The following is a 138,416-nucleotide window of genomic DNA, read 5'->3' on the forward strand; positions in this document are numbered from 1 at the left end:
ACAGCACCAGCCTCTCGCCCAAATATGGTCACTTCTGGCTCCTAAAACCAAGATGGTCACAACCAAAGTGCCAAACTCGAGGCATCAAGAAGGAGGGGGGTGTCACCAAACCAGTGGGTGATGTCACTGTATCTATGTCCATTTTTGCAGCCTATGGGAGCCGCTTCTGAATTTGTCCATGACCAAACATTGACGGCTTCCTCTGAAGGGTCTCGGTGTGGCTGTTTTGGTCCACAGAGGAGATTTAGAAAAAATTAAAAAGAAATAGCTTTCAGAGTGTGGATGTGCATTGATTTTGATAATAAAGCAGGGTCAACACAGGTTTTGTTCATTTTATACTTATTCTAAATTGATTTTATGTTATATAGAACTGGCTGTAAAAAGATGTCTGAACATGGACAAGCTGAGAATCTTTGAGACCCAGTTTTGAGCCTACAGAAGGCTGAGGGAGACCATTATCTCTGTTTGACTTCCTCTTCTTAGTGTTTGATAAATCTGCGTGGCCGAATGATCTTGACCTTTTCATTGAGGTGAAGAGTCCACAGTGGTGCAGACAGAAAGACTACACTGCAAATAATCATAAGTCTGCCAGGTAATGTGATTCTGTCTGCAGGTCCACTTAGTGTCAGGATTTGTTTGGTTCTTCTTTCTAACATTCATTTTCTACAGAAAATCACATCAGTTTGACATTTATTCACTTCCATACATTTATAATAATATAATTACATTCTCCTCACTGATGGCTACTGGACACTTCCAGTATGAGCATTTGAAACCTTGGGATTTATTCTTGAGAGGAGAGGGGAAAAAAATTGCGGGTCAAAGATCTCTGAAATGAACAGAATTTTGTGGAAATGAAAAATACTTTGAGATATCATTCCCTAAATCTCACAAATGTATAAATGAAATGCAAACACTCTCAGTGTTCTTGTTTTTTGCAGTGTGTAAAGGAGAAAAAGAAAGACAGACAGATGGATAAAGGAGTGTGTGTACACATGTTAACATTCCTCCTGGTACCTGTCCACTTGAAGGAGACAGGAGATACAACTGACAGCCTCTGAGAGGTTTATGTCTGCTGAGCAATTATCATGCATGTCTGTGTGTGAGAGAGGGTGTGTGTTTGAGTGTTACATGTGTGTGAGTGTGTCAGTGTGGTCAGTGGTGAATTTGGCTGAGTAAACTAGACATTGTTAGAGACACTCAAAGAGCCATCAGAGCTTTTTGTTCTGCTGACAAGAGCTCCTCACAGAGACAGCCAGACAGCCACCTAGAACAGATTTTTCAGAGCCAAGTCAACTGCTCATGACTGTTTCCTCTGACAGCAGAGACCTGGCAGCTCTTTTCAAAGGAAGCTGCACTCAGACGAATATGTTGAACCTCTTGTGCTGTGTTTTTGAAAGAATTTCCTCTCTTCGTCGTAGCATCAGACAGGGGTCCCCTCACTCCCCCCTTCTTTTCGCTATTACCATCGAACCCCATCTGGCTTCGAAAGGAGGGGGAATTTGAGGGCATCACCAGCATGGGTATCACTCACAAATTATCCCTATATGTGGATGATTTGTTGATATATGCCACCAACCTGGTGTCATCCCTTCCAATCGTCAAAGACATTCTAATTCAATTTGGCAAATACTCTGGCTACAAATTAAATTTTCATAAAAGTGAACTCCTGCCCATCAACAGATAGAAAAGAACAAATGTATTACTATGTTTCAGCTATCTTTCATTGGTTTCAGCTGTTTTTTAGGAAGCCATTACCAGTCAGTTTTGAATATGCTTAAAATATCCCACCAGTGTACTGATAAAAAATATAGAGAAAAAAATGTTGTGCAACGCACCACCATACAAAATAATCATTAGCAAATGTAATCATAATCACAAATAAAGTTAAGAAATTGGTGTTTTTAAGACTTCGGGATTTTAGTATGTCAATGTAGCTAAGTGGTATTTCCGTATCCCCACAGAAGCTGTTGCTGGACTGCTATAGGTGTGATCGCTGTCAAACACTGTACTTTCTCTTCTCTCAAATATATTAAAAAACTGAAAACTAGAATGTACAACATATTCTCACTCTGACCTCATCACATATCGCCGCTTAGTTGTGGACTTTCCAGGTCAACATATGACGTGCAAGGTACCCTGGGTGTGTCTGTTTTTGACGTTCTGGGACGCTGTGTCAGTTTCAGCCTGTTACATTCATTGTCTGATTTTTTTTTAAAAACTTCCATTTTCACAGGAAATGTACAGTTTGCATCATGGACATCGTTAGACCTGGGCATCCCAGGCTATAGCCCTGCATCTTTTTGGCTCAGCCCCGGAGCTTTTAAGCCTCCGTTTTTTTGTTTGTTTGTTTGTTGTTGTTGTTGTTTTTTTTTACCAATAAAGCACCTCGTTTCCAACTTAAAGTCCACGGCATGGCACGGGAGCACAACAGACAGCAGCGCATGCAGCACAGCAGCACACAACACACTCACTGTCACACCAGCTTACATGGCATATGCCCAGTCAGAATGATAACTTCAGTCAATATGCTACTCTGTATGCAGTATGCACATACTCTGTGTGCATACTGGTGGCCAGCACCGAGTTGTCGCGTTTTACCGAGTGTTGTAGTAAGTATAGATATTAGACGATTTTTTGGTAAAGACAAAAAGGCAGTAGGACAGTCATCATCAAGCTCCTTTCTTCTTACTTTGAGGACTTAAGGGAGTGTTTTCCTCTTCATCGCTACAGCTGAATGAAACCGTGGAGGCCGCCATCTTCCTTTTCTATTTACAAGAAGCAGGTACCGTATTGGTGTAGCACGATCATGTGACGGCCGTGCCACCACTCGCGAACTAAAATCTCATCTCAGAGTAAAAATTGAATGCTCCCGTGACTGTGGGATGGAATGAAACGATAACAGGGTTCACCTTACGGCCTATTCCTACACAATGTATTTTACTTGATAAATATAACGTTACATATACAGCTCCGGAAAAAATTAAGAGACTGCTGACTATTGCTTCCAGACTAAGTGTTCATTTTTAACAAATTAACAGAGCTACTTTTCCTTTGGTACTCATTTGCATTAGAGTCTCAAAATACACTCCACACAAACAGACACATACAATACAGATAGGCAACTGAAGGCTAGTATGATACATCAAGACATAAGACATGAAACACAGCATAGGTGAATAAATAGGTCAGAAATATATATTTTTAAAAAATGTAAAAAAGATGGTGAAGTACTGGATGTCCTCTATAGAAATGTAATTGTAGAGAGAGGGCTTGTCAGGAGGTACAATAGTCAGGCAATGTACTAAGTCCTGTTAGTAACAATTTGAGTAATTAAAATAGTTGACATAATTGCTAATACAACAAATATAATTGTTAGTTGAAATCAGTTATGTTCATTGAATGTTTATTATCTTTAAGATAGCCTTCAGTCAAAAAGTAGGCTTATACAATTGTTACCATGGTGAAATAATGTGCCCTCACATCAATAATCACCTGTCATCACCAAGAGTTGCTACAGATATGATTCTACATTTGCATTTATTTTTATACGTAAAAGCATTTAGGTGTGTTCACATAACAAAAGACATGAAAGCCGAGTTTGCGGTACTAGGAACGCAGAGTGCTTCTGAAATTCCGACTTTTCCTGAACGAACTACAGTGAAGTGTTAAATGTGGGCGGAGCTCGACGTCTGATGTACGTGATTGACGTCTGATGCATGTGACGTGGGTGGGGCTGGATGTCTAGCCCGCCTTCCCACAGACTGCAGCCATTAGCAGTTGTGCTTTGGCACATATGTGTGGAAACAGCGGAGTCTCAGCTTTCATTTGAGATTAATGGCTTGTGTTTTGCATAACGTGGTGCTGAGTTAGAGCCCGAAATATTCCGGGTGGGTCGGCATATTGGTGCTGTATGGAGTTTGATTTGTTGTTATTCATTTAGTTGTTGTTTGAGCTGTGTTTGGGGCATGCAAAAAGGGTTTTTTGTAGCCCAGGTTCTGTTGTTTAATTTGATGTGCAACATCACTATATTCTTCACGATCAGTGCATTGTTTCACACTGTGTTTGCAAAGTTGTTCTAAAAGTCCACCAACTGGGGGACTTTCGGGTTTAACAGGTTGGGCAATCCAGTAATAGAAGATGAGTGCTCATTATTTGTCAAAATTGTTTGTCAAAATATGTTAAAACCACATGTTTAACAGGGAATTATTCAAAAAATTTTGGGGGGGAGAAACCCACCGACCCCTGGCTAAAAAATGTTCCCCGTTCAGGGCTAAAGCCCTGGATGTTTTCAACTCCTAGCGATTCCCCTGGTTTGCATACAGTCTCTTTCAAAATAAATGCATTACATTGGTATAACTCCTCAGATTGACATTTTTTTTCCCTCAGTGACAAATGCATGTTACGTTTAGCCAACACGTGCAGATGGTTGGGTTTATGAAAGAGTAACATGGTTTGGCTTTACAATACTACGGAAAGTAAACACCAGACTCCTGGATGAAAGTCAGTGGTTGTTGGACCCATCCACCAGACCTCCCACCTGCCCCACACGACTTTTCACCCCTTTAACTTACATTATCCATTACACAATAACTACCCAGCATATCATGCTGACGTGAAAGGACGGGCTTTTTTCATTGGCTCCTGACACCAGAAGTCACTGCCTAAGAGCATTCAGCGACTTCTGAATGAGACCTGGTTGCTTTCTAAAATCTTGCAGACTTTTTCAGATTGTTGAAATCAGCTAAATATTCTGCCATGACCCTGAAAATCTTTTACATAAGAGAGCTTTCAGAATAAGACTTCTTGTTAATGAGACTCACAAAACACACAAAACAGAACGTAACATATGAAAGGTAAGGAAAAACATTTAATTTCTCTGTGTGGTTCTTTCTGTAATGTGTTCAGACACTCTCTGAAAAAAAAAAAATCTGAGCCTGCTAGTGACCAAAAAAGCACTTTTTAGTGGATGTCAACTGAAGGGGTGCACCTCCCCATTACACACTCCCCGTTACATTGCAGCCTGTTTCATTGCTGCCAGCTGCAGCGCTCTCTCAATGCTGGAACAATTTCAAAAATTGTTGTTTCTATTCTTCACTTAGACACAAAAACATGGGAGAGTAGGGTCCAGATTAAAATATCCCAGTTAGTCTTTAAGATCATGCACATAAATTAATATTCCCTAGGCCCTGGGAAAATGTTAACAAATATTATGGTTTAAAGGTTCATAATTGACCTTGTTTGCAGTTGGAGGTGTTGAGTCAAAAATTTTATATATCTGTTATAAAAGTGGTCTATGGTGAAAGTGCTTTATGGCGTTTCTTTTTTCTCAGTTTGCATTGCAGTATATAATACTGTCATTTTTAAAATATTTTATTTTTGTAATATTGTTTTGGGAAGTTGTACGAGTAACCTGGATTTTTTTATTTAATCTAATACATTTCCCAATAACACCAATAAAGTACGCATACAATCAGTGTCAAACTGGCCTCACAGTATGCATACTTATTAAGCTCTGCCTGTAGGCTTGTTGTAGTCACCACAACATTTACCTGGGGAATCAGGTAAAACTCCACTAACAGTTGCTTTATTATTATTTTTTTTAAATTGGGTTTTACTGAAAAGTAGAATGATTCAAAGGAGTAACACAGTCTTAGACACAACAGAATAATATGACAATCAGACATAATATCTATGGTGCTAAGTAATGTCAGTGATGAAAATGTACCTGTACTGAAAGCAAGTGGGGAGACAATACCACAAGGTTATTACAGAGCCCAAAGAATGTTTTGTTGCATAGATAGTAGGGCTGCAAGTAACGATTATTTTCATTATCAAATAATCTGATGATTATTTTAGCGTTTGACTGCTCATCACAATTTCCCAGAGCTTAAAGTGACATCTTCAAATTGCTTTTTTTTGTCCAAACCCCAAAGACTCTTCATTTACTGTCATAACTGACAAAGAAATGCAGCAAATTCTTACATTTAAGAATCTGCAAAGCTCATCTGACCACAGATAGATAGATGGAGGGAGCCTGGCTGGTGGCCGCTACATGTTCTCTGTGGCTCCCTCTGCAGGTGAGCTTCAGTTAGTGCAACTTTACAGGCAGGTTCAAATTTTATATGAGGCTGGTGGACAATTAATTCAAAAGATAAATAACACACAAATACTATTAACAGATCTTTGTAGTACTAGATATATTTATTCTAAAAAAATATCTAAAAGGCAACAAGTGTCAAAAGTAGATCACACCAGTAATTTGATATTTCATAATTAGTGTGACTTATTGTTATTATTTTCTAATTAAGCTCAGGCTTACAAGTGTGCCCTTATTCAGTTTGTATTTAGATTATTTTTGTTTGAATTTTTTTGCAGCAATAGCTTTAGTCTTTTTTTTTCTTTGGAAACAGTAAAAGTAACCTTGAAACCTGAATAACAAGATATGTGTTAACTTGTCCCAAAAATACACTTGTGATATATTTATACAAAACAGAATTTTTTTTTTATCACGCATTGTGTATGAGTGTCATGCATATTAACTGCCCCAGCCAGGCCTTAGAGACTGCATATCATGTCTTACTGTTGGAAACTCAGTAAACAACAGATAAACTTAATTGAAAAGGGCCAGTATATCTTATATACCACTAAACAATGCCAACTACAGTATTTTCAAAAATACAGAATAGATTTTTTTAATTCAAGTTTTTATTGTTTTTGAGGGCTTGGTAAATGGCATACATATCTGGTTATACATGAATACAAGGCACATATCTGTCACAAAGCAAGTTGATAATTACGTAAGCTTACATTCCATTTTTGATATGAGTCCATAACAGGTCCCATGGGGATACTGCTTTCTCCTGATTGCCACTTATTCTACTGAGCATACATTCATAAGATGCTATTTCCACCAGCTTAAGCGCGTTAACCCATTCTTTCAATTCCGGGGCCTTTGTTGTCTTCCAGTGTCTTCAGATAACTCAACAGACAGTTATTAGACCCGCAATGACAACAGAAAATGCACACTTGGATGAGTTTGGTATTTGCGACCGATCCCCCAGTAAACACAACTTTGTACTTAAAGGGACTTCTAAACTAATCCAATGACTTAAAATTTCTAATACTCTAATCCAGAGTGCTCTGACCAAACTACATTCCCATATACAGTGCAGAAAAGTTCCTATTTCAGTTTTACATTTCCAACAACAAAAAGAAAAAACATTTTGCACCATCATAAAATCTTTTGACTTAGTCAAACTTTATGTTGTGTTCAAAATCTGAAATTTATGCTGAAGGTAAATTGTAAATTATAAAAGAAACAACTATCAACTTCTGAGGGAAATATCTGGCTATTTATCTACTCCACTCTTCCACTCTCCACTTTCACCAGCTAGTCTCTAAAGCCCCTTTTCCACTGCACAAAAAACCTGCTAACACCTGCTTACATCTGGCTATTTGTATGTAATGGGAAAGGTTACAACTGCCACTTACACCCAGGTCAAAAGACTCTGCAGTAGTGACGGGTATTTATCGGCTATAGTTCCGATAGACAGTGATGGAAACACAAAACCAGGGTGAACATGCTAATTTTAGCCCCTTTTACCAGCGAGATGCAATGACAACCACAAAATACCATCTGCCTCCACCAAAGCAGTGCTCAAACATCGACCCACATTAGTCTGCACCGAGTTTGAAAGAGAGACTGAATAAGTAAAAGATATATAAAAAGAAGTAACCACCGCAAAGAGAGTCGTAAACACAGCTCTGGTCTTCTGGCAGTGGGAAAGTAGTCTACAGCCTATGATTAGTGGGTTCACCCGTGTGCGAACAAAACGTGTGCATGTGCTAATTTTGGTAGAAAAAGGGGTATAACTGTGTTTGGCTGCTGCATGTAGTGTGCAGTGAATTTATCAGAGCTTTTGTTTTTTGAAAAAAGCCATGCTGTTAACAAAAATGATGCTGTGAAGCTTAAAGGAGCTGCATCACTAAAAGAGACATCATTCACACTGTAACATTTGATACAGTTTTATTATAAAAATATGTATTATAGCTTTAAACTACATTTGACGGAGCAACACGGCCATTTTTGGATGTGCTGGTGGAGAGTAGCTTGTTAGCTAAGAACACAACATGCAGCCTAAATAGGCCAATTTCTAAATTGTTGGAGAAACTAAATGTATAACCCCTGCTTCCAGCCTTTGTTACTAAGCTAGAGTAAACACACCCAGGAGGCAGTTTTTCATTTGGTTTGTTGGCAAACTTGTCTATTTCCCAAAATGTTAAACTGAGACTTAAAACATTGTTTAGTTGGCCCCTGGCCTTGTCTATAACATCTGGACACCCTCCCTAGCTTTAGCAGCAGACGGTCTCCATTCCAGGATGTCCTTCAGGGGTATTTGTTAGGAGTGTAACTTACAATGGAGGTCAGCAGTTGTATAGCAGCCTGTGCTCCGGACAGACACAGGAAGCTGGCAGGAAGCTGGCAGCGCATGGAAAGGAAGAGCACTCAGAGAGAAGAATAGGCAGAGAGACAGTTCATAGCAGCCCCTCACTGCTGTGATCCATATCAGGGGCGAAAATCCCATTTCATAGTTGGGGGGGAACAATAAACAGTAAAATTTTAGAGAATAATTCCAGGGGGGGACAAGGAAAAAAAGTTGTAGCCTGTCTTTTATACAGCATCTTTTACCACAATTTAACACTTTAATCTTCTCTCTATCTCTCCAACAGGCAGAGTGAATGTCTATACTTATGAGAAATGGCTTAACAACTAAACATTTCCTGCAATTAAACTGGTAAACTGGTTTATAAACAGTGTGCTGTGAGATCTGCTGCTGCGCACCTCACAACCGTGCGTAATAGTCGCGCGTAATGACCGCTCCTCGTCCGTTAGACTGCACGTCTCTAATGTTTGTCTCACTGACAGGTGGAGAGCCTACAGACAGGTACCCATTACCTACGAGCCGCTCCGTTCCATGCGTAAAGTCACGCGTAATGACCGCTCCTTGTCAGTTAGACTCCACATCATTCATTCATTCAGGTACCCATTGCTCCGCCACTGACTGCTCTTATCCTGTCCTCTCCCTCTTCTTTCTGTCCTGTCCTCTCTATCACTAAACTCTGAGCTTAATCATTAGCTTTTAGCTTAGCAGCACTTGTAATTGAGTAGGCTTTTGAACAATGCAGGAGAAATGTTGCAGACAGTTTATATTATCAGCCTGGGCCTGGGGCTTGTTGCAACAGTAAATGGGATGTGTTGTAACTTGTGAAAGTTAAACTGTGTCTGTGTGAGTGAACATCTTACCCTGCGATGCGCGATGTGAACAGCGGTTCCAGCCACACGCTACTGCTGCCAAGCAGCCCCGCCCGTTGGAAAGAGTGTGGGATATAACACTACCAGGAATGGGAGGGGGGGACTAAATCTTTAAGATCTATCTTTAAGATTTAAATAGCACATTATTGCGCGATTATAATGAGCACCGCTTACATTGTGCTTTCAATAAATACTACTGCATTGTTCAAAAATTATAAATTGTGTCTCAAATGATTCTAGGGGGGTACAGCTTTACTGAAGGGGGAGTCATGTCCCCCCTGTCCCCCCCGGGATTTCCCCCCCTGATCCATATATCCTCTTTCAAAAGGGACACATGCACACATGATATTCACTTGATATGAATTATACACCATTTATTTCTCTAAAGTTTATGAAGAGCATTCTGCTATAGACAATTTGTAAGCTAATTTGGTGCTTAATAGCACACTCAGATCTGAATGAACATGGCTGAAGAACATTATTGTCAATTTTTGTCACATTGACACAACTAATAAAATCATTTTTCCCTACATGAAGGTTTAAATACTGTTTTATAGTCCTCCATACCAACTGAAATCAAGAAATACAGAATCCTGTCTTTACTGATTAATTTTGTTGGCCTACATATAGCTTCACTGGGCAAGAATTTTATCTAAATATACACCTTTTTATCATTCTATTACATGAGATGGGATTCACACAAAGTAGAGTTGGCCTCGCAAAGCGAGCCACATAACACAAGCCCAGAGACTTCAGTTTGGAGAAACATCCAAAAATCTGTTTAGCCCGGCAGGTGAAGGCCAGATAAATCAGTGTGGGGAGCTGCGTAGATGATGACATGATGTTACAACAACAGCTAAGCTATGTAACTTTCTTGAACCTAACCAATGTAACTTTACGTTAAGTATGTAACGTGATCACGCCTAACTGTGATTTTTTTCATAGCGCTAACCTTTCTAACAGTCAGTTAAGAAGATAATGTGACAAGGCCTAACCATGATTCTTTTCCAGAAGCTGACCTATATAACTTTAGTTTCCTCAACCTAACCTCCATATCTTTAGGTTAAGTAGGTAACGTGACAATGCTTACCTATGGTTCTTTTCCTTAATTTCATGCTAAGTACATAAAGTGACACTGCCTAACCATGATTCTTTTCCTAAAGCTTACCTAAGTAACTTTAGTTTCCTAAACATAACCTAACTTTATTGTTAAGTAGGCGATGTGACACTGCGTAACTAAGATTCTTTTCCTCAAGCTAACCCTCATAACTTTGTGATAAGTCACCACATGTCCCTAAAAACTCTAAATCTCAGGAGGAATGTACAGGACATGACCTCAGTGTCCTCAATATTAGTGATGACCCTGAAAAATCAGGAGACTATAGCAATCTCCTTCTTCCCTGGAATTATATCTACATGAGTCAATTCAACACCAGATGATTTATGAGTAGTACCAATGCAGGAAGTAGTGTTTCCTTTTGGTAGTGAGGAGAAAAGTATGGGTCTGGAGGTTGGGGTGATGGATTGATGTGTGGCACATGGAAGTATTAACTCAAACCAAAATTTTACCTACCCCTAACCATTCCTTAACCATAGCGCATTTCCAATAAACACAGTCTTTTCCTAACCTTAACCATACTGTAGTTGCAATGTGCAGCTGCTGTAGAAAATCAAAATATGTTAGCACTGAACGTAATAGCAATGCTACTGTCTGGCATTACAGTGTGTGTGTGTGTGTGTGTGTGTGTGTGTGTGTGTGTGAGGGAGGGAGGGAGGGAGCGAGGGAGAGGAAAAGAGATTTTTCTATGCGTTTACCATCTATCTGTCATCTTATATCTTTATATACATTCCTGCCTCTGTTTCACCCATTGTATGGCATCAAACCATCTGTGTTTCTGTTCCTGCAACTCTGACACATTTCCTTTACTGCTGGTGTGTGTGTGTGTGGGGGTGTGTGTGTGTGCGTGCATGTGTGTGTGTGTGTGTGTGTGTGAGTGACACCACTTCTTGTTTTTGGTGAAGTAATAAGGAAACTTATAGTCAGGGCTTTTGTAAGAGAGCTTATTGTCAACCACTACGTCCACACTCCTAATGGGCCAATCCATTTTGAGAAGAATAGCAGGAAATAGAAAGTGGTTGTGTAAGTTGGTCAAGGCCTGCCGCCTTACTGAAAATGTAGTTTCAGAAAACACTGTAACCTTTCTGTGGTTCCATTTATTACTATCCACACCCATCAAGTGGCTCACTAACACAGTGACATAGTTATTCATTACACCTTAAAACTAAATCGTAGGAGAATATGAGGAAACCCAAGTCTCTGACTGATTATAATAACACACACATCAACACACAATGTAATACACTTGACAGCATTTGTACAGGACCCTCTATATATAAATGCACTATATAATTGTTCTTGAATACAGGTCTGATGTACTTCTGTTTTTTTACTTTACTTCCACTCTGCTACTTTTCATGAGGAAATATTGCAACTTTTACTTCATGACACAGTGCACAGTGGAACACTGATTAGCACTGTGTAAAAATGAAGTCCAGGGTTTGATTCCAAAAATAGACAGATGAGGAAATATGGACTTCTTTTCCATTATTCTGCCTGAGGTTTCACCCTTTTTTTTCTTTTTTTTTTTAGGGGGAATATGTTCCTTGACTAAACTATAAAGCCCTCTGAGGCAAATCTTTGGGTGTGAACAGGTATCTGTTGTCTATGTTTGACAGCTCTGTGATAGACTGCTTACCTGGCCAGGTATACTGCAGCTGGGATAGGCTCCAGCTTCCTGTGGCCTGTTGAAGATAAACCAGTATAAAGAGAGAGGGATGACGGAGATAAATATAGATTAATAGACTCCACTCCGTATGTCTGGCAGCCATAGTTCAATCAGGAGAGACAGAAGAGTGAAGTAAATATAGTATTTAATACAGAATATGAGTGTACAGATTAACAGATGATTTGTGCTGATTAAGATTTAACAGAAGTCTTAGGCGCTTGGACACCAGAGGGAGATATTTTGTGATCGAGGGACATCTGAGTGCCAAAAGGATAAATCCCCCCATTGAGTCCAGACACTGGCGGTTGTGGCTGCTGACTCTGAGGCTGCTGACTGCTGAGGCATGTGAGGCTGATGAATCCGTAAAGACTGGGTGGTGATGGGGAGGTGGAGGACGTGCACGACGGCAGCAAGAAAGAACTAACAGCAGGGACAGGACCATATTTAAAATACGGAGCAGTAACATGATAGGCTGACAGAGAGGGTGTGTCACTGTGCTATTTGTTGATTGTGTATCAGCTGAAGAATTGACCTACCCAGTAAACTTTTCCTCTGACTCCTCTATGAGTGTCATATTTGTACAGGTGTTGCTTGACAGTAGAACAGTGCACCACCTCTCCAGAGTCTGATAAATCTTCCTGCAGCTTTTTTGCATTCAAACTGGAGTTCTGATTTGCCTTTCTAACAATCCTATGAGCAGGTCTCTCGGAAAGTTTCCTCGGTCTTCCGGACCTCAACTTGACCTCCACAGTTCCTGTTAACTGCGATTTCTCAATTACATTACAACCGGAAGAAACAGCCACCTGAAAACACTTTGCTATGTTCTCATACTCTTCACCTGCTTTGTGGACATCAGTTATTTTAGTTTTCAGAGAGCTAGGCAGCTGTTTAGAGGAGCCCAGACTTCTGATTGTTGGGACAAGGTTTCAGGAGTCAGGGTATGTATAAAGCTTTGAAATTTGCATAACCTGGCCTTTTCCCCAATTATGATTGTGAACAAGCCATAGCCTTTACAAGCTAACTGTGGTCTGAGACCCTGGTAAAAGTTGTCTGAGCTCAAATGTCTTGGGGTGCCTTAACTTTTGCATGATGCTCCTTTCCTTTTTTTCACTCTAAAACTGCACAAAACAAAAATAATACAGTAATCTTGCTTAAAATGTTGAAAAGCATGTTTCATCTTTAACTCCATGCCTTTTAGTTTATCTTGTCTTCTGTGGCTATTGAGGAGTGGTCTGCATCTTGGCAGTGTCTCGCTGAGGTGTCATGACATCCACCATCCACTTCACCTCCCAATGACAAAGTCAGGTCATATACTGCATCACTTTAAAAGCACTGATATGATATGTATGAATTGAACAAATGTCATGTATTCATGGTGTGCAGAAACGTACAATGCCAACATTTTTCTCTGGTGAGTGGGCTACACAAATGCTATAAATGTGCATTGCAGAAAAAAAAACTGGAATCCAGTGTTTTTTGAGCTTGGCACATACTAGAGACTAAATGTTAGGATATCTTAGTCTCTTTTCCTTCACTTTTGACCTTTCTTTTTAAAATCTGTCTCTCACAACACCAAAGCAAAATACGTTTGAATACAGAAATCTAGCATTTTTACATGGTGTCATAACGTTACAATTACTTAGACAAAGATCAAAGAATTGTATATATATTCCACCACTGCCAGAATATGACACAGATGAAAGTGCTTTGAATACAGTGTTTTATGTAGAACTATTGCTGAAAGAACTAAGAACGTAGTTGGGTAATAACTGTTTCTGTATGAAGTTGCAAAATCACTAAGCAGCTTTATTGCTTTGAAAGGCCACAGTGACTGAGATACAAGTGTTATTTATTTATGGGCTTTGACTAAATCTGTGGCATCTGCATTTAGTTGTAGCTGCTGTCTACCTGCAGATTTTTGGTCCCACAATAAAAGTCAACACAGGAGTAAACCAAAGCATGAAGCAGAGAATTGTATGATCTGATCTTTGCTGTGTGTTTCAGGTAAGAGAACCCAAAGTCAATGAAACTTTTTACCTCCAGGAGATTGTCTATCACTAGGTTAGAATTTTACTACATACCACCTCCTCACTCACCTGACATTTGTTCATTCATTTATTTATCCCCTGCCTGAAACCAAAAATCAACATCTAACCTCTAGTCTGACTGCAGACTGTTTTGGAGCTGCAGTGGTAGATAAAGCCAACAGGCCGGGTTTCTTCATGGTGTTTCTCCAAGATTTACAGCAGATGAGACAAATGCACACACAGCAGCTGAAGTTAGTTTTGTTGGCTTCAAAGTCCGGCAAATCACAAGGTCTCTTTTTCCTGTTGCTCCCTCTTTTTCTGCTGACCATAGCAGGTGCCCTGGATTGACACACACACACACACACACACACACACACACACACACACACAGAGTTCTTCTCCTTCTCCCCTTCACACATGCAGAAATTTAGTCACCATACTTGGAACCTGAAGAGAGAAATGGCCAGTGACAGGATCCATGCTGCTTTACCTGACCCTCCCATTCAAAATGAAGAGGAGAACAAAGAAGACAAGGCTTTTGGGAATATCTTTGCTGAGTTAGAGTCTGTGGACTTGCCTCTAGGAACAACCTTAAGGTAAATTTGCAATATTAAGGACATTTTTAAGAAAAAAAAATTTCCTGGCTACCATTGATGGTGGATTTTTTAACCTGACTTACAAATGGAGTGATTTAAAATGTTTATCGATCTTTATATATGAACTTCAAGAGGTGCAAACAATCAAGGAAACATGCATATATTTTATAATTAATTAAAAATACCAAAGGGATGGAACTTTTAGTGTAATGTGCTCTTAAAACACTTTAGCTTTAGAAATTAGCTTTATGGGTGGAAGTTTTGCCACTGGTATAGCTTGTAAATCAAAATTTTGATTTACAGGAGCAATAAAACTGATCCTGAGTGACTGGGGGAAATGTATGACCCTCTCTCCACCATAGATAACCAAACCAAATGTGTATTGGAGCCAATGCAACAATCAAACAGCACAAAGGGAATTAGCACCAAAACGACTAGACAGGCAGTTTTTGTTTTTTTTTAAAGCAAAATGCAAATCCAGGCTGTTTGTGCACTTCAGTACAGTCCACATTAGCAACATGTGCATAAAAAATACATTGTAATACACAAATACATTTTAACATACTCAACAGTGGCGGCAATGGCCAGAATATCAATAACTTGGCACGGCGGCTGCGATAGATAGATAGATAGATAGATAGATAGATACTTCATTGATCCCGTGGGAAATTAATAACTTACCATTTGATGATAAAGTTAAAAAGGTGCAAATGTTCTTTTTTTTGTCACATTGAATAAAGTAATTTTGTGAAAATGCACATGATATGTTTAAGGACCATGGGGAATTTAAAAAAAAATAGATGATAACTTCCGTTGTCACAGTCTCTGGCTAAGATAAATGGTGTAATTTTAGCAACACAAAATTCGACCATTTAAATTTAAAGTCCCTCCCTTGAGCCAAATAAAACCTCCCTAGTGCTTATAAGATTATTTGACGTGCCTCCGCCGTTTTGCATCACCCCTCCCGTCTTATAAGTAATGAACAGTCCCTAATTCTTTTGTTGTTATAGGACACATTATAACCAATTAAATTGTAATGTTAGTTGCTAAGTTATGATAGTTCAACATTTAGACAACAGCCAACAACCTTTATGTATTGGCCACAGTGTTTTTGAGTAAACGTTAAGGGATCAGCAATTGTGTTCCTGTCTGGTTCCTGTGGCCAACTGTACTGTAATGTACAGGAAATGTCACAACAAAGCTGCTGACGTTGAGATGATTCCAACTGTAGTGCGTCCCCCACAGGCCAGACCTCATACTGACCTGTACGCTGCTGTAGCTGCAGTCATAGCCATAATACACACATAACAATCATGGCGGAGAATGAAACCCTGGAGTGTATAACGGAGCACGAGCGGATTTTACAGGAAATTGAGAGTACAGACACGGCCTGTGTTGGTCCCACCCTTCGGTAAGATTACACGACTTAGTGCACAGTCCTTACCAACCATAATGTCCATGTGTGTTGTTGCATTTCCTGCGTTATCAGACCTTTTGTTCATGAGCTAGCTTAGCTACCCTAGCCACCGGCAGGCTAACATTAGCTATTTTACCCAGCAGGCTATATGGTGTTGAAATGAACCGTGAGCCTAGCTGCCTTGTTAGCTAACAGGCCAACAGTGACCACTGTTTATGTCAGGTGAACGCAACTGTTGTAAAACCGCGTCAGTGTGTGATTTTCCTGGTTGTGTGTATTTATCTACGGCTGGTGACTTGTCAAAATGTAAACATCAGTTGTGGGTGTGGCTGAGGGACTCCACATCTTGTTATCATTATGCAGCTGATGATAGCTAACGGTGCTAACAATTCAGGCTAGTTGTATTGCAGAAATTAGAACATTAACCCAACTGGCATTCCGATATATCATGGCTGGATGAGTCATCTTGAAAAGCTGGTGCTGTGGTTGATAGAGAGCTTGGTAGCGGTGAAATGGGATATGGGATGTGGGATTGCTCACGGTAACGTTCTCTGGCATTGGTTATGCTACCAAGCTAGCTTCCAAGGCCATAATGAATGACAGGAGTTTGTCAAGCTAGTGTTTATAAAGTGACTGCGGCCTCAGCTGAATGCCTCCACCTCTCACACACACACCTGTCCCAGAAACATGCCTGTGGGCTGTGGTTGTCTTAAAGAATATTTGGGAAACCAGTAAAAATATGCCCTAAGGCTAACATGACAACACCTCAGCGCGCTCAAGTGACTGTTCCATGATCTTCTTAACATTGCCATTATTTTAGCAGCTGACCTAGACAGTCTAGATTAGTTGTTGAAAAATTAAAGTCATGCCCTTTGCATGTCTGATTGTTTGTTTAGATTTTGAGTATAGAAAGACACTTGTCAATGTTTTAGTTCCATCTTTTGTCTGTTTTGTTATTTTTCAAGCCCTTTTTTCTATACTGAACAAAAATTTAAATGCAGCACTTTTAGTTTTGCTCCCATTTTTCACAGGTTTAAGTTAAAGATTTTGAACTTTTTTTTCATGCACTCAATTGATATATTTCTCTCAAATTTTGGCCACAACTATGGTAAAATCCATGTTTGTGAGCACTTCTCATTTTCCAAGATAATCCATCCACCTGACAAGTGTGGCATATCAAGATTACTCAGTGTCATTACTACACAGGTGTGCCTTGGGATGGTCACAATAAAAGGCCACACAGAAATGCGGAATTTGATCACACAACACAATGGCACAGTTTTAAGGGAGCGTGCCATTGGCATGCTGACTGCAGGAATGTCTACCAGAGCTGTTGCCTGTGAATTGAATTTTAATTTCACTACCATAAGATGTCTCCAAAGTTGTTTCCGTTAATTTGGCAGTACATCTAACCGTCCTTACAGCTGCAGACCATGTGTAACCACACCAGCTCAGGACCTCCACATTCAGAATCTTCACCTGTAAGACTGTCTGAGAGCAGCCACCCAAAGAATTGATGCAACTGTAAGTTTGCACAACTGAGGAAAATATGCACAAACTTTTAGAAACTGTCTCAGGGAAGCTCATCTGCATGCCTGTCATCCTCAACAGTGTCTTGACCTGACACCAGTTTGTCATTGTAACTGACTTGTGCAGTTGTGAGGCCAGTTGGATGCACTGCCAAATTCAGGGAAACAGCATTGGAGAAATTTAATGGTTGTGAAATAAACAATGAGTTCACAGGCAACAGGCTTTAGTGGACATCCCTGCAGTCAGCATGCCAATGGCATGCTCCCTCAAAACTAAGTGAAAACTGTGGCATTGTGTTGTGTGATTAAACTGCATGTTATAGAGTGTCCTTTTATTATGTTTTTCTTCAACACACCTGTTATTTTAAAAAATATATTATCCATGACCTCTGCTCAGCTTTAGTGTAGTACAGAGCACCTGCAGGGTAGTAGCCTGGCACACCTCCTGTAACAGCCCACATGTGTCAGTCTCATGTTTTGCCTGAAAGACTGACAGTTCAGGGTTTCCCACATGCTCATTTATTTGTTGTGGCCTACCACGACTAAAACATCTGCTGCCATGTTTTCATTTTATATTTTTTAAGCTGCACTGTTCATTAGGATCGCTGATGGACTCTATATACTGTTTGGTTATTCATTGTGCTACATTTTCTCAGTACAGAACATACTGTGGGCACAGACGGAGCCACAGAATGCCAGGTGCAAGTGAAACTAAAGAAAAAGTTTAATAACTTAGTCTAAAGAGACTAAGTTATGAAATCTTAACTCACCACAGAGCATCTTTCCTGATTAGCTGCTGACAGCACTTGCAGCTGATACAGTCAGTCACACTCAGAGGCAAAAGTAGTTTAGCTGGCTTCAATTACATTCAGTACCAGAAGCATTGGAATGGCGAAAAACAGAAACGAGTGGCGCTCCTCTGCTCTCCGTTTCCATCACCCCTCTCTATTTTATGTTTTCTTCTTTAAAGCAATGCGTAGAGTGTAGAGCACAATATTCGAGTCATTCCTAGACCACAGATAATGTGGAAAGAACTGCAGCAACAACTAGACTAGACTAGTTGAGTTTGAATTGTGAGAATGTCACATCCCTCTTATCTGTGTGAGATACTGACATCCCACCTATGACAACATTGCAGACTGTTCTAAGATTTTGCTAACTATTAGTTGTAAAAACACTTGAAAGTCTCCTGAATCTGTACTCACATTTACTGGCAGTCTGAAAATCACAGGCTGTTTGTCACTCTTTTATTTTTAAATTGTGTGTGCATCAACTGAAAACACACTGGGAGGTAGAATGATTAAGCATAGTGTATCCTGTAACCCAGAAGCAACTTTAAGCTGGCTAAAGTTAGTTTCCTGCCCTGGCGGGAAGTAGGAAAGCAGTGACCTATTTGTTTCAACAACCACCTGCTTTCAATTATTAATAACAGGAAAGAGGAACTCATATGGCAGCATGGAGGCTGATGATTACTGGGGTATGAGCGTGCATGTTTCCAGTTGGCTGTGCTGTTCATTACATCAGGCCTAGTTCTTAGCTTCAGTTCCTTGAGGAGTTCCATGGTTATCAGTCAGTCATTTATTAAAGAGACCAAAATAAGCCAGTGCCAGCTTTCCATTGTTGGGATTTGCTGCTTTGTTCCATGTCATATTCTTGAGTACCATGTTTTTTTTTTGGACTGTAAATTGAAGCTATTTATGTAATTGTTTTTTACAAAACACATTTTAAAGAAATGAAAGAAAAAAAACAGGGCTGCCACTGTAAAGTCAAAGATTTAAATCATCATTTGGGGCAGCTGTGACTCAGAGGTAGAGCAGGTCGTCCACCAATCGGAAGATCAGTGGTTTGATCCCCGGCTCCTCTAGTCTGCATGTCGAAGTATCCTTGAGCAAGATACTGTACCCCAGGCTGCTCCCAGTGGCTGTGTGTCAAAAAACAACAACTGAGTAGCAGGTGGCATCTTGTATGGTAGTCTTGGCCGTCACTGTATGAATGGGTGAATGTGACTGGCAGGATAAAAAGCGCTTAGAGCATTCGGAAGACTAGAAAGGCGCTATACAAGTGCAGTCCACATACCAATTACCATTTTTAAGGAATCTCAGTCAACTAACTGTGTACTTAGGGGACACTTTGGTCCCCAGATTTATCTGCAGAGTACAGGCAGCTGCAGACACATAGGGTGTTTCTCAAAGTCAAGGAAGGAACCTCAAACGGCCAAATTTGAAGGACGCTATGTCATAGTCCCTCACCGAAGGACAGTTCCAATGTCAAGGATCCTTCCGAGTTTCAAGGAGGACTGTCTGCTTTCAGAGTAATTTGAGGGATGCATGTGTGGATCCTCCGCGGGTATAAAATCCCCACAATGCTTTGTACATGATTTGCTGAAAGTGAGGGCCTCATAATTTACACTCTCCAATGCACCCACTGAACCCCCAAATAATGAGATTTTTAAAATAACATGATTTAGATAAAACATAAAAGTTTTTAAATGAATCATTCATAGCATGGAGCGCCAAGTGTCCACCTCCCCTCCTCCCCCCACTATGACAACGACATGATAACCGCTCTCATTCTGTCAGTTTCAATAGCTGTATTTTTCGGGGGGAATCGCGGTGAGAACGGCCAGAGTAAAGACATTACAATATCCTGCAGGTCAAAGCATCACTCATTTGTTTTGAAGTGAACTTATTTCAGAAGATTACCCGACAGAATCATGTACAATAGGCGCGATCAGCTGTTTCAGAGCAGCGCGGCTCATCAGATCGGATCCGGATCATATCATTGTAGCAGAGTGTGTGGTGACACACACGTAAAATATGGATCACTTTGAAATGACAGAGTGATTATGTGTGTGAGTCTGTGCATAAACTGTTAATGATAATTTAGAACTTTTTTTCAGCTGTTGTCTTTACTTCATTACACCACTTACTCTTAAGTATGATCCAGAAATACATTCTCTCTAAAAGTCACGTGATTCTGACAATACTGATACATTTGTTTAAAATTGTACTACATTAGAGAGTGGTAAAATGATCACAGTACCCTGAAACCCCCTCAGTCTGCTGAGGAATAATGACGCACACCTGGGGACACTCGTTAGCCTGTTCCAATGTGTGTTCATTGAATGCTAGGGAGGACTCTTGCCTTGCCTCTGCAGGATCCTTCCTTGAGAAACACCCAGAACCAGGGTGATACTGAGTGAGATGGAGGCAGAGTGAGTGAGATGGAGGCAGCTGCCAAGAAGAGGAGAGGCTTTTCCCGGTTACTGGATTTGTTTAAAGATAAAAAACATATAAAACATAATGACCAAAAGTTGACTAAAATCTCATGAATTTTCATCAACTAAAATGTCTTCAAATGTTACGTGACAAGGCAGTTGAACCCAAAAGCTGACAAAACACAGACTGGGAGCAAGATCTAGTGGGTGATTTATTGGTAATAAAATGAGTGGAGGAGTACTGGGAGGCAAAGTCCGAGGTTGGGGAGTGAAGCAGGATAATGCTGCAGGCACAGGGAAGTAGTGGTGGGTGATGAAACGATAACATATAGTCTTGCGATAAACACTTGTGCACAGTTGATAGAAAAAACGTTCGATATAACGTTCGATAATGATACTGTATTCTGTCAGGAAAAAACACAAGGAAATCCGCGCAAGTTACCCTCGGAGTGTGGCTGTGCAAGGTTGGTTGCTTGAACACACTCACTTGCTCCCTGGTAACCTAGAAACGGTGTCACACAAACAGCTAACAACGTCAGGTTTGGTTTCGCCATCCTCATATGTGAACACAGGTCTGCTTATAAGCCGCGACTTTGGGCTTGTTTTTTTGTAAAGTTGCTTACAAATATTGGTAGTCGCAGGTTGCGTTTTTTTGGGCTTGTTTCTAAAGTGGAGTTGCTTATTTGGACTTTCTCTCTAAACGTCTCCTTTTTCTCTCTCTATATATATATACATATATATATATATATATATATATATATATATATATATATATATATGTCTAATAAGTTATCTAAACGCATGATAGTATGTCGGACTGCAGGATGTTTCCACAGCTCCACTCCCTCCGCCCCTCTCCTTCTCTGCATACACACAGGTGACGGTCAGTCAATGAGACTTTTCACATTTAAATCACACGATTAATGGACATTCTTTAACTATTTCGCTAACAAGTGAGCGAAATATGGAAAGAATACAATAAAGATTTGTAAAGAGAGAATTAAAAGATTTGACTTCAAGAGGGGCACGATTCAAAGGCAGTGTGCAGATTCAGATTCTGTGTGAAATATGTACTCATCATTCAGATCTTGTTCAGCTTACCAGCACTGTTACAGTGAAAGTAAAATGGCTTCTTTATTTTCATTTTCATTCATTCATTCATTTATTTATTCTTTCCATGTTTTTGGTCGGCTAGTTGGTTTGGTAGAGTTCAAGGGCAGTAAATATGATGTATTTGTTAAGTAATTTTGGTTGCTGGTCCTGGTTGCTTGTTTCTCTCCCAAGATCTGGCAACACTGAACACAACACATGGTGAAGTGAGTAGCAAGAATGAGTGCGGATAGCAAGGAAATAGTTGAGTAGTAGTTTTTATACCATCTTGTGTATGTTCATTTATTTGAGTATTTTCTAATGGTTGTGTTGACATTAGGGCTGCCATTATTTTCATTGTTGACTAATCTGTCGATTATTTCTTCGATTAGTCAACTAATCATTTCATCGAAAAATGTGTTAAAATGTTGAAAAATGTCGGTCTGTCTTGCCCAAACCCCAAAATTACTAGTCATCATCTAGTGTCTTGTTTCATACTCACGCCAAAGGGTTTTAGTTCACTGTCACGGGAGAGTGTGTAAAGCTGCCAATAGTTGAACGTAAGAAGCTGCAGTAAGAGTATTTTGGTGCACTTTTATAGTACTTTTCTATGAGAAATGACTCAAACCGATTAGTCGACTACTAAAATAGTCACCGATTATTTTAGTAGTCGATTAGTCATCGATTAGTCGACTAATCGTTGCAGCCCTAGTTGACATTACATTTTCCTCCCTGTGCCTTGACTGATGACTGTGATTGAAATCAGAAGAAAGCTATTGAGTTTAAAATAAATGTTAAAATGTATTTATTTTCTCCTGGTCCCTATTTTAAATAGGTTATAAAAAACGTATCGATAATTGTCGTTATTGATCAATATGAACCAGCTATATCGTGATATACTTTTCAGCCATATTGCCCACCCCTACGGGGAAACAGGTATTAGTAAAGTACCTGTTAGCTAATCAAAGCTCAGGCTAAACAAGGGAGCTGGAACGTGACTGACTAGTTAGCAGAGTCTACAATCTGGTGAGCTGGAGTTGGAGTATTTGAAGCTGAGTTGATTGAAGATGATGAGCAGCTGCGGTGACTCCTGCGCACCAGACAACACTTCTGGAATCAGAACGAGAGAGGGGAGGAGGGAAGCTCCTGGTTCGGAGAGAGAGGAGGCTGCAGCAGAGGTTGTGACACTAAAACTAATAAGTATTTTCATCTTAAGACTAAGAGGCCGTTTACACGTTGCCAGCTATTTTCATAAACGGACATTTCACCGTCTCCGTTTTCAAAAAGATCTTCGTTTACACTTACCCATGTATATATACACAAGAGCATGCCAAACCTGTAGGTGGCAGTGTAACGAGAAGTTCAAGCCTTCCATGTATCCATTGTCACCATAGCAACATAGGTCGCACTTTTTACACAGGCGCAAGTTCCGGCGCATACTGTGACGTGGGCTGCCTATAACTCCGTTTATCTGCGTTTATCTCAGTTTACATGCAAACGCGCAACCGGAGTTTTCCAAAATCTCCACTCTGGCCGGAGTTTTTAGAAAGACTTGTTTTCAGAGGAGAAATCTCCGTTTGCGTGTAAACGAAGGGCACAAACGAAGGAAGATGTGTCCGTTTATCAAAATCACCGTGTACGTGTAAACGGCCTCTAAGACTAAATCTAAAAAAGCTATCAAAAGTAACACTGACGCACATTTCCAAACCGTTGTTAGCGTTGTTAACACACATTAGCTCAAAGGGGCTAACTTAGCGTGTGTACTATATTATGTGAACGTCACTGTCACCCTGAACACCCTGAACACCCCGCCAAACCCTGTTCAAACTCTCAAACTCTATATGGAATAAAAAGGAGCAAATATTCTGATAATTGTCTTGAACAGCCAAATTCAATTCAACTGACATAATTCTGAGTTTGTTAAAAAAAAAAAAGATATATAAATTAATAGTGAAAATAAATATTCTTTGCAGCCCTTAAAGGATAGGAAATGAAAAATAGCTCTTTCCCTTACACTTCTAAAACATAGTCATTACTTGGGTCCTGGTGATATAAAAATATGGCTACTTAAAAAAATGTCATTATTTCTTGTTCTCAGATAGACTATCTTCCACTGGTCCACTCTGTCCACCTCTCCTTGAAATGTTTTTTCATGTGAAATACTTGAAATTACACGCACCAAAACCTTCTTTTGTACCTGCACCAGAAATGTTCTATTGTGTCATTTGGTGTGGGTTTTTTTTTCGGCACTAATGCCACAGCCAATATCTACTGCTGCAACATTTTCATTTTTTATGACAGTTCAACTATGAGGATATTTTCAATGTGTTATAATGTTATTTGAGATGACTCTCCCTTCAATTTTCTCAAAAACTTAACAGTCAAATAACTTTTGCCGTGGTCATAGACTGGGTCATCCTGAACAAGATTTTATTGAAAATTTCAGCAAAACTTAATTTTATGACAGTTAAAAAAAAATTAAACAAAATTTCAAGGTGTGATAATGTCATTTGAGCTGAATTTCCTTGTACAGTAATGTGCAGAGACATTACTTCAAATTTTATTTGGTCTTGGGAACATTTTGAGCAGAACCAAAACCTGTTTATATATATATATATATATATATATATATATATATATATATATATATATATATATATATATGTATTAGGAATACTTTGGTGACATCACATATTTACAAGACTGATAAGAAATTATTACTCTAATGCAGGTCTTTCTTTTTCCTTTTTGACTGCTCCAAGTACTAGTACTGTTGTATCATGAGTAGACACACATCGAAATCCAAAGGTGGCTGACTTGACAGGGTTTTACACGGTGCACGTATTGCTCAGTGGGGCTCTCTCTTGTCTGTCCGTGCGCTGTCAGTGTAGGCCTACTGTTTTTTCATGGCTATGTTATCGGTTATAAATGAGTTTTTCACTGCATGATGGACATGTGGCATGAGAGCATGTAAAGTGTCATTTGTCTCACGGTCAGTGGGTGAGAGTAGCAACCCTGCACATCATACTCTGTGTACCACCTTACGTGCACTGCTGCACGTAGAGCTGAAAATTACGTGCACAGCTCACATTTTACATGCACTACTGTGCATATGCACGTGGTATTTCAAACCATGACCTCCCCTCTGCAGGGCTCCTGCAGATCCTTAAAAAGTCTGCAAAGGTACTGAGTTTATTTATCTAGAATTAAGGTCGTAGTTGTTATTAAAATGTCCGAAATCAATTTTTCAAAAGTCTTAAAGAATGCCAAGACATTGGAAATAGGATTTTATAAAAATTTTTTTTTTTTTTTCCTGCTGTTGCAGTGTAAAATCTCAAAATAATTGGTAACATCTATTTTTTGAAATAATTTATTGAATGCCTCTTGCATTGACATCACACCAGTCAGGATAGTGGAACCAACAACTTTGATATTTTCTGTCTGGCCATGATGCTCGGAGCAGAGGATTCACTGTGCTAGCTAGCTGTCACAGTATCCTGGACGACATGGGGAAGTGAAGCAATACCAGTACAAGGCAATTCTTACCAGGCTCGATGTATTTTATGCACAAAGTTTTTCCAAACCTGGCACAGTGAGAATCAAGGCAGTGGAATCCCACATGCTGAGTTAGAAACAAAAAATTGGCAAGTCATGTTTTATGCTACAATAAACATTTGGGTAAAATTGTCCCTACACTTAAGTAAAATTGGTTCTTGGTTAATGTTTTTTTTTCTTTAATGTTGGTTATTGTAAAATTGGTCTTAATTTCATTCTGAGTGGCATTAAAAAGTCGTTTAAAGTCTTATATCTAACTTGCCATGAGTTGTAGGAACCCTGCCTCTGGCAGTTGAGGTGACTTCAAACTCTTCTTCAAATCATGTGAAAGCAAGGATGGACATTTGTTTAGGTAAAGCAGGATCTGATTTGTTTAACAAAATGTCTTCAACTGTTGGCCATTGCAGAGCTCCACAAGGTTAATGTCTCATATGCCGGTTTAAATATCATTTGTCACAAAAAAGGGGTTTAAGGAGTTTGACTCATACACAGTAAAGTACAGTAGGAAACTGGACATTGCATATGTGGAGAAAACTGATAAAATATGCAAAGTCAGATTAAATTGAACAAGAAAATGAAGTGCAACTAATTGTGCTTGTAAAATGACCACCAAACAGACTATTCTGTGCTGATGAATATTCTTAGGATTTAATTCGTACTATGCACTACTCTTATTAATACTCCTAATTGGTTCCCTTTTAATTAATTTTATAAAACAAAAGAAAAAAATAGACAAAATATTTTGATTCTGGTCAGCAGCATGTCTAGAAAGATTTTGAGTCTGGCCCGCACCGATACACCATTCCTGCCCAAGGAGCCCAAGTAAGTTCACTATCAAAAGGTATGGTTTTTATATTAAGGTTTTGAAATTTCCCCAAATTCCTGAGCTTAACTCTTGCCTTGTGAAATATCTGGAAATTTCGTGACCCTTTGCATCCCTTCAAAGGATACTTTTTTACTTATCAGGACCTATTATACATTGTGAGATTCTGCAGATGCATGCAGTTGTTGACAGAGACTTTGCATTAAAAACAGTCATCTATTTACTCAATTTGAAATGTAATACATTTAATCATAGTTCGCATTTTCAAATGTTACTATAATGTATTTTTTTGTTTTCATCATGAAAAAAGGTAGTCAACAAGTATTTTTGGTCATAGTTTTCGGCAACTTCAACGACTTCTAGGTGCTAGTTTTGGCTTGTGGCCCTCATCAGGGTCATTGCAACACTGAGCAATTACTGATGATGTTGGGAATCAGATAAATGACTTATCAACAGAACATGTGAGCAGAGTGGAGCAATACGTTGGTTACCTCCTCTCCCCTGCTCAATGCCGCTTCAGGTCGCAAATTTTTTGGTTCCTTACCAGGCAACACATCATTTCATTAAATAAAAACAAACACAACCCAGCTAGGTCGGGCATGCTTCAAACTCATGGTGTGAGCAGTGCCATAGCAGATTTGGAGCAGGATGAGCAGGAGATAAAGCAGCACTCCAACTTTTTAAAAAGAAATCTGCTCTGCGCGCAATCCAAAGTCTTGCTGCTCGTGCTTGCTGCTCGCTCCACTCTGCTCACGTGCTCTGTAATATAACAAAACTTTGAAGGTGCTCGAATGAACCAAAGGTGATCATGGTATTAGTTTCAAGCCACCTTTACTGAATTCTGTGTGTGGGTGGTAGTGTAAAGCGTATGTAAATAATCAGCCCAGGGTCTCCATGCACCTGTGTTTTAGTAGATTTCCATGAACATTTACCAGCAATGACCTTCAGCAATGAGTTCCAGATAAAATATCTTTGAGCAAATGGTATTTATGTTTGCCTTGAGTTGATTAACTGCTTAAATCTGCACAGCTCTAGTCTGTCCACCTCCATCCACCTACACACAAATCTTTGGCAGTCAGATGAAGAGAAGGGTGCAGACATTGAAACACAAATTATGTACACTGACAGTATAATATCTAGATATGGATCAAGCTTTATTTATTCATTTATGTTATCATGCCATCTCTTTTTTGCCTGTGTATCTGTGCTTTGTGTTGGGTGTATTAATACTTCAGCATGGCAGCATGGCAAGACAGAGCTTAAGTCCTAGTTATCTTGATTGACGACTTTGTAAAGCAAAGAAAAGTGAAGCTAAATGAAAGGTCAACTGTTTTGTTGTAAAACAGACACAATTTAGTGTAAATGACATACAAATGACAATCAGTTCCTTGCAGTCTTGCACTTCTCAGAATGGGGCATCTCTGTAGCTTCACAATGCTTCATTTATTATGGTATGTTGTGATATTTTGCGTCTAGCGGTGAATTGCGGATTGCAACCAGCTAAAACATCTCCCGATTTGAATTCCTTTAATGTTCATTGTTCAGGAGGTTTTAATCAGGAGCCACATTATCCACAGAGGTCTCTTCCTCTCCAAAACAAAGGGACCAGATGATTAAAACAGGAATAAAGCAGTTATTACATTGCAAATCAGTGCATCTCCAATGTCATCAGGCATCTCGCAGATGGGTGGCTCACCCACAACATAGTATTGTGTGCTCACCCCTTTTTATTCACTCACAAGCAAATGTGTGCTAACTAGGCTTGTGCGATATTGTGGTAATACAGTATACCAGGGAATTTTAAATCCAGATGGTGTCATTTTCAATACCGTCAAAAATACAGATGCTCATCTTTCTATTATTCTCCTATTAGAGAGGCTGTACTGAGGATTTTTTTGCATGTAGTGCACATCTCATACCTCCAGAGGTCAGTGCAGTGCAACAGGCAGCTGAGCTGACTGCTAGTGGTGGAGATAAATGTAATGCAACTGTAAACAGCCGGCCTGTGTCTGCCTGTAACAGCAGGGAGGACAGAGAGGCCACAGGGGAAAGTGTTACAGGTTTGCTGACCATCATCACAATAACTGATTCCTCACAGCATGCTTTGTCATCAGTGTCCCACTGTATCAAAAGGTTTTTTTAAATCAGTAATAAAAGTTGAACTAAGTGTTATTCAGCATGTGTAGTGAAAGCACTGTTCATGAGCATTGGCACTTACCCCATAGTCAGCATAAAACCATTGTCAGAGAAGCTTGTCAGAAGAGCTGCAATGACAGATTGCTAACCTTTTCCTGTAACTATTATTATTATTGTTATTATTATTATTATTATTAGCAGTTTAATTAACATCTATCCATTTATTATCTGTAACTACGTATCCCATTCAGGGTTGCAGGGGTCTGGAGCCTAGGCACCAGACTTTCACAGGGCTGATACATAGAGACAGACAACCATTCACACTGACATTAACATCTACAAGCAATTTAGGGTCACCAGTTTATCTCACCTGCATGTCTTGGGACTGTGAAGGAAGCCAGAGAACCCAGAGAAACCCACACGGACATGGGACTTGCAAACTACACACACACACACACACACCAAACTCCACACGTGTTGAGCCTGAAATTGTGTGACTGTAAATGCTCCTGTAAAAATGCTTCTTCATATTAAATGCAGTGCATATAGAATCTCTGGGAAATCCATCTGCTATACAGGGCATGTTTTAGAGGAGTTGAGGTAAATGTCATGTCATGTGCAGACTGCAACTGACATTAAAAAACACTTAAATCTTATTTAAAAGGGGGATATCTCCGAAAGCCATTTTTGGCTTCTAACCTCTGCACAATGATTGAACTTTTCATTGTATTTTTTTCTGTCTTTTCTATACATATATGTGCCAGGAAAATTAATTAAATAAATAAATAAATAAAACATTTTACCTTGAAATTTGGCAAAGTTTGAAAATTTGCATGAATTGTATAAAAAAAAGAATTAGGAAATGCTCTTGCATAAGATTTAATATTTTTCATTATTAAAGTAAATTATCAAGGTATTTATTTTTTGCAAAAAAAAAAAGCCTCACCATGAATGAAGGGCACATAATCAAAAAAGCAGTATGACAAGTTCACCACAATGTCAAGAGTGCAATATCTCTGTAATCTTCCTGATAAAACAGACTGTACCTTAATTAATACTTTAAAGAATTCTTAAAATGACAAAATGATGTATTTCTTGTTATGATGGGAATCAACGCACTCAGCCAGATTAATTGCCCGAGGTGGAATTTGTTGTATTGTCATCAATTTATGAATGTAGCATTTTTACTACAATGCCACAAGATGGAGCTGTTACTCCAGCTGAAATAAATGGTGATGGTTGGTAGTTAAGGCTGAGGGCTCTTAGATTTTGTCCATCTGGGATCCTCATTCTCATTTCCCAAGCCTTCCTACATCAGAAACATTTTAAACTTAAAGGCCAGCCTATGTCAAGGTTTTAATTGTATTTGTGCTATAAAACCAGTGTGATGGCTTTAGAATGAGCCTTTGTAATATTCTTTGTGCCCACAAGTTTGTTTCATCATCCATCCACACTGAGCCATCAGGTTATTTGTAGGATTTTGTAATAGTTCATGTCTCTGCTGCTTGTGACAAGTTACAATATATAGTGGTTTAATATTATTATCAAAGTGAAGTAACATATGAGATGCAGACCTATATGTTGTCAATGTTTTTCTTTTCTCAGAATAGTTATTTATTTTTTAAAGCAGCCATAATTGGTATTATTATTATTATTATTATTATAACAATATATTTTAGATGTGTGGCTCCCAACTGCCACGGGGTCCAGTTTTCTCCTTAGTCATTAGTTCAGGGTCCCACAGTTTATTACATTCAGCATCATACTTGCGTTTGGCCATGTCGTTTAGCTAGACTGCTGTTTCTGGCAATTAGCTGTCGGTTAGTCACTCACAGAATAAAAGCTCTGTGCTAGTAATTTACTGTACTTAACAATAGTGCATAAATAAGTGCATTTCTTTACAAGCTTGACATGTTTGTGAGTCACTTGCAGTCCATTCAGAATGGGCCCTTGACCCACTTTTGGACCGCAATCCACCAGCTTTAGATGACAACATGAAAATGAAAACAGTGTTTCAGCGTGAAAGGTGTCACTGATACTGATGAACTTCCAGAGAAGTATCAGCTGAATCTGCAGCTCCCCTCAAATTTGCAGAGCTTTACAGTGAGTTCCAGCTCATCCTGTCTGACTCTCAGCTCAGGTGCTGACTGTAAGTAGAGCCGTCTAAACCAGATGCAGGTACAGCCTCCTGTTATGCTGGCCAGTGTGTTCAGTGCTGACAGCGTTGTCAGCAAAGTTATTTGAGGTGGGGCGACAAGTCGATACAGCATAGTATCATGATATATTGCATGGCAATATTTAAAGCAACGTTTTTTTTTCTTTTGATAAATTATGAACATTCTAAACTTTTTTCTAAACAAAACAACTTTTGGTCTAAAAAATGACTATAAAATGAATATAAAAATGACTTAAGTGGGATGAACAGAATGAAAACTTTACCATATTAAATTAAAATAGATCTTGACAAAATCTGACATAATAAGCAATTTAAAGAAAGTAATAAATGGCAATATATATTAGGGCTGACCCAAAAAATTCGAAGCTTCAAAGCTTCGTTCGATGGCACGGGATTCGATTGTGAAAAAAAAAAAAAATCGAAGCTTCTGTGCTTTTTTTCCGTTTTTTTGGGGGAGGCCTTAAACGCAACACTAACCCCCACCAGTCCGATACTGACAACAAGCGCACTCAGAGCTGGCAGACATGTCCAAGAGGTCATCAGATGTGTTAGGCCTATAAGAGTTCATGTTCCAGGTCCACTTTGTGTTTTTAATTGATTGATTGTTTTTGGTTGATTGACAAATAAAGGCTGGCTCCATTAGGCCGTGTAAAGGAGTCATCCGGTCTGATTTTTGCATGAATTGTTTAAAAATGTTTCACAGTAAGTCAGAGAACGGGGATATTATTGCCACTGGTTATTTGAAATGAATAAAGGTATTTTTTACTGGTGAGTTAAGGGAGAATAGCCTATATATCATGTAATTAAAAAAGAAAAAATCTCCGACAAGGAAATAGAAAGCCTGATGCACAATGGAGACCTGCTATTATCCTGCTTGAACACAGACGACTAAATTCTTTCAACAGTGTGACTCAAAATAATGATAAAATAGATTTTATTGATGTAAAATATGCATTTTCCAGTTCCACCGGTCCGCTCTGAGTCTGGTGTCAGAGACACGTCTGATGCTCTGAGTTGCGCATCTGTTTGATTGTGTTGCAGTGTGCGCCGAGGGTTTTAATTTAGTGTTCAATCAAAAGTTAAACACTACTTATCACCGACCATTAGTGTTCTTTCGTTTGTGAATATTTTTATCTTAATTCTAGTGTTGGAAGAAACTACGTTTTCGCCATAATTTTTTTTTTTTTTTAAATCCCCCCGTCGTCGAATGCTTCGAATTAAATTCGTTCTGAGCTCCGAAGCTTCAAATGTCCATAAATGGATTCGAAGGTCAGCCCTAATATATATTATCGCAATACTCAGCATATCGCAAAACATTTAAAATGGCAATGATATTCTTTTGTGGCTGATGTATCGACCTATCGTGTTGGAGTCAGACATACTTCGGTCAATAAATTGATTCTCCTCTCGTGCTTGTGTACTGGGACAAGAACAATAGTCCAATTAAAGGCCTAGTTGAGTTATAACCATAGCTCGACTTAATTGTGCATGTAAGCGTACTGACTGAAACGGCTTGACTCTGCTGTTAAACCGGTTAGGTAATATTAGCTGTGTGATGCTAACAGCCTGTCCTTAGCATGGAGCTCACACTCTTACAGCAGCTGTTCCACTCAGTGCGTTCACATGCAGCTTGAGAAAATCGAATTATTGGCTTAGTCCGACTGAAACCAGACTTTTAAATGCATGTTAACAGCTTAGTCCAACTGAAATTGTACTGTCTGTAGCTCAACTAACACACTTAGATAATTCGATTGAAAATGGAACTATTGCTGCATGTATCCACTGGCGTTCTGCATATGCACCCCTTTTTCTTTTGCGGGCTTTCACCCGGAAGAAGAAGGAGATGACGTAGCAGCAGTTCAGTATATAGCAGTGCAGTAACTCCTGGAAAACCAAACAGACAAACACCATGGCTACAGAGAAGCCGCACGAGACGCACGTGGAAACTACATTCATTCTAATTTTTAAAAACCATACCCAGCCCTAGTTGTATCATCGTGAAAATACTAACAAAAGACACCCCCAAACTGGAAAGTAGATCCTGGGTTGGTGTCAACACTATTTCACAATCATTTTGCGTAACACAGTTCCTCTGAAGTTCAACATAATACAGTAATAGTCCATGTCCACTTCAAAATTGTTTAACTATGGGGCACACCATGTATAGAGGTGATGCCTCACTGCAGCGGTCGCAAGTTTGATTCCAGCTTGCAACCCTTTGCTGCATGTTGTCCCCCCACTCTCTCTGTCTCCCCATTTCACACTGTCCTGTATATTAAAAATTGTTTAATTATGGTAATATTGTTTTAAAACCATGTCTAACTGAACAGTGTTTTGTGTTGAAAGTGAATATCTCAGTGGTTTTATATTTCACAATATCTCTATGGAGAAAATTTGTGGTTATACACCAGTGTTCATGCTGATAGTACCTGCTTATACACAAGAACATACATTTCAACAAACACCCATTTGCTCACACAAACACAGTGACTCACAATTATTACGCAGCCACAGGAGAGCTCTCTCTCTCTTGCTCTCTCTCTCTCTCTCTCTCTCTCTCTCTCTCTCTCACACACACTTACACATGCTCACACACGCTCACACACACACACACACACACTCATATGTACACACGACCATCTGTGCCTGTTGAAGCCAAGCCAAGAAATTACAGAGAAGTGTGTGTGTGTGTGTGTGTTTGTGTGTGTCTGTGTGGCTGTGTGGCTGTTGGATGACCAGTACTGATTCATGGCAGGATTCTTTACAATAATGTGCAAACAACTGGCCACCGAGGCCTCCACACTTGCACTGGTTGGTTCTCAGTATTTTTGTAGTGCTGTTGTTCAGTCTACACACAAATTGTGAATATCAGTTTGACACGTCACACACAGCACTACGGTGGTACAGTCTTTGGTGTAGTATGTTAGCAGTGTGTAACCTTAACCAAGAACAAGACACAAAAGGCTCCTGCTCTCTTAATAGTGGTTTGTTTACTTTTTATCAGCTCTGCTTGGTCTAATAACTCCTTTACATCTTAACTCACTTTACCGATGACGCAGGTGTCTGCGTGCCCAAGCTTATTTGGTCCACCTTAGCGTCTGCGGTTTGACGTTGCAAGAAACGACAGTTGAACCAGCAGATGGTGGGACAGTTTTGTGAGTGGGATTGTCATCTGAGGAGTGTAAGGAAAACTTTTGTATGTCCCGAGTATTACTCGTAGCCCAGAGTTAGCTCCTTTGTCCTTATATCAAAAGGGTAATCAACAGCAAACACCCGTGAGGGTTTGGAGTCCTGTTTGCGTTCATTGTGCACGGAGATGTTTTTCGTGTCGACAGATTTTTAAACCTCTGCGCCAGTGATAGCCGTGGATGGAGGCATTATGTTTTCAGGTGGTCCATCCATCTGTCCATTTGTCTGTCCATCCCATTCGTGTGAACATAACATCTCAAGAACATCTTGAGGGAATTTCTTTGAATTTTGCACAATTGTCCATTTGGACTTAATAATGAACTGACTAGATTTTGGTGGGCAAAGGCCAGAGTGTGGACTCTGTTAAGTGTTGACACTGTTTTGTTTGTCTATTTTCTAATGTTTGTTTCCAAATGTGTGTCTTGTTCTGTTCTGTGGTGGACATTGGGGAATGGAGATGGTGCTGTGAAAGAGAATTTCCTCAAGGGGACAATAAGTCTAAGATCAAGGTTGCTATGACCCTGTCTGTCTTATTCTTGTGAATGCGATATCTTAAGAAAGCTTGAGGAAATTTTGTCAAATTTGGCACAAACGTTTACTTAGATTCTTTAGTGGTCAAAGGCTAAAGGTCAAGGTCACTGTGACCTCACAAAACATGTTTTTGGCCGTAACTCAAGAACTCATAAGCTAATCATGACAAAATTTCACACAAATGTCTAATAGGATAAACTGATGAAGTGATGACGATGAAGGGGAACATACCTGTTTTCAAAAATATCTGCAGAGGTGTAGACGGGGCCTGTATGTGAGCCATCTTGGGGTTTTGCACTCATTGCTAATTACACATAGTAATAAATTCTGCCATATTGTAAATATTATACATGTACACACACCATAAGACACAATGAGCAACACAAGTCCAAAATGTTGCATCAGCTGTTAAGTGCAGCTGTCCTGAGGAACCTCCATCAGGTTGCAGATGGACATTTGCAAAGTGACATAAAAGCAAATCATATTCATTCTATCAGTTCTGACAGTTTCCTCTGTTTTGCCATCTTTCCCTTCCTGCGGTAATCCCCTTCTTCTTCATTTCCTATATCTCCCCTGTTTCCTCATCCTGTTTGTCTTTCTTAGGTCAATTTACGATGACCAGCCTAATGCCCACAAGCGCTTCATGGAAAAGCTGGACGCCAGGATAAGGAACCATGATCGTGAGATTGAGAAGATGTGCAATTTCCACCACCAAGGCTTTGTGGACGCCATCACAGAGCTCCTGAAAGTCCGTGCTGATGCAGAGAAACTGATGGTAAGAGATATTACTGTAAAGGGGATGCCAGGCCAGAAGAGCCAAAGCAGTACAGTTTGGTCTGCAACCCACATTGGCTGCCATATTTCCCAAAATAGCAGTCATATGACCTCTGCCAACTGCCAACTAGATTTGTTAAGAGAATCAAATTAGATAGAGATAGATGTTTTTCTGTCATTGGGTTTGGTAGACTGGGTATTTTAGAGAGACGTCCAGATCTACTCTGAAATGATCTACTACATCACTGTAGGGCTAGTCGTCATGAAAGATTCACTCCAGTACCCCCCAAAAATGTTTATTACCTTTAATCAAATAATGTTTCAGACACATTTAGAAGAGTTTTTTCAACTCCAACTCCAAAAAAGTGGAGAGACTGTGTAAAACATAAATAAAAACAGAATGCAATGGTTTGCAAATCCCTTTTTGATCTATATTCATTTAAAAATAGTACGAAGACAAGATATTTAATGTTCACACTAGCCCTTTACACTGCAAGATTTTCTGCGAATGTTGGGCCATTTTGCCGGCAAGCTGTGAGCGTTTAGACACACAGCCGGATTGGCGAGTTGATCCGAGCTGCCCAATTTTCCGCCTCGTAGAGTAGTCATATTGGCGGAACCCTTTTAGTTTAAAACGACTGAGGCGGCCTTCCGCCACGGGAGGGGCTGTTGAAGACTTGTGGGAGGAGCTGTTGATGACCGCACGCGCGAGCCACTGGCAATGGATAAACACCTACCTCACAGTACCACTACTGTGGGATAAGTTCAAAGTCCAATCACAAGAGGGTGAGTGTCCATGCGCCGTCCAATAATGGCGCACTGGCCACCTGGCACTCAATATGCTGCTGCAGTGGTTTGTTTTCCAGTGACATTTCAGGTATTAGCTGAGCTATTGAGTATCTTTAAGCTATGAAAGTTATTATTTATTTAGTTTTACTTGTAGGCTAGATTTCTTTGTATTGCTACAGTGATTTGTTTTCCACAGAGCTCTACAGTGCAAGCATTTTACTCGCATTTGCGACTAAAAATAGTTTTGTGCAAGCAAAAGAAATCATTCAGGAGCACGCTGTGCAAGTACAGATTTCAACCAGCAGCAGAAACGAAAGGCGAATTTGACAGGAGGCTCCGCCATATTCCTGTCAAATATGGCGCCATAGTGCTCCGCGGCGCAAGATAACGGCTTACCGGTGACCGAGAAGCCCGGCTCCAAGTCCAATAATTTCCTCTTCGTCAGTGTCATGACTGCCCAAAAGTACCTGAACAGCCGAGCCGTGGCGGCACACAGGTATGTGACGTGTCAGAGGAGAAACGAGCATTTCTCTCTTTGTGGCAGGTAACGGTCCACAAACCTCACCGCACTGAAGGGACTGTTCTTAACTTATCAGAGGAGGAGGGTGGCTGGTTGATTTTTATTTTATTTATTTATTTTATTTTGATCCCCCCTATGTTAATCACTTATTGATGCTGTTGAAGTATGAATAAGTCAATAAGTAATTTATTCCATTGAAATATCATTGATGTATTATAGAAAAGTGATTTATCTTTTTGTAAATGACAAAAGGCACATTTGCCTCATTTTTGTTGTGGTATCGTGATACTACTCAGAACCCTGATACTTTCACTGGTATCGTACCGTGGGTCCCAATTTTGGTACCGTGACAACACTAGTGTGGAAACTAGGCGTTAACTAACCAAAAGTTTTGCATTTAAAAAAATGAAGTGTGTAGCTTCAATCATCCAGGTCATTTAGAGGAAGCACTAAATCAAATGTAACTGGTCCTGCTGTAAATCCTTGAAAACGTTTCACTGCTCATCCAAACTCAATGGAAGAAACTTTTTGGATGAGAATTTTCAAGAATGTGTTAGCACTTGTAAATCGGGCTACTGTCCCATAATGGAAAGGTCATAGGTTCTATTTCCTGACCTACCAGTGCAGCATTACGTTGTTTTAGATAACAGTCTTGGTTTAGTTTCTAGAATTCTCACTTGTCTCTTTGCTTTCAAGCACTCTTGCTGTGGTGCTGCACCCTATCTGAATGAAAAAAAAGAAGCAGCGATTATGTAGTCGGTCCCCCCTTGTTTGGAAGCTTCACTGTTGAAAGGATTGTCATCAAAAAGCCGACTGGTCAATTGGGTCATGGCTCTCAGCCGTGTGACAAGAGCCGAGAGTTCAAAAATCCCCATCCAGAATCGAGAAGTTTGTCACTGAATCTGTGAGAAAGAGCCTGTCACAAGCCATTAAACCCCATGAAAGGCCCAGTGCACCGACGATGGGTTCAGGTCCTCGCTGCCTGGTTAATCTGAATTTGCCTGCCTTTGTCCTTGCCCCTTCATGGACAATGAGCTGATTACAAGGCTGAGCAGCTGCGGTGAGGGAGGTAGAGAGGGAAAAGAGAGGGCATGAAGAGGGGGAGCAGACAGAAAGAGGAAGGACAGATAGACATGTGACAGTGTGTATGGCTGAACTGAGACCAGCTCATTCATACATTCTAAAAAAGTATCCAACTGTCAAAATTAAAAAAAATGAAGAAATTGAAGTGCTTCATATGAGAATGTCATAGAAGAAAACCACAATTTGGGTCTTTGAGTCTTTTTAAAAAAAGAAACCTTAACATGCCAATGATACTCCTTTTCATCAGACTTGCTCTGGTTCTTGAATTTGGTCCATTCAGGACTTTTAACACCGTGGTGCTATCTTGTGAACCAGCCCACTTTTTCACCAGTTTCGATCAGAACCATTGTAATCAAGGATGTGTCATCAATGGAGGTCACTGCACAATACACAACAGAAGAAAACAGTAATGCAAGATGGTAGATCACCTTGATTACCTACAAATTTTATTTTTATTATTACAGATATTTGTTTTTATTCCAAAGAGTCATGGATCAACGATCAATATGACCCCTGCACATTCTTTTTTCAGATGATTTCTTACCTTATGTCTCCATTGTTGCCTTCTCCATCCTCTTTTTCCAACCTGTCTAATATGACACGCACCATTGATGTTGTCACAGTTCAAACTTCAAGTCAAGGCAAACCTGCTATCTTTTGGTTCAAGCTGGGAACCAACTTTTCAGGTTCCAAAACACTTTATTTTTGGTGGGAATGCTCTGAATGGTCCATAGTTAGGTGCGGTAACTGAAACAGAACCTGTTTCATGTATATCACTTTGATCACACTAATACCCTTTTTCCACCAAATTAGCCCTGGTTCTCGAACGATTCTTTGGACCTTGGTGCTATCTAACAAACCAGCCTGAGTTTCTACCAGTTTTGAATGGAACCATTATAATCAAGGATGGCCTATTCAAGTGCTGGAATTTGTTATTTATGTGACAACGCCTGAACGGAACACGGGCTTCACTCCATTGAGTGTGTGTACAGTGCCGTGCTGCGGGTTTGGGCCAGGCTTGGTTATAATTGTCTCGGACTTGGGGTGGGGGGTGCCGTTGGGGGGCTGGGCAGGGGAAACACTGTCTAAGTAACAGAAGGAGTTGCACAATGCACGAGGGAAATAAACAGTAGAAGCAAAGTTGCAGATTACACTGATAACCTGCAAACTTTTGTTCTAAGTTATTTGTTTTTAACCAAAAATCAAGACCCCTGCATGCTCTTTTTTTGCTGATGATTTGTTACTTTATGTCTCCATTCTTGCCATCTCCATCCTCTCTTTCCAACTGATGGAAGATGACACATTCACTGATGTTGTCACAGTTTGTACGTCAAGTTAAGAAAAACCTGATTTTTTGGGGGTTCAAGCTGAGAACCAACTTTTTGGGTTCTTCACCAGTTCATTTTTGGTTGACATGCTCTGAACTGCTCAGAATTAGGTATAAATAAAAATACTTTAATTTATAAATCTAAACATGCAAGATATCTCAATAATAAAGTTCTCAAATTAAAACGTTTGTGTCTTCAACATACAGCTGCTATCTTTAAAAATAGTTCACCAATATATTGTATAGATGAATCCAGGGAAGTAATAAACCAGTGGCCTTTACTTCAGTATTGTCAGTGTCACATGTTTGCGTGTATTGTAGGCACAATATCAAGAAGAACAACAGTAGACTCCAACAGTAGTGGCAAACGTCAACTTCAGGAGAAAACTGGTCATTAAACAAGTAACGTCAGCTAAGTTAATGCTGCTTAGCTAAAGTTAGTAGGCTAACATAGCTAACGTTAGTGGGCTAGCAATACTGTCTAGGGGCTGCGGTGGCCCAACAAAATAAGTAACACAATCAACTAACTGTGGTGTTTTTCTGAAATATAACGTAAGTTGCTCTGATGAGGGCAGTGACCACAAAGAAAACATCATTGTCATTTACCAACTGGTAACTCAGCCGGAATGTGTTGTGGTTGCTCATGGCAATGACAGCTGTTGAAAACATGACAAAACATGTAGGTGTCTTAGTAAAAGCCTTCAAATTTACTTGAATCAATTTTAACTTTAACTCGTCTGTTTATCTTCGCCAACCATTTACTTAAGTTACTAAGAGCAACCACGGACACATCCAGCTGAAAGTCATCAGTTAACACGATTGTTAATCCAGAACTTCAGCAGCTCTGTGTTTTGTAGGAGTGTTTATATTTTTAACTGTAAAGACTTAAAGGTAGGATCTGGAGGATTTTCAGACAAAACAAAATATAGACATATACAAATGAAATCCCGCTTAATCATCACCTATGGGCTTCTACTCATGTGTGGTGGTGACTCTGTTTGCAGAGCTCCTGCCCTTTAACTGTATTTTGATGTTTTTGTGAGCTCGGACCGCTTCTGGGTAGAGATTTCCCCAGCCAATGAGAGAGCGCAGATGCCATGCCCGAGCGTGTCCGAGTGTGCACCAGCGCAAGCCTTGCCTGAACCTCTTCTGTGAAGCCTTCTTCCGTACCTCCGGGCTCCATACACCCGGGGGAGTTGAGCCTGATAGGAGGGGCCAAATTTGAATGTGTGTTTACAAACAGCAACTGGAAAATCCTCCAGACCCTACCTTTAAATGTTATTTGGCAGTCAGTAATGTCCACATTGTATGCCAAAGTTTGTCATCAATTATCTGAGATAATTTAGAAAATCAACAACCATTACTGCTGTCACTGTCAGCAGGCAACAGCAGACACCGTGACATGCCATTACAGTAATGTCTGCGCTGCAAAATGGCGGAACACACGAAGCGGTCGCCGGGTTTGTGTATAAGTAATATATTGCTAAATCATTTCCTATGACAGTTGGTCACTGTTATTTTTAGGAAACATTACTTTAACAGCGGAAATAGTGGTTGGGTGCTATTTCCAACAGGGGATTAATTCACATTTTTTTCCACACTGGGCCTTTCATGGGGTTTTTGGAGCTCTATGGAATAGAGCAGAGAAACTAGGCACGTGCCATTTGTTGACAATAAACAAACGTTTGTAGGAACCATGGGTCGAGGAATAACAGAATAAAAGGAGATATTCTGAGGCTGTACCGTTAAACTGCTGTCTGTGTTTGTTTTGAAAGGGTCAAGTAACGGACACTAATCGAAGACTACAAGAGGCTGGGAGGGAGGTAAGTCCACGTATGCATGAATGTGCAGAAGACAAAAACATGCTTTTTATTGTGCTGTCAGGACATATGCCTCCTCGTTAACTGCAAAAGACAGTTCTGCATTAGACATGACCGCTCTTTAACCCAGTACTTAACAGAAGTGGCCTCTTTCTCATTGTTTCCTTCCATTGTATGCTCCTTTCCTCAGGTGACAGCTCAGACAGAGGAGGTGATTCGCTGTCGGATTCAGCAGAGGAACATGGCCACCACTGTGGAGAAGCTCCAGCTCTGTATACCTGGTACCACTGCTGTTTGTGTATCAATATGATGGTCACTTTAATTCTAGTTTTAGTAAGCTGTGAGTGTTAGCCACCACAGTAACCTGGAGTACATGCATGTTTAATTGTATCAAGGATGTTACCAGTTTAACACCTTCTTCAGATCTTGGGTGTGTTGAATGAGAACTCTTGTGAACTAAATCGGGATTTATACTTCTGTGTCGAAACACCGCCATAACCTACAGCATGGCCTAACTTATACCTCCACAGAAATGTATCTACGTATCACGGCAACGCAGACCTGCTGTTTATTATTGTAAGCTGAAAATCATTTCCCACAGTGGAAACAAAGATTTCATTTCACAGATAAGACACAGTATATTGTGAAGACAATAAAACCCCCACAAAATAGCATTTCAAGTCTTGTGTGTGATTTATCCTGGCTTCATTTAAGTAGAGGAAATCTTTGCTAGCCACTAGGCTAATTTATACCATGTAAAATGCCATAGGCTTGTGCTAATAACATTACCATATTGTATTTGTGGGCAAAATGTGTCCAGCAAAAGACAGCTGCTTTGTCTGTGAATCCTGCGTTGACGTGAAGTCGATTTGTGTACTTGTGTTTGAAATTGTTGCTATCAAGCCATGTTTGGTATGTGTTGTAAGTGTGGTTTGAATCAACTAAACTTTACAGCACTTCGCAGAAACCCCACCACCGACTAGTGTTTTGGAGGTGTAACTGCAGAGTGACACAGACACACCACCGCACAAGTATAAATGCTCACAACAGCATAGGCTACATGCATAGGCTATGGCTTTGGCTCTGCATAGAGCTGACACACAAGTATAAATCCGCCTTAAGTGAAGTACTTAGTACTCACAGATGGCACTTTTAATATAACCTTTAGAAGCTGAGTACGAGGCTGTTTTTTTAATAGAACTGATAGAGCATGTAAGACTCTTGGTTTTTTGGGTGGGACTTAGGACATTTTTGGCTAATAAACATTGAGTCCAGTATGTGTTATTTTACATTTCTATGTATCTCTGTGTGCATGGTATACACATTCTTTTAGAGAGAAGTGAGTGAACCAACCTGCTTGACCCAAGAGACTCTGCCACTGATCCTGTTTCCTGTCTTCTCTTCCTTTGCAGTTTTAGAAATGTACAGCAAACTAAAAGAGCAGCTGGAGTCCAAAAGGTATCCATCTCACAAAGCATCTCAGCACAGTGTGACTGATCTATTATAACTGGGGTATTACAAACAAGTTAGGTTCCCAGATTCTTAAAGAGTAACTTCAATCAAGCTAATAACCTGGCTTGCTCCACCAACCAGTGACGACATCATCCCTTTTTCACTGTGTGCAACTGTGATGAATCGTAGCACTATAATGCCTTGCTACATCTCAGCTGGGTGTGGTTACATGTACATCAGACCAGCTGTGATGTAGTGTGGTGCTATAGTGTTGCAGTACATTGATACTGCACAGGTTTTGGAAAAATGGTTTTGTGACTTCACTGCTGGGTGTTGTTACAATTGCATATCTGATCACAGCTAACCATACTCACCACAGTTGTAAATGAATGAATTAACCGTTTTATTTTTATGTGATTTCGTGTCATTTACGTCAGCCATCCCTCATGGAATTATTTAGACACATTAACACATCAACAACAAACTGACGATTCCAATATCGGAACCTAAAAGTATCTAAAATAGGATAATCAGTTTTGGTTAATTTTGTTTCCAATAGTCCAACACCCATTAACCAGTAACTAAGTGGTTCATTTTTAGGAAAAAATCCTCAAAATTACATAAAATACAGAGGCCTTTTCTTTTACTGCTTTTCAAAATGCTATCTATGTAGAGGTGATGACGTTTTAATGTTTTGTAATGTAAATGTCTTGTCTTTATTTTATTTTCTGCTAGCTTTGCTGACAGACAGCCATTTAGCCTCAGCTTTAGCTTCATTTTGAGACACGAAACCCCTTAAGCATTTTTATGCCTTCGCGCCAGTGATAGCAGTACCTGTTTTCAGGTTGTCCATCCATCCCAACCTTTTGAACATAGTATCTCAACAACACCCTTAGGGAATTTCTTCAGATTTGGCACAAATGTCTACTTGGACTGAACAATGAACATATTAGATTTTGGTGGTCAAAGGTCAAGGTCATTGTGACCTTTTCCATCTTATTTTTGTAAATGTGACATCTCAAGAACATGAGGGAGGGAGTTTCTTAAAATTGACACAGATGTTCACTGGGACTCGACAATGAACTGATTGGATTACAGTGGTCAAAGGTCAAGGTCAATGTGTCCTTGTATCTGACTCATTCTTGTGAACAGCATATCTCAAGAACACCGTATGGGAATTTCTTAAAATTTGACACAAACATCCACTTGGACTGAAGAATAAACTAATTAGAGTTTTGTGGTCAAAGGTCAAGGTCAGTGTGACCTCACAAAACATTTTTGGCCATAACTAAAGATGACTTAAGATTCATGTGCCAGTTATGGCTTAACTTTACACAAATGTCTAATTGGATAAAATAATGAAGCGATGACATTTTATATCTAAAAGGTCAAATGTCATCTTCACTGTGGCATCATAATGTTCTGCATAAAACACTTCTCAATGGGCGTGAAGCATTCATGTGCTCGCAGACATAAATCTAGTTAGCTATTTGAGCACCACTAGCCGTGTTGACACGGTTAACAGTGCTAACAGGTTTAACAGTGATAACATAGTAAGCAATGCTAAAGGGGGTTTTGCAGCTAGATTTTTGCTGCTTACTTATACTGTTGGGTCAGAATAGCGTAACAAGCCGCAATTGTCAAATGAGCAGCACCGCTAGCTAGTTCCCACCAGACCTGGGTGGTCTACAGTTAAGTAGACTAAAGAGCAACAAAATTAAACTACAGACCCACATTCGGAACAGGTCAAAAATATTCTCAGTGTTCACCAAGTAATGGTTAACAACATGATCCATCAAAAATAATATCTACATGTATGTGTCAGTTCATGTCTGTTTCAGTTCATATATAGGCAGTCTGTCATCCATATCAAGTCAAGTCTTCATCTTGCTTTAGGAATATAATTATAAAATGTAAAAATATGATCAACAAGGTATGCAATTAAAGCCCCATCCTCAAGTCCTAATCTGATGTATCATCAGTGAGGCAGGCTTTGGTCAGAGGCAGAACTCTGAACCTCAGTAAACAGTAAAAGACTGCTTTGGAACTTGCTGTCAAGATACTTAAATTACTGAATCAATGGATAAACTGAATGGCTTTTTTTCCATTTTAAGAAGTTTTTTTACCTAGACAGAGCTCAGTAATCAAACATCCCACCAAACCAATCTGCAGCATCATCCAGTATTCATGATGCAGGTTTCCCCTGCTGTGTGGGGATGATTGAACTTCATTTTACCCCATGAACTTCATGTTTGGTTGTATTTATATGCCTATCTGTATAAAGAGGGGAGGGGGGCGTTCACTTTGGACAGGAAAATAATGACCCTTTCTTGTTCATTACTGTGTACCAAAGGAAGAGGCCATTCACTGGCAGGACAATTGACCCTCAGTGTGCCCTTGTTCACAACAAGGCCCCCTCACTGCTGCTCTGTCACGGCCCACAGCCAATCCAAGGCAATTAGACCATGCTGGCCACCTTGTGGGATTTGTGTGTGTGGAGTGTACATGGAGCACTAATGACATAGCCTATACACTTACAATACATTGGAATGAGCTTGTATGCCTCAAATGCACATGCTTTTCTGTACTGTATGTGCCGATGGCCAGGTCACATTCTGTTCAGTGTCCTGCCACTTGCAGTCTTTGTATCCTCCGTCCTGGTGCTCTGCACTCTGACAAACCTTTTCACTGTACAGTTTATGAGGCTGTCTTCTGTTCATGTGTATACAACACATTTTACACTCACTGACCGACCAATTAGATCCCTTCACAGCCTGCCTATCAGCCTAATGATGGGAGCTCAGCACACTGACCCAAGGCTGAACCCTGGTGATGTGTGCACACTGAAAGACCACAATATCTTTATAACACAGGTAGGGTTGGGACTCGTTAGGATTTTAACAATTCTGATTCCTTACCAATTCCTTCTTAACGGTCTGATTCCTTACAGATTCCTCTTACCGATTCCTACATTATATTCATTATACTTGCTATACTTTTCAATTTTCAGTTTTATTTATAAAGCCCAATATCACAAATCACAATTTGCCTCACAGGGCTTTACAGCATATGACATCCCCCTGTCCTTATGACCCTCGCAGCGGATAAGGAAAAACGCCCCAAAAAAAACCCTTTAACGGGGAAAAAAAATGGTAGAAACCTCAGAAGAGCAACTGAGGAGGGATCCCTCTTCCAGGACGGACAGACGTGCAATAGATGTCGTACAGAACAGATCAGCATAACAAATTAACAGTAATCCACATGACACAGTGAGACAGAGAGAGAGAGAGAGAGAGAGAGAGAGAGAGAGAGAGAGAGAGAGAGAGAGATGCAGGTAATGACAGTAGCTTACAACAACATTATTGAATTAATAATATTATAGTTATAGTTCTGGCTACTGTGGTACAATATGTTGAAAGTATGTATTAATATCTGGCAGTATACATGTGTGACAATAGTCATATGTGTATAATAACAGTAGAAGTATGACTAATGATAACAGCAGCAGCAGCAGGAGGCATCTGGCAGGACCACGGCAGCAGCACAACCACACACGTCACGCTGTCCAGGCACCGCTGCGATATGAGTTAATCTGAGAGACAGTGGAGCACAAAGGCTCCGGAGAAGAAGCCGAGTTAGTGACATCCAGAATGGCCGAGTTAGCAAGATGCAGTAATAGAATACGAGAGAGAGAGAGAGAGAGAGAAGGAGAGAAGGTGCCCGGTGTATTATAGGGGGGTCCTCCGGCAGACTAGGCCTAAGTCAGCCTAACTAGGGGCTGGTACAGGGCAAGCCTGAGCCAGCCCTAACTATAAGCTTTATCAAAGAGGAAAGTCTTAAGTCTAGTCTTAAATGTGGAGATGGTGTCTGCCTCCCGGACCGTAACAGGAAGATGATTCCACAGGAGAGGAGCCTGATAGCTGAAGGCTCTGGCTCCTGATCTACTTTTGGAGACTTTAGGGACCACGAGTAACCCTGCGTTCTCAGAGCGTAGTGTTCTGGTGGGATAATATGGCACTATGAGCTCTCTAAGACATGACGGAGCTTGACCATTTAGAGCTTTATAAGTTAACAGTAGGATTTTAAATTCGATTGTGCACAGTACAATTAGATGAAAATACACATTTGTGTGTGGTGTGTATTTCAGATTTAGAGCTTGTATCATCTCCCTGAGAATATATAGCCTAACAACAAAAAGTGATTCTCTGATTTCTACAGTAACACTATTACCTCAAATTAACCACAGAAATGTAATAAAAAATACTTATATGCATTCATGCTTGGCCACTGTTATTTACGTGACAACACCTGAACATAACACACACAGGCACACTGGCTGTTTGTTTCTACCGCTCCCCTCGCTGGAAGCGGACCTCCCGCCGCCCGCCTCCGCCTTGATTAAATGCTGAAAATAAAATAAAAGAGGGAGACAGGTATTCCTATTTTATCTTATTTTGTTATATGTCTCCCTCTCCCCTCGCTGGAAGCGTCGGACCTCCCGCCTCCCACTCCCGTCTCAAACACGGAGGTCTCCCTCTCCGGGGCGCCAACAGCGCACGCCCGGCCTGTTAAATAGCCTGTAACCATGACAACTGTGTGACACAAACTCAGTGCTTTAGTGATTAGATAATGTCGGGCTCGGTCGGGTTCGGACAGAAATATGCTGCCCGTGCGCACTCTAATGGAAATGCACGTGACAATCTAGGAACCGTTTGCAGGAACCGTTAAGCCAAATGTGATGGAACCAGTTCCGGAACCGGAACTTTGGACCCGGTTCCAAAAAAGAACCGGATCCGGATCCCAACCCTAAACACAGGTAGCCCAATAGGCATTGAGAATAACATATCACACTTAACTACAGGCAATGTCTGCTACTTTATTAAGGGAATTAAGGGAAAACTTCAATCACACATCAGATCTTGATAAATGAATTATTCAAACTGAAAATCTTCACTGATGTACATTGTATAATTTGTTGAGAACAAAATGACATAACCAAACCAAAATCATCAACCCACTGAGGGCTTCATTCAAAATCACACTGAAAATCAAAGTGAAAAATCACAGGCTGATCCAACTTGCGTGAATTTTATCACAGAAACTCATAATGTCACTCAATAATGTGTATTGCGTCCCTGTATGCACTCCCGACCAAGACAAAACGTTTACATGTCATTTTCTATATGTTCTCTGACATTTATCCTAACAATATGAGGCGGTCTTTGTGGAAAAAAAGCTTGTTTAGTGGACTAACTTTGCACTTGAAGGTTGCCCTTTCACTTAAGTTTTAACAGGTCTGACGTTACAATGCGCCCCGGCTGTATCTAGGCTAACGGCTAACATGCTAACTATTATTTTTATGTCACTAGTCACTTGAAACAAATTTAGGACAATAGGAGACAGGTTGAAATAAACCGAAATTTCCCTTTAATTTGTGGTTAGGTTTAGGCACCAAAACCAGCAGAGCTACAGAGGTCTGGTCAGCTCACTTTTTTTCTAACTCCGCACCTCTAGATTCTTGTCATTTTTAAAGTTGTAAGTCTTCAGACCCAACTGACACTGACTCCACTGTCAGACTTCACACAGCTCCCTCTGAAGACAATAAAGGCAATATACTACTTTCTTAATGAACAATAATCCCCAACACCTGGGAACACACTGGGCTTCCAATGGGGCCAGACTGGGGTCAGAATCCACAGTCCTCATCCTGTGTGAAAAAATTAATTCTAAGTTTATCTGAAGATAAAATGAGGCTTCAGCTGTCTGAGTTAGATAAATCAAGTAAGCATCTTCCAAAGTTAAAGGCTCTTTAGTGTGTGAACTTTGACAAAGTCAGACTGCTGAAGACTCAAATGAGCTTCAGAACTTTGGAATATGTTTTTGTACAGAATGATGACTATACATTTTTACCACCATTACATACAAGCTTATTGGAAAGGGATCTTCTAATGGCCACTGTCAGTACAATGGGAGGAATGACTACAGGAAGCAACAACTGCTTTAGTGTTCTTATGGGCGCCTGACTATTGTTTTGATACAGACTTAAAAAATTATCGTCCTATCCTTTAATGGTTATGATTAAAGGACCATAGCTATGACTGCATTTGACCTTTGCTATATCCTTTTGTCTCTGCAGATACTATGCTGCGTTGAAAACTATGGAGCAGCTGGAGAAGGTCTTCATTCCCAGGTAGGATACCTGGGTTCTTGAACATTTCACAGAAAATCTTAAAGTAAATATATTTATCTCCCTGCAGCTTCAAATATGGGTCTGAATAGTTTGTAACTTGGTTCTCTTGGGTTCACAGCAGTAAAAACATCCCATTGGTGACTCCCAGTTATGGCAAAAACCCAGTGTTTCGACTTCGACCAATAAATCACTAAAATAATATATATTGTATAGATTATTTATAGAGTTCCTCTGAAAAAGAAAAGGGCACCGATCTAAACTGTAACTGCACAAAATCAGGTTGGTCTTTGTTTAACCACATCTAAATTTGACAAGGAAAACAAGACAAAGCAGCCATGTGATATGTTTACTGTAGTGTTGTTGGTCATAATGTTGTTGGTGGTCACATTATGATACAGTGATTGGAACTTCATTCCAAATTTTTAAAATGTACAGTCAGATATTGGTGTTGTAATGCAGTTTTGGAGGATGTTAATGATGACGGCATGCGACACTGCTAGGTATAAGCAAAATGTATAAACTACACACAGTTTTGAGCAATTCAGCAGCAATCTGCAATCACTTGTATATTTACACATTTAGTACAGCCACAGCAACATAGTTATTCACTTGGAGTCATGCTTTTGGCACTCCAGAGAAAAATACCTGGCTCATTAGTATGGTTGTGCAATATGATAAAATTTTCAACCGACCACTGTTAGCCCAACAATGAGCCATTGCCTCCCACCCCCACGATGTAGTGTCAGCTTTGAGATGTGTTTAAGCGGCGAGTTTGCTAATATATAAATGAAATTAACTCTCACAAAATGTCAAGAAAGGTACTATTCTTACACCTGTTTTTCTTTGTAAAAAGAGAAATCCAACGGTACACTTTCTGAATTCAAGTTTCTCTTTTCCAATCAAACTGAAACTAGGGCATGTGTCCACAGAGCTTTATTTGTTTTGTTTTGTTGGTATTTTTTGTTCAGCAAAAAATTGCTGGCAGGGCACTGGGGAGAGTTTCACCCCAGTGCTTCATAAAAAAAAGCGTGCTGCACGTGGGTTTTATTTCTATGATAACAATATCTAGTCATTAACATCAGCCAGGTAGCTAACATGATGCTATAAAACAGAGGGCTGACACAATTAACTCCAAGCTTTCAAATCTAAAAGTGAGTAAAGAACGTTCACCAGCAATATCTAGTGTCTGCCAATCGATCAGCTCCCAAAAATTAGCTTTTCTGTCTGTGTTGTAACAGTAGATAATACCCCACTTGCAGACCTCAGACAGTAGCATGCTGAATGAGAGGCTGTCATGGAGTAGTCTCACATAGCCAGACCTGTCTCCACTCTTTGTTGTAACGCTGTGCAAGCTGCTCACTGAGCAGTGGCTCTTGCTCATTCTTCAGAGGTAGACCATTAAATTAGCAAAATAAAATGACAACAATCACCCCAAAAATTTGCCCAACAAAAACAACCAGCAATGTACTCAGCCTTTTGAAGATAGCCAATGTATTTGTCCAATTGCTCAACCCTACTGTTTAGCTACTAAATGGCCCACTATGTTCCCCAGTTCACTAACTGTGTCTGTCTGCTGATTGGTGCTGGGCAGGTAGTGTACACTGGGTATATTAGAGCTTTTTATCTGAAAAAAAGCTGATGGGAGCGCGGAGGCTGAACTGAGATAGAATGTTGTTGTTAAACCAAATCAAAGAGCTAAAAATTGTTAAAACATTTTTTAGAGTTGAGGGGAATTTCAGAGGTGGTGATACTATTCTGTAGGTTTGTCACCATTCAAATCAGTGTAGCTTTACTATTGATTTCTTCTTCCACTCCAGAAAGCTGTTTCAACAGGTATTACATCTGATTGAGAAACAATAAGGCCATTGCATGGGAAGTAAAATATTTTTTGTTTTGGAATTTAAAAAAAACCAAAACTGGTACATAAAAAAAAGTATTACAGGGAGTAATACTGATACATCCCTGGTGACAGTAATGTTGCTTGGGTATTAGTAGCATGACGCTGATGGGTAGATGGTCTTATTATTTTATTTCATTGATTTGCCAGCTGTTGTTTTGTGTTCTTTTTCCATATGAAATTAGACAATGCTGGTTAGATTAGGTAGCAGTTCTGAAAGTGGACAGACCTGGACTGGTTGTGTTGTGTCTCCTGCAGGGTGAGTCAGTACAGGTTCTGTCAGATCATGGGTGAAAACCTGCCCAGACTAAGAGAGGAGATCAAGGAGATCTCCATGTCGGACCTTAAAGACTTCCTGGAGAGCATCAGAAAGCACTCCGACAAGGTTGGAGAGACCGCCATGAGACAGGTATAACAGTCTGTGTTACTAACAAATTCCCACAATCGATGTGAGAGTGTATTGTATTGTATTGTATTGTATTGTACTGTATTGTATTTATCAGCTCATTGATCTGTGTGTGTGTTGTATGTCTTTCCAGGCACAGCAGCACAGGACCTTTAACAGTGCAGTAGCCAAACAGGCCAGTATTGGCCACTACACCAAGCCTGTGTACTCCCTCAACGGACGAACACACACTCACACTCACAATGGCCTGATGATAGACGACGACACAGGAGATGAGGAGGAAGCAGATGAAGAGGTAAGGAACATTTTGTGTAGTTGCGTGTGACAGAAAGTGATCATTAAAAAATAATTGTATTAATTTTTTTCCTAAACTGGGTTTTAATTCCTTTTTATAAGACGGCTGCTTAATGTTAATAGAAAAGGCAGATGGATAAAATGCCATGGATTTCTCAGTATTGAATCTAGATACAGTGCTGTTTATGGGTATTTGAGTTCGATAATATGGACGTATTTTGTCATGTTGCATATATTAAGCAGCTCTGTAAGATAATTGTAAAAGCGCTGCATTTACTTTCCATGATGTAAGAAGTTTATTTTCATAGTTTTCTACCTGTTTTCATTGGTCACTGTAAAATGCATATACAGTGCCCTCCAAAAGTATTGGAACAGTGAGTCCAATTCGTTTACTTTTGTTGTCGACTGAAAACATTTGGGTTTGCCATCAAAAGATGAATATGAGACAAGAGATCAACATTTCAGCTTTTATTTCCAGGTATTTACATCTGGATCTGATACACACCTTAGAAGATAGCATTATTTGTAATGGAACACAAAATTTTTAGGTGAGCAAAAGTATTGGAACATATAAACTTAAAATAGATTAAAGTGAATGAGACTTAATATTTAGTTGCAAATCCTTTGCTTTCAATAACTGCATCAAGCCTGTGACCCGCTGACATCACCAAACTTTTGCATTCTTCTTTTGTGATGCTTTTCCAGGCTTTCACCGCAGTCTCTTTCAGTTGTTGTTTGTTTTGGGGGGTTACTCCCTTCAGTCTCCTCTTCAGCAGGTAAAATGCATGCTCTATTGGGTTTAAGTCTGGAGACTGACTTGGCCAGTCTAAAACCTTCCACTTCTTGCCCCTGATGAACTCCTTTGTTGTTTTGGCAGTGTGTTTTGGGTCGTTATCTTGCTGCATGATGAAGGATCTCCCAATCAGTTTGGTTGCATCTTTCTTTAAATTAGCAGACAAAATGTTTCTGTAGACTTCTGAGTTCATTTTGCTGCTGCCATCATGTGTTACATCATCAATGAAGATGAAAGAGCCCGTCCCAGAAGAAGCCATGCAAGCCCAAGCCATGACATTACCTCCACCGTGTTTCACAGATGAGCTTGTATGTTTGGGATCATGAGCAGATCCTTTCTTTCTCCAAACTTTCGCCTTTCCATCACTTTGGAAAAAGTTAATCTTTGTCTCATCAGTCCATAAAACTTTTTCCCAGAATTTTTGAGGCTCATCTCTGTACCTTTTGGTAAATTCCAGCCTGGCCTTCCTATTCTTCTTGCTAATGAGTGGTTTGCATCATCTGGTGTAGCCTCTGTACTTTTGTTCATGAAGTCTTCTGCGAACAGTAGATTCTGATACCTTCACTCCTGCCCTCTGGAGGTTGTTGCTGATGTCATTAACAGTTGTTTCAGGGTCTTTCTTTACAGCTCTCACAATGTTTCTGTCATCAACTGCTGATGTTTTCCTTGGTCTACCTGTTCGACGTCTGTTGCTTAGTACACCAGTGGTTTCTTTCTTCTTCAGGACATTCCAAATGGTTATACTGGCTATGGGCAATGTTTGTGCAATGGCTCTGATTGATTGTCCATCTTCTCTCAGATTCACAATTGCTTCTTTTTCACCCATAGACAGCTCTCTGGTTTTCATGTTGGTTCCACCTCTAAATGCAGTCTGCACAGGCAAAACCTATCGTACCCAATCTGAAACTGATCTCAGACATTCAGTGCTATTTATTGTTTGAATAATCAATGTAATTGGGATACACCTGGGCAACAAAACACACCTGTCAGTCACATGTTCCAATACTTTTGCTCTCATGAAAAATGGGTGGGTTCAAACAAAAGGTGCTATCTTCGAAGTTGTGTATCAGATCCAGATGTAAATACCTGGAAATGAAAGCTGAAATGTTGATCTCTTGTCCCATATTCATCTTTTGATGTCAAACCCAAATATTTTCAGTCTACAACAAAAATAAAGGAATTGGCCTCACTGTTCCAATACTTTTGGAGGGCACTGTAAGTAAAATCTAAGAAATATTGTTTTCCTTATCTGTATCAAACAGATTCTTACAGCTCAGGACCTTGTGGACTTCTCACCTGTCTACAGGTGTTTACACATTTACACTGTGCTGGTAGGTGTGCCTGCAACCATTTTTCGAATATATTTTTGCATTCCATATCATTATATATACATATGTATACATGTAAAGGCCATCAGGCAACAGCAAAACTATTTTGATCTTATTGTTATTGTCAGTAACTTGTGGGCAGGTAATTGAAGTCTGTTGTATTTCTCTGTCTGCAGGGTGACCGAGAAACATTTGAGAGCTACTACAGGAAACAAAGGAAAAAACAGGCCAGGCTAGTGCTGCAGCCACAGGCTAACATGGTGAGCAACACACAAACATGCTCAAAGTACCTCAATAAATTTGTAGTCCAAACCAGGAATTACCATTCCCGACTGACCGTATTCTATTGGACAAATGTTTTTGACAAGAAAGGTTAATCCCAAAGACGTGGCAAAATTGGTAGCCAGTTAAGTAACTAAACAAATAAGGCAGCAATAAACAAACCCTTCCAGTTGTTAACTTGGGAAATATTTACAATTTACAAAAGAAAAAAAAACAAACATAAAGCTCTGAATTCCACATCTGACTATGCAAGAATTAGTATTTTTGTGATTTGATGCTCCTGAAGTTTCAGAGTGGTATACCATTATCATGAACACAGACCTTCAGTTTGCACTGTAGCAACTCGAATTCAGCCAGCGCAAACCCCAGTAAACTTTCTGTTGCTGCCATTACACAGGTAAGACCTGGCGCTGCTGCAGGCCACCAGCCCGCTGTGACTGCCAGCGCTGGGGGGTTTGCGTTGAGTTGCCGCAACTGCAAACTGAAGTTCCGTCTTAAGGCAGATTTATACTTGTGCGTCAGCTTAGCCATAGCCTACACATGTGGCCTATATCGTTGTGAGCATTAATACTTGTGCTGTGTTGTTTCTGTGTCACTCTGCAGTTACACCTCCAAAACATTAGTTGGCGGTGGGGTGTCTGTCAAGTGCTGTATAGTTTAGTTGATTCAAAACACATCCAAAACACACACCAAACATGGCTTAATAGTTTAATAGCAGCTTCAAACACAAGTCAGCTTCACTGTAACTCACAGGATTACAGACAAAGCACTTGACTTTTGCTGGACACAATTTCCCCACAAACACAACATGCTAATGCATATGGCATTTTACATTGTATAAATGAGCCTAATGGCTAGCAGAGATTTCTTCTACTCATGAAGTCAGAAACAACAGAAACATTTAACAAAGGTCATGTTACAATATTCGGCTCATTACAATTCCCGAGGTTTAACAGACAACACACATTTCAGCCATTCTCAGGGTGTGTTTTGTGGAAATTAAGTGTTTGTGCTCCACCACAATGTTGCACTCGTATGTTGCTGCTCGTATGGAACGTCAGGGAACTTCACTGCAGGGTCTTTAGCAGTAAGTTTGGTCGGGAAATGTGAGATATTTGTGTCACACACATCTGCATCTTCATAATCAGAAACAAGAAAGTGAGTTTGATGACTTGCGGGAAACTATGATAATTGGTCAGATTTGCTTAAAAGTTGTTGGACAAAAGAAATTACAGGGGATTGGTTGAATTTGCATTACATCCAAGAGGGGCTGAGTATAAACAGTTTGCAAACCTGCATTAGTTTGCTCAACTGCAAAGTATGATTCATGCATTGCTAAGGGGTATAAAGTTTGCATTTTTGCAACCACGCTTCTTCGCCTCCACCATGATGTCCGCACTAAGAATACTGCACGAGCTTGTTCTTATAGCTTGCTAGTCGTGTGTGAGATAGTGCCACAAAGCGTTATAGTCTTCTCCCAGGAGGTCCTACCCGCTCACCAAAGTTACATTTTACAAGAGCAGGCACTCGGGGTTGCAGTGTGGGAATGAAAGAGGCGCCATTCTTCCTCCTGCAAGTCAGTGTACCATCGAAATGATTTTGAAGCTTCTTATTTTAAGTTAAAAAAGTTGCATAATGTTGCTCTCAAGCCGCAATGTGTACAACTTGGAAAGTTCTGTCTTTGTTGCTCCCTGGTGGTTGTATCTAAAGGACACTATGGCAAACAGCAGTGCATACTTCTCTCCCTATATGCATTTTATTGTGTTATTTCTTTGGATTTTTGCCTTTATTAGACAGGACAGACGTGAGGGTTATGGGGGGAAAGAGGGGGGATAAAATGCAGCAAAGGGCCGCAGGCTGGAATTGAGCCCACGGCTGCTGTAGCAAGGATGATGCCTTTGTACACGGGATGCCTGCTCTAACCACTGAGCTACTGGGCACCCCAAATATGGTTACCTCTGGCTCCAAAAATATATATGGGCATTGTTAAAAGTTAAACCAAAGTCTTGCATCACTTTTTGTTGTCAAATTTTGGATGTTAGAATTTTACTGAACACACCAACAATGTAAAACAGTCCTTTCTCACAAATGCAATACCAGTTGATGACCACCACAATGATATAATATTTTATGCATTGATGTACTGTGTGTAAACATGGCTTTCTGTGTGTGTATGTGTCCAGCATGAAACAGTGGAAGGATACAGAAGATACTTCAATCAGATTGTAGGGTAAGATGTTCCTCCAATTTTCACTTCATTGCTACGGCACACAGTTTCATTTTTAACAAAACATCCCTCTGACTTTAAAAATCAGTTTCATTAATGTGTCAGTCAGTTGTGTTTGTTTCAATACAACCAAAAATAAAGGTATTGAGATGTGTGTGTTTTCTGTGTGTGTCAGATTCTTTGTTGTAGAGGACCATATCCTCCATGCCACGCGGGGGCTAGTGACCAGAGCTTTCACTGATGAACTGTGGAACATGGCCCTGTCCAAGATCATCGCTGTGCTTCGCACACACTCTGTAGGCCCACACGCGCGCGCGCACACACACACACACACACACACACACACATATGCATGAACACACACACAAACAGCAGGGAGTGGACTGTGAATGAGGATGAGACTGTTTAGAGTTAATAGAGATAATAGAGCCTGCTGTGGATCTATTTATCCTGGTAGAACCTTCATTCACAGGCCGATACACACACAGACACACACACACCACTGCAGAGGTCAGCACACCCACAAACCCACTAATGATGTCACTCTCAAGAGAAAAGGTCAAAACACACATACGCATGCTGCCAAAGAGGAGGTCATTGGGGCCTTAATGAGAGACAGATTGCAACAATAACAGCAGATTAAGAAGGCATATTCCTGGCCGCTGGGCTCCAGTCAGTTGTAAATGAGCCAGAGGATTATGCAAACAGGCCAGAGAATGGGGCGCACAGCTAGGGGTGAGAAGACTAACAAAGGCCCTGGTCTCCCCCCTGGCCTCCAGGCCTTCTGCTGGGCCATGACAGAGGCAGCTCCATGCAGCCAGAGCCCTTACAACCACTGCATGGTCAGCCCACAGGGAGCAAGTCCACAAGCCAGTCCACCTCTAATTCAGTGTAAAAATGTCAACCATCTTATGGGAATTAGTAACAGGTCTTCATACTGATAGATCTTACAACATTTTAATAAACACATCCCTCACAACACAACTGTTATTAGTTTATTAATAATGAAACAAATGAAAAGAATAGTTATAATAATTAAAACCTCATGTCATATTCACATATAGCATGGGTCAGAACATTGTACATACAGACTGATAAAACTGTCCAAACTGGTGAGATATAGTCTTGTCACTGCTATGAGGTGTTGCTGTGTAGTCTAGCCTCCAGCTGATTGTTGTTATGTGTACATGTGTGTCTGAGTAAACAGAGAGGCAGGCAGCCGCTGCTTTACGTCAAATCTCAGGCTGTGTTCATTTACTCTGTTGATTTACACACTCCTGAGTTTGGCAGGATACTTGTCAGTGTTAAGGGACTCAACTGTGCTGCTTTCAGGGTCATAAATCACTCCAGAAAAATGGAGAGACTTTGTTGGTATTGATGGACCCTTGGGTAAGCCCCTCCCCCCCAGTTACTGTTGCTATGCCTGTCAAGCTTTCTGTTCTATCACTGGGGGACTAAAGGCTAAAGCTTACAGGTCCAAGAAATAAACATTATTATCCCTACCAATAGATGATCCATACAGAGGAAATGGAAAATAAAGCAACTGAACTGTTATTGTATTCCAGTTTAGAGATAGTTACCTCAAAACCCACATGGGCTAGTTAAGATTATTATTATTATTATACTATAATGACTATAAAATAAAATACTTTTACCATTAGAGTAGTGTGTTATAGAATGAGTCCTAAAACCTGTAAATGAGTTAGCATATTAACACTCCTGGTTCCCTTGTCGTAAAGTCAGTGGGTTTTGTTATTGGGTTTTGGTTAGATGTCTAAAATAAGGTCTGTGGTTGACACAAGCTTAAATGTCCAGTGTGAGGGATTTAGGTGGATGTATTGGCAGAAATGGAATGAAGCAAAATAAGTATGTTTTCCATAGTATCTAATCTCTTGAAAATAAAAAATTGTGTTTTTGTTACCTTAGAATGAGCAGTTTATATCTACTTAGGGCAGAGATCGGCAGCCTTTACCATTAAAAGAGCCATTATTGGCCAAAATCTGTCTGGAGCAGCAAAACATCTTTGAATCAAGGTAACAGCCTATTAAGTCTAAATTAGCCCATCAATGTCATGAATAGGTCTTAATGAGCATTCATTTATATGATCTACTACAAGGTGGCTACTTTGCAGATTCTGCAGGTTTTGTTACCTTAATATACATATATATATATATATATATATACATATATACAGTACAGGCCAAAAGTTTGGACACACCTTCTCATTCAATGCGTTTTCTTTATTTTCATGACTATTTACATTGTAGATTCTCACTGAAGGTATCAAAACTATGAATGAACACATGTGGAGTTATGTACTTAACAAAAAAAGGTGAAATAACTGAAAACATGTTTTATATTCTAGTTTCTTCAAAATAGCCACCCTTTGATTACTGCTTTGCACACTCTTGGCATTCTCTCGATGAGCTTCAAGAGGTAGTCACCTGAAATGGTTTTCCAACAGTCTTGAAGGACTTCCCAGAGGTGTTTAGCACTTGTTGGCCCCTTTGCCTTCACTCTGCGGTCCAGCTCACCCCAAACCATCTCGATTGGGTTCGGGTCCGGTGACTGTGGAGGCCGGGTCATCTGCCGCAGCACTCCATCACTCTCCTTCTTGGTCAAATAGCCCTTACACAGCCTGGAGGTGTGTTTGGGGTCATTGTCCTGTTGAAAAATAAATGATCGTCCAACTAAACGCAAACCGGATGGGATGGCATGTCGCTGCAGGATGCTGTGGTAACCATGCTGGTTCAGTGTGCCTTCAATTTTGAATAAATCCCCAACAGTGTCACCAGCAAAACACCCCCACACCATCACACCTCCTCCTCCATGCTTCACAGTGGGAACCAGGCATGTGGAATCCATCCGTTCACCTTTTCTGCGTCTCACAAAGACACGGCGGTTGGAACCAAAGATCTCAAATTTGGACTCATCAGACCAAAGCACAGATTTCCACTGGTCTAATGTCCATTCCTTGTGTTCTTGGCCCAAACAAATCTCTTCTGCTTGTTGCCTCTCCTTAGCAGTGGTTTCCTAGCAGCTATTTGACCATGAAGGCCTGATTGGCGCAGTCTCCTCTTAACAGTTGTTCTAGAGGTGGGTCTGCTGCTAGAACTCTGTGTGGCATTCATCTGGTCTCTGATCTGAGCTGCTGTTAACTTGCCATTTCTGAGGCTGGTGACTCGGATGAACTTATCCTCAGAAGCAGAGGTGACTCTTGGTCTTCCTTTCCTGGGTCGGTCCTCATGTGTGCCAGTTTCGTTGTAGCGTTGATGGTTTTTGCGACTCCACTTGGGGACACATCTAAAGTTTTTGCAATTTTCCGGACTGACTGACCTTCATTTCTTAAAGTAATGATGGCCACTCGTTTTTCTTTAGTTAGCTGATTGGTTCTTGCCATAATATGAATTTTAACAGTTGTCCAATAGGGCTGTCGGCTGTGTATTAACCTGACTTGTGCACAACACAACTGATGGTCCCAACCCCATTGATAAAGCGAGAAATTCCACTAATTAACCCTGATAAGGCACACCTGTGAAGTGGAAACCATTTCAGGTGACTACCTCTTGAAGCTCATCGAGAGAATGCCAAGAGTGTGCAAAGCAGTAATCAGAGCAAAGGGTGGCTATTTTGAAGAAACTAGAATATAAAACATGTTTTCAGTTATTTCACCTTTTTTTGTTAAGTACATAACTCCACGTGTTCATTCATAGTTTTGATGCCTTCAGTGAGAATCTACAATGTAAATAGTCATGAAAATAAAGAAAACGCATTGAATGAGAAGGTGTGTCCAAAATTTTGGCCTGTACTGTATATTTAATTCTTTGTGAATCAGACATCTGAATTTACAAATCTAATTAAAGGGATAGTTAACATTTTTTTGAAGTGGGTTTATATGAGGTGCTTATCCATAGTCAGTGTATTACCTACAGTAGATGTCTGTCAGCACACTTCCAGTTTGGAGAAGCAGGCTGGAGTCTGACATGGAAGCTGAGCAATGTATTGCTGTCGATGGGGGTCAGGGACAAAACATATTTCAGCCACCTAAAAGAAATCCCACTTAAAAAGTGTATATCAGTTCAAGCGTATACAATATTGAGAGTATTTTCACCAGTTCACCTTTCTGTCAGACAGCTTGTTCCAATGGGTGAGCCATTAATGGCATCAGTTCCACATCATTGCTCTCTTCAAAGCCACCAGACTTCATTGACAAAAATAGGGATTTTGGCTTGCTGAACACAGGAGCTGCTGGTCTACCCATGCCTTGATTAGTTATTTTGCTTGTGTTATTGTGTGACTTTGGAGAAACTTACCTAACCCTTTTAAACACCACAGTAACAGTAACACAGACAAACTAATTGATCGAGGCAACAGTAGACCTGAGACTTCTGTGCTCAGGGATGTTAAATCACTGTTTTTCTTAATGAAGTCTGGCTTTAAAGAGAGCAATATAATGGCCTCAGTTTCCCTTCGGAAATCGCTGTCTGAATGAAACAAAGCAGTGAAAATACTCTCAATATAGTTATGCTTGAACTGATACAAATATATTTTTTGGTGGGACTTTTTTTTAGGTGTGCTGACAGACAGCTACTTCAGGTAATACATTGACTATGGATAAATACCTCATAAAAACCCCACTTCAATAAATCTGAACTATCCCTTTAACATTTCTTCTTAATAATTTTAATATTATAGTTGCTGCTGTTGTCAAGGGATTTTTTTCTCCTCACCTGCCACTTTTGAGAGTTGTTTGGTGATGACTATGTTTGTTATTTGCAGTCATACTGTGATGACCCAGACCTGGTCTTGGAGCTGAAGAACCTCATAGTCATCTTCGCTGACACACTACAGGTTGGTCGGTTCAGGGCTCATCTTAAAATCCTATGTGAGATTAACTGAGATTAACAAACACACTCAATGTTTTATATGTTTGTGTCTAGGGTTATGGTTTCCCAGTGAACCGGCTGTTTGACCTGCTGTTTGAGGTCAGAGACCAATACAATGAGACTCTGCTGAAGAAGTGGGCAGTGGTTTTCAGGTGGGCTTTGCGGATGTGTGTGTGTGTGTGTGTGTGTGTGTGTGTGTGTGTGTGTGTGTGTGTGTGTGTTGACCTATAATAGGATTTCCATCCTTCATTTTACATGTGAGATAATCACATGAAACCAAGCAGGTAGGGATATCCTGTTTATTTTGCTTCCTACTCAGCAAAGACAGAGGTTTGTGTTGTGCTTCTTCAGGAGTTAAGCTTTTAGAATGAACATTTGTAGAGCCGTGATTCCTGGCACAACCTACTTGTAAGGTGCATGGAAAAGAGAAGGCGGTCTTAAAAGACCAAAACTCCAGCAATACATGTAGAATTAAAAACAACTTTATTGTAAGACCAATGTGTTGACCCTAACGGCAAATGACTTTTCAAGCGATTTCACCATTGCAGACAAATTTCCAGTGCTGGAGTAAAATTATGACAGTTTTACCTCAGTTGCTGCAGACTCCTGTGATCTCAATCGTTTGGCATAAGATGGGCTTAAAACTTAGTCTGAGCTGTCCTAATGAGTCTTTTTCTCATCTCGAGGTTCTAATAAAATCAAACGTTTAATGTTATCATAAGCTTTAGTCTTGGCTCATGCAGATACTTAAATTCAACGATGTAAAAGTTGTCAACAACCAATAGCCAGGCTCTGTCCTGCATCAAACACAAGGCAGAAACTGGGTAGACAATAAACATGAAGGGACTCTGGGGTGTAGTGATGCAGTAGTCAGGGTTTTTTAAAACTTGCACCAACCCAGCCCATTATGAGAGACAATCTGTTAATCAATGACCCGCACCCAACACGCACACTGGAGCTGGAAGTTTCTGGTAATGAACATTGCTAAAAACAACCTACTTGTTGTTAGCTATATACACAGAAGTGCACATTGAATGGATTCAGTGTGGACAGAGTTATTAACTTTATTATTATAAAGTTATTAAAGGGATAGTGCACCCAAAATGAAAATTCAGCCATTATCTACTCACCCATATGCCGATGGAGGCTCAGGTGAAGTTTTAGAGTCCTCACATCACTTGCGGAGATCCAAGGGGAGATGGGGTGGCAACACAACTCCACCTAATGCAGGCTTACGGCACCCCAGATTCAAACGTCCAAAAACACATAATTGAAACCACAAAATATCTCCATACTGCTCGTCTGTAGTGATTCAAGTGTCCTGAAGCCCTGACATAAAAAGTTATTTGGGAAAACGTCATTTGAACTCTGTTTTTAGCCTCATTGTAGGCTGCAGCTCTAACTGCTTCTCTGTGTATCGCGCTCACATGTGCGCGCTTGCGCGAGACCATGAGACATGGGCACCCGTTCATGTGTGTTCACGTGCTTTCGCTGGTCTCGCGCGCAAGTGTGCACACGTGAGCTGAATTGTGTTTTTGTTTCACAGGGAGATCTTTGAAATGGACAACTACAGTCCCATCCCAGTGGAGACAGAGGAGGAGTATAAACTGGTAGTCAGCCGCTTTCCTTTCCACGATGCTGAGATAGAGAAGGTAACAAGTTCAACTACCTCCTACCCTTACCCTCTGTTACCTTCCACAACATTTAGAGTCATAGAACCATTAACATGGAAGCAAATGAATAAGACTTAAAATTACTAACCTGGGTGTTTTTTAGACAATAAATCCTTTAATACTGTTTTTTTTCTGTGTTTTTTGTGTTTGTGTGTGAGCAGCAGGACTTTCCAAAGAAGTTGCCAATGTCCCAGTCTGTTCCTCAAATCTACACACAGGTCAAAGAGTTCATTTACGCCAGCCTCAAGTTCTCTGAGTCACTACACCGGAGGTCGGTCCCACAGAACGATCACGATCCCCATCGACATATGGAATCTTCTCTGACTTTTTCTCTCTTTGTTGTGTAACTAGAATATCTGGACTAACTAGATGTAAACTTTGGTTGTATATCCAGTTCAACAGAGATTGACGACATGTTGCGAAAATCAACCAACCTGCTGCTGACAAGAACACTCAGCAGCTGTCTGCAAAACCTCATCAAGAAACCTCACATAGGATTGACTGAGGTAGGAACAATGCTGCCTTACTAGTCACACACACACACACACACACACACACACACACACACACACACACATCATCAAGACTCAGAATGTCGTCACTGAGTCTAATGCTGTAACCTCTTCTCTGTAGCTGGTGCAGATCATCATTAACACCACACACCTGGAGCAGGCCTGCAGGTATCTAGAGGAGTTTATAACAAACATTACCAATGTCTCCCCCGAAACAGTACACACCACAAGACTCTATGGCCTTTCCACATTCAAGGTAAATGTGAATTCTTCTTTGTGTCATTATGCTGTATTTGTATTTATTCTGCAGCTTGTTGGTAGAATAATGTCTTATTTCAATAGCACCCTTAAGGTCACACAAAATGGCCTTAAGGGTGCTGCACTTCACAGTATTTCCTTTGTCAAAATACTAAAAATAGACCTGCAGTATTGTCTGTTCTTATTGAAAGCACTGTGATGCCAATCATACTAGAGACAGAGTATATATACATATATATATATATATATATATATGTATATATACCCTATGAAATGGGGTGAGAGAGAGAGTGGGGGTTGACAAGCAAGCCGGAGTCGAACCTGCAACCACTGCAGCAAGGCATCGCCTCTGTACATGGGGCGCCGGCACTATCCACTTATGCTACAGATGCCCCACTAAGCAGTTCATTTTTCTAGAAGTTCTTTGGATGTATAAAACCGGGTTGTTGGCAGCCACTTGAGTATGGAGATCCTACATAATGTTAGCTCAGGTAGATTGTCTATTATTCAATTGTTCTGTTCATTTTACTAAAGCCATGAGCACCAAAGCATAATGAGGATGGGATTTAACTGCCTGGTAAACTAGAGACAACAAAAAGTATCTCTACTTCTGAAGCTGTCATAAAGTCAAATTATGTGTCCATTCCTCAATTACCCTCTAAGTTATTCATATTCCTTTATTCCTCAGATCAAAAGAATCAATAATAATATAATAAAATAATATAAAAATTAATCCAAGTTGTGAGTATTGTTTTAACAGGATAGAGTGTTGTTGTGTCGGTGTGCCAGGTTTTGTAATCCTAGGGTACTGTAAAACAAGTGTCATACAGTGCCTTGCAAAAGTATTCATACCCCTTGAACTTTTCCACATTTTGTCACGTTACAAGCACAAACTTGTATTGTATTGGGATTTTATGTGATAGACCAACACAAAGTAGAGCATAATTACCAAGTGGAAGGAAAGTGATACGAGGTATATGATATATATATATATATACAGTACAGGCCAAAAGTTTGGACACACCTTCTCATTCAATGCGTTTTCTTTATTTTCATGACTATTTACATTGTAGATTCTCACTGAAGGCATCAAAACTATGAATGAACACATGTGGAGTTATGTACTTAACAAAAAAAGGTGAAATAACTGAAAACATGTTTTATATTCTAGTTTCTTCAAAATAGCCACCCTTTGCTCTGATTACTGCTTTGCACACTCTTGGCATTCTCTCCATGAGCTTCAAGAGGTAGTCACCTGAAATGGTTTTCCAACAGTCTTGAAGGACTTCCCAGAGGTGTTTAGCACTTGTTGGCCCCTTTGCCTTCACTCTGCGGTCCAGCTCACCCCAAACCATCTGGATTGGGTTCAGGTCCGGTGACTGTGGAGGCCAGGTCATCTGCCGCAGCACTCCATCACTCTCCTTCTTGGTCAAATAGCCCTTACACAGCCTGGAGGTGTGTTTGGGGTCATTGTCCTGTTGAAAAATAAATGATGGTCCAACTAAACGCAAACCGGATGGGATGGCATGTCGCTGCAGGATGCTGTGGTAACCATGCTGGTTCAGTGTGCCTTCAATTTTGAATAAATCCCCAACAGTGTCACCAGCAAAACACCCCCACACCATCACACCTCCTCCTCCATGCTTCACAGTGGGAACCAGGCATGTGGAATCCATCCGTTCACCTTTTCTGCGTCTCACAAAGACACGGCGGTTGGAACCAAAGATCTCAAATTTGGACTCATCAGACCAAAGCACAGATTTCCACTGGTCTAATGTCCATTCCTTGTGTTTCTTGGCCCAAACAAATCTCTTCTGCTTGTTGCCTCTCCTTAGCAGTGGTTTCCTAGCAGCTATTTGACCATGAAGGCCTGATTGGCGCAGTCTCCTCTTAACAGTTGTTCTAGAGATGGGTCTGCTGCTAGAACTCTGTGTGGCATTCATCTGGTCTCTGATCTGAGCTGCTGTTAACTTGCGATTTCTGAGGCTGGTGACTCGGATGAACTTATCCTCAGAAGCAGAGGTGACTCTTGGTCTTCCTTTCCTGGGTCGGTCCTCATGTGTGCCAGTTTCGTTGTAGCGCTTGATGGTTTTTGCGACTCCACTTGGGGACACATTTAAAGTTTTTGCAATTTTCCGGACTGACTGACCTTCATTTCTTAAAGTAATGATGGCCACTCGTTTTTCTTTAGTTAGCTGATTGGTTCTTGCCATAATATGAATTTTAACAGTTGTCCAATAGGGCTGTCGGCTGTGTATTAACCTGACTTGTGCACAACACAACTGATGGTCCCAACCCCATTGATAAAGCAAGAAATTCCACTAATTAACCCTGATAAGGCACACCTGTGAAGTGGAAACCATTTCAGGTGACTACCTCTTGAAGCTCATCGAGAGAATGCCAAGAGTGTGCAAAGCAGTAATCAGAGCAAAGGGTGGCTATTTTGAAGAAACTAGAATATAAAACATGTTTTCAGTTATTTCACCTTTTTTTGTTAAGTACATAACTCCACGTGTTCATTCATAGTTATGATGCCTTCAGTGAGAATCTACAATGTAAATAGTCATGAAAATAAAGAAAACACATTGAATGTGAAGGTGTGTCCAAACTTTTGGCCTGTACTGTATATATATATATATATATATATATATATATATATATATGTAGATATAAAATCTACCAACTTTAGACAGTCTGATAAATGTCTTCAAGTGATGTCACTTGAGTTAGAAAAAAAAATCGGGAGGTGCAAAGTCAGAAAGAAGTGACATTACCAGGCCTCTGTAGCTCCTCATCTCTGCTGCAGGCTACATAGCACCCACACCTATCTCTGCCAGTCACATTATTTCAGCAGCAGGTACTCGTCTCGTCTGATGACCATTTCTTTTCATCAGCTTTTTCTAAAAAGATGTATTTATTTGCATTCAGATGCACATATCTGTTTATAGAGATTAGCCACAATGACTGGGTCACAGAAGAGGAAGTTTTGGCCTCTCTATCCACTTGCCACACCAGATGTTCCAAAATATTTTATATTGCCCCCAAGGCTTATCATCCTCAGACATCGGTCTGAGGATAATAATCTCAGAGCCAGTGGGTTCTGAGATTCGAACCATGGTCTGACACATTGCTAACGCTAACATAACAGCTAGTGTAACCGTTCTCAGGTTATTATTATATCAGGTTATATATTATTATTTTTTTCCTAAATGACTATATTTAGAACTTTATTTAGTCCATAGGTCTTGTCAAAGGGGCTTATAAAAGCTATTTTGCAGGATGCTCGTCATGCTGCAGAGGGAGAGATTTATACCAAACTCAACCAGAAGATTGATGAGTTTATCCAGCTAGCAGACTATGAATGGGGTATGGCTGAGTCGGACGGTCGTGCCTCTGGATACCTCATGGACCTTATCAACTTCCTACGGTCCACTTTCCAGGTCTTCACACACCTCCCGGTGAGTCTGATCCACCATCCACTAACCTGTGACCCACTGAGCCCTGCCACCTTTCTCTTGGAATAGTGGGACATTGTCTTGTTGGTTTTCAGATCCATTGTTATCTGCTTTCGGATGCTGTTTGTCAGTTTTGATCGTGTTTTTGTTAATGATAGGGATGTGATCACTCCTTTACTCCCTAAACTCCAACAGCTTTTTTGCCATGACACATCCCTATTAAAGTGTGTGTACTGTCTGGAAGTGACATGTTTTACATTTTGAATATAAAGTTGAACCGAGTATGTATTGCATTGGTGATCTGTCCATATGCATGGTAACTGTGCTGTTACTGACTCGTTGACTGCTTTTGCACATACTGGCATTATCTTCAACAACACATTTGGTGATATCAGTGTGTGAAGTAGTTGGTCAGTAAATGTGTTTTGGCCCTGACAGCTACAGCTTGTTCACTTCCACTCTCAGTGGGCCACTTGCCTGCTCTTCTCTCCAGCATCTCTTACCATGTCTTGAATGAGTTCGAGCTTTTGTTGATTTTGTAATTTCTTTCTCAAGAACATCTCCTATCTCCCCATCCCCACCCCTGCTGTAACTAATGAACAGCGCTGTGACTAATTTGTTTTACTGGCAGTTTTATTCCTTGATTAATTTGACTTGTCAAGCATGCAAGATATCTCTAGTTGAATTTACCTCCTCCTGTCCATTTATTGTTGCCACGTTTCTTTTCCTGTCCTTTTCCTCTTTCCCTTCCCCTCCTCCATTTTTGGTTGGTTTGGGGGTGTCTCTGCTCAGAATAACAACAATGACCATGCGTCGATGTCGGTGAGTATCCCTGCCTGGCTGTTACAACACTATGCTGCCGTTCTACAGGCAGTGGGAAATGAAAAGCATGCTTATATTTGACTGTGGAAGCCTTGTTGGTTTTTCTGGCACCTATTGTAACTTAATATTTATATTACAGACGTTACAGTGCCTTGCTAATTCTTTGTCTGGCTTACATGGGTGTAGGTTTGGTTTCAGAAAAAAGGGGGAGGCATGATTTCAGAACAAAAGGTGTCAACGTAGAAAAGTAGAATAGGTGTAGTTGCTATGAAATACTTTTTCAAAGTCGGGCACAATAGCAACTGCTATCATGAGTGACAAAAACCCTATTTTCACCAAACACCTTTGGTATAGTTCCTTTGAAACCATAAGTAATCCTTCAGACATGGTACCGAGACCCTAGGTCCAGTTTGTTTTTCCACCGCAAACAGTACCCTTAATGTGGCTGGGGTTGTTGTCAGTCACTGCTGCATCCAGCACTCGCTGTATTTTCTCTTTACCGGTGAAGTCTGTACCTTGTTTATCATCCACATAACAGGGTTTTGTGGACTTTCTCGATGGGATATTTAAAGCTAGCAAGTTTGTTCATTTAGTCCTTCTCAGGCAAGTGAAGGGGTTTGATGTTGCCTCTGCTCAAAGAAACGGCGCTCCGAGACACTTTTTATTCCCTCCAAATGAGGATTAGAATATATGCAGTTCACATAAATTTAAAAATTCATGTATATTTTTTAACGCTTAAAGATCCACTGGTTACTAAAAGTGTATGTCATCCAGGAGAGACAATAAAAACTAATGGAATGGTCAAAGTTGTCATACTGACATTTAAGGTGTGTTGATGGATTCATGTCGTCAACTCATAGTTACAAGTAAGCGTTCCACCTTAAAAGTTACTGGAAGTTGGCCGAGTGTATTAAGTTATTTTTTTTCTCAGACTACAGCTGCTGGGAGAGGCAGCAAAACATCCTTTCATTTTATAGTTATAATTTACTAATGTATGTAAAACTTGCCATGGTATGAACAGTGGTTACACAAACTTCAAAACCAGCCACAACTCAGCCCTGAGCAGTAGCTTCAAGACGTTGGTAGCAAGGAGAATATATTCACAATTTTTGTGAACAAGGTAAAACATCATGAACTGAGTCTTTCAATCTGAACACAAAAGAGAGAAGCCTCACATTCTTTGTAGATACTGAGAATGACAAGACTATCAGTCAACATTGCTACTGCACTGCTGGTATGGTCCTTCCTGGGATCAGTAAAGTACTCTATGTATTTATTACTGAATATACCATGCTGCTTACCCAACATTACTCTCTTTACTGTAGAAAGGTACGGTGGTTCTTCTTTTGGGTGGCACGTAGCCTTACAGAAATAATATAAACAAACTAATATTGGCCTTGATCTTTTCTGGCTTCTGGCAAAGATCGTGCTATAGGGTGGCAACAAAGTCCCTTCTGCACTTTATACACAATAACAATGGCAAAACATGGCAATAACAATCATTTACTGTCCCTGTTATATTGCAGCTGATCTAGTCCTCAACTGGAAAAGTAAGGAGCTTCTGGACCTCATTGTTTTCCTAATTTGCGGACATCTGCAGCCACTTCCTTTTTGAGTTAGTTGCTAACTGCTAACAGCTACTTTTTAAAATTCCCGTGGTGGGTCGCACACAAAACTCATTCTCAAAACGTCACACCTGTCCTTCCCACAGTCATCCTGTCGGCTGTCATGTTTAGACAGACATTGTTTCAGCATTGTTACTACCTCCTGTGGTGGATTAAAGGTGAGACAACTCTGTCCCCCATTCCGCAATCATACGCATATACAGCACGGTGAAGTGGCAAAATGGCACGATATTCCCGCCCTGAACAGGTAGTGTATAAGGGGCTAATAATTCCTGATAAAAAATATCTCAGCAACCAACCACCATCTGCCCTTTTTACAAATTACTTTAATCTTTCCAAAGAAATAAGGAGGAAGCAAGCCTGGTGGACATTGGTGATCTGCCATGAGGCTAACTCCTCTTGATGTAGCTAGCTAGTTAGCTAGCATTTTGCTAACATTAGCTAAGTTAAGATGTGACTATCTATATCTGATGTAATGTGTCAGTGAAGACTGAAAGTCCCCTAGCCACATCTCTTACCCATCTTCAAAATTTGTTTTTCTTTTGAACATAGATGAGCCTATCACATAGCATGTCGAAGTATAACAGCAGAGGAGAAAGTTGACCTGCTAAGTTCCAAGGTTGCTCAACTTTTATTGGAGCACAGAGCGAAAAGGAGCAGGACTTAGGAGGGGCTAATTGCTACTTAATCACCATTTTCTATTTGCCTCAGTTGGCCCAGTTCGTGCTTCTGTAGCCTTAGATTTCTTTTTTTTTCTTTACTGTTTATGAGGTATGAGCAGGGGTGAAAGTAGTTTTAAATTCTTGCCGGTACTATTACCAAAACCTTCTTTGCTTCCTATTGTTCACCTCTCCTTGCTTCATGCATTTTTAAAAAGCAAAGTCAAAAACCAAACAAATAAAAACATTTCTGTATTTTACTGTACCTGTATGGAGTAGAAAGAAATTAGATACACTTCACAACATGTAGAGTAAAATATTCGTTTTAATGTTTAGGGTGCTGGCATGCATGAAACCTTAATGAACACTTAAAACCATGCATGTCTTTTTTTTCTTTTTCTCTTTTTATTTTTTCCTCTTTACCTATTTTTCGTTGTAAAAAACATTGATCAACATCCGCAACTGAATAAATTATTTAAATATTTACTATTTAAAGCAACACAATGGAGTTTTTGAGCCCTCAAAATATATATCCAAGATCCTTGTGATGGTACATCAACTCACAATAGGTTGGATGACACCTCCGTCATTGCTTGAGAGTGTCTGTTTCGCTTGCACTGGTGCTATGCAGTTTTGGGGTTTGGGTAGGAACCCACACACAAAAAGGACTACAAAATTTGGCTGCTTTACAGCATACGTCATATCCTCCTCCTCTCTTTAGAATAGCGTAGCCAAACCAAGGTGAACAAAGTTAGACTTGGTTGTCATGGCTGTAGCAACAAAGAAAAGGAAGAAGGTTGTTGTCCGAGGAGACAAAGAAAAGAAAACGGGAGCGTGATAAAACAAGAGCTCGAAGAAGGATTAAGATTGGCCCGGCTTTGACACGCTGGCGAGAGCTGAAAGAGGAGGAGGGATGCCCAACCGATGGTGATTTGGCGCTGTTACTGCTGTTACCCTCTACTTAGGAGACTCGCTGACTGCAGGTCGGCTGCCTCAGGTACATTTTAAGATAAAGTGTTAGCCTACATATGGACAGCTTTCATTTTAGTTTGTCTTTAACAGTTTGCTGTTAGCACCGCGAGCGCAGTGTGCTTGTGTCGACTGTGATCATAAATCATAATAGCAGTGAATGAGAGACTGCGGACAAATGCACGCGCAGAAAGATTTTTGCAACAATTGTAATAGACAATACCGTTTTTCGTCTGTAGGGGGCCCCCATGAGGTAAAAAGCACAATCCTCCATTGTGTTTCTTTAAATCACACTGACAGCGTTTGAGCCAACCACAAGAATGTGTGGAATTTTATTGGTTTCATTTATTGTTTGTCCTGTCCTGGTGCAAACAGCGTTTTATTGACGTCCGTGGTCCAACGCACCCCAACCGCTGTGTTTCGGAAGTAGACGTGCATGCGCAGTCACATACTGCTGAGAGCGAAATCCCTGATCTTTAGCTCACACGCAGCTTGTTCAAGCTGTTCTCTGTGTTGTTGAATTAAATAAAATAACATGGAACGCATCTGCTTATTATGCTACTGATTTTAATTGGGATATTTTTTGATGAACTGAATGACATTTAACGGAGTGTTGCACGTCTCAAAGGCTGGGCTCATAGGAGATCCCCGGACTCTCTCCCAGGGGAGGGGCTGGGGGAGAGAGGGAGATGTCCAGGCAGCAAGGCTCCGTCCAGCATGGACCAAAACACAGCACGGACAGTTCAGAAGCAATTCGGAACAAGTTAAAAGCAATTAATAAACAGACAAAGTGGTGTTTAAAACTGCATGTATTGCTAGCAGATCTTCCTGGTCCTGTGTACCGCCACTGAATCTTTTAGTGGTACACAGTACCGGACCGTACCAGCTTACTTTCACCCCAGGGTATGAGATTGTATGTCACTGGGCCAAGGAATCTAACATAAGGGATTCTGGGTAATCTTGTCCCTCTGAGAAGAAGTGAGCTGCTTTGCTTTCATACAATGTCATGGGGCTATTATTTCTCTCTAAGTGAACAGAACACTGGTCAGAGTGAAAGCAAGATGTCAATAAATTACTTTGAGACAGCGTTCAGCCCTCATGGTTGTTCATACAGAGAAGCACGAGACACAAGGAAGCCAGTGAGACTTAAGACCATGGGCTTTTGACAAAAAAATGTCACCCTTACTTCCTGCATTTTAAAGCACCGTTTAAAATGAAAACATATTAGTGTGAATGTAGCCTTAAATGTCAAGCTGACCATTTTTCGAAAAGTTTAGTTTGTGGTGCCCAAAAACATTGACTCAGTGTGGATGCAAGGCCAAAACAGTTTTCACACTATATTTTTAGATTAAGCAGGCTTAGTGTGGAAGTACTTTGAGTGTGAGCAGGCACTCCCTTCTGTAGGCATGCATGGAATAAAGCCTTTCTCGACATCTGTGTGTGAATGGTCCCTAAGAGTCTACATGTCTATGCAGACTCAGCACTTAAGTTTTGTGATCAAACAAACCTAAAGTCAATAGGCTGAGATGTGATACCAGCTTAGAGTGAATGGACTACCCCTAATGCTGCCACACCATGTATCACTGCTGTCTGTCTGCCAGTCAGTTGTCAGCATGACGGATGAGAAAAGGGATGATGTGGAGCTCAAACAAAGGAGAGTCATAAATGACTGTTTTGGTTTTAGAAGCTAAACACTCACATTTCTTACATCAATCCTCTGTAGCCTTACTGTCATTCCAAGAACAATTTCACAAGGTGCCAACAGTGATTTTTGTTTTTCACTCACATATCTTTGATTACAGGAATCACTGATTGTCTCCTTAGTGTTGTTTTTAATAGGGGTGTTTCCTCACGGCACTCTTACTCAGACTGCTGGATGTGCATTATCCTTGACGTTGGGGTCACCACATCATCCCTGGGTTTGACAGTTTTTGCATGAGTATCCGTGAGAGTTGATTGTTTTGAGCTGCTGTTCCTGTTCGCCACAAACACTTACTGTAATTTATAGGTTCATTCAAAGTTACTGTTAGCGTTTCAAACACTTGATGGGAGGTAAAACTTAACTCAGTTCCACTTGTTTTGCTGTGGATAATAAGTCAAAACATACCTGCTCATAAAATGAGCAGAGTCAAGAGCACCACAAGTGGTGGAAACGCTCACAATTCATGTTTTCTTTTGAGTTGTAAACATGATGCTGTGGAGGTATGTGGAGTATTACAAAGGTCTGATTATTGATTGAGCTCATGTTGTGCCTGACCTGCATGTGTTGGGCTATTTGTGGTTTTTGTTGTATGTGTGATGTTTTGCAAAGAACACAGGTTGGGAAATTAAAAGCAATGTAAATGGTCTCATACCTTTCAGTGACAGATTGTATAACCCAATTATAATTTTGACTTCATGGTAGTGGCATGTTTCAGCACATATCCATTGTAAGGTCATTTTTTAAAAGTGATAACTGTCCAATACAGTTAAGAATCATTTTTTAAGGTGTAGATACTAGGAATGCACCAATTGTGAAATTCTGGGCTGATACTGATACCCATGTTTAAAACAATAATTTGGCCGATATCGATACTGCAATGCAGTCTCACACCCAACTTGTCAAATACCGACGTTTGAGGCACCCTTTACCGGCGGTATGAGATGAAGCAGGCAGCAGCATTTTTGAAGCTCCGAGCAACTGGCATAGTATAAAGAGGGAGAAAGTCTGCACAAGGCGGACAGGAGTGGAGGTGGAGGGGTCAAACAAATTCCAGACTTTCACCAGTTAGATTGCTGTTTGTGTCTCATGTGAAACTAAAAGTCAGCCAAGTTAACGTAGTGTGCTAGTATATGTGGCATACTGCACTAGTGAGGCATGTCATGTGACGTTACATAAAGTTTGTAACAATTGTACTTATTTTAAGCCAGACCATGATGTTTTTTTCTAAACCTAACTCTCTGCTTTTGTTGCCTAAAGCTAATAAAGTAAACCAAATGACAAGCAGAAACTGTACTTTTTCTTTTAAAACTGAAGTTTATTTTGAAAAGACACAATACATGTAACAAGCATAGATTTACACTCAGCCCCTAAGTGTCCAAAACTGACACAGGGTACCTAGAGCGCCATAGTTTGATGTGTAGGGTCATAGACCAAGCGTCTGTATTTTTGATGAGTTGTTGTTGTTGTTTTTGTTGTTATTTTTAATCCTTTTGTTAAAGGGAAACAAAGAAATCTTACTAAAAAAATCTTTAAATTAGCACAAATTCAATCATACAAATTTATGAAACAATGTTTAATATTACCTTTAACATGAAAAAACATCTTTTAAAAAACTGCCTCCAAAACCTTAAAAAAAAACCTTTACATATAAAAAGTATCATAATTCCCTCTCTCTAATATCTGTTTTATATTGCTCTGAAGCATCAGCAAATTTCTCCTTCAGACAACTGTATTTATTCAAGTGTATTGACAAAACTACATTTTAAAAGATTACATTTGAACATATCATGAAACCATTATAATTTACCTTCACCCAATACTCATTTTTACTGAATAGAGCTTGAACGCATCATAATGTAACTTAATGAAACCTTTGTCAGCAGTTAGTTACGGCGACTGGCTGCTAAAAGCTAACGTTAAGTAGTGCTTCTCCTGTAGATGTCAACACAGATTTGTTTTTCACAATGTAGCACTATTAGGAAAACAATAGGGTGCGTCCCCTGACACATCACTAGTGAGTTTACTGCATCCTATTGTCCCGAAGGCATCCCAGGAAGATCTCTGTTTGTCCCAAACACATTTTCTGTTGGCCCCAGGAAGATTGAATGCCATTAATCTGGAACCCTGCTTTTTAGCCTGCGCAAAATTGATGTAATACAACAGAAAAACATTGGCCACTGCCAGTGGTGAACATTATCTTATTTGCTGATAGGCCGATGGCAGTCAACAAGGCAAATATACTGATCTTCAGCTGATAAATCGGTGCATCTCTAGTAGATACCACTAGGGGCAATTTAAGCCACATAATTTGGGGTTTTTGGTTCCAAAACCGAAACAAGAGATAATAAATAAAATAAAAAATGTGAATTGAATTCCTCTTTTTTTTTTTCATCTTATTAGATGCGTCACCCCACTTTCACTCAATAACTGCACACGTGTGGTTCCTGCTTCCAGTATAAAGTCATAATGGCATTCATCAACAACTTTTTTTTTTTTTTTTACCACCAGACACTCACATGCTCTGTCTAAGTGCTTTTGTCTCTGTTGTATGTGCATTGTGTTGCTTCTGTGTTGGTAATTCATTGTCATTGTGATTGGTTGTTGCCATTGCAATTTGTATCGACATCACGCAGGATATCGATACAAGTCCCTGCTTTAAAAGCCCCACGCACCTTTCTGTCTGCACTGATGTATACATTATGATACATGGTGCAGAGAAGGTAGACTGTGTATGTAGTGAGTGTTGCTTGCCAGTCTTCAGTTTTGCGCTGCTCTTGCTGAGGCTGAAAGGTCTCTCAGCATGTTTGCAGCAGCGACTCACATTTTGTTTTGGTAGTGGTTTAAAACAGACTCGTCTTGTTGGCGATCAGCTGTTCACTTTGCCTGTGAATGCCACAGTCTCAGACGATCTTCTCCTGAAAGTCAAGCAGTCTTAAACCAAAAAGACATCCTCATTTTCTCTCCTTCTCATCCCCATCCTAATCCTTCCTATGCCTTTCCATCTTTCCCTCCTCTTTTGAATCCTCTGTCACCCTTCTTCTCCTCCCTCCACCCCCCTGTCCCTCTCTCTGCAGGGTAAAGTGGCTCAGACAGCGTGTATGTCAGCCTGCAAGCATCTGTCCACGTCACTGATGCAGATGCTGCTGGACACAGAACTCAAACAGATCAGTATGGGGGCTATCCAGCAATTCAACTTAGATGTCATTCAGTGTGAATGTAAGTATTAATAAATGTAATGTTCCTTTTTATCAATGTTATAATTAGGGCCCAAGCACCAAGCGGTGCAAGGACCCTATTGAAATGCAAGGAATTATTCTTCTTCCTCCAAATGAATTGGCTTTTTGTGGGGCTTAACATACTTTAAAACCCATGAAACTTTGAGTAAATATCAAGACTGCTGAAATATGTTATATTTTAAGTGTCTACTGCTCAGGTGCCAAAAATTGACACAGTAGCGCCCCCTACAAAATTTCAACAAAACAGCCCCTGAAGCTGCTTTCACCTACATGTACAAAACTTGGTAGGCACATGTAACATCCCAGGACGTACAAAAAAGCCTCTTGGACCCATACACTAAACCCAACAGGAAGTCCGCCATTTTGAATTTACTGTGCAATTTTGGTGCATTTTTTCCCTGCCATTTCCAGGGGTCGTACTTTAACAAACTAGTCCTAGAGATTTAATCTGATCGACTTCAAAAGTTGGTCTATCCCATCAGAAGACATTGAAGAAGCAAAGTTATGACAAGCTTGAATTTTCATCACTCGTGTGACCTTGGCAAGGCATTAAACTTAGGTGTTTCACCACAAAACAGGAAGTAGTTTATAACTCCAGCATACATGGTCCAGTCTTCCCCAGACTTCACAGGATTGATAACAGTCCCTCCCTGAACAATGTCAATACATGTCAATAATTAGTGATAGTTATAGCGCCCCCTACTGGTAACAGGAAATATCATGTTTTATACTTTAATGTACATCTACAGAGTTGACAAGCTCCACCTCAAACTTGGTCAAAAAAGCCATAAGGCCTTGATGATGCTTTATTGTGGAAACTGTGAGTTTTCATCAAACGGCATAGCAGGGCAGGGCGAAGATCGCTGTTTCGCCAAAACACATCAATTGGCATTAATTTAGGTGTACTTCATTCAATCTGCCTGAAACTTCACACGCTCCTGGACACGTGATATGACTTTCGTCAATGGGTGTGGCAAAATGGCTTGGCCATGCCTTTTGAAGAGCTGTTCCCGCGGCATGTTTCACCAACATGCACAAAAATTGGTACACATATGTATCATGCCCTGATGCACAAAAAAGCCCCTGTACCTTTTGCCTAAATCCAACAGGAAGTCGGCCATTTTAAATTCTGTGGTCAGTTTTGGCGTTTCCCATGTGTTGTATTCTAACAAACTTCTCCTACAGATTTAATGGGATTGGCTTCAAACTTGGTTTGTGTGAGCTTGACTACTTTGTGATCAAAAGTTATTACAAGATCTACCTAACGTTGAAGGGCATGCCCGCTGCAGAATGTTTAATTTTGATGTCTCGCCATGAAACAGGAAATTGCTATAATTTTGAAGTAAATGGTCGGATGTCCACCAAACGTCACATAATTCATATTAGTCCCATCCTGAACACATCTAAATGACCGTATTCCCTGATAATCATAGCGCCACCTAGTGGAAACAGAAAGTAGGTCTTATCAGACACTTATCTTTTGATTTACCTGAAATTGAAATGCTGTGGTCTACATTGATTTACAAAAATGTGACATATCATTAGTGTTTTCTCCAGCGCCCTCTAGTGGAAAGAGGAAATAGTACAAAATGTGAACTAGGCCATTCCAGTGCCCACACTTTATTAAGGATATGCCATCTCACTGCTGTGTGCAATGTCCAGCTTTGACAGAAATGAACTGCCGCGTCAGACGGCATCCTGCCAGCACCCCCGAGGTGCGCAGAGGTGCGAGAGCCTGTTCATCGCTGCTTGCAGCTTTAATTTAATGTTAAATCTATAGGGCTGCAAAGTCTTCATATAACCTTCAAAAAAATGTAAGCCTGCATTCAGTGTGATCACAGGGAGGAAAACTTGAAGAACCACCATACTATATAAAAAACGTTATGGTATATCAACAATAAATTCACATATTTTTTTATATTTATTTCATTTTCCAGCCAGAAGTCAAACATCTGCAAATAAGATGTCTTGTTGAAAGCCATGGGGTATTTTATAAGTAGTGTCTCAGCTGCAAGGAGGCATCAGGTCAATAGAAGAAGAATACAGAGAAATAAAAATCTATGCACTTTCATGAGGGTGGCAACCATTCCATTCTTCTACCACCGTGTTTTAAACCACTTCCCCTCTGGTTCCTTTCCCTCATTAAAAATGACTAGAGGTCGCAAGTTAGCGCATGGCAGTGTGAAAGCAGTTTAAGAAGCAGATCCAGAGCCACAGTTCATGACACTAGCTAACCTATGTGTGTTGTATTCTGTAAATAAATTTGATTGTTATGTGATAGTATTTTTGTTTCTTCTTAGTGTTTGCCAGTTCAGAGCCGGTCCCTGGATTTCAAGGAGACACACTCCAGCTGGCCTTCATTGACCTAAGACAGGTAAAGAAGCAGTTAAGAGGAAATTAACTAATGATGTACTTTTGTACGCAGACTTAGCTTAAAGGGCCAGTGTGTAATATTTGGCATGGTTTATTGTCAATCTGAATCTGAATCTGAATATTCTACCCATTCATATGTTTATACAAGCGTATAATCGCTATAAAATAAAATTCGTTTGGTTTTCGTAGCCTTATAATTATGCTTTTATATATATATGTATAGCAAGGGCCTTGCTTTAGAGAGGTCGCCATCTTGCGCCGCCATGTATGTACGGCAGACCGAGCGGACAATCCAGCCAGCCAGAGAACGCGTTTCGCGTGCATAAATAAACCAACGAAGACAGCGGAAGGAAGGAAGAAGGAGGAGGAAACAGCAGAGAGTGTTAGTAGTTCGTAGATAGAGAGTAGTGAAAAGTTTATTTAGTTATAAAGTTTGCGAATGGACCACACTTACCACGCAACAGGAGAGAATGAACCCGAACCGCCATCTGTGAGGAAAAGAAGACACAACTTCACTCCTAGTGATGCACTCTCTGCGGTGCTTTTCCGCCTGATGATATATCTCCCCAACGATGGTAGCAGTAGCACCAAATCCCATTCTGTGCATTCAGCCTCTCTTCTCGTCCGCTCAGCATCAAACACATGGAGTTCCTCATCTGTATGCTCCGGCTCAAACAGGTATGGCTCTGGGTCTGTGTCCGCTACAAGAAACTCTTCAAAATCCCGTTCAAAGTCGTCCATTGCAGCTACTATAGTCCGGAGATGTTGCTAGGCTAAATAAACAGCTGAGCTCTGTTTACCGGCTACGCTGTCAGTCACTGTGCGGGCTGGAGATTGAGCAGAGAGGGGAGGGGGGGTCCCCACTTAGTATGGTAAACGAGTATGTGTGTAAAGTTATGGAGTGTGTGTGTTACGCCAGAAGAGTCAGAGTTTGGGACGGAGTCTTTTACCCCCTGGAGTGTTACCGGAGTTTCTGGAGTGCTCAAATAAACGGGCCTTTTTCCCGAACGCTCCTCTGGTCTCCTGCTCGTGAGGGATTCATTACAATATCGTAACATGGCTTAGATTTCTAAATAAACATTCACCTCGTAGCTAGATAGACCTACTCCTGAAAAACTCGTGCGCAAGGCTTTTTGTCCCTACGAGGCCACCGTCATTTACCCGACGGGAGGGGTGAGCGAACGAGCCCTGCAGTCTAGAATTTGACCACTGATGTCACTGTTTTCAACCCATTTTACACACTGGCCCTTTAAGGGCTCATTTATGCTCAATGTTAGAGATGGAGTCAAAGACAGATAATAATAATAATAATAATAATAATACATTAGATTAATATAGCGCTTTTCAGGATTCTCAAAGATGCCTTTGTACATACTATGGACGTGTGTTCATTTTGTCCATATTTCTGCACATTTCCTGAAAGCGTACATATACAGGTGAAATGAACGAGTACCACCAGAGATCCTGGAGGCAGTGTAGTGCAGCTCAAGTAAGATATGACCATAGGAGTCGACGAAGATATTTAAATAATGGCAGAATGGAATGAATCGGTAATGTACTGAAAATAATTTTCCGTCCACATGTTGGAATCATAAGGTTAATGGTAGAACAGACCACCACTGTCTGCAGCACTGCCTCCATTTAAAGGTACAATGGTATGACTTCCTCCACCGTCTACTTGTTTGTTGTTGTCAGAAACTTTTGACTCTGCCCTGTAGCGCCATCTATTGGCTGCATCTGTGCCAACATAAAGGATGCATGGAACTACGAGGACAGTGACATTTACAACGTTTGAAATGGACATATCTATTTTCATACATAAAAGGAGTATTAATGAGCCATAAGACTTATGTGAGACTTATTTCATTTATGTGTTGAATTTGTAGGTTAACTTTTTATGTTCTTATGTCAAGTCTTTTTTCATAGAATAATGAGTCAATCCGTGTGTTGCTTTGAGATCGTCATTCTCAGTGTCCCTGGGTCAGATGTCTGTGGAGAGGTTTATCGTTTTGACACCGCCACTGGGAGGCTCTAAATTCAGGAATTTTCACATCTTATATGTGGGGGCTTTGAAGATTGAGATAGCAGGTTTCAAGCCTGTGTTTTGAAATTTAGCCCAGCTGCTCAACTGAATATTGGAAGTATTCATTATTTAGAGGAATACTAAATACTAACTTTTTACTTCTCAACTGTCCAACATCTCACATTCTGTATCACACCCAACAATATTGTGTTTCACTGGCTTTCTTTTCCACACTCACATCTATATGTAACCTTTTCAACTTTCACCTGTCCCATAGTTCACCTGCTTAAGAAAATTCCTACTTCCAAACACGCAAGCATAAACCCCCTCTTTTTGTTGTCAACACCAGTGGTATGTGAAGTGTTGCTGGATCTCATTAACTTGTGTCTGTGTTGACCTGTTAATCTGAGCCTGAGGTGGAGGCTTGGCTCTGCATTCAGACGATGTCACAGCAGTTTACTGAGGAAGTTTGTTAAAATTGCTGCAAGAAGGCTGAGAACATAAGGATATTTACAGTAGCATAGGACCTCTGAACCAAAGTAGATAAACTAACCTCCCACAGTAAAACTCTGGTAACATTTTGGTGTGCATTTTTCCACATTGTTTTAAGCCATAAAACAAGTCATTGGGAAGGAGATTTGAAGGCATTAAGGTAAAGGAGTTGCGCATGTGAGTACTTAAAGGGATATGCAGGTTTTTTTTAAGTTTGGTTGTATGGGGTACTTTTCCACAATCAGTGCATTACATACAGTAGATAGAGATAAATGGATAGTACTTTATTGATCCCAAGCTGGGAGATTCTTGTATTACAGCAGCAAGTAATCAAATGGTATGTGGACATGGATAACAGTTTGTTCAATGTCCTCCTTTCCACCACTGCTTCAAATGAGTCCAGTTTGCAGCCAATCACAGAGCCAGCCTTCTTAATAAGTTTCTTAAGTCTGTTAGTCTCACCGGCTCAGATGCTGCTCCCCCAGCAGACTACAGAAAAGTAAAGTGCACTGGCTACAACAGACTGGTACAAGATCTCCAACAGTTTGGAGAAGCAGACAGGAGTACTATCACAGAAACTAAGCAATGTATCACTGTGGACAGGTTAGCAGCAAAATGTATTTTATTGACCTAAAAAAAATCTCACCTAAATAAGTCACAGTTGAAGTGTATGTTATATTGATTATTTATTTTTGTTTGTTGTTTATTTTCACCACTTTAACTTGCCCATTCTGACAGGGAAGCTCTCCAGTTCCTCATCTATGCTCTTATCAAAGCCACCAGACTCCATTGAAACAAACTGTATTTTGGGTCGCTGAGCACAGGAGCTGCTGGTCAACCACTGCCTCAGTTAGTTTGTGTTATTGTGTGACTTTGGTGATTCCAAGTTACCCCTTAAAGGGAAATTTCGGTTTATTTCAACCCATCTCCTATCGTCCTAAATTTGTTTCAAGTGACTGGTGACATAGAAATAATAGTTAGCATGTTAGCCGTTAGCCTAGATACAGCCGTAGCGTCAGACCTGTTAAAACGTAAGAGAACAGGCATCCCTTCAAGTGCAAAGTTAGTCCACTAAACAAGCTTTTTTTCCACAAAGACCGCCTCATATCGTTAGGATAAATGTCAGAGAACATATAGAAAACGACATGTAAACGTGTTGTCTTACCTTACCGGTGTGCTGCCATGTTTGTTTATCATCTAGCTCTGCTTTCCAAAGCGCAGCCGAAATATCACGAGAACAAGCAGCGATCTCATACCGTGCCTGAAATCTCGCGAGAACAAGCAGCAACAGCTGAAAGGCAGAACCGGACAGTAGCCTGAAAAGTTCATTCATTTATTTTATGAAAGATTTATAGAATAATGGCTGACTTTTTGCCAGACTTTGACTTTGTGGAGGAGGAATTTGATTTTGCAGAGTTTGATGGCCACCCTTATTTATTTGAGTCAGAATACACTGAGGAAGAGGTTCGTGAAATTGAAGAACGGAGGAGGAGGAGAGAGAGAGAGGTGCAACAGGTAACGTTAGAGGATGAGAGGGGAGGAATGGCTGCTGCAAGGCTGCGTAGCTCTGGAGATTGGTGGTGTACCTGTGAATGCTGTGCCCCAGTGCCCACAGAAGAGGACTGCCTCTGTTGCAAGGAATGGGAGCGGTTGCAGCCTTATTTTCAAGGTCTGGATGTGACTGAGGACAAGACACCTCCACCTGGAGTAACGTTAGTATCCAGCTGGGCTTTATCTAGAGCTGGCGAGATATATTTCAGCTGCGCTTTGGAAAGCAGAGCTAGATGGTAAACAAACATGGCACCACACCGGTAAGGTAAGACAACATGTTTACATGTCGTTTTCTATATGTTCTCTGACATTTATCCTAACGATATGAGGCGGTCTTTGTGGAAAAAAAGCTTGTGTAGTGGACTAACTTGGCACTTGAAGGTATGCCCGTTCACTTACGTTTTAAGGGTAGGTCTGATGCTACAGCTGTATCTAGGCTAACGGCTAACATGCTAACTATTATTTCTATGTCACTAGTCACTTGAAACAAATTTAGGACGATAGGAGACGGGTTGAAATAAACCGAAATTTCCCTTTAATACGCCAAAGTCCTGGACTGTTTAAATAACTGTTTTTCTCAATGCGGTCTGGCTTTGAAGACAACAACATAATGGCTTCAGTTCCTGGTCAAATCGCTGTCTATCAGCAAGGTAAAGCAGTGAAAATAATCTAAATATGGTGTTAAGTTATCTGGTAGTGATTTTTGTAGGTGTCTAAAATACATTTTGCTGCTGCTCCCTTCCACAGAAGTACATTGCTTAGCTTCTGTGTCAGTACTCCAGCCTGCTTCTTCAAACTCAGGGTGTGTTGACTGACATCTACTATTCGTAAATGTCTCTGAAATTAGAGAAATGAGCAACAAATTTGTTCTTTCTCTTTCAATGTGTTGCTATTTTCTCTAGCAAAACTTGGCTAATACACAATACGTCACCAGGTAACGTTAGCCACCACATTGATGTCTGTTATTAATCAGCCATTACAAAGCTGTAATACATGTACGTTCTTTACATGTGTTATGAATCTCAGCTAGCATTCACTGATTAATGTTAAATGCAATTAAATGTTACGTTAATGTACCTTGTTATGTCGGGTCCGTTAAGCGAACTTGACGCATACACACTGGATGTTTTCTACTTAGATGTTGTAGCATCAAGGACGTGCTATTGTGGTATGCTAACTCTGTTTTGCAATACACACTGAACTGTTGTCTTTTCATTTTAACTTGTAATGATCCCATACCCTTGACACTATGTTGTTTCTTTGGGGTTTCTCTCGCTCTTTTCTTGTCCCTCTTCCGCCATTGTTTAGCAATCCATGCTTCACATCAATGTTACAGCTACATAGGCTATCAACAGCAAAAGTAACATAAGCGTGTTGTGCAACAGAAACAACCATTCATGCGAAACACAGCGCACTGTATAGTTGTACCGGATTTAACAAAGCCTTGAGGCAAATTATTTCGTCATCGAATGCATCGAATTGCTTTTCAGTCATCGAATCATTCAAGTTACTCAAGGAATCATTTCAGCCCTACTCAACAGACAGGAAAACTGAGGCAGGATCTGGAAAGATGAGTACCGGTATGAGGTTTTAAACAGTGTCTTCATCAGAGTAAGAGGGGACAGTGGTGGAGTAGACATTTATAATACCTTTGCAATCTCTGCGCAACCCTTCATTTACATGTCCCCTCCTCTAGGGCATAAGGAAATCTTTTACTTCTTCTTATTCTGGCGAAGACATGCTTTATGTCGAAATGTTAGTTGTTTCACCTTTATGCAGATCCCAGATTTCTAGATCCTTCATATGAAGGTATGTTTGTTGGGATTCTGTTTTGCCCCTGGTTATCTGCCTTGTGTGATCCAGGGCCAAAGCCAGGAGTTGAGAAGTTCTGAGGTCATGTGTCAAACAGCCCCCTTCTCTAAAATGAAGTAACATTTTTTAGTATTTTGATTTTTCAGCTTAACACTACAATCTAATTATAACTAAAATGGTGATTATGAGCCATTTTTTTCTCTATAGTTAGTTCCAGATTACATAGATCATTTCAAACTTTTCATGACATTACAACCCATAATAATATTTTATTTCCCAACATTAAGTTCTAAATGATTCTAATGATTCTGCTTAACATATTCTCAAGTAATCAAACAAGTAATCATTTATTTGATTTTTTTTTTTTTCGCCTAAAAATTGTCAAATTTAGGACAGCACATCAGTGGAACTTGTAGATTCTCTTCATCAGGCAAGCAAACAATTCAGCATTTATTTAAAGTAAAGTTCACTGTGAATTCTACCATGAATGAATAAACTTGGGTCTTTCAAAGCAATTTTCCAGGAAATCAAAAACTGTTAAATCTCAACACAAGGACTAAATTAACTTTCTTTTTTCTCCATAATTTCTCCATACATCTATGAATTATACACCTGAAATTTCCAGGAAATGTGTCCCTTTTTTAACTGTAGAATATTAACACATTTCTAGGTTGCTTAAACCCCAATCTTCCAAGGAAAAAAACAAAGGGTTATCAGTGGTATCTCCAGCCCTACCTGGGCCTGTTTTTAAGTAGAACTTATTTTCCTGCGAAGCAGCTCATTAGACAAGATGTGTCCATCTTCCCTTTTATATAGGCTGCTTGGTTGACATGTTAATCCTAGCCTCAGGTAAAGGATTTGGGTGGCATCCACAGACTGAGGTTACACAGAGGTCACCCTTTTACTTTCCCTTTAACTTATGGCTTCGGATTTCATAGCTATAACTGCTTTTCATATCATAATCTTGTAACCATTTAGAGTGACTGACGAACATATACAGCAACTGATGGGATGTCAGTAGCACACTGTGATGAAAAAGGTCTTGAAAAACTGTTGGCAAACATAGAAAGATTTGAGTGCTACATTTTGCTGTGGCCTGCAACAGAGTTTATGTTAATGCGCTGACTTAAGCCAACATTTAGCAAGAATATTCTACACCTTAGTAAATAAATGCACCATAGAACACGTGAAAAGTCATATTATCTTTAAGAAGTATGCTTGCATTTCCTACTACTTAAAATGTGCTTATTTGTATGGTATTTGGCTTAAAGGTAAACTTCAGTATTTATAACCTGGACCCTAATTTTCCATGTTTTTGTGTCTAAGCAACCAATGGGGACAACAACATGTCAGGGCAATAGTGTACAATCTGTGTACGCCTGCTAGAGTTGTCGTTAGGTTTTGGCCCAAATAATACTTGGCTATGGTTAGGATAGGAAATGGTTAGGAAAAGAACATGTTTTGGCTTAAAATACCTATTTTGGGAGGCACACTCCTACCAGGGAAACACATCGATTACTCAGTAAAAAACAGCAGCTTCTCATCCCTGAAAAGCTGCTCAAAACACAACAACAGATAGTTAAGTCGGGTTTGGTGACTAGAAAGCCGCTGGAAACAAAGTAATGAGTCACCGCTGATTTTGTTATTTGTTGGTCTCGAACAGTGGTGTGCAGGTGTCTGCAGCTTGGTAGGTGCCTAACCTCGGTGTCACCCCTTGCTCCTCTACAGCTTCAACATCTCATCCAAATGTGGTCACTTCTGGCTTTAAAAGAACAAAATGGCAATGGCCAAAATGCTAAACTCAAGGCTTCGAAGGATGTGTTGTCTTTAGCTGCTGTCGACAAATATCTGCAGGGAAAAGAATATCATTATTGCACTCAGTCTTCTCTCCAAGATTACAGGTATAAATAAGTATGGATACTGCTTGGCACAAAGTCATGTAATATGTTAGAGATGCTGTTAGTTATTTATTTACACAATGCTTGCTAATAAGCTTGCAAGATAAACAATCCAGAATTCCTAATAGCCACAACCTCCTTGCTAAATTTCATCCTCCTATGGAAAAAAAAAGGGAAGGCCAAAGGTTGGGGAAAATTTTGTTTACCAACTGACGGACCCCCAATGGAGTGAGCTATAGAGCTGCTGGTTGCTGCTAAAAAGAAAAAACATCTGAACAACACATCACGCAGGAACTACTCTGCCATGCACCAGTATAGTGGCAACATGATGAAATACGTGGCAATCAGAATATGTAAATTATGTGCTCAACGCAAACATACTTCAGGCTTGTTTGAGGCAAGAGAGAGCTCTTTCTTTTTGTGGAAGAATTACAGAAATGTTACCAGGTTCTGAGTAAACAAATGGCCAGAGAAGCAGCTAGTTCCATCTCACACATGAAGCCAGGGTGTGTGACAGGGGCTGTATATGCAGTTGGAGCTTCACACAATGCCCTCAATAACTCAACACAGAGTCATCATCCATCATACAAACCGAGGTGAAAACATTAAGTAAGATCCAGTGTAAAAATGATCTCGTCCAATGTAGAGTTTACCTTTTCTCACCTCTGGACCACCAGTCTCTGCTGACAAGCCCATAGTGACAAAGAGAATAGCCTCATCTTTCATTATAACTCCTTTTACACCAAACAATACAAGACAGTGAGACAATAGCATCTAACGGGAGACATCCAAAGTGAAGCTTCACAGGTGCATGAAAGGAAGGAAAGCAGAGCAGGGATTTCTAGAGTTTCAAAACGCCCCTACTTATTGTTTCAATGTAAAGCTGAAACCAAGGAGTTTCACAACACACCATGAACTAATGTCACAGGGATGATGATTTATCTGACACCATCCTTTTGAGAACACGCACCCTTTCTTTTTCTTCTGCTCAGGCTTTTTACGTAAATCATGAACACTCATCTCAGCCTAACCCTGGACATCAAGCGGATGCTGCTTCATCACTTCTTGGTTGTATCTTTCAAAGGAGCTTCAAAACAGCCTTCCTGTCATGGTTACCCATTTATCTGCACAAATAAGGAACTATTACAATAAACTAAAACAATATTTTCTCATTTCCAAAAAGCATTTTCTGACAGTTATCCAGATCCAGGTTGCAGTGGCGGGTAGAGTACTGAAATTCCATAGTCAATTAAAAGTACAAGTACTCCCATGAAAATGACTTAATTTTCAGGGTATGCAGGTCAGCGCAAAATAATGAAAAACTTTTTATTTACAGAGTAGAGATGATTAGCCTACTACTGCAATTCCAAAAGTAATGTTAATTTTGAAGTTGGCATTATGCTAGGTTAACTGCTTTTTAAAGCACGCTTACTTAAAAGCCCAACAAACCACTGGTTCAAGATAAGTTAATGCCATTACCATAACATCAAAGATTAATGTTACCCATGAAAAATGAACATGCAGGTATCTAACATTAGCTAGCTAACTATGTTTTAACCGACAGCAGGCCCTATGCGCAACTTACTTCCTTGTTCTTGCAGAGGTTAGAGGAGGAGTTTTTAAAAGCAAAGAACACAGGGTTTTTCAAGAGGCAGAACAAGCACTTATATAAAAAGTGTAGCCAGATGTGGTAAGGCGTTGTCTTTGGAAACTGCCTCTTGTTCATAGTTTTGCTCTATCATCATGGCAGCGTGATAAAAAACAAAGGTGGTACTTCTTTTTCATCCAGACACTCAATCTCTGCATTCAGAGCAGACTTGTTATATTAAAGGTATAAATGGCAAATGTAGTGAAGTGAAAAGTAAATTATTGGCCCAAAAATATACTCGAGCAAAGAGTAGAAGTTACAGTCTAAAAACCCCTACTACTTGTTACTCGTGTGTATCCTGTAATTTGTTACTACCCACTCCTGTCAGGTTGTGATGGGAGTATGGTGCGCAAGGAAGACCTTCTCACCAGAGGTGGGTGATATGGCAGTAAAATAATATCACGATATTTCAGGGTATTATTGCTATAACGCAATTCTTGATGATATGATAGATAAGTACAAAAAAATTGTATTATTACTTAAGAACATGGAATTGCAACAAAATAAGTGACATACTTTTACATGTCAACAGTTTGCCTTCAAATATTCATTAACTAAACAAAAATTATCTCTCATTTCTTAAGTTTGTAAACAACAGCATCTCAGAATGAGATATAGATTGTGGATGCAATATTAATAGTTCAAAATAAAATCTACCACCAATAATATGACACTGCTTGCAAATCACATGGGTCATATTCAAGTCCTCCTTTCATTCCATGTTAAAAGATCCAAAATAAGTCCAGACATTTGTCAGACATTTCTGATTTCTTTGTGCCTCCATCTTTGTTTTGATGAACTTCCTGCCGAATGCCGCTGATTTAAAACCTCTGCTGACCTCACCACAAAAAAACCTCAACACCATCCAGTGGACTGACAAAGCAATTGATTTTATTATTCTAGTATCAAAAGTGGTATTAAAATGTGTATTGGCTAAAATTAATAATGTATATAATAAAAGATAGATACTTGGCGTCCTTGTTGCAATACAATATCACCACACAAAATACTGTGATACTATGCTGTGTCGACCCCCAGCCCCACACCCCCCCCCCCCACCCCTGTTTGTAATGGTGAGCCCAGCCACGCTGAAAAACCCATTTCAGCTGCTTGTGTCTTTCGATCACTGCCCAAATCCCATTGCAGATAGCTCTTGAGAGGGGAGCCTTTGGAATTTGGAGCAAACATTCAACAGAATGACTCCCAGTAGATCTTTTCCAGGACACCCTCTCCACAATGACAGTTGACTAAACCCCCCCCACACACACACACACACACACACTCAGTCTGTCTCCTTCTGTCTCTCCTATGCCAAAAACTAAATATTTCCCAGATGTGTTTACTATTTGACTCTTATGATAACATGACTCAGCTTGTCCAGCAGAATGAGATTACACTGATCGTTGTCTTCGCTGCGTCTGGGGTCATCTGTCAGAGTGGAGTGGTGTGAGAAGATTCTCCTGAGGGGGGAGGGGGGATGTTTCTGAAGTCAGGGCTGAGTGATATCAAATATCACAGTATTTTTAACCAAATATCTTGACGATCAATATGGTTACGATACTGTAGAGTTGACATTTGGTGCTTCCACAAAATATTAAAACTGATATTTTTGATGAATATTTATCAGTATTGTGGATATGATGACTAAGGAAAAGACAACACTTACGATAATGTGATATCCAAAATCTTACACAATATCTAGTCTTTATCATGATATTGATATACCAGCAATTGATTTCCCAGCTGTATCAGATCCTGTTGGCTGATGTGACGTGTGGAGGGTTCAGTGGGTGTCAGATTGAGATGGCTGCTGGTGTCTCATCATTTAGCTCCAGGTGAAAATGATGGCATTGTTGCTAAGCCTCTCTCAGTGTGTCGGAGTCTCTCAGTCAGCTGAATAATGCTATTATCACTAAGCTGTTCTTTCACTGCTCTTTCAACATGACCCAAACACCCAGCTGTTTCACCCTATGACATTAGCATACACTGTGTGTGTGTGGGTGGGGTAAGGGGGGGTCATCTCCATCAGGTTAACCAGGGGTCATGGGGGTTTCATTTAAAATGTTCTTGTTCACACTTAACACTCATCATGTTAAGCAGGGGCAGAACCCTCCTCCCTGCTTCTCTCTGCAGCCCTCACTCTTCTGTTTTTCTCTGTGTCTCTGAGTGACGCAGTGACCCAGGATCCTCAAGTGTTTACCATCATTACATCATCTGACCCTGCTCCTGACCTGGCTTTAACACAGCTCTCACTCTGCTTGGTTTTGATTAGATGGAGATGGTGACTTCTGTCCTCTCAGTCATCAATCAATCAATTTTATTTATAAAGCCCAATATCACAAATCACAATTTGCCTCAGAGGGCTTTACAGCATACGACATCCCTCTATCCTTAGGACGCTCACAGTGGATAAGGAAAAACTCCCCCCAAAAAAAACCTTCAACAGGGGAAAAACATCAATTGTGTTCTTCTCAAACATACTTGACTGCCAAATGCACGTTTAAACAGTGCTAGTAACAAGTAAAGTCTATACAAATACACTGTTTCCCCTGAACGTTCTCTCAGCCGCTACCTGCTTCACCCCTCCTCTGTCTTTCTGAAGCCTCTTTCCAACTACACAAAAAGCCCACTGACACCGCTACCACCTTGCTTTTTAATATAATGGGAAAGGCTACAATTGGCATTCACTCCCGAGTCAAATGATTGCAGTCATCACAGGTATCAGCTCTGGCTCTAATCAGCCACTACAAAATACTGTCTGTCTCTGCCCAGGACTCATCACTAAACATTGAATGGGACTGATGTGTAAAAATCTGACATACTGGACACTGTAGAAGTAAACTTTGGAGTTGACAATGTCATATACAACATAACATTACAAATGTTAAATATCTCAGAAACACCGCATGTGAGAGAAAGACTGACTAGTTTTAGCCCGAAAGCTAACGTTAGCCATCCTGCTGCTCCAATGAGGACTCCTGTGTGATGGTATTCTTTTCAAAAGCTTTATAATCCAGCCTTGTACAAAGGTGTTTTTGGAGATTTGGTGAAATAAGTCCAGTGATATAATCCAACACTGAATGTCTGTGATTATTTCTGTTTTTCTGATTAAAAATGAAAGTTGGAAAATGTTTAACTTTGGGTAAACACCTGTGCTCATCACTGTCACCAACCATTCCATCACAGCAAAGACCAACCATCAAAGAAGGCAAATAAAAGTGCTGCTAAACACCACCTTTTTCAGCTTACCGAAGTAAGGCTTTGGTGGACATACGGCCTTATCAAAATTACACCATTAATTGTCTGACCAGTCTGCACCAAAGAGAGAAACTGAATAAGTAAGAGAGGTACAAAAAGAAGTTACCATCTTTACATTTTCACTGGCCTCCATGCTGCTTTGTACTGTTTACTAACATGTTTTCTGGCCCGTCCATGACATTGAATGTGACAAACTACTAAAAAAAACCTACAGGCAGAAAGGTATACTCGTCTGCTCCAGAGCTGTGTGCACAGCTCTGGTCTACTGGCAATGGGAAAGGAGTCTATCACCTATTTTTAGTTTTTTTTTCCTCACGTTTAAAAAAGCCCTCTTTCACATGCTAATTTTGGTAAAAAAAAATAAATAAAAAAAAAAAAAGGTTATGAGTGAGGGTCTGTTGTACATCTGAGGGTTGTATGTCTTTGTGTTTTTATAGCTCCTGGATCTGTTCATGGTGTGGGACTGGTCAACTTACCTGGCAGACTATGGCCAACCAACTTCCAAATACCTGAGAGTGAACCCAGCCACCGCCCTGGCTCTGCTGGAGAAGTGAGTGTATCTGATATGTTCACACTGCTGCGGACGCATATACAGTATTTCAACATCACATTTTAAAAGCCAATCAGCATTTGTGTTAAGTATTAAAGTATGTAAAAGCCACCAAAAAACAAGTTAACTAAAATGTCTTTTGAAATAAGAAACCGTAAAAAAGACATGTACATTGCAGTGTCCAATGGAGTGGGTGCTGGATTAAAGAAATATCTGACAAAGTAGAAACAAATAGATCCACATAGCAAGTAGCTCTAGTTTCGATTAACGTTTTGGGTCAGCAGCTTTTTCTCAGACTTATCTGGAAGTCCAGCTTTTTCAGAAGTCTTACATCCAAGTGGAGTGCAAATTTAAACCAAATTTGAACTTTTTTTATGCCTCCGCATTGGCAATAGCTGTGGCCTGAGGCCTTATGTTTTTGGGTTATCCGTCCATCTGTAAGTCCCATTCTTGTGAACGAGATATCTCAAGAATGCCTTAAGGGAATCTGTTCAAATTTAGCACAACTGTCCACTTTGACTCAGGGATGAACTGATTGGATTTTGTTGGTCAAAGGTCAAGGTCATTGCGACCTTGTCTGTCTCATTTTTGTGAACACAATATCTCACGAACGCCTAGAGGTATTTTTTTAAATTTGGCACAACTGTCCACTTGCACTCGACAATGAACTAATTTGAATTTGGTGGTCAAAGGTCAAGGCCACTGTGACCTCTTCCATCTCGTTCTCGTGAACACAATATCTCAAGGACACCTTTCGGGAATTTCCTCAAATTTTGCACAAACGTCCACTTGGACTCAACAATGAACTAGAATTTGGTGGCTGAAGGTCAAAGGTCAAGGTCACTGTTTCCTCACAAAATGTGTCTTTTGGCCAAAACTTAAGAATTCACACACTAATTATGACACAATTTCATTGCAGTATCTAATAGGATAAAATTGTGAGGTGATGACATTACATATCCAAAAGGTCAAAGGCCAGCTTCACTGTGACATCATAGTGTTCTGCATAAAACACTTTTCTGGCCATTACTCAGCATCATATCTCAGCAACAGAAGGGGAGACATTTGGTCAGATACTGAATCGGTGACACTCACCTTGAGTGTCCACCTTGAAACTGTGCTGATTGTATATATCTGCTGTGCTGCCAGAGGACAATGTGTGTAATGCCTCCATGTTCTCACAGACATGGATGTAAACTGTAAGTCACACTTGACTGGTGCATGGAGGCATACAAACTCAAGGTGGTAATTTTAGTTTTGGGGTTTTTTTTTTTTGGTTTTTTTTTAATATTTCAAACATTTCCACCCTGTTTTTTAATGCATTTAAAAATGCACACACGGACAGATGAATAGAAATGCACTTAGTAACACAGAAGCAGCTTTACCATAACATTTGTATTTATAAAGATGTTCTGGTGTGGGTGGTTATTACACCATTCACTTCAGACACTAATAAGGAAAGATTTGGTTCCAAGATTGCTTCTGGGTCAATTTAGAGCAGGTGTCGTGATTAAGATGATGTATTAGAAACAACAAAAAAAGTCAATATCTACCACCACAGGTAGTATGGTATTAAGAAAAATGTTAGTGTGCTAACATATCAACACATATTCTTTAGTCTGATGTCTGAGAAGTTTCTGTCAACATTGTACCATTATCTTTCACACTAATAGCCCTTAATGACAATAATTCTTGCATATAATTCCTGACAATCCTGACATGAATTTGGTTCCTATGTCCTATGTCTGCTATGTCTCTTTCTTGTGTTTTGGTTTCATTTTGCACTTGTGTTCCTATAAATCCTCTGTCTGCTGTTTTTTCTGCTGCTGCTCAGAGTCTACAGGGGGTAGGTGCAGCTTCATCACTGCTTCTCTTTGGTCTTCTCCATGCATGCTCAATAATCTAAACATGGTTGCATCTCCTCTACAGTATAGAGTTTGTCTCGTCAATATAACATTTTTGTTGATGTTAAATGACATTATTGGATACATCAAGGTGAAGTTTACACACAAAGAACATCCATTCGATTTTTAGTGAATGTCTGCTTGAACAGTGCCCCACCTTAGTTAACCATAGTAATGTGCACATTAGAGCTGCAAAGATTAGTAGATTAATCAATCAGTCGATATATAGAAACTTAATTGGCAACTAATTTGATCATTGAATAATCATTTGTTTATTTTTTTGTTTTTTGGCTAAAAAGCCAAATGTGCCTGTTTGTGCTTTTAAAATGTAAAAATTTCATACATCATACATGATTATGAACTGAATAGCTTTGTATTTTTGTACTGTTGGTTTAATATGGGGCCATACACATGCTGCGTCTTTAACCACCTGGAAAATGCAGGGTCATGCGGGAATATGTGCGTGCTGCGACAGTGCCGTTCTGGCATTTGAGCCATGTGTTTACACTGAAAAAAATGAATTTGAGGGCACAAAAAACATGGCATGTGTGTGGCCCCTAAAACATACCACATGATGACATCACTTTGGGCTCTGTGAAACTACACAGGGCATGTTTCACTGTTTTCTGACATTTTATTGTCAAATCAATCTAGAAAATATTGGCAGATTCAAAAACAAGGTAAACTTCTTTTACCTACTCTGCTGTGTGATGCAAAAACATATGCAGCAAAAATTACAGGGGACCTTAGCCGTGAACCAGCCCACTGCTTTTAAACTTCATCACTCAAGACAAGCAGTCATCAGGAAATGCAAATCTCTGCTGTGCTGGGCTGATGGCCCAAATCAAGCCAAATCAAGCCAGGCCAAGCCAGCAAATGACTGTCGAAAAGAGCTACAGATGTTTGGGCATCAGTTTGAGGTAGTTCTTTGCTGCTTAGATCATGTGTACAAATACAAATGTTTAAACTTTTGTCAACATGGACATGCTACACATTATATAGCTTATTTAGATTATTAGCATTTCAGTTGTTGAATTCATTTTACTGAAACGATGAGCACCAAAGCAAAAATCATACAGATTTACATGGTACACAAGAGACAAGCTAAAAGTGTTGACTTCCTACCCATGATGGGGTTATAAAGGTTGAATATGTGTCCATTCCTAGATTTTATTTATTCCTTTAGACTGTAAGGGTCCACTGATCAAAAGAATCAAAACGTGTTTTCATAAAAATTAATCCAAGTTGTAAATGTTGTCATGTGAAGTCCATTGCTAACTGTATGCTAACTTTGTTAGATGAGAGCACACTTTAACTGACATAAACAATATTTTCTCTTCTGTCTGCATGCTGTTGTTGGGTATGCTTGTTTTCTTTTTCCTTTTTTTTAAATTTTTTTTTTAGATTTTTAATTCACGCTAAAATCACATATCTATCATCCAAAGATCCTATGGTTGATTTGTTAGGATTTCACACTTCATTTGAACTGAGCCTGCCTGGAATTGGACTGAGACCCTTCTTTTTAGGTGGTCTCAGTCCAGATGCTAAGTCCACACCAGAGTTTGATTGCCAGCTTTCACACCAGCCCAAACATAGCAAACTAAATGCACCAGAGAGTGTGTTAATCCAGCCACACAGGCTGAGTGTGAGAGAACCCTAACTGCCGCCTGTAAAAGTCCTCCATCCCCACCAATTGAGTTAGTTAATCCTTCCAACCTCAAATGAACTGTGTATCAGTTTCATCAAACCTAAATGTTAAGTCGGATAAACAGCCGCAAGCAAGTGGGCACACTGCTGAAAGAGTACATTTGACTGACTTGTCATTTTGACATTCTATGTCTCTGTCTCTGTCCCTGTCTCTGTCCCTGTCCCTGTCTCTGTCCAGGATGAAGGATACCAGTAAGAAGAACAACATCTTCTCTCAGTTCAGGAAGAACGATAGAGACAAACAGAAACTGATAGAGACTGTGGTCAAACAGCTAAGGAGCCTGGTTAATGGCATGTCCTCCTAAACATACACACACACACAGGAACAACATGCGTGTCGCAAAGAGATGTAAAAAATGGAACATGCATGCAGTCAAATGCACACACTAAACTGCCAACACACTCAACAACACAGAGGATGGAGATGATCGCACATGTAATGAAGTGATAACAAACTACATGACAAGGAACCACACAGGGAACTCACACACAAACACAAAAAAGGGACAGACAGCTTACATACACACAACATCACATGAAGGCACAGCAATACACACACTGTACGAGGCATGCAGGGAACAGACCCCAACACACACACACACACACACACACACACACACACACAAAGTCATATCCTCTCCCTACTGTTATACCTGACTGAATACTCAATGTAAATAACACACACACACACACACACACACACACTAAACAGTTTACTGGAATCTTCACAGGAATGAGCAGTAAAGTGTTTGTAAAGTATTTTTAATGGCTATAATAAGACAAACTATGTTTTGTACATTAGTGATGATTGCAGCTGCAGGGGAAGACCGGTACAGCAGAGGAAGTGACTCTCACAAGTACTGGGACAGTGAGCAACCCACAACCACTACATCACCAAGCTTCCAGTGTATCCTACATCATTAGCTTGTTCCACTTTCTGTCATTCATGGCTTCAGTTCCAGGAAACAATCAGAACAGATTCTGTAGAAGAAATCTGATCTCATGAGAACATTAAGAAATGATAGTCAGGTAGTTACTGTGGCAGGAAAACATCTCAGTGTTTCCATGTGGCTTTCACCATCTGTCTACTTTAACAGAAACAAGATGGAAGACCAAGTTAATTTCATTGTCCCAGTACTTGAGATACTGTTACTGTGTATGCATGTGTTCAGAAAGAAAGTGATGCTGAGCTCATGGATGGATGGATGAATGGATGGAGGAACAGATGAATGGATGATGACGTCTCGAAAGACTGATGTTCATGAAAAAAGTGAAGTTTTGTTTAACTCCTTGGTGGCTTTGCTTGCTGTTTATCTTCTTTTCTGCCTCACATTGAGCATTGAGACCAACCCTGAGACAGAACCTCACAGTGACTCAACACAGAGGAGTTCACTGTGTCACATGAGTGTTTGACACCCAGATTGTAGTTGAAATCTTGATGTGTTCTGCACATGAAAAAGAGGGTAGGAATCTGAAAATTTAGTCCAAACACAGATTGGACAACACAACACAACAGTTTGCCAAATAGTACAATCTGTTACAACAACACACAGATTCATGCAGACAGAGGCCAGGTGATTGCAGGTTGTTGTACTGATTGTATTAGATTGTACAGGTGGACATGTCTGGGTCTGGTCAGCAAAGGCTCCAAGGAGCTGATGAGGATTTTGGTTTAGAGTGTTGTAATGACCACTGCATGAAGTAATCATAATAGAGGGTTTGCATGTAATGTCGTCATATGAGGAAATTTACCATGGTCATAGGAAACTGACTTCTGGTGTTAACATGCAGTCGATATCTGGATATGTTTGGTGTAAATGCAAGCAGAGCACAAAGCACTCGGAATGTGACTGCAGCCAGCACACCTCTGTAGGTGAACTGCTATCAGATCAGTGTAAGAGGCCTACAGTCAGATGCCATTATCCAGATCCAGATAACATGTTAATACCGGGTGGAGATAGGATGTTAACGTCCCAGCACTTTACAATCTCCACAGAGCAACTGGCACATCATTGTTAAATCTGATGACCTTGCTTGTACAAGACTTCGCAGTTTAGTTAGTTTTCCTTCTAACATCACAGCTGTATTCATTCATAGCAGCCACAACAGTGTTTGACCCCTCAGTGGTGGCAGGGGTGGTCAGCTGGCATCACGTGAGCTGTGATATCAGTGCATGCCCTCTTCCTCCCTCTGTAAATCCTGTCAGTTGTAGGGTTAAGGACACTATTTATGTGACGTTAACTGCAGTTTTGTCTTACAGCCCACTGAAACTACTTGATTCATGCTTACACAAAAAACAAGACCCACATGGGAAATTGTTATGTTATTAGTGATTATATATACATATATATATTTAACAGTTCAATAACTAAATTGTTTTTTGTTCCTCAGGGTGAAAATGAAGCTTTAGAATCTCATAACCCACATATATTCACAAAGCACAGCAATAATAAATTGGTTGCTTTCAGCCTTGCAGGCAGGTTGATGCTTCTCTTAAACCTGCTCCTGACTCCTGATAATGACAAACATTTTATAATGAGACTGTTTCTATTCTGTTTCTGTTTTGGGTCTGTGCTCCACTTTCAGCAGGCATTTTTGCACTGAAACTGATTGAAGTTTTTTCCTTTTAGATTCATTTTTATTTTGCCTTTTTTAAAAGTTGCTTGTAAATGCCAATGTATATACTGCATATTTTGTAAAGAAAATATTACAGCAGTTTGTCTGCTACGAACAGAATTGGAGGTCGACACTGTGATATGCACCTCCATCAACACCTAAAGTAAATATGTAATTAATAAGAGTTTGGATTTGCATTTGTTGCTTACTTGGTGAACACAGTTGAGTACAGTGTGAGGAGCTCAGTGATTTTTGTTGGGACCTTCTCTCCACTCATTTGGATGGTTAAGATATGAAAAATTTGATTTTGTATTCGAGCATAGACCCCGTATAACATTTCAGAGTACTGCCCCTAAAGGGTTTGACTAACCGCTCACTGATGTTATCCACAATAAAGGACATTTCAGTCTTTTCAGTTTTAGTTGAAGGGTTTCTGTGCACACACATCCTGTGAGGGTTTCACCTCATGACTGTAAATTCTCAACTAAATGCCCACATTCAAACAATGACCAAGTGTCAGATAATTGTTGTGTCAGCCCTAACAAATAAAAGCCAGTGAGGATATTACTGTGCCTCACATAGCATAATGACCATTCTCACATTACTAATTCCATCAGTACTACAATAGTCGTGTCTTATGACCTACTCTACTGCTCTCACTTTCACTTTTTAACCATAAATACTGTGTTTATGCCTCCACACCTGTGATAGCCATGAATGGACACATTTTGTTTTCATGTTGTCCATTAGTTCATACATCGTATGACTGTCTGTCCCATTCTCGTGAATGCGATATCTCGAGGAAGCCTGAGGGATTTTTTTCAAATTTGGCACAAAGATCCACTTAGATGAACTGCTAAGATTTTGGTGGTCAAGGTCATCTTAACCTTGTATCCGTCTCATTCTTGTGAACATTATATCTCAAGAACACCTTGAGGGGATTTTTTCAAATTTAGAACAAACCTCCACTTTGAGTCAAGGATGAACTAAGGTCAAGGTCAAGGTCACGGTCACTGTGACATAGTCCGTTGCATTCTCATGAACGTGATATCTCAAGAGTGCCTTGAGGGAATTTCCTTTCAATTTGGCAGAAATCGTCCACATAGACTTAAGAATGAACTAATTAGATTTTGGTTGCCAAAGGTCAAGGTCACTGTGACATTGCATTCATCTCATTCGTGTGAACGTGATATCTTAAGAGCACCTTGAGGGAATTTCTTCAAATTTGGCACAAATGTCCACCTCAAGAATGAACTGATTAAAATTTTGCAGTCAAAGGTCAAGGCCACTGTGATGTCACAAAACATGTTTTTGGCCAAACTCAGTAATTCATACGCTAATTATGACAAAATTTCTCACCAATATCTAGTAGGATAAAATGATGAAGTGATGACATTTTATATCCAAAAGGTCAAATGCCAGTTTCATTGTGACATCCTAATATTCTGCATGAACACCTTTCTGGCCATTATCCAAAACCATAACTCAGGAACAGAAGGAGAGACACTTTGTCAGATACTGAATTGGTTACACTAATCTTGGCCACCCTGAAACTGCTGATTGTGTAGATCTTCATGGGTATATTTCATGCTGCAGGCTAATGTTAGCAACCGTGTCCATACTCTACCAGTCTCTTTAACTGAAGACTTAGAGAAGCACTAGCAAGTACGGCAACCTCTTTGCTAGACATTAGTCAAATTTCAGAGGTCACGGGGTGCCCCCTAGCTCATCTGGTAGAGCAGGCACCCTGTGTACAAAGGCTGTGTCCTTTCTGCAGTAGCCGCTGGTTCAATTCCAATCCACAGCCCCTTGCTGCCCCTTGAAGGTTATTCCAAGTGAGAGGAGCAGAGCACACAAAAGCTTTCAAATATTATTGAAGAAAATACGTTTGTGGGTTTCTTTAGTTGCTTGTGCAGCCATCTTGCTGATGATTTTTCATTACACTTGGTTTGGAGTGTGCCTCTGAAAAACCTCTGCTTGAAAGGCCATGAAGCCCTAACACTTTGCCCTACCCCTCTATCCCAACGAGAATCAGGACACCCTACCCCTGACAGAACGTGCAAAACAGACGGGTAAGGGGTGTATTGGGACTGGGCCTTTAAATGTGAAACCTCTTTGCAGGAAGTGTTGAGTTTAATTGCCAGTAACTTAAGGGCAAATGAAAAAAAATAAGAGAAAGAATGGGGCAGAGATAAGGAACACAGAAACTCAGAGCAGCAGAGTTATAAGTAGGACATGACTGTTGTGTTTGAGTTGAGAAGAAAATGTTCATTATACTGTGATATGTACACGTGGAGAGAGTGTTGAGTTTATATCTCTAGGAGCAAATCAGAAAACAGGGAGGCCTCCAATATATATACAACCCAGCCCTGTCTCCAAGAAATTCATGTCACATTCCTGATTTGTATTATGAATTCCGATACACAACCATAAAAGAGTTCAGTAATGCTGTAATTACTTCCAGCAGATACGTAAACACGTAACATCCGCCCCACCCCCTATCCAATAAGAAACCTTCCCTGCCCCAAACCTTGCACGCACTCGAATAAAGGCGATTAAAAGGCCATCAAACTGATCTCCCGCGTAAACTACCTGGAAAAACTTTAAATCCGAATGATTTCATTCAGATTTATTTCATTCTGAATGAGAAGCCATCATGTAACCGCACTCACTGTATCACAAGATTTTATATTTTGGTGGCAAACAAGTTTAACATAATAATGAACATGTTCTTGATACAGTCAGTATCAACATTTTGCCACTAGTGAGATGTGTTAATTAACATTGTTTAATTAAAATGTTAGTAGAAAACAGAATCCGACCAGCATTAAAATTCCCTCAAAATGTATTTACTGAATCAGAGACTATTTGTGAATGTAGCTGACTCAGATCCACACCAAACACAAAACCCAACGTTTCAACTGTTTCCTGCTATACAAATTAAGATTTTAAGTATCAAGGTTTTACATGACACAGGTTGTATGCCAATGATTATTTAAATTGGAATAACAAAAAGTGAGATAAGTTTTTTCTTGCCTTCCACAGAAGTGGAGAGAGGGTACATTTTGATATCCAAAGGAATCCTTGCTTTACCTTTGTCATTGTTTTCAATAAGATGCCCTGACTGAAATGTTGGTTTCCTAAATTTTTTGTTTTTATTTTGTGTGCTGTAATAAAAATTTATTCGACAGTAACGTCTGCTTGTTGTTACAGTTTTTCTCGATTGCTTAGACACAGTACTTCCCATTTTGTCAAATCTACACAAACTTTTTTAAAAGCATACATTCAACGATACAAACATCTAACCTCTGGGTCTAAATTCAGACTTTGTCTTAAGACAACACACACAAGCTATCAAAAACACACACTACATGAATGTTTGTTCACCACTGGGGGGATGGATTTACAACATTGCTATCAAAACATGTAGGAAGAGTCCCTTTTTCGGGAAGCTTTAAGCTTTTATAACTTTTAGCCTCAAACACACTGGCATTACAGTCAGTCACCATATTCACCAGGACAGTCTTGCTCGGCTGTGAGAAGTCCGCCATTTTCCAAAAGATGGACTCTCTCAGTTACAGACCTTTGGTCATCCATCGCTGTGTTAAAACCTACATGACATGTATCACAGTAACAACAATGTAAATGACCTGTTTCCCTTCTGAAAGTACAGACAATAGATGCAACTGTGTAACAGCTTAGATTGGATTACACTAGCTGTCCGGCTTCTCATACAGTTCTCCTATGTATAAATGAACGTGTGAGGTCTGAGATTACTTGTCCTTGTCCTACTGTATTGAAGGTACCCAAGATCACAGTGGCCTCTATAGTTCTTAAATAGAAACTGAGCAATCAGGAGAGAAGGGCCTTGATATGAGAGGTGACCAGGAAATTGATGCTAAGTCTGGCTCACCCCAGTGATACTGTATGGAGATGGAACAAACTTCCAGAAGGAAGGAAGAAATTGCTGCAGCACTCCACTGATTTGAATTATGGCAGTGTGACCAGACTGTGGCTCAGAGGTAGAGCTGGCTCCTCCAGTCTGAATGTCGAAGTATCCTTGAGCAAGATACTCAACCCCAAATCCATAATATCATCAGAAGACTCAGAGAATCTGGAGAAATTCTGCATGTAAGGAGCAAAGCTAAAAATCAACACTGAATGCCTCTCAGGTGGTGTTGCATTATAAAAACTGTCAGGATCATATAAAGGATATTACTACATGGGCTCAGAAACACTTTGGAAAACCAATGTCACTAAATACAGTTCATTGCTGCATCTACAAATTTAAGTTAAGACTCTACCATGCATAGCAAATGCATTATATCAACAACATCCATAAACGCCTCAGACTTCTCTGGGGCCGAGCTCATCTGAGATGGACTGACACAAAGTGGAAAAGTGTGCAGTGGTCTGATGAGTCCACATTTCAATAGTTTTAGGAAATCATGAATTACATGTCCTCCGGGCTAAAGAGGAAAAGAACCATCCAGATTTTGACCAGCTCAAAGTTCAAAGCCAGCATCTGTGTTAGTGAGTTAGTGCCCATGGCATCATGGATAACTTGCACATTTGTGAAGGCACCATGAATGCTGAAATGTACATACAGGTTTTGGAGCAACATATGCTGCCATCCAGATTAAATCTTTTTCAGGGATGTCCCTGCTTTCCAGCAAGACAATGAGACACATTCTGCATGTGTTGTATTGTGTTCACACCAAATGCGATGAAAATTTTCACATCACGTTACTCACAGAAGTTTGAACGCTAGAATACTTTGCTTCATATGCAGGAATATCTCGCATCACATGCACATGAAATGTAATGGGGGTTTAAAGACATAGGCCTACTCAACTTGTACAACGTTGGCATCATTTTCATTTAATCCACTCTTTGTCCAGAGTCTCCTCCAGCTCTAGTTTCTCATCTTCATTCACCATGTAAACTCTCCAGACAGAGGTGAACATCTTGTACAGGTTAGAGGTAACTGAGAAAAATGTTTATTTTTATGTGGACTAATTGACCCTTTAAAGCCACTGACTGAAACACAAAAACAGTCCCTCATCTTTTACTGAACCACCAGTTACAATGTAGATATGGGTGCTCTAGCCCTCCCTCTTCCTGTTTTTCTCTCTCTCTCTCTCTCTCTCTCTCTCTCTCTCTCTCCCTCTCTCCCTCTCTCTCTCTCTCCCACACACACTCACACAAAGACAGAAGCGTCACTTGTTCTGTGAAGGTTTTCTGTCATCTTGTATCTCACCCTCTGAGCTTCGCTGTATCCCACCACACACGCTAACTGGGAAACAGCAAGTGAACTTTGGCCTGGGTCAGCGTTTGAATGCAAGGATCCCTGTCGCCGCAGATGTAATGAGGCGAGAGACATTTGGAGAGCTCTATTATCATTGGACAGCAGCCACCCTGCCAGCACACACACACACACACAGAGAAATGTAATTGTTTTCCCCAGAGCGTAATTGTTACTACACTCTCAGATCTGCTGTCTTCTTACATTCTGCCACTATTCTTCTCTAACACTATGACCTTTCTTTTACATAGGCTTCCTCCAGCTTTCTTCATCTACAAAGTGGACATGGGTTTTTCTCTCAGCACACACAGCAAACATCAAAGCCAGTATTTATTAGGTGTCTCAGAGTGGAAATTCACCCTTAACTGGCCATAAATGCTCAGAGTGATACTTGGTCCAACAGTTAAGTCTAAGTGTACAGTAAATGTATTACATCAACTTTGTGAAAGGGTAACTTTGGTATTTTTCAACCTGGACCCTATTTTCCCATGTTTTTGAGTCTATAGCCCCGTTTCTACCAAACACTTTCAGTAAAGTACCTTTGGAACCAAAAGTAACCCTTCAGACATGGTACCTAGAACCTAAGTCCATTTAGCATTTCCACCTCAAACAGTACTATTAAATATGGGCTGGGTTGCTGTCACTCACTGCTCAGTCCAGCACTCGCTGTATTTCCTAATCACCGGTGACACAGAGGGAAATCTGTGCCTCGTTTATCGTCCACAGGACGGGGTTGCATGCTGACATTTTAAAGGCAGGGTCTGGAGGATTTTCCAGTTGCTGTTTGTAAACACACATTCAAATTCGGCCCCTCCTGTCATGCTCAACTCTCCCGGGCGTACGGAGCCAGGAGGCATGGAAGAAAGCTTCACAGAAGAAGTTAAGGCAAGGCTCGCACTGATGCACGCTCGGACACGCTCGGGCACGACACCTGCGCTCTCTCATTGGCTGGGGAAATCTCCACCCAGAAGCGGTCTGAGCTCACAAAAACATCAAAATACAGTTAAAGGGCAGGAGCTCTGCAAACAGTCACCACCACACATGAGTAGAAGCCCATAGGTGATGATTAAGCAGGATTTCATTTGTATATGTCTATATTTTGTTTTGTTCGAAAATCCTCCAGATCCTACCTTTAAGAACAAAATAGAACAGGATGCAGTGAGACTCTCTCTGGATGGGATGATAGAAGAATAATGGGTTTGTGCATTTAGTCCTTCTCAGGCAAGCTCAGGGGTTTAATGTTGCGGAAGCGCACAGGAACAATGGTCCACAATGGTTGTTTTTTTTTCTCCAAGTGAGGAATAGAATATATGCAGTTCACATAATCTGGTTGAAATTAATAAACGTTTTAAATGCTTGAAGATTCACTCATTACTAAAAGTTTATGTCATCCAAGAGAGACAATAAAAATTAATGGAAGTTATCATATTGACATTTAAGGTGTGCTGATGCATTCACTTTATCAACTCAAACATTGAGTAACATTATAAGTAAACATTTCACCTTAAAAATTGTAGGTAGTCAACCCAGTGAATTAAGTTATTTTTTTCATCTACAACTGCTGCCAGAGGCAACAAAACACCCTTTCATTTTATAGTTATAGTTTACTAATGTATGTAAAACTTGCCGTGGTATGAACAGTGGTTACATAAGCTTCAAAACAGCCACAACTCAGCCCTAAACAAGAGTGACTGTTTGACTATTGATCCGTCAATGAACTGCAGTGTTTCTAGCGCCACCTCTTAGCACCAGATCTGTGTGCTAGGTACCCCAACAGAGAAATAACTTTCTCTAAGTCAGAGAGTGATAGAAATCATCTGATTTGTGAAACCTTTTGAAGTTGACGAAAAAACAGGAGTGAACTACAATATTGACATTATTGTTGAAAGTTAAATTAGAATCAAAGATAACTCCTAGATTTCTAGCTACAGTAGCTAAGGTAAGAAATATATCATTGAATCATGAAATATTTAGTGGTCCAAATAATATTTTTTTCAGATTTTCATTCATTCAGTCGGAGGAATTTATATAACATCAAGCAGATAATGTCCTAACACTCCTATCCACACTGCATTGTCCACTCCAATTATTAGCTGAACTTATTATGTTAAAATGACATAGTGTTACACACAAAAGAATGACAGGATAAAAGCAAAAACAATCTCTCAGTAAGTGATTAGTGGGTGCAGAATATCAACTGATTAAGGACTGATTATAAAAAATCTGTATAGATTCATTTCCACGATACGTAGACACAATAACAAACAGACTGAACCAAGCGAGCGGGTTCAGATTACACAATATCAGCCCGATTAGTTGTATGGTTTCGCCTTGGATCGTGAACAACAAGGAGTGTCCATTGTTTTATCCTGTATAATGTGTCATAGTCAACAACAACCAACACAATGTCTGGAATACATCAAGATGTCTTGACAGAAAGTCTAGCATGTTTGATTTTCTTTTTGTTGTCAACAACTTCTCCTGTTGCAGCCGTCACTTTGACCAATAGGAGCACAGAGAGATCTGCTGCTGTATACAATTGTATGGCAACAACACCCCAGCCTTTTTGACATTTCCTCTAGGGATGTTACCGCACAAAGTAAAAAAGGAAAAAGGTTGGTGTAAAACAGCAGAGGCACTGCCATTAGTACAGGCTGGTAAAGAATATTATTTCTCCATGATAAAGGTTATATAAAAAATAGTGGCTGGGCCTTTACTAACCACAGCTGCAGAGGGTAACAGCTTCATTTAAAACAGGCTACATTAGGAACACGCCTTCATTTCCAGACACAGGCCTTTATTTATCATTCCTTTTTATCTTGAATCTGCTCTCGTTTAAGCTGTTAAATTTAATGCATTGTGCAGTCATTTCAAACTCAACACTTCTTGTGTCCTTTTAAAATTCAAAGCCCCTTATTGTTTTGAGTGACACGGTCCCTTCATTTTCTAAAAAGGCTTTTATTGTGAAACATTTGCAGGAACTTGCACAGTTTTCATGCAGTAATGCAAATGTAGCTGCTGTCATGTGGTGGCTCTTTTTATGTTACTACAATAACAGTTTGGCTGGGACATGAACAGACACAGTGACTGAAATAATAATAGTAATAAAGATAGGACAAGAATAATCAGATGACATCACTGTTAGGTTGAGCTGTAGGCACACATTACTTCCTTCTCATCTGGCTGGCTGGTAGTGGGCGGGGCTTATCAATTAACTCAGTGGTCCAGGTGTGATAATGAGCATCTTCAGAGAGAGTGAGGGGGGACTGCACTACCGAGAGGCCTGGGGACAGCACCTGGGGTTTTCGCTCTGTGAACCTGACCGCCGACTACCTCCAGTTTTGTGTTTTGTTATTTGATTTGACCAACACTTTTATAAAAATTTGAACAATATCTGTCTCCCACGACATCGCCTGGGCTGGCCACTCATGGGGAGCCTCGTCCGAGCTCGCCGCTGTTGCTGTTTAAAAGTAAGCCCCACGTACAACCCCACCGCCAGCCAGATGAGAAGGAAGTAATGTGTGCCTACCAAGAGCCTACAGCTCAACCTAACAGTGATGTCATCGGATTATTCTTGTGCTATCTTTATTACTATTATTATTTCAGTCACTGTGTCTGTTCATGCACATTGTGAAAGACGACCAGCATTGATTGGTCGCAGACCAACGTGTAGTTTGTCATGTCTGTCGGCCAAGGCACGTCAAGATGACTCCACAATTGCCAAATCTAACATAGTGACTGTGGGAACAGACAAATATATTGTGTAGTTCAAACCAAGTATAATGGACATACAGTTATGGTGCACAGTTGCCTCATCTGGTTACAATTCAGGCATTGCACAGCTGCAGCTCTCTTTCTTAATGCTGGACCAGTTCAAAAAATTGTTGCTCACCCCAGTCAGTCAGACACAAAAATGTGAGAAAATAGTGTCCACGTTGAAAAATGCCAAGTTTACCCTTTAACTAAGGAAAGAAAATCCTGTCTGTGTTGATATTAACAGGAGCTGCAGAGGAATTCTAACCTAACAAGTTACCAGGAGACGAAGGTCAGCTAAAGACAATGTGTGGCAGTAGAGAAAAAAAATTGAATCATTGATATGACTGACCTTGTGGGTGCAAAATAAAGCACATTCACTCTCCATAAAAAATCAAGGTTCTCATGACCTCACAGGAAGAGGGAAAATGCAGTTTTGCAACAGCAACAATGATTTTAAGAACATTTGGTGTATCTAGAGTCGACTTGTCTTATTTTTGTCTCAACTGAAAAGTAAGAGAAAATATAGGAAAAAAATTAAGAGAATGTTGTTGCGTGAGGCCTCCTGTTATGTTTTTTTTCCAGACCTTCCCTTAAACTCTTGCTTTTTATAAATTACCAGATAATTCAATTTTTATTTATTTATTTTTTTAACATAACATTGAACTAGTCAAAACTGGTAGACAAATGAAATTAATGATGAGGGCTGATAAGGAGACACTGTTTTTTGTTGTTGTTGTTTTTTTAAGAAATCACAAACCAGTGGCGAAAAGTATACCAGCCTATTTAGGTACTTGTACTTCGCTTCACCATAAATGTTATTCCATACCTCTACTCCACCTACATTGCAGAGGGGATACTGTATTTATTTTATTGCTCTGCATTTATTTGACAGCTCATTATCAGCTCAAACATTATATGTGGTACATTCACTTTGACAAATCAAACAACCAAAGTGTATATGACATACAGTGACATGCAAAAGTTTGGGCACCCCTGGTCAAAATTTTGTTTACTGTGAATAGGTAAGGAAGTAGAAGATGAACTGATTTCCAAAATACAAAAAGTTAAAGATGGCAATATTCATTTCTTTTCTTTCTTCAATATTCTAAACAAGATTAAATTGTTATTTCACTCTTTTACAGTTTCAAAATAACACAAAAGTGAAAGGGCCTGAAGCAAAAGTTTGGCCACCCTGCATGCTCAATGCTTAGTAGCAGCCCCCTTGGCAAGTATCGTAGCTTCTAAATACTTTTTGTATCCAGTCTTTCAGTTCTTGTTTGTGGGATTTTCATTCATTCTCCCTGCAAAAAGCTTCTAGCTCTGAGATTCTTGGGCTGTACATGCCCTTCTCTTTGAAGGGCTATCCACAGATTTTTAATGATGTTTAGGTCAGGGGACTGTGAGGGCCATGGCAAAACCTTCAGCTTGTGCCTCTTGAGGCAGTCCATTGTGCATTTTGAGGTGTGTTTAGGATAATTATCCTGTTATAGAAGCCATCCTCTCTATATCTTCAGCTTTTTTACAGATGTTGTGATGTTTGCTTCCAGAATTTGCTGGAAATTAACTGAATCCATTCTTCCCTCTACCTGTAAAATATTCTTTGTGCTGCTGACTGCAACACAAGCCTAAAGCATGATCGATCCACCTTTGTGTTTAATAGTTAGACGGGTGTTCTTTTCATTAAATTCTGCACCTGTTTTTGAACTCATTGGACACAATCCACAGGAAAAAAAAAGCATCAGGCTTGTTTAGATGTTCCTTTGCAAACTTCTGACGCTGAATTGTGTGGTAAGAACACAGGAAAGCTTTTCTTCTGATGACTCTTCCATAAAGGTCATATTTGTACAGTTGTTGCTGCATAGTAGAACAGTGCACCACCACTGCAGAGTCTGCTAAATCTTCCTGCAGGTCTTTTGCAGTCAAACAAGGTTTGGATTTGCCTTTCTAATAATCCTATGAGCAGCCCTCTCAGTTTTCTTGGTCCTCCAGACCACAACTTGACCTCCGCAGTTTCTATTAACTGCCATTTCTTAATTACATTACGAACTGAGGAACACTACTACCTGAAAGTGCTTTGCTATTTTCTTATAGTCTTCTCCTGCTTTGAGGGTATCAGTTATTTTATTTTTGTACAGAACAAAAACAATGCACTGATGTTGCTTAAAATGTTGAAAAGAATGTTTCATCTTTAACTTCATGCCTTTTGGAGATCAATTCATCTGCTACTTAATTAACTATTCACAGTAAACAAAATTGTGACCGGGGGTGCCCACACTTTTGCATTCCACTGTAGCCACTGCAATAAAAGTTTGCATTGCAGGGTCTTGTGGTCCTGTTCGGTGCTGTTTCACACCGGGCAGTGATGTTACCTGTCAGGATGCTTTCAATCATGCAGGTGTATAAAGTCCTCAGTATCTGGGAGGATACCAGAATTTCCTCAGGCATCTAAGATACAACAGTCTCTGCCTTGCCTTTCTCATCACTTAGTATGCAGCACCCAGGTCAGGCTATCTGTAATGTGGACACCAAGATATTTGAAGCTATCCACCCTCTCCTCAAGGAAATAATATAGGGATGATTCAGACTTTTTTTAAGTGGGGTTGTATGAGGTACTTATCCATAGACAACATATTACCTGCAGTAGATGTCAGTCAGTACGCCCCCAGTTTGGAGAAGCTGCCTGGAGTCCAACATGGAAGCTGAGCAATGTAAGACATAGTTTAACCACTTAAGAAAATCAACATTAGTTAAAGGAGCAATAAGCGAAATTCATCATTAGAGGGAGGATTGGCTCATGACACACTTTGTTTTACTCTACAGGCAGTGCACAACAGCAAACCTAGCGGTGAAACGATTTCGCTTATTGCCCCTTTAAGGTGTACGATATATATTGAAATTATTTTTTACTGCATTCCCTTAATGTCAGACAGTGATTACCAAATGGAAAATTAAGCCATTACATCCTTCTCTTCCACGACTCTATTTAGAAAAACAGTGATTTAACATTGCTGAACACAGGAGCTGCTGCTCTACCACTGCCTCAAACACTTATTTTTTGTTATGTGTGACTTTGGTGTTTAAAAAAGTTAGTTTAGATTCACGTTCAAGTTACACAATAATACAAACTAAAGACCCGTTTCCACCAAGTAGTCTGGTTTGGTTCAGTGCAGTTCAGTTCAGTATGCATTTTTTTCATTTCCACTGTGAAAAGTTGTGGATAGTGCCAATGGAACCGCTCCTTACAGTCCCCATTTTTGGTCACCCCTCTGTTGGGTACTAAAAGGTGGAGCTAAAAACACTGCAGTCCATTGATCGGTCAATAGAGGATGGTCACTGTTGCTCAGGGCTGAGTTGTGGCTGGTTTTGAAGCTTATGTAACCACTGTTCATACTGAGGCAAATTTTTCATACATTAGTAAACTACAACTATTAAATGAAAGAATGCTTTGTAGGCTGAGAAAAGAACAAACTTCATTCATTCATTCATTCATTCATTAATACACCTTAGATTTTAATATGACAACTTTGACCATTCCATTAGTTTCTATTGTCTCTCGTGGATGACATACACTTTTTGTAATGAGTGGATCTTTAAGAGTTTAAAATATATATATGAATTTTGAACAGATTTTGTGAATTGCCTATATTCTAATCCTCACTTGAAGATGAAAAAAAGTGTTGTGCAAATTCACTATTTTTGATATCCCAGACTCTCACTGCAGCCTGTTCTATTTTGTTCTGAAATATTGGCATGAAACCTCGCTCTGTAGAAGATAAATGAGGTGCAGATTTCCATCTGTATCACTGGTGATGAGCAAATACAGTGAGTGCTGGATGCAGCAGTGAGTGACAACAACCCCACCCACATTTAAGAGTACTGTTTGTGGAGGAAACGCAACATGGACCTAGGGCCTTGGTACCATGTCTGAAGGGTTACTTATAGTTCCAAAGGTACTATACTGAAAGTGTTTGGTGGAAACAGGACTTAACTAACTGACTGAAGTAGCAGTAGGCCAGCAGCTCTTGTGTTCAGCAAGTTAAAATGACTGTTTTGTCAATAAAGTGTTGTGGCTTTGACAAGAGTTTAAATTGGGAACTGAAGGTGTTAACAGCTTCCCCTCGGATGTGAAAGTGGTGAAAATACTCTCAATATAGCATACACTTTATCTGCTATTGTTTTTTTTAGGTGGCTAAAATACATTTTGATGCTGGCCCCCATCCACAGCAATACATTGCTTAGCTTCCATGTGGAAATCCAGCCTGCTTCTCCAAACCGGGAGTACTGAGTATGGACAATACCTCATACAACCCCACTTCAAAATATCTTAAAACTTAAACTTTCCCTTTAAGGGGGGCGTAATACCTTTGCTGCTTCTTCCCAAAATCTACTATTATCTCCTTCGTTTTGCTGACGTTCAGGAGTAGATTGTTGTCCTGACACCAGCGGCTCAGGTCCTCTAATTCTATAATAACTTCTGGGTAATTATGTGTGGGTGAAACCAGCAGACATTACATTCCTGTGTCAATGCATGGGAAAGAATGGAGGGGGGGTTTCCTTCCTGCATGTCAGCAGGAGTGACAATTATTTTAGAGCAGGGATCAAACACTTTAACAAGGCAGTAAACAGCTTTTACATTCACTTCAACAATACGGCAGGCAGACAGAGGAGGAGGTCCAGGAACACATTCACATTGTCTGACCTACACATGGACCAGTATTACAGTGACGGTATCTCAGTCTCTTTTATCTTCTCAAGGCTAATGAATGTTCTTCCTTCCTTCCATCTATAAGATGGCATGAGATTAAGAAATCAATAACAATAAATGGTCTAATTATTCACAGATATAAGTTCAGCAATCCCCCCATTTCATTTAACTTGGTGCAGGTACATCCAATGGAGGAATGCAGTAATTTCCTGTGTAAGGTTTGATGAATGCTTACTTAATATCTCAATTAAATAAAAAAAACTATCGGTAAACTTACACCCAATTTTCAAGCTTTGAAATCAGATTGTATTATGGATCTAGGCTGCAGTATCAGTACTGATAAATGGAACAAGGTCTTGGGAAGAGCTCAGTCTTTCCCTAAGAATGTTCCATTGAAACTAACTCAGGTGAAAATGTTACTCTAGTATCTCTAGACTCTTAGCAAATTGTGGAGGGATGGTCTAACCTTTATTACCTAGCAATGTCATTTGGCTAGTTATTTGAACTCATTTTTCACTCTGTCCTATTGAATCCGACAGAGTTTCTACAGTGAGAGTCTCACACACACACACACACACACACACACACACACACACACACACACACACACACACAGAATGATGTCAGTAGAGAAAGAGTGTGACCCTGGGCTGAACCAGCAGCCTGACACTCCTGACTGACCTCCTCCCACTGGGAATGCACCTCAGATTTGCACCTCAAACTACAAACCCCAGAAGTTCAGAAGAGCAGTTACCATAAAGTGTGTTGTAAATCAGTGCAAATGCAGGCCTACTCATCTAACTGAAGTATTCTTCAGCACAAAGAAAGATTAGGGGAGGCCAGGGGCAGTTGTATCATTTTCCATATTTTCTATCATAACTCACAGCAGGGGAATTAAAGGTCCAGTGTGTAGGATTTAGGGAGATATATTGGCAGATATTATATATAGAAATGATATATAGTATAATAAGTACTCCATTAATCAACAACATAAATGATACAACAGATGTTGCCACCCTTGAACATTTGACAATGAAGGATAAAACAACAGATATTACAGTTTGTGCTTTCTGGTGTATTTTTTTCTGACATTTATTATGACACTGAAAAACACTAATTCACAAAAGTGTCTTAATAGATCGAATTACGAGGCATACAGAAAATCTGAAATAAACCAGACAAGTGTTCTGTAGTTACTGAAAAATGCACTCAGTAGTGTTTAATCACGGTGGGTTTATGTAAGGCCCTGTTTAGACGACAACGGTTTCTCTAAAAACGGAAAAGTCTGTCCTTTGCGTTTTAAAAAACTTATGCATTTATATGACAACGTTATTGAAACAATCCCCGTTCACACAGAGCTGCAAAATCTACTGGAAACGCTGTAGTATTCACGCCAGGCCAATGGGTGGCAGTGTGAATTTGCAAAGCAACACCACGACATGACGCCATGTGCCTGAGCTGAAGCGCCGTCCTCTACAACGCGATGATTACAAACCAAAACAAAGAAGACAAAATGGCGAAAGCATGCACAGATAACTTTGTCTGGATGGACGACGAGGTGGAGTTGCTACAGTAACAGATCTACACTTCACTTCAAATCAACAGGGTGAGCAGCACAAACAGAGCTCGGCGTTGTTGTTGTGATGGTCGGCATGCCTAGTGACTGGAACCGTAATGCGCATGTGTGAAAAGTCTCTGTTTTCAGAGGAACTGCATATTGCAAGTTCACATGACAACGGAGATGCTGCCGTTTCCAAAAAGTTGCACTCTGGAACCCGTTTTCAAAATGTTGCGTTTTCAGGCTGGGCCGACTCTAACTTTAAGATTGGAGAAAAAAACGCCCGGCTGCTTGTATTTCTTTCAACCAATCACAATCGTTCTGGGCGGTGCCACAGCAACAGTGCGCTTGCAAAAATATTGCCGGGGGGAAACAGGTTTTGGTGTAACATGCCCACAGGACGCGAACCATGGCAGAAAAATGGCTACATGCCCGCAAGATCAAACACCGCAAAAGTTAGTAAAGGACGTGTTGAAAACGGTTGAAAACTGCTACACAACCAGAGGTGGTAGGGCGGGACTTCAGCGGGTGGTTCGTTCCGCGCAATGAGAGGCTGATCTATGTAGCAAACTTCGCCCACTCAGACTAGTACCACACTGACATCCTACAGGCCCTGATCAAATGAAAAAAACATACCAGGACATATGATATGAATTGCTAAACCCAACTGCTTTTAAATTGAAATTTAATTGTCAAATCTTCATGACTCATAATAGAGTTTGTATGCCTAATGCATACTCCATACTCCATACACATCTAATACAGAAGTCACATTTTGCTCCTGGGTGCACATCCAGTTTGGCCATTTCCAGCTGTTTCCTGAAGAGGACCCTTTGAATGTCAAATTAGGAAATACCTTCACCTGTGTATGTGGTGGCTGTGCTATAGTTGATCCATCACTTGATTCCCATTTAATTTTTAAAGAATTATGTTTTTTAAAATGTTATTTCTTCCATCAGTTGTCTAACAACAGCAGAAATTAAGTCCAAGGTAAGAAACTGAACCTCTGAATACTAAGGACAGAGAACAACAAAAAAAACTGGTAAAACGTGGTCTGTTCTTTTATCACAGGGAGGTTAACTTGAAGTGGTTTTCTGGCACCACAATCACAACCCATTTGAGAACTCAGGATGCTTTCCATGCAGTCTCCCATCTCCACAGTCCAGAGGAATGGCACTAAATACACTGCTCCATACATGAGGTCTACCTAATGTTGGCACTGCTCACTTAGGTTTCACAGTGTGAATACATTTTGAATTACAGTAAAAGACAAACACTTTTGTTAAGACATGGTGGATCACAATGAATCATATACATACGCCAGTTTGACAGGATAGGTGCATGAATATCAGCTTCAGCTGAAGAATAACTACCTTGTGTGGACTTACAGTGTTAGGTGAGCAAGACTCCTAAATAAAAAAAACAGTCTTCTGTACATTGTATTGTACATAATAATGATCAGTACTCCAGCAATTTATGCCAGTAACTTGCTTGATTTTTTATGAGTTATATAAAAAGGTCTCTGTACCTTGAGGTCAGCACTGACGTGATGGGTTCCTAAGTGTTTACATCACAGACATGAAGTTTTGTCAGAGTCCAGTTCTGTCTTCTCACACTGAGCATCCACTGGCCCACCTGGTCCACTTAACGTAACAACTGCTACCTACTCAAGTCTAGCATTAACATTCCCTATATGATATATTGCCTATACATAGCCTAACTTTAGCTAACTAACATTAACATGGTGGAGCTTTATTTTCTAACCTCACACCCTTTGTTGAAAAGTATTACATTTGGACTACATTACATTAAGCTATCAAAGAAAAAGGGTGGACACACTGGGCTAACAGCCCATCTGTTAAGCACCAAACACCATTGGAGAAACACTCATATGTAATGTGAAACTGCTGTATTCAGTGTTTTTTACCAGTTTAAATCACCTCAACCACCACATCAGTTTGATTTTGAGAGGAAGAAAACTGCAGATAACTTGGCTCACAGTAAAAACCTCCTAAACAATGAACACTAAAGGAATTCTAACCAGCAGTTTCAGTTGGTTACAATGTGCAATCTGTACCGCTAGATGCCACTAAATCCTCCACAATCTTACACTGTGAACCCAGCTAGTTTGTTCCTGTGTCTGCTTTCTGTTTGCAGCTGAGCAGGTAGTATGCAATTTGTTTTCATTCAAAATTGCTTGCTACTGCTGGAAATACCAAAACTGCAAAGGTGCAGAGCATAAAATCAAAACAATGAGCTGCAAGTTGCTATAAGGCTTTCAGAGCTGAGGGGAACTGCAGAGTTGGTGGAATCTGTGGGTTTGTCACTACAAGCAACACCTGTCAAATAAGACATTATCATTTGATCTGTTAATTTAAAAAAGTATTCATAAGTACAGCTTTAAAATGGTGACAGAATATTGACTGATTGTCATTGTGTGTTATCTTTATTGTCTTAATACTCTGCAGTCTGTGGGTCTCCACAAGAAGGACACACGAGAGAAGGCTTCATTATGTTGCCTCCATTGAAAAGGCACCCATTCACATTTTGTCCATGGCACCAGCCGCAAGGACAGTGTGGCATCCAAGGACTTGGACATCATGGTGAGTTTGATGTATGCATGGTTCAACAGCCCAGTGAAGTTTGAGATGTTGCATGGTGTCAATAACACCATGGATACTAAGATTGTCCTGTTGTCTGATCATAAGGAGGAGGAGAGTCACAACCTTATTGTGGAGAGATTTCTGCTTTACACCAATGGACCTTTGATGGACATGCTGAAATAATGTTACCTTATTTCCAATGCACATGAAGGATACAAAAAGAAGGGGGAGGTGCCACGTGTGGCCCATGTATTTGAAACACAAGAACATCAAGGCATGGCATCCAGAGACCTATCCTGAAAGGGGGCCATGAGGATGGCATGACATCCAGGGACCCGTCCTGAAAGGGTGCCATGAGGACAGCATGGCATCCAGGTCCTTACAGTGAAGGCCATTTTGTCACAATTTCTCCACTGGAAGGAAAACGTGGAGAGCGCTTCATCATGTTTTCTCCACTAAAAGGGAGTTTTATGTTCTCTCCACAAGAAGAGCACCCTAGACGAAACTTCATCACATTTCATCCACTGGAAGGGTCCCTGGAGGACACTTTATCACATTGTCTCCAATAGAGGGACACCCTTGAGAAAGTGTCATCACGGTTTATCCACTAAAAGGGCACCCATTCACATTTTCTACACCGGAAGGGCACCCTAGAGGCCACCTCATCAGTTCTCTCCACTGGAAGGGCACCCTGGAGGACACTTCATCACATTTTCTCCACTGGAAAGGCACCCTGGAGGACACCATGTTTTCTCCACTGAAGGGGGATCCCAGAGGGCATTTCACTATGTTTCCCCTATTGAAGGACACCCTTGAGAACGCTTAATCACATTTTCTCCACTGAAAGGGTGCCCTGTCACATTTTCTCCACCAGAAGTGCACCCTTAAGAGTGATACATCACATTTTCTTCACTGAAAGGGCACCCAGTCATGTTTTTCTCCACTAGAAATGCACCCTAAGGGGTGATTCATCACATTTTCTCCACTAAAAGGGCTCCTTAGAGGACACTTCATCACATTTTCTCCACTGAAAGAGTGCCCTGTCACGTTTTCTCTAGCGGACACTTAATAAAATTTCCTTCACTGAAGGGGTACCCTTTCATTTTTTTTCCACTGGAAGGTAAACCCCATCACATTTTCTCCACTGAAGGGGTACCCTTTCACGTTTTCTCCAGGGTAACCTAGTGGGCATTTAATCACGTTTTCCCTATTAGAAGGGCACCCTGGGTTGCACTTCATCACATTTCCTCCACTGGAGGGGCACCCTAGAGGGCACTTTATTACATTTTCTCCATGGGAAGGGCACACTAGAGGGCACTTCATCACATTTTCTCCACTGGAAGGGTATCATAGAGGGCACGTCATTACATTTTCTCCATTGGAAGGGCTTCCTGGAGGAGACTTCATCCCATTTTCTCCACTGGATGGGCTCCCTAAAAGGCACCTCATTACATTCTCTCCACTGGAAGGGCACCCTAGAAAGCACTTTAATATTCATATATAAATATTCATATATAAATATTCTTGTACACTGGGCCACCATAGAGGGCATTTTATCAAGTTTTATCTGCCATAGGGGCATGCAAAAGGACATATTTGCTGTAGCATTTTTGTAAAATGCACTACGTTGTGCTTGGTAGACATGTTTTACTAAAGGGGGTTAAAGGTCAAAGCCTCTTTTCCCAACCTCTCTTTTTTTCTCTCTCTCTCCCTCTCTCTATACTTTCTCGCTATCTATTCTCTGTCTTCCTCTCTCTCTCTCTGTTTTCACCCTCTCTCTCCTCTCTCCCTCCCTCCCTCCCTTTCTCTGTGTGTGTGTGTGTGTGTGTGTGTTTGATGGACAGTGAACTTGGTTGAGCGTGAGAGTTCACTGAAATGTCAGGGTTACAAGCAGGTCAGCCAGCATGCGAGCTGGGGGAGGAGAGATACAAACACGTGTGCACGCGCCACTGCACTTGTGCTGAATGCGCGCTCTTTACAGGTGTGTGTGTGTGTGTGTGTGTGTGTGTGTGTGTGTTTTGTATGAGTAATGATAACAGTCAACACATTAACAGATAGCTGAGTGAATTCGTCATCAGTGTATCAGCTGTAATTGTTCTGGAACAGAGACACGCTGCTTGAGCTTTCATCATCTCAACAGTGTTGGAAATAACTAGATACATTTACACAGGTAGTATATTTAATTACAGTTTAATGTTACTGATAAGTGACAATTTATTTCTATATACTCTATCTATACTGTTACTCTACTGAATTTCAGAGTAACTATACTTTGCCCAATGCAGTAAGTTATGCACAGCTGTACTATGTTCTATGGAAACTAACAGTTCAATTATAAAATACATGATAAGCTCATAAATATAATATTTTGGTGTAAACTATAGGCCTACCTAATAATAAATGAAGACGTCCACCAGAATGCTGCGACCTGTAAACACATCAATAATTTCAGAATGAATACTTTTACTTTGATATGTAACAATTATTCATGTATCAATAAGGAAATTTGTGAATAAACACGTTTACTTGTTGTAAATGTTACAAATGCTACAATGTTTTCCCCTTGTAATAATAATAATAAATTCTAAACTATTTGTGATATTTTGTCATGTTGCTAGTGCTAGAGGAAAGTTCATTTAGTAAAAAGGTTCATCCTTTGGGGAGAATGAATGTTGTCATTTCATTGCATTCTGCAAATTAGCTGACTTTTTCAGTCTGTAAGTAAAAAGTGTTATACAGTCTTGGTAAAAACACAATTGAGATACTGTCAATTGCAATTTAAGTGTTCCAGAACTGTGCATGTGACAACAGTAAAGGTGAAGGTTTCTGGTGCTACTTTCAGGTGAGTCCAGCAGGTGATCAGCAGGTTTATGGTGAGTTTATGGAGTAGCAAGGCGAGGTGCAGACCTAGGAATCATTCTCCACACTTGAACCTCCCTTCACCCAGCCATCCCCTCCTCCTCCTCCTCCTCCTCCTTCCTGCTTTATCACACCTGAACAGCAGAATCCTGTTTCACACATTCACATTGTGATGAGAAAAACTCGCCAGCTACAGCATGACCAGCTGGAAACCCATTCACCCTGAACATGCATCATCCACTGTTGCCTGTCTGAGCACAGACAGTAAACAAGGATTAGTACATTAATACTGTCCCTGATGTTGTTGTCAGTTTTCAGTACCACATCCTGTTAACTAAATACATTTATGTCATTTTTTATCACTAGACCTTCAGAGGTTTCAGAGCTCACACTCAAGTCCTTAAAGCTTCCCTCAAACAGATGAAAATTACATAAAGTCAAAATAACAGTATTCATGTTAAATATTCTGTTGTTCTTGATTGAATGTCACATAATCTAAGATGAATTCCAGCAAGGAAAAAGTGGGCACCTAAATAAATTATCTGAGGTTTGTGAATATAGGGAAATTTGACATAGTGATCACTTATAAGCATTAAGTAAAAAGAATGACTTGTAAACAGAGTCTACGTCTATGTCTACACCATTGTGAGCATTTATACTTGTGTGGTGGTGGGTCTGTGTTACTTTGCAGTTACATCTCCAAAACACTAGTTGGCGGTGGGATTTCTCTGAAGTGCTGTAAAGTTGAGTTGATTCAAAACACACCTAAAACACACATTAAACCTCACTATAACTTACAGTATTCACAGACAAAACTTTGCCTTTTGCTGGACACATTTTCCCAACAAATACTACATTTATTGTTTGTTATCTCTGAAATTAAAGTAAATAAAAGCTTCCTTTCCATTGAGGGAATTGGTTTTCAGCTTACAAAAATAGAAAGGAGGTCTGTGTTGCGGTGACGTGTAGTTACATTTCTGGGAGGTGCAGGTCAGGCTGCAGCACAGATTACTGCATCATTCAGTGCAGAAGTGTAAACTCCTCTATACTTGTCTGCTGCAGAGCCATGTACACATCTCTGGTCTACTGGCAGTGGCAAGGCAGTGTATAGCCTAATTTTGCAGATTGACCTATGTCAAAAAAAAACCCAGGATGTGCTTATTTTGGTGGAAAAGGGGTATAAGAGAAACAGCACACATTGCACAGAGAGTGAAAGGAAGTGGGGGTCAGTTTGGGCCACAAAACAAAACTTTGCCCCAGGCCCCCCTGGGTGTTATGTCTAATTCCCCAAGCTGCTAGGAATGAAATTCTGGTGGAGAAATAATAAACCGTGCATTTACTCATTTCATTAATGTTGGCCCCTGAGTAAGTCTAGCTGGTGAAACCCTAATTTCCCCGAAAAAAATCAGACATGTCCCCAGTGTTACAGCCCTGCTTGTAATTAGCAGAAAGTCAAAATAAAAGTCATGGATTTTTACATCCAAGCCATGATGGGAGATCAGATTATATGTCCAGGCTTTTGTGTGACTGTAATGGTGATAGTTGCCGTGCCTTACCACCGGGGTGAACCTCAGGGCGCACTCTTTTAAAAACGTACACGGTCAGCCAGAACAGACAGATCCGTCCATGTAATGTGTCGCTGTAAAAGCAGCAGCCAAACTGTCTCCCTCTGACTGACCGATAGGCCCTGCCACACACACATAAACACACGTCCTGTCGTTATGGCAGCTCGTAAAAAAACAAGAGGCCAAATGCAGAGTGAGGATGTGGTGGCTCGGCAGATGAGCGCCTTCTCAGCTCGGTGTTTACTTTTCATGCGGCGTAGCCCGGGGATAACCTTGTGCGTGCAAGTGCGTGCGTGCGCGCGTCCCTCCGCCTGTCTCTACTGACCCAAGTTTGAACCCACCGAGAGAGATATCATTTTTATAACACACAGACACACACACATGCGGTAGGACTGAGAGCAGGTCAAAGTCTTCCTGTAGATTAGGAAGAGGTTCAATCTGAAGGCAGACTGATAGAAGCCCGGAGTCAAGTAGAGGGCAACGCTGCTTTCCAGCAAGGTGTTAATCATTTCATCTCTCATAGTCAGATGCTGTCTCATTGTTATACTGAGACATCGCGAAGGCAACAGAGATGGATCAGGTTTGATCCAGCAACATGCTGAAATCTGTGTGCATCTGCAACCAATGATTAAAAGTGTTTCCATGCATGTAAAATAACGAAACTGGAATAAAATGGAAAGTATGCTGAGACCAGTGGGACCCAAGGGGAGAAGGATTAAGACATTCTCCAACCCGGAGCCTCTTTTCCATTTACTGAAGCATCTGAAAATGTGCTGCTTAAAAAGCTTTTTGCTCTTGAATACAGGCCGCCCTGCAGGCATCATTACTGATCCCACAAGCAGGGCTTAAGCCAAGGTAATGAGTGTGTAAACTAGCTGCCGTATTGCCAACAAAGGCGTCTTGGGACGCGCTTCCATTGTCTCGGAGGGAATCATCACCTTTTCTCAGTGAAATCCGCCGCGGATTGTCTGCGTGCAACAGGAGGTAGGGATTAAGGATGCGGCCCCTGGAACAAATGGTGAGGCAAGTCAGCCAGTACAGGCCGGAGGCGGGGCCGAACGACACCCACAATTAAAGATGAACTTTGAGTGAACTAATTTATCTGAGGGAGGAGAAGGTAACAGGCTGCACGCAGTCCTGGCAGCCTATAAAAGGCGCTGGGTGAACAGACTGCAGTCTCCGTAGCTGACAGAGAGCTTCACCTGAACTGCACCGCTCCTCCAACAAGACGCCGCTGCTAACATGGCTCTGAACACACTGCTCGCCACCTTTTTGTGCACCATCGTCCTTCCCATCCTGCTGTTTCTGGTGGCGCTGAAGCTGTGGGAGGTTTACATGATCCGAGGCAGAGACCAGAGCTGCCCCAGCCCGCTGCCCCCCGGGTCCATGGGCTTACCCTTCATTGGAGAGACGCTGCAGCTCATTCTCCAGGTAAACGCACCTCACTTACTGAGTGCTACTCTCACACACCCACACGTGGATGAGGATGCTCCTGACACCTAGAGGAAATGTGATTTTAAACTTAGATGGCGTTTGTCTGTTCTCATGTTGGTTAATAAATAGCACTGGTTTTAACTTTCTGCACTTCCATGCGACACTTATGGCATCTACAGGGTTAAAAATCTATTAAATGTACGCCAATATGCAATTTTAATTGAAGTGTACCATTATAAGACGGCTAAATCCAATTTTAAAAATTATAATCTGTGAATTAATGACCGTTGTATTGTTTGTTAATTTTAAACATTGATGTTTACATTTTATTTGTTATTCAGATTTTGCGTTGTGTGTAGGGTTTTATCTGTATGATCTACAGAGCTGTATCAGTGTCAGTTTATTCATGGTTTTGCACTGGTTTGTATGCGTATCCATGTTTGCAGAGGAGAAAGTTTCTGCGGATGAAGCGGCAGAAGTACGGTTACATCTACCGCACACACCTCTTCGGGAATCCCACGGTGCGCGTGACCGGAGCGGATAACGTCAGGCAGATTCTGCTGGGGGAGCACAGGCTCGTGTCCGTGCAGTGGCCCGCCTCTGTGCGCACTATCCTGGGCTCGGATACACTGTCTAACGTGCACGGAGCGCAACACAAGACTAAGAAAAAGGTAAGTTAGGATTTCATCTGAAAGCCTCCTTGTTTTAATTTCAGTGTGATGTGAAACTACAGTCTCGGAAGTGGATACATGATCTACTTTTGCGTTACCATTTGCTCAGCACAGTTTGAAACGACTATTAACTCTTAAAATAATAAACATGCCCTGTTGTCTACTTAAAGTAAATTTATAGTTGATAGATTTGTCAGTAAAATGAGGAGCAAATATTATTTTCTTCCTCTTGCTTGCTTGATCTTAATTTATTTTAGGGATCACTGCAACTACCATAATTGTTGTAATTGTTTAAATTCATTAAGTAACAAATAATCTTTTCAATACTGTGTTTGATAATCACTGAACAAATAAGTAGCCAGAGTCATTTGTGATCATTGGAGTTTAAACACTTAATTTTCTGTACACAAGTGAAAAACTCTGCTTCTACAGTTAAAACATTTTTCAGTCAAAACAACTTTATGTTAAGGATTTCACATAAAGTAGTGTCTGCATATTAATACAGTACAATAGAAGTACAAGTAACTTTTGAAAATGCTTGAAATAAATAGATTGGCACTTTGAAATATTCATAATGTACTGGCAGACTCTTTCCCTTGCTCAAAGGAAAATAAACTAAGGGCTGAATTATGAATAAATTACTTGAAAATGAGATGTTTGTAGTGTACTAAGACAACATAATAAGAAAGTGAGAAATTTATAAGGATAATGGTATGCCCTCCTCCAGGCCATCATGCGAGCTTTCTCCACCGAGGCTCTGGAGCTCTATGTCCCCGTCATTCAGGAGGAGGTGCGGGCTGCAGTGAGGGAGTGGGTGGCCAAGGACTCCTGCATACTGGTCTACCCAGAGATGAAGCGGCTGATGTTCCGCATAGCCATGAGGATCCTCCTGGGCTTTGAGCCGGAGCAGATCAAGACGGACGAGCAGCAGCTGGTGGAAGCTTTCGAGGAAATGATCAAAAATCTGTTCTCTCTGCCCATCGACGTGCCTTTCAGTGGACTGTACAGAGTAAGAGATGAACACACTGCCTAACAGCTGTGCTTTCTTTATCTAACCTTTTTAAGATGTGGATCAAATTATAAAATTAATGGTGAGACAACACGTGTAGATGCGTGACTGTCAGTCGTGACTATGGATAGTTTAATTAACTGAGTAATGTTAGAGTTAAAGCTGAAGAACCATACCTTTTGATTTTGAATATTATATGATACCCAACCACATATAAATGTATGCAGAAAAAGCCATCTTTCACTGTGGAGCATTACCTAACTCAAACAAATTAATCTAGATTAACTAGTAAATGAAAGGAAGAAAATGGCTGCCTGTAGTGTAAATGGACTGTAGTAAATAGCACAAAACATTCAAAAACTTGGTAAGGTCCTTTTTTAAGTCAAAACAAACACATCACATGAGGCAAGCAGCAAAGTGAAATGGTTGATAAATGAATGTGTCTGTATGTAGATATGCAGTAACAAGTGACTGCAAGCGTCAGTCCAATTCATCTTCTGACATTGTTTTTCTCCTCTGCCCTCCACTTGTCCTTCCCTCCCCTTTTTTCCACCTATTCTCTGTCAATCCCTACTCCCCCTGCCATCTTCCTGTCCTCCAGGGTCTGAAGGCAAGGAACTTCATCCACTCTAAGATAGAAGAGAACATCAAGAAGAAGGTTCAGGAGTCAGACAAGGAGTCCAAACACAGAGACGCTCTGCAGCAGCTCATAGACAACAGCAAGAAGAACGGGGAACCATTCAGCATGCAGGTAGAGACATTATCTGGACACATCCACTTTGTCCAACTACACATATGAAAAAACACACTATCCTTCCAGTAAAGTACACTGTCTTGGTTAGGGACTGAACCATTCTTTTTGTCTGTATTGCTGTGTCCAGGCCATTAAGGAATCTGCTACAGAGCTGTTGTTTGGAGGCCATGAAACCACAGCCAGCACAGCCACCTCTCTGGTCATGTTCTTGGGCCTGAACCCTGAAGTTGTGGATAAACTGAGGCAGGAACTGATGGACAAGGTAATTCCACTGCACAACTTAACTTCTATATGCTGTTGTTTCAAGACTCTTGATAGTGGCTGTTAGAATGCAGGGTTTTTTTTGTTTTGTTTTGCTGAACATTAACACACAATCTAGTGCAAATTAATGTTTGTCTCATTCATGTGACCATTTTACAAAAAATAATACAATGAACAGTCATGTTTAATCCTTAAGCACGAGCAGGAAAAGGTAACTCCTGACCTTGCAAACAGTGGTTGCCTGAAAAATGTCTTCACTCAGAGTCTACATACTACCTTTTTCGTGAGCTTTCAACCCCATCTCATGGTCGTCTTGGCAAATTCAGTTTGCTAAGTTGTCAAACTCACTCACGTGATGATATCTGGGCTATCTCCATGACAACTGAGCAGACAGTATATAAAGTATGTAAAGTCAAAATCAAAAGTCAGTGCTGACTTTTAGTTTCACATGGGACACAAACAGCTGTCTCCTGGGTCAAATTCCTGTGATTTGACCCATCCTCAACCCCAGCCTACCACCACTCTGCTCTTTATACAACCTATGAGGTTGTAACAGTAACCACTGCCCATTGCGTGACTTGTTGAACCAGGGAGTTTGTGTGTCCACCATGACCAAGGATCCTAATTGTCTTTCCACTGGCATTGTTTCCGTGGTGCGGGCACGTCATTTTAACACATTAAATGTGCCACCACTATGTAAGGTGGTGTGAAGAAGTCCAGGTCATTTCCAGTATTTCTGTAGATCAGGTTGTAGTAGTTCACACGGAAGCTTTCTTGGTAAAGCTAATTAGTATCAGATGTGTTAAACCCAGATCAGGAGCCAGATCATGAAGCCAGGTCAGGTGAACAGTGTTTGATTTTCTTAATGTGCTTTGAGTTACTGTGTAACAAGGCTTGTCTTAAGTTGTAAGGCCAGCAAACAAGTGAAGTATGAATAGATGGTTTTCAGTATGTGGTCTGATTCAATCATTATGATTACTACTGTATATAAAATCACTATTCTGAAACCAGTCTGGGTTCAATGAACAGCCAGCACTATCCCATTCCTCACCAACTATCATTACACTTTGGTTAATACTGACCTCCACTTTTCCTCACATGCAAATTCTTCTCTGTTTTCAGGAGGAGCAGGGGATGGACCTCCACAGTCTGAACATTGAGTCCTTGGAGCAGTTAAAATACACAGGCTGTGTCATTAAAGAGACTCTACGGATCAACCCTCCTGTTCCTGGAGGCTTCAGAGTGGCCCTCAAGACCTTTGAACTCAATGTAAGTTAACAAAGATCTCTGAAACCAGATCTGTAAATGGCAGATTGAAGAGACCCACCTGAAAACCTGTATCAAACTGTCTGCTTACTGATAATTTCCCATCACATCTTCAGGGTTACCAAATTCCCAAAGGCTGGAATGTCATCTACAGCATCTGTGACACCCATGATGTGGCAGAGATCTTCCCCAACAAGGAAGACTTCCAGCCAGAGCGCTTCATGACCAAACCCTCGGCCGACTCCTCCAGATTCCAGTACATCCCGTTCGGAGGGGGCTCCAGGATGTGTGTGGGGAAAGAGTTTGCCAAGGTTCTGCTGAAGATCTTCCTAGTGGAAGTGGTCACAAAGTGTCACTGGACTCTTTTAAATGGGCCACCCACCATGAAAACAGGACCTACTGTCTATCCTGTGGACAATCTGCCAACCAAATTTACCAGCTATGAACAAAATTAAACCGAGATAATGATTAGTTTCCTAAAGCCAGTGTAGAGTGAATTATGAGGTCTCCCAAAAGTCTCAGATTAGCTGTTTTACCTCCAAATCCACAGGAAACTACAGTAAATTATAGCTACTTGGGGAATTTTTGGAAATTCCCAGTGCTCTAAAAAGAAACTGATCAAAGGCCACATTTTCACGTTATGTTCGTTATCCTGATCTTTTGGACTTATGTCAATGTAGATTTTATATCATGACATGAATTGTACATATTGTAGATGACTCAAGAACGTATTTTACATTTTATATGATGTTAATACATTGGATTTGTATATGATTTGTTTGAACAAACTAAACGAGAGGCACTATACCCAGACATGGAACACTTTAATCAGCTCAGAGGTGTATCTATAGGATTATGTACATATGTAATGTAGAGTCTGTTTATATAACTTTTGTATCTTACACCAACCTATTTAAGTGATTTATGTAATACTGTTTGGGCTTTTTATTTAATAAAACTGTTTTGCAAAAAATCTTGTTTTTTCTTGTTTCATTTAAATGAAAGGGTTAAATTGTAATGTACAACAAGAATATCACAATATCCCATTTGAAGAAAAACACAAATTCACGTTTTTTGAGTGGAGAAGATTTTGATACCAGGAATGTCTGTATCAACTACAGAGCAGGAATCAGGTTAGCCTAGATTAGCAGAAAGACTGCAAGCATGGGCTGGGAGTTAGCTTGGCTCTTTTCAAGATTCAAAAATATACTGGTGAAGCTCACCGATTAATGTGTGTGTGTGGTGTGGAGTTAGAAAGAAATGAGCTCAGCAAAGCTCTGTAGCCTACTCCACATCTCTGTTTAAGGCTACATTATCTGCTACTTGCAAAGAGTGCTCCAGGGATGACTTTTTATATTTTCTTTCTACTAAGCTACATCCACCAATCATACCACTGCGCAGAGTGAAGCTTGCATCTACTCTACACCTGCCACTGAGGTAGCTAAAGTTAAAGCTCAGCCACAGATGACACCATAGATGTTAACATCATGTACTGTCATGAGCAGGAGCCTCATGTCCATGAGTAGATGCACGCTTCCTTCTGTGTGGTGAGTTGTGTGGGTTCGATGGAAAGAAAATAGTTCCTACATGAAACTTCTCACAACAAGGACTGTGGATTAACTTGAGTAACCAAGTCATGATTTCTGGAAAGAGACATTATTGCTGAGTTTTTCCAAATGTCTTTTTTTTTTTTAGTGCTTTGAGCACCACAAGCCAAGTGCCATCTAGTTTCATTACATTAGAGAGAAGGCAGACATCTCTACAACCAATATCTCCAACACCCTGCAACTCACACTAAAATCATCTCGACTGATAAATAGCACTACAGTTAAGAGGGAAAATATGTCTTTTGGATTTCTGGGGAGACATGTCGCTTTAAGGAAAACTTAGATTAAAATTTCTAAAAGGTTTACTGTAGGACTCATGTTGATATGCAATCACAACATGATAATAGCACACTAATTAATAAACACAAAATATAATGAAAATATAAGGTTTAATGAAGTCATTAGTGATCTGATTGTGTTTGAAAATGACGAGATAAAGAGCAGCTCTCTATGGTTTATTTGCATCAGGTAAAGCTTGCTGATGACTTAATGATGATGAGTTAATGTATCTACTCTGTAGACACAGAGGGTGGGTGGTCCTGACACACACACACACACACACAGACACATACACATTCCATTATCCTTACAGAATCAATAAGTTGTGAGGAGAAAAGGAAAATAGGAGAGAAATCTGGAACCCATAGAAGGAGGGAAAGCAGAGCAGAGGGCTGATGACCCTGGCAGATGAGCAGGCAGAGGGTGAAACAGAGTTCATACTGATCAGTTCAGTTTCAGGGCACTGAACTGTTAGAGCCTTCAGGAGAATAGTGGAAGTAGGTCAGTAGCATGGGGTACACATTTACTGTGGGGTCAGAGATAACATTCTGACATTTAGGATAACATGCAGTTAACGGTTTGCTGTTAGATGTGTTTATGGTGCAGTGGTCAGTGAAAAGCAGTGTTTAAATAGATCACTTGGTTGGAGGAAAGGGTGTGTAGCTGGTAAAAAAAGTTCAGCTGATGATATGAGTGGTGAAAAAGTTCAATATTCTTTAAACAAGTAAAGTAAAATAAAGTGTATGGGATTCATTTTGTCTTTTTTTTTGTTAATAAAGACACCAAGGAACAATAACTGCAATCCAAACTGATTATTATTACAAAATATCATAAGAGTTGTTCACTTATCTGTGCATGTAGATTCACAGTAACCATGGCTCAGTTCTGTGTATGTGGTCCACAGAGTTATCCAGATTAGAGTGTTGATGGTTTGACATGAGTCTGGATTTTTTGGTTCTTTGATGCTAGTTCAGTTTATATCTGGAAATGTTGACAGAGCAACAAGTCATTAAGCTCAGACATGCAAAAGTGCAACTTAATAATAGTTAGCTGGACAATGACCCAGACGTGTTACTGTGAACCACATACATGAAATCATTTTCAGATAGAAATGGCTCGCTTTCCTAGATTCATAATGAAAGAGTGTTGATATAATTATGAGAACAAGGAGGTTATTGTAAAATCACCATGATCTGTAATTATAACAATAAAAATGTCATAATGACAATGGACCTGTAATTATGCATTCCATCATTCCTTCATCCATTCATTCATTCATTTTTCATAGCCGCTTATCCTGTCACAGGGAGCCTATCCCAGCTGACATTGGATGAGAGGTGGGGTACAGTCTGGACAGGTTGCCAGACTATCACAGGGCTGACACATAGAAACAGACAACCATTCACACTCACATTCATACTTTCCACCAATTTAGAGTCACCAATTAACCTGCATGTCTTTTGACTGTGGAAAGAACCCGGAGAAAACTCACAATGACATGGGGAAAACATACAAACTCTGCACAGAAGGGCTCCCCTACGACACAGGAACTTTCTTGCTGTGAGGGAATAATGCTAACCACTGCACCACTGTGCCGCAATTATACATGATGAAGCAAAATAAATTAAAAATAAACCTAACTAGTTTGAGACACTGTGAGCAAAAATATATAAACTCAACCACAGGATTCTGAATGTTAAAATATTAATAGGGCCAGATCATATGGCATTTAATTTAGAATCAAAATGGGGAGTTGTCATTTGAATACTAAAATGCATTAATGATTAAGTGCTCAAAATTGTTCATGAAATTAAAGCTGCTTTTTAAGAGATTTTAGTAAGGTTCTGTTCCCTACCAGTCTTATCACTATCACGTAAAAGTGATACACCCACGGGGGAAAACCTGCACCCGTCATGCATCGATGTCACTCATAGTCTGCCCACCTTCACTAGTAATATTTAACTGTTTAACAGTGATGAAACAACAGAAACACTGTGGAGCACGTTATAGATCAAAATGTTGTATAGCCAGGCAGGAACACAAATAAACCAGGCTCTCTGAATATCTGCTTAACCTGGTTTCTCTAAGTAACCTGGTAATTTAGGTGCATGTAGTCACACTGATTGACTGATTTGTTATAAACAGTGGTGTTGTGGAGGGTATACACAGGTATATGGGGTATTCCACCTCCTCGTCTAGCTGCTTAAAGTATACCCAACTATCACCCAAAAAGCCGTTGGAATATATAGGAGAGTATACCCACTTCCTCCTCTGTAACCTACCCGTGTAGTACACCACCTAACAACCACTACACCACTGGTTCTAAATTGTTGTCAGTCTAAACAGCAACATGAAACATTGTAATGAGGGATGTCAGTTACAGTTAATTTTGCTTACAATAGCCTGACATCAATTATTTTAGCAACAAATTGGTTGATTTTTAGAAAAAAAAAAACAACTAAAAATTACATGAAATACAAAAGGTCTCTCTTTTTAGTGTGGCGCTCTACTGACTAAGTGAGCTTAAGTACTGCATTTCAAAGCTCTGACCATTAAGAGGTGCTGAAATTATAATGTTTTGTGATGTAAATGTCTTGGCTTTTATTTTGTTTTCTGCTGGCTTTGCTGACAGACAGTCGGCTAACAACATTAAAGGGATAGTGCACCCAAAAATGAAAATTCAGCCATTATCTACTCACCCATATGCGGAGGGAGGCTCAGGTGAAGTTTTAGAGTCCTCACATCCCTTGCGGAGATCCCAGGGGAGAGGGGTAGCAACACAACTCCACCTAATGGAGGCTCACGGCGCCTCAGGTTCAAACGTCCAAAAACACATAATTGAAACCACAAAATATCTCCATATTGCTTGTCCGTAGTGATCCTAGTGTCCTGAAGCCCAGACATAAAAAGTTGTTTGGAAAAACGTCATTTGAACTCTGTTTTTAGCCGCATTGTAGGCTGTAGCTCTAACGGCCTCTCTGGATCTCCGCAAGGGATGTGAGGATTCTAAACCATCACCTGAGCCTCCCTCGGCATATGGGTGAGTAGATAATGGCTGAATTTTCATTTTTGCGTGCACTATCCTTTTAACAAGTGGAAAGCACCCATGGCCCACCCTCCAGTCTCCACTGGTTAGCTAACGTTAGCTCTGCACTGCGCAGCACCTGAGTTGGGTCTGACCTAATATTAGCTTGCGTGCCGCTCATTTGGCAATTACCAATGGTAATGCTGTCCTGGTGAAGGCACAGCATTTCTGTGATACATTGTGGTCAGCCTCCAGTGTCCCCCCAGGTATCAACAGTGAGTAAGTGGCTTCATTTTGAGCTACAAAACCCCTTTAGCGCTGTTAATTGTGTTCAATTCAATTCAATTTTATTTATAAAGCCTAATATCACAAATCACAATTTGCCTCACAGGGCTTTACAGCATACAGCATCCCTCTGTCCTTTGGACCCTCACAGCGGATAAGGAAAAACTCCCCAAAAAAAACCCTTTAACGGGGGAAAAAATGGTAGAAACCTCAGGAAGAGCAACTGAGGAGGGATCCCTCTTCCAGGACGGACAGACGTGCAATAGATGTCGTACAGAACAGATCAGCATAATAAATTAACAGTAATCCGTATGACAGAAAGAGAGACAGAGAGAGAGAGAGAGAGAGAGAGAGAGAGACAGAGAGAGAGATGCAGGTAATGACAGTAGCTTACAACAACATTAATGAAAGTAATAATATTATTGTTATAGTTCTGGCTACTGTGGTACAATATGTTGAAAATATATATTAGTATCTGGCAGTATACATGTGTGATAATAATCATATGTGTATAATAACAATAGAAGTATGACTAATGACTAATGATGGCAGCAGCAGCAGGAGGCATCTGGCAGGACCACGGCAGCAGCACAACCACACACGTCACGCTGTCCAGGCACCGCTGCAATACGAGTTAACCTGAGAGACAGTGGAGCACAAAGGCTCTGGAGAAGAAGCTGAGTTAGTGACATCCAGAATGGCTGAGTTAGCAAGATGCAGTAATAGGATACGAGAGAGAGAAAAGGAGAGAAGGTGCCCGGTGTATTATAGGGGGGTCCTCCGGCAGACTAGGCCTAAGTCAGCCTAACTAGGGGCTGGTACAGGGCAAGCCTGAGCCAGCCCTAACTATAAGCTTTGTCAAAGAGGAAAGTCTTAAGTCTACACTGCCAATGGCACCAACAGAGCTAACAATGGTTCTAACAATCAGTGCTTAAGGGGGTCTGTGGTTCAAAATAGAGCCACTTACTCACTAAGACGACCTGAAAGGAGACTTGGGCCTAATGTTTCCATAGCAACGCTATTGGGTCGAATGAACCTTTTTATCAGATAAATACATATTTTTAAAAAACATTCATGATTTTTGTAAATTTCATATATTAATGCTCCACTGATAAAATGGCATTACACTTGGTAAAGAGTGCATTATGACTTGTTTAGGACTCGGAACTCAAAGTTTAGGACTTTGGACCTGACCTGAGACTCGTCAGTCTTGACTTGGGACTTGATTTGGGCCTTGATTGCAAAGACTTGAGACTTAATTGTGACTTGTAAAACAATTACTGGGTCTTACCTCTGTCTGTTTCATTGAATTCAAATGTATGTGAGTAAGTGGAAAAGTAGGATGTAATATGAGTTTTAAACAGGGGACTTTAGACCCAAAGCCCCAAGATCCACCGGCAGATTTGGTCCCCCCAATGTTGACTCCATGGCTACAGCCTTACTTTCTGCTGCCCTTCTGATTTACACCAGCCTCCCTCCACTTCACGGCGACTTCTTAGCATTGTACTGTTGTCCCTGGCCCTTGTTTATTACTGTGCTACTTGTGATTATTGGATCCACAAATGCTGAACTGTTGTACTTATTGTAAGTCACTGTTGATAAGAGTTTCAGCCTAATGGCCAAATTGTAATAGTAAATTGTCGTTGACACCTTTATGTCCAGCCATCCTATCCCCGCCAGTCCAGCCCTCGAACGATGTGAATGAACTTCTCTGAACTTTGCCTCCTCTCCTCATTCTAAAGAGCGTCTGCTTCCCTCCATTGTTCACCATCACCCAGTGGAGACAAAACTTTGCATGGCCAAGGCCATTTTGGTCTAAATTTGTGACCATTGTAGTGAATTTACAACTCAGTGTTGAAAGAGGTTTGAAACTAGCTTACTTTCAATTAGATCCTCAGGCCTGAACATGGTCCAGAGTAAATCATTGTAATAGCTACAGAAGTAGTGTTATTGAAGGCAACACTTTTATACACCAAACCACTTTGTTGCCATGAACAGTGCATGAGAGAGGGGTGGAGGCTGGAGGACGCAGAGACAACCACAGAAATGAAAGGAGAGAGAAAAGGAGAACAAAATCTGGTCTGTTTTTAAAGGTTTTCCCTGGGTTTGGTTGTAAGGTTTTGAATATTGCTGTATTAGTGAATGGTGTATTCTAAGCTGAGATATAATATGAAACTTCCAAACAAAAAATGTCTAAAAAGACGAGTGTTATATATTTTGTTGAGTAGTGTATTTGTATTTTCCCAAAAGTTTCCAACAATTTTCAAACTTAGGGAAATCTGTCAATTTTCATTTGTTTTGACTTTCAGTGGCATCATATTCTCTTTGCACATGCATCAGGGTTGTGGTTGTCTGCTAGAGGCTGTCATGAATTGACTTTTTATCCAGTTTTAAGCCATATTCTACTATACACTTTTTAGATCTTGATCATTCTTTGGGGCGTTGGTAGCGTAGTGGATAGTGCCAGCGCCCCACGTATAGAGGCGATGCCTCGCTGCAGAGGTCGCAGGCTTGACTCCGGCTTGTAACCCTTTGCTGCATGTCAATCCCCACTCTTTCTCTCTCTCACCCCATTTCACTCTGTCCTGTTCATTAAAGGCAAAAATAGCACAAAAAATAATCTTTATAATAATTAATAACCTTTATTTCAACTGAAAACGGTAAACTTTAGTTGCATTTTGGCCGATCGTTTACACGACCGTGGCGTTTTGGGTGCCTGAAAACGCAACGTTTTGAAAACAGGTTCCAGAGTGCAACTTTTTGGAAATGGCAGCGTCTCCGTTGTCATGTAAACTTGCAATATGCAGTTCCTCTGAAAACGGAGACTTTTCGCAAATACGCATTACGGTACCAGTCACTAGGCATGCCGACCGTCACAACAATGCCAAGCTCTGTTTGTGCTGCTCACCCTGTTGATTTGAAGTGTAGACCTGTTGCATCTGTAGCAACTCCACCTCGTCGTCCATCCAGACAAAGTTATCTGTGCATGCTTTCGCCATTTTGTCTTCTTTGTTTTGGTTTGTAATCACCACGTTGTAGAGGAAGGCGCTTCAGTGCAGGCGCATGGCGTCATGCCGTGGTGTTGCTTTGCAAATTCACACTGCCACCCATTGGCCTGGCGTGCATGCTACAGTGTTTCCAGTAGATTTTGCGACTCCGTGTGAACGGGGATTGTTTCAATAACGTTGTCATATAAATGCAGAAGTTTTTTAAAATGCAAAGAACAGACTTTTCCGTTTTTAGAGAAGCCGTTGTCATCTAAATAGGGCCGCTATGTTTGAATCTGATGAAGGTTTTTAGTCATCAGATGTCTGGCTCTTAAGTTATCAGAGAATTAAGCTGAGCAAATGTTCGCAGCAGCTTGGCTCCAGCCCCTGCCGAGCCGATCAGTGTTGAGGAACACAGATTTTAAATGTGGAGCTTCTTTATTCAGTGTTTTTAATGGTTTAAAACACCTGGTCTGTTTGTTTTTTGAGAGAAAGATACTTCTGTGGGTAACTTGGCTCCCAATTAAACCTCCTGAACATCAAGATCTTAAGTCATGTCAGTCTGCATTCACTTCAGTGGATGATCAGCGTTTCAATAATTTACACAGGAAAAGCTTTCCCTGACATTTATTATTTCATATTTCAAATTCAAAAGGGGCTCTTTGCACTCTAGTCAGGACCTAAAGATAAAACAAATGGTCAGTAGAAGAAGAAAATAATCTTATCTAATGAAATTGACTTGTTTTAATACTATCGTGTGCTTAATCAGACACAGTGAGGATGCACTTTAACTTCAATGGGCAGCTATTTGGTCTGATGACCAAGGTCGTTTAGAATCAATCAGCTTGTAGAGTCTGTGCTGGAGAAGTCAATGTAAGTCAATGGGAGTGTTAATTCCTCAAACTGCGTTTGCACAGCGTCTGCTGGCCCCTCGGCCCCTGCTGTGGAGTCAGATGAGTGCCTAATAAGAGATGCTAATGGCATCGTTAGCATGGCTGTTGGTGGCTCACTGTGATTATTCATAATTTGATAGACTGTTGACAAGTTCAGCAGGTCAGATAGAGTTCAACACCCTGGGAGAGGGGTGCTTATTACATCAACACTTCTTTATCACACAAGTGCTGCGAGTGAGGTTTACCTACTACTGTTTGTGGTGAAATGCCTTTAAATTTTAAAGAGGAGCATTTAGAAATGATGGTAGCCTATCACGTAACTGTTATACAGCAAGTTGGCGATTTTAGGTTTTGGTGGTGGTGGTGGGGGGGCTATATCAGGCGGGATTAATCCAGTTCTTCCTCTTTTCAAAATGAAAGCTGAGACGCTGAGGAGAAGCAGAAGAAATAATCATAGTCACACTAATTAAAGACTCATTACACTGTACATCTTTTACAGAGGTCTGGAAAAATTGTTAGTCACATTACTTGAGGTCTTAAACTTCCTCTTTCCACCAAACCTGTGACCTCTTATCAAACTCAGGAATAGATTCAGGAAACACATTATAATACCGAAAAAAATAACAGTTTACGAATTTTGGGAGAATTTATGATGTGGTTATTATTTAACTACCAGGTACCTATTCTATTATTACAGGGTACAGTGTGACCATAGAACGGAGCAACTAGATCTGGACATTTTAGGGAAGATAGAGTGATTTCTGCAGCACTTAACAATCCAATGTGATTTTATTTATTTATTTCAGATTGACCTTACTTGGATGAGGACGATACTTCATTTTTTTGGTGGACAATTATTTTTTATAGACATATGCACAACCATTTATATTGTAGTCAGCATACATTATAACAATGTTGTACTTAAAAGGAGCACACCAGACAGTTACTCTGAAAGTACATGTATTAAGGGGGGAAGTAACTTTGCTTTAGATTACAGCCCACAGACTCCATCGTTACTCTGAAAGTACATGTAACAAGGGGGGGCTTGTGTTTTATCTTATAGGCTATAGCTATATTTGTATTTATTTTATTTGTATTTATCTCGTGGGATGAAAGAAGGCTGTGCACAATACTGGCATGTTGTCTAAAGTCTCTCACTGGGGCGGTATTATGCCACCGTTTTTAGTTCTATGTAACAAAGCAAAGCTAGCACAATTAAGGGTCTTTGTTGAAGCAGTTTTACAGGATTTCTGTGTAAACAGGGCTTTACAGTCTTTTTCTGCATTCCATTTAAACAGGAAGTCAGGGGTCAGAGCTGGAAATGATGTTACACCTAAGTTGACCACATTCCAATACAGCATCTAGATCAGGAAATACACATTCATACTAAATACAGAAAATAAAGATAACATAGCATGGTGCGTAGGGTAAATGAAACAACTAAGGTGGAGCCACGAAGTATCTGTTACCACATCAGTCATAAAAGAGCTGAAAATAGATTTTTAATATGCTGTAAAACACTTGGATATCAGCAGCATTGTCAAGAGCAGGTTCATTGTGGAACCTCAACTTCACCCCACTGCTGTCTGCTCTTCCGTGTTTAAATATCCCTTAGTGTTCCACACCTTGTTTGTCAGTCATTTTGTCAGTCATTATCAGACATGCTAGCTCTTCCAGTGTGAGCAGTCTAATAATTCCATCTTTCACTCTGGACAATGTCAAGATGCTAATTACACCAGGTAATGTGAGATGCCCCCTGATGAAATGACATCTAGTGGGTGGCTGGCCTAAAACCAACAAAAGATCAGTAATGCCCATCAGGCTGGGCTAACTATCCCTGCTGTTCAGAATTAGTTTTATCAATATTTGCTTGACCCTGAATTAGCAGGTAACTTGCAGAGGCTACTTATAAATTCACTGTGAGAGTCTTGAAGTTACGTCTCATTTACTTCCTTATAGAAGACAAAGCTAGAGACACCCAAGAGTAAAAGTGATGCATGTGTTTGGTCACTTTTATATTCACACACACACATTCATAATTTACATCCAAATGCCACACTCTGCCTCATAAACATTGATAGCACACACACACACACACACACACACACAACTTGGTTGTCACAAGTAAGCTAAGGGGGGTGAATAGTCTCATCTGTAAGGCAAAACTCTCTCTAAAGTGGCTGTGACTCTCACATTCAGTTAAGTCATCAAGTTACCGTTTGTCTTTGTTACTGTATCGTAACAAACTCAATTTGTCAGAGGATGAACCAAGTCATTGTTTTGTAAGTCACAGGTAAGTCTCGAATCTTTGCACTAAAGCCCCAAGTCAAGACAGGCAAGTTCTAAGTCAAGTCCTAAACTTTGAGTTTCCCATCCTAAAGAAGTCATAATGCACTCTTCATTAAAATGCCATTTTAAATGGACAAAAATGTGTATGTATATGTTAAAACAAGTGCAATTGGCATTGACCTTTTTACAGCATTTAGCACTAATAACTAGGACCACAATAAACTCAAAGAACCCATATCTGCTCGCTTATTATCTTAATATTCAGGCTATTCTCATGTTGCTATTCTCTGTTCATATGTATACCTATGAAAAGTAATGTATCAGAATTCATATAAAATCCATAAAATTGTGAGCCAATAATTTGTATATAACCAATATACAGGAAGGCTGCAATCATGTGACCATTGCACTGTGGAGTAAAGAAGGATGTAGTACAAAGAGCAAAATTACCAAAGCCAGAAGAATGGGATGGTGGATGGGTCAAACAAACACAGGACTTTACCCCAGCTGAACCGTTTGTGTCCTGATTGAAGCCAAGATAACTTTTAGTTATTTTAATTTGATGTCACCTTGTTTCCTTTTCTAAATCTAACCTATGTAGCTTTACTTTCCTAAACTTAACTTACGTAATTTAACTCCCCAAACCTACGCTGCATAACCAAACTTTCCTAAACCTAATCTACTTAACTTTACTTTCGTTAACCAAACTTACTTAACTTTACTTTCCTAAACCTAACCCACTTTACTGCCAAAACCTACACTGTATGCTTTAACTTTCCTAAACCTAATATACTTAACTTAACTTTCCTTAACCTAACTTATTTAACTCTACTTTTGTAAATTTAAGCTATGCAACTTTACTTTCCTAAACCTAACCTCATTTTTCAGTCCCAGAGGTGGCCACTTGGTCTCAACCCTCAAGTCCAACTTCCTGAACAACTGACTAAAGTATATCACAGATGACTTTGTTTTTTTGTTGTTGTTTTTTGTTTGTGTTTTTTGCTATTGTGCAGGCAGGGTTTGTGTTGAAGAGGTTTTGGAGATGGATGGGTCAGTATGATTCAGTGCTTCCACAGCTAGCTGCCATCGATGATTTCACCGTTCACAGTTGAATGTAAAACATCTGACAGCTACAGAGTAACCTCTGTCATCCTCTGGAGTTAACAGGCCAACAAGGAAAGAGATCAGCAAAAAAAGTTGAAAAGTTCAATCCCATGCCAGATTCTGACAGATGGTGAAAACCAAAAAGGAAGCAGTATTATCTTGCTATGCCACAGTAAGCAGCTTTCCCATGTTTAACAAGTATGAACAAACTTCTTCTGAAGAAGTCAAAAAGTTATGACACAGTTCCCCCTCAAGTGTTAATTGTTAATATGACCTCCAGAATAATATCAGGGTTTTTTTGTAAAATGATACTAACTAATACTAACACCAACAAACACAGGATAGTGAGTAATGTAAGTAACCCACTTTTTCGTGAGTTGCACCAGGTGTTTATTTCAACAACAATAATAACACACTGCCAGGAAAATGTATTCTGATCACATACGCCATGGACAACAGGAAAGCATGAGTCCTGTTAGCAGCAGCCTGAAGGTGGCTTTTTGTATCTGTTTTTAATGAGAATGACACTTTTTGCTTGCTGTTTTTGTGTTGCTACAAGCCTCACGTTTCTGCGCTCTAGGTGCCTGGCATTTTTTCTGGAGTGCTCTGAACCTCCAATTCAGAGTGGAAAAGCACCCCATGTCATCGCTGCTTTTTTCCTATTGTCCAATCAGATTAAGATTTTAAGAGGCCGGCCCTCTGTGATGGTGACAACAAGTTTACAGCTGGTAAACAATGGAGGAGAAACCAGTGGAGCCAGCAGCCGGCTCGGCAGGACCAATGGACTCCCTGTAGTTTGCTTTTATTTTTGTTATGCTAGGCCAGGCGATAGACAGCAGGTTATCAAACTGCCCCTGAGTCATCCTAAAATATGCCTGGAAACAGCCATCATTGAGGTGAAGCTCCTGGACCAACTCCCCGTGATCCACCCTCTTTTTCTAGGGTCTCATGTACCCACACAGATCTCCGTTTCCCTGTGCCCAACAAACTATTTGCTGACAGC

General features: G+C 40.3%; 2 protein-coding genes across 5 annotated transcripts; both read left to right on the top strand.

Annotated features, from left to right (window-relative positions):
- Window positions 1–14,511: 14,511 nt before the first annotated feature.
- Window positions 14,512–95,209, top strand: exoc6 (exocyst complex component 6). 4 transcript variants are annotated; one of them, XM_033611507.2, is made up of 24 exons: window positions 14,512–14,725; window positions 34,991–35,162; window positions 40,656–40,703; window positions 40,891–40,981; window positions 42,113–42,158; window positions 48,289–48,342; window positions 50,498–50,648; window positions 50,779–50,940; window positions 52,995–53,063; window positions 53,237–53,320; window positions 55,526–55,572; window positions 55,745–55,865; window positions 60,349–60,420; window positions 60,510–60,607; window positions 62,002–62,107; window positions 62,290–62,399; window positions 62,523–62,634; window positions 62,762–62,896; window positions 66,177–66,356; window positions 67,146–67,175; window positions 75,205–75,346; window positions 77,667–77,740; window positions 90,859–90,971; window positions 94,761–95,036. In XM_033611507.2, the coding sequence occupies exons 1-24, from the start codon at window positions 14,547–14,549 to the stop codon at window positions 94,885–94,887; spliced, it is 2,523 nt and encodes an 840-aa protein (XP_033467398.1). In that variant the 5' UTR covers window positions 14,512–14,546; the 3' UTR covers window positions 94,888–95,036. The 4 variants fall into 4 exon arrangements, with proteins under 4 accessions (XP_033467398.1, XP_033467400.1, XP_033467403.1 ...); XM_033611512.2 differs by lacking the exon at window positions 14,512–14,725 and adding an exon at window positions 15,990–16,136; XM_033611509.2 differs by lacking the exon at window positions 67,146–67,175 and having other exon boundaries at window positions 14,525–14,725; window positions 94,761–95,209.
- A 25,445-nt stretch (window positions 95,210–120,654) lies between these two features.
- On the top strand, window positions 120,655–125,917 carry cyp26a1 (cytochrome P450, family 26, subfamily A, polypeptide 1). Its single transcript, XM_033610650.2, has 7 exons — window positions 120,655–120,980; window positions 121,430–121,654; window positions 122,382–122,663; window positions 123,265–123,414; window positions 123,545–123,679; window positions 124,801–124,947; window positions 125,061–125,917. The coding sequence occupies exons 1-7, from the start codon at window positions 120,792–120,794 to the stop codon at window positions 125,397–125,399; spliced, it is 1,467 nt and encodes a 488-aa protein (XP_033466541.1). The 5' UTR covers window positions 120,655–120,791; the 3' UTR covers window positions 125,400–125,917.
- The last annotated feature ends 12,499 nt before the right edge of the window (window positions 125,918–138,416 follow it).

This window comes from Epinephelus lanceolatus, chromosome 21, assembly GCF_041903045.1.
Source record: "Epinephelus lanceolatus isolate andai-2023 chromosome 21, ASM4190304v1, whole genome shotgun sequence".
NCBI lineage: Eukaryota > Metazoa > Chordata > Actinopteri > Perciformes > Serranidae > Epinephelus > Epinephelus lanceolatus.

Bases quoted from the DNA above. Each gene is read 5' to 3' on its own strand.
- cyp26a1 (XM_033610650.2), top strand. From the start codon at position 120,792: ATGGCTCTGAACACACTGCTCGCCACCTTTTTGTGCACCATCGTCCTT. The intron at 120,981-121,429 runs GTAAACGCACCT...CCATGTTTGCAG, and splicing joins CGCTGCAGCTCATTCTCCAG to AGGAGAAAGTTTCTGCGGAT. The intron at 121,655-122,381 runs GTAAGTTAGGAT...GCCCTCCTCCAG, and splicing joins AACACAAGACTAAGAAAAAG to GCCATCATGCGAGCTTTCTC.
- exoc6 (XM_033611507.2), top strand. From the start codon at position 14,547: ATGCAGAAATTTAGTCACCATACTTGGAACCTGAAGAGAGAAATGGCC. The intron at 53,321-55,525 runs GTGAGCAACACA...GTATGTGTCCAG, and splicing joins TGCAGCCACAGGCTAACATG to CATGAAACAGTGGAAGGATA. The intron at 60,608-62,001 runs GTGGGCTTTGCG...TTTGTTTCACAG, and splicing joins AAGTGGGCAGTGGTTTTCAG to GGAGATCTTTGAAATGGACA.